The sequence below is a fragment of the Malania oleifera genome, chromosome 3 (genome assembly GCF_029873635.1).
Source record: "Malania oleifera isolate guangnan ecotype guangnan chromosome 3, ASM2987363v1, whole genome shotgun sequence".
Taxonomy (NCBI): Eukaryota; Viridiplantae; Streptophyta; class Magnoliopsida; order Santalales; family Ximeniaceae; genus Malania; species Malania oleifera.
Genome location: NC_080419.1, coordinates 85,650,125 through 85,794,303, shown reverse-complemented (window position 1 = coordinate 85,794,303; position 144,179 = coordinate 85,650,125). Strand labels below are relative to the sequence as shown.

General features: G+C 36.0%; 1 protein-coding gene across 3 annotated transcripts; it reads left to right on the top strand.

The window, feature by feature from the left end:
- The first annotated feature begins 39,385 nt into the window (after positions 1-39,385).
- On the top strand, positions 39,386-115,749 carry LOC131151955 (aberrant root formation protein 4). 3 transcript variants are annotated; one of them, XM_058103480.1, is made up of 15 exons: positions 39,473-39,756; positions 39,833-39,966; positions 40,105-40,281; positions 40,357-40,506; positions 47,615-47,693; positions 74,934-75,109; positions 75,200-75,259; positions 75,440-75,590; positions 75,694-75,753; positions 75,864-76,129; positions 76,206-76,277; positions 77,227-77,304; positions 77,407-77,607; positions 82,864-82,915; positions 115,323-115,749. In XM_058103480.1, exons 4-15 carry the CDS (start codon positions 40,429-40,431, stop codon positions 115,541-115,543), a joined length of 1,494 nt encoding a protein of 497 aa, XP_057959463.1. In that variant the 5' UTR covers positions 39,473-39,756; positions 39,833-39,966; positions 40,105-40,281; positions 40,357-40,428; the 3' UTR covers positions 115,544-115,749. The 3 variants fall into 3 exon arrangements, with proteins under 3 accessions (XP_057959461.1, XP_057959463.1, XP_057959462.1); XM_058103478.1 differs by lacking the exon at positions 39,833-39,966 and having other exon boundaries at positions 39,386-39,756; XM_058103479.1 differs by lacking the exon at positions 39,833-39,966 and having other exon boundaries at positions 75,021-75,109.
- Positions 115,750-144,179: the final 28,430 nt, after the last annotated feature.

Sequence of the window (144,179 nt, the reverse complement as noted above, 5' to 3'; positions counted from 1 at the left end):
GGATCCATAGTACTACCACCTACTTGAATATACTCCGCCTCAATCCTCTCTCAAACTATCTTGCCCTATTCACTTCATCAAGGACAATATACGAAGCAAAGCAAGAGAGCTCAATAAAATGTGCCGCAGCCGCATACTGCTGGACTGACAACTGTCCCTGCTTTAGACCCAGGAACTCCTCCACTTTAGCCTCGCTAACAATAGCCGAAAAATATCTATCAAAGAACAATTCCCTAAACCGATCACAAGTCATGGCTATCGGCGTAGTCCTCTGCTGCTCCAAAAGCCTCACAGCAGTCCACCATCTCTCAGCCTCTCCTATTAGTCTATAGGTGGCGAAGAGATCTATTCTTCGGTACACTGCAATACGTCCAAGAATTTCTCAATCTCCGCCATCCAATTCTTAGCGGTTGTAGGATCGAATCCTCCCAAAAAGGGCAGAGGATGCATCTTCATAAACTTCTCGATAGTGCATCTATGGCCTGTTGGTGGACCACCCTACTCCTTAGAGCTCCTAGCAATCTCAGCCATCACCTACTAAGCCACACTACGTAATACCGCGTCAGAGTTAGTCCCGCCTGCACTCGAGGGCCCTGCCCCCTCACTGCTGCTCGCATGGGCACTACCTCCTCCTTGATCCATCCTGAAAAATAACAAATGCAACTCAGTAATCCTATCCTTATAATTTACCCACTAAACTTAACCTCTTATCTCAACACTTTCAGCTTATTTCCGACCCTAGTCCTACATTCTAGGAACATAAGCCGTCAATAGTTTACTATGATTTTCCTGAAATTGTCACCCCAGGAAAAACACAGAAACTACCACGGAAGTCCTGCCTCTAGCCTGTAGAACAAATCCTTAAATCTTTTCCTACACTCTGGTATCATTTCCGCAACATTCTAAAGTCTATAGAACCTAGCAACCTAGGCTCCGATACCAAACTATAACGACCTGCTTAATTTTCACATTTTTTTCCTTTTACTTAAAAATAATACAAAATTTGTATAATAAATCGAGTAGATCATAATCAACCTGAATCCGTGGGTACCAGGGATATAACAGAAACACAAATGGAAGCCTAAGCAACAGGAAACACAAAAGTCATAATAACTCATAACACCATACACAATACCATCCATCATAATACCAGAGTTACTACATCCATTATATTTATATAGACATCCCAAAAAGAAAGTCCTAGGGACATTTCCCACCAAATCCAATCGTCTCCACCAAAACTTACCCTTCAGAGAGGCAGGTCAACAGCACTATCTCAGCGGAGTTTTATCCGCTCTCCTATCAGGGGCTCCTGAAATATTTATGACATTCGAGATGAGACACTTCTCAGTAAGGGAAATAAACTAATACTAGTGTGTGGCAACATAAGCATTTCCGTAATATATATATATATATATATATATATATATATATATATATATATGATCATTTACATAAACATAACCAGTAAAACTGTATATCTAATTTCTGGAAAAAATATGTATAATAAAAGCATATCAAAACATACAGGATTCTCATAGCATAATTCATCTCATATAAATATTATACGAAAACAACTCTAGTAGGTTAGTTGGCTATTGTCATGTATTACCCCCACATGACTAGGTTATATGGCCCGAAGGCGGGACCTGACAATGGTTGGTCGACCACTGCCAAGTCAAAAGTACAGTCTATAAGTCTGATGAGTCTGTAAGTCAAAAGTACAGTCTGTAAGTCTGATGGGTATGCCAGTCACCCTCCGTGAACGCTCAGGTTCCTACACCCGGTGCAAGTCACCCTCCGTGAACGCTCCAGTTCCCACACCCGGTGCAAGTCACCCTCCGTGAATGCTCAGGTTCCTACACCCGATACAAGTCACCCTCCGTGAACACTCGGGTTCCTACACCCGATGCAAGTCACCCTTCGTTAACGCTCGTGTTCCTACACTCGGTACAAGTCACCCCCCGTGAACGCTCGGGTTGCTACACCCGGTGCAAGTCACCTTCCGTGAACACTCGGGTTCCTACACCCGGTGCAAGTCACCCTCTGTGAACGCTCGGGTTCCTACACCCGGTGCAAGTCACCCTCCATGAACGCTTGGGTTCCTACACCCAGTGCAAATCACCCTATATGAATGCTTGGGTTCCTACACCCGGTGCAAGTCACCCTCCGTGAATGCTCGGGTTCCTACACCGGGTGCAAGTCACCCTTTGTGAATGCTTGGGTTCCTACACCTGGTGCAAGTCACCTTCCATGAACGCTTGGGTTCCTACACCCGGTACAAGTCACCCTCCGTGAATGCTCGGGTTCCTACACTCGGTGCCAGTCACCCTCCGTGAATGCTCAGGTTCCTACACCTAGTGCAAGTCACACTCCATGAACGCTTAGGTTCCTACACCCGGTATAGTCACCCTCCGTGAACGCTCAGGTTCCTACACTCGGTGCAAGTCACCCTCCGTGAATGCTAAGGTTCCTAGACCTAGTGCAAGTCACCCTCTATGAACGCTCGGATTCCTACACCCGATGCAAGTCACCCTCCGTGAACGCTCATGTTCCTACACCCGGTGCAAGTCACCCTCCATGAACGCTCGGGTTCCTACTCTCGGTGTAAGTAACTCTTCGCAAACTCTCGGGTTCCTACACCCAGTGCAAGTCACCCTACCTGAACGCTCAGGTCCCTACACCCGGTGCAATGCAAGTCACCCTCCATGAGCGCTCGGGTTCGTACACCCGGTGCAAGTCACCCTCTGTGACTGCTTGGGTTCCTACACCTGGTGCAAGTCACCCTCCATGAAAACTGGGGTTCCTACACCCGGTGCAAGTCACCCTCCGTGAATGCTCGGGTTCCTACACTCAGTACAAGTCACCCTCTGTGAAAGCTCGAGTTCCTACACCAAGTGCAAGTCACCCTCCGTGAACGCTTGGGTTCCTACACCCGGTGCAAGTCACCCTCCATGAACGCTCGAGTTCCTACACCTGGTGCAAGTCACCCTCCGTGAATGCTCAAGTTCCTACACCTCGTGCAAGTCACCCTCTGTGAACGCTCAGATTCCTACACTTGGTGCAAGTCACCCTCCGTGAATGCTCGGGTTCCTAAACCCGGTGCAAGTCACCCTCCATGAACGCTCGGGTTCCTACACTCAGTGCAAGTAACTCTCTGTGAACTCTCGGGTTCCTATACCCAATGCAAGTCACCCTCCCTGAACGCTCGGGTTCCTACACTGAGTGCAATGCAAGTCACCCTCCGTGAATGCTCGGATTCCTACATTCGGTGCAAATCACCCTCCGTGAACGCTTGGGTTCCTACACCCAGTGCAAGTCACTCTCCTTGAACGCTCGGGTTCCTACACCCTGTGTAGGTCACCCTCCGTGAACGCTTAGGTTCCTACACCCGATGCAAGTCACCCTATGTGAATGCTCGAATTCCTACACCCGGTGCAATTCACCCTCCGTGAACACTTAGGTTCCTACACCCGATGTAAGTCACCCTCCGTGAACGCTCAGGTTCCTACACCTGGTGCAAGTCACCCTCCGTCAACGCTCGAGTTCTTACACCCGGTGCAAGTCACCCTCCGTCAAAGCTCGAGTTCTTACACCAGGTGCAAGTCACCCTCCGTCAACGCTCGAGTTCCTACACTCGATTCAAGTCACCCTTGGTGAACACTCGGGTTCCTATAACCGACACAAGTTATCCTCATGAGCTCTCAAACCCAATACAAATCAGTTTTCCCAGATCATTTTTGTCTCTTTTGTTATATTTGGCCTAGTCTAAAATCCGCATCTTTTATCTTTGCAAGCTTGGGTCTACAAAACGTAGGAGAGTTTCTATCGTTATATTGAAACAACAAAGCCTACAAAGAGGGGCAGGCAGCTGTAGACACCCCATTTTTATCCAAGCCCAATACAACAAAAGTTATTAATCATTATTATTATTATTATTATTATTATTATTATTATTATTAACATTACTTCTATTAATTATTAATATTATTAATATTTTTAAATATTACTATATTATTATTATTATTATTATTTTACTATTATTACCATTACTATTATTATTATTATTATTATTATTATTATTATTATTATCTTACTATGATTATTACATTATTATTATTATTAGTATTATTATTATTATTATTATTATTATTTTCATTATTATTACCATTATTATTATTACCACTGTTGTTATTATTATTATTGTTATTATTATTATTATTACCATATTAATTACCATAAAAGAACAAAAAAGAAAAAAGAATAAGAAAAGAAAAGAAGGGCTAGGGTTTTCAAAGCCTATAAATAGGCGTAACACGCATAAGAAAACACAAAGCTAGGAGCCGGGGGCGCACACAAAACAAAAAACCAAGCTCCCATCTTTTTTATTCTTCTTAGATCTGGCTCACTCAAACTCTCCCTCTGTCTTCCCTTTCTCTCGCTCGTTCTCTCCCTCCCTTGTTCTCCTCCCTTGCCCCTTGTTTTCTTCCCTTCTCCCTGTTTCTCCCTTATCTGCGGCACAGCAATTAGACCAGCTGCAGTCGTATCCCCTCTGCAGCAGCTGGAACCACCTCTGCGACTCTTCACGGCAGCTGCCACCTCAGCAACAACCGGCTGTCCTCCCTGCTCCAAGCACCAACCTTAGAGATTTCTTCCAAGCTAGACCAACTTCCAGCGGCAGCCGAGCACCTTTGCTCTGCTGCACAGCCCCAGCACCCGAGCACTCCTCCCTCCTCAACTCTCGCACCACTCACACTCCCCTCTGCAGTAGTCCTTCTCCTGTTGCTCCAGCCAGCCACCATTCTTCTGCAACTAAAAGCAACACCCTACTAGCCAGCCACCAGCAGCTAGAGCTCGAGGCTCTCCTCTGCTTCCACCATAGTGCGACCATAGCAGATCACCATGGCTTCCTCTCCATTCCAGCAGTCGTGAGCACAAGCAACAGCTCCGGCCGCCCTCCTTGTTCCAGCCGCCTTCCTTGCTCCAACCACGACTTTCCTCCTTGTGCCCCAGTGACCACACTGTATGTCTAATATTCATATTTAGGATGTATATATATTAAATGATTAACGTTCTTCTTGCAGGGTTTTCATGGTTGTTATGTCTGTTTCTATAGTTAATGTCCATGTTCATATTTTTTTTTTACGTAGGGTTTTCATTGTTAATGTATGTCCAGCTCTAATTACTTAGGGTTTTCTTTATTGTATGTGTTATGTATACTCAGATTAATTTTTTAGGATATTTAGTATTAGTATTATAATATTTAATCATGTTTACATATAAAGGTATCAATCATTATGGTAAGTTTAGCGTTTTGGTATATATTTTGCTATTATATTTAGTATGATATTGTATAGAATATTATGGTATAATTATTATTTAGTTTTACTTATTAAGTCATTTTTTTTTATAGAAGGTCTTACTTTTTATAGTATCCTTGGTATTTTAATATATATATATATATATATATATATATATAGTATTTTATTACCTATTTTGACATTTGTAATACTTTAGTAGATATGCGTTATTATTATTATCATATGCATTGTGATAATTTAATATCTTAAGTTATTATCTTATTAATACATATTAAAACCTCCCATACTGGTATTTTCCTCTAAAAAATTTTATACAATTTCAAAATTTTGAGTGTATTTTCTTAAATATTTTCTTGATTTTTATCCCTATGATTGCAATAAAAAGGGTACAAGCTTTTTAAGCTTCACGTACCTCGGTTCTGAGGGAATATATATATTACGTATATTTTTGTATAATTTGTTTATTTATTTATTTTACATGTGTATTTGTAAATTCACAAAAGAAGTAACCTAAAAGACTTTTTAAATTTACTTTGGGATAATTTCGTAATTAATTAGGTACCATTTGTAAGAACGAGCACGTAGGGGGTGCTCGTACCTTCCCCTCACGTAACCGAACTCTTGATCCCGACTTTGGTAATGTAGACCGAATCTACCCTTAACTAGGTAGTAATTTAGTGTTCTAACCACACTAAAAGGTTAGTGGCGACTCCAATATTCCTATTTTTTCCTGAAAATAAAACCACCATTTTTATTTCACCGACCCCAAGGCATTCGCACTCCAAGACGTCGCGACAAGAAGGATTTAATGTGTTACTCTTAGGAATCCAAACTTTTTTAGACTTCTTAGATTCATTTTTGTTTTCTTTAATTTTCCATATTTTCTTTACTCTTACACTCTTTCTTTTAAATAGACAATCAAATTTAATGTGTCCCTTTTTCTAACATAGAAAACATGTAGTGTGTTGATAGATATTGTTAGAGGAAGTGCTTGCATAGTATTTTGATTCTTTGACAGAATATCCCATGTAAAGACCCTTTTTCCTTTTGTTCTCAACTCCATTATATCCAATTCCTTCCTTGTCAAATGTCATTTTTTGTTTACCAAGCAACCTTTCAAAGTTCTCTTTTCCTTTGGTAAAATTGTATATGATTTTCTCTTTGTTTTCAATCTTGTCTCTTAGTTCTTTTATTTCTATGTCTTTCTTACTTTGACCATTTTCTTGTTTTTTAACCATCTCTTGAGAAAAGTCATTTATTTTTTCATAAGTTCATTAATGTGTGAATCTTTTTTTTTTTCAACTGATTTAGTATGTCAAGTTGATTTTTGATTGATTCATTTTGCCCTTTTAAAGAATTGTTCCTTTTTGTGACTCTTACAAATCTATTGTGTAGAGCAAAGAGTTCATCTTGCATTTCTTTGTATGATGACAAACTATCACTAGAGTCACTAGATGAACTATCACTAGATTCATTGGATGAATAATAGGAATTTACCTCATCATCCTGCGCCATGAAGCATATGTCGGCCACTTCTTAATCACTTGATTCGCTTTCCAATTCGCTTGAGCTGGTGTCATCCCAAGTAGCTTTCATTGCCTTCTTTCTCTTCTTTTTGGCATCCTTTTTGAGTTGTGGACAATCGGGTTTAATATGTCCTACCTTTTTACAATTGTAACAAGTGGATGATTCTTTATTGTTTTCCTTTTTACTACCTTCTCCTTTTTCAGTTTTTTATCCTTTAAACTTTCTAGCAAACCTTTTATTTTTCTTAAACAATTTCCCAAATTTCTTAGTAATGAATGCTTGTTCTTCATCATCTAGGTCAATTGACTCTTCTTCTTCTTCACTAGAATTTTCTTTGGCTACCTTAAGGGCTATTGATTTTTTAATCTTGTTAGTATTTCGTTCATTTATAGCCATCTCATAGGTAAGTATAGATCCTATAAGTTCATCTGGAGCAGTGTTCTTAAGGTTTGTACCTTTCATAATGGTAACGACCTACTTAATTTACTACATAATCAACCACATTAAATACCCTCACACCATTAACTTATATCATAACAAAGTCAACCCGAACCCGTGGGTAACGGGGACACACCTGTCATACACAGCGTATACCTAAGCAGCAGTAAATATAAATTTCATCCATCCAACCATAAAATACAATACCAGAATTACTTACATTCATTAGTATTACTATAGACATATATATACAATCCCCAAAAATACCAAAAAATAAAACTAGGATCTAGTACTAAAAACTAGTTGATCCTAGCTCAAAAACTTTTCTCCTAGCGGGGTAGTGAAAACTGTCTCTAATGGCGCAGAGCTCGATCTGCCTGTCTTTCTGGGTTCCCTAAAATGGTTTAAGCTGGGGTAAGACACCTCTCAGTAAGGGAAATAAACTAAATACAGTTGTGTGGTAACATTAATATTTGTGTGCTATATAAATATACAGTATATGTCACATGCTTGAAAAACACTGATAATATCATAACTAAGTAAACAAACAATTTCATAGTTATACTAAATCATATTGTATCTCACTGTTCATAAAATCATCTGATATAACTAATAGTTTTGAAATTTGCATAGGATGAATAGCTAGCTGATGTCATGTATTACCTCCCATGACGAGTAATGCAGCCCGAAGGCGGGACTCTACAATGGCTGGCCGACCACTGCCGAGTCAAAAATGTATGTAAGTACGATGGACCCGCCACACCCTGATCCGGACTGCCAAGTGGACGTCCACAACTCTACACTAAAGGCCACATCAACTATCCATCTCCCACCTCCTCTACTGGCAGGGGTAGTTAGCAAAAGTCCAAACTGAACTTACCTGTATAGCTACGGTACCGTACTCCTGAAACTGATCTGAACTATCATCCGGATTCTGATAACATATAGTACATGTTAATATACTATTTTAACATAAATAGATTGATAACATTTTTTGAATTCTGTCATAACATAAATAATCATGGCCTTACGCCAGATAACATATATAACTGCGGCCTTGCGCCAAATAACATGTATAACTGTGGCCTTGCACCAGTTATCAATCACAGCCTTGCGCCGAACATATCATAAATACTGAACTGAGCATATGTATTGTTTATCATATATTCTGAAATCATAATTTCCTATATTAGCATGTTATTCTTTAAAATAACTGTATGTTTTTTCTATAAATATGACCTAACATAATACAATATACGTGGAATAATATTCAAGCCACACAAACTGAACACAAATCATGAATTATGTTCTGAAATCATATTTCCTGACATTTTACACTAAAAGCATATTTCCGTGGAACAGCAGTATTTTCCCAAATATACTCATACATAATACATGTTTTCTGAAAATTAATATGTTATTATATAATAATAATTTTTATGAAAAATTACTGTTTTAGTTTACTCCCTTACCTGACTATTGGAAAGCCCCTAAAATGACTACTCCTACACCCGCAGGGTTCCCCGTTCAACACCCTGAAAACAACGTAGCCCCGAACAAGACTTTAGTATTTCCTCAAATACTACCTTTTCAACAACTCTAGGAAAACCAAATAATAAATAAAAAATCTTACCTTGAACTTGTGCTCGAGTCCAAGTTAGCCCCACCAACGATCTAATCCAACAAACCTAAAGAGAACTTCCCTAGGAGTAGCATGGCGGCTTCAGATTGTCGATCCAGCGAAGAATGGACCCAAAATCTTAGAGAGAAGGCAGAGGGGACAAACAGGAGAGAGAGAGAGAGAGAGAGAGAGAGAGAGAGAGAGAATCTACTTTGGTTGAAAAATCTGCATTGAATCCGAGTTTAGGGTTTTTTATACACTTGCACTCATTGACGAGACACATCACCTCGTCGACGAGACTGCGAAAGGAATTCCTCGACGAACGCTTATTCCTCTTCGGCAAAATTCAGAACTGAAAATAGTCTCCCAATAACTTCTCGTCGACGAGACATGTGTTCCCGTCGATGATCCCATCAAGCGTGTTCGTCGACGAGACCCTGTTTGAATTCCAAATTACAATTTCCTTTCCTCTCCTCCTCCTATTATTTAATTAATATAATTCACCGGGTCTCTACATTCTCCACTCCTTATAAAAATTTCGTCCTTGAAATTTACTATCCATATGGTTCACCATCCCTTAAAAATAAACAGTCACTTATTTTATTACTTACCCTCACTTGTGGCGAAGGAATACCATGGTTACATTTAGAGTTTGAGAAATTACATATATATATTTATATATATATATATAATAAAATTCTCCCAAAACCAAAATGCTACTTACTAACTAAACTATTATATATACCGACTAGTTTGCAAATGAAACATTTCATAATTACTTACACTTTTCTAATTACAACTAAACTCCACTGAATAAATGCGGAAATTTCTACCTTATTTGTTCCTCAAGCTCCTAAGAAGCTTCTCTATTGTGTGATTTCTCCACAGGACTTTTACGAGAGGAATCTTCTTATTACGTAATTCCTACTCTTTCCTATCTAGAATCTATACTGGTACCTCCTCATAAACTAGTGAATCACTGAGCTCTAATTCACCATAACCGATTACGTGAGAAGGGTTTGGGATGTATTTCCTCAGCATGGAGATATGGAATACGTCATGTATCATAGACAACACAGGTGGTAAAGCTAGTCTGTAGGCAACCAGCCCGACTTTCTCTAGAATCTCGAACGGGCCAATGAACCTAGTGCTAAGTTTACTTTTCCTTCTAAATCTCATAACCCCTTTTAACGGAGCTATTTTCAAAAACACATGAGCGCTGATATCAAACTTCAATTTCCTACGGCGATTATCGGCGTAACTCTTCTGTTGGCTCTGAGCTGCGTGGATTCTATCTCTGATGAGCCGATCCATATCATATGCTTGCTATACTAGCTCTGGTCCCACAACTCGCCATTCTCCCATTTCATCCCAGTATAGAGGAGAAAGACACCTTCTACCATAAAGCGCCTCAAACGGTGACATGTCAATGCTGGCCTCATAACTGTTATTGTCTGCAAATTCCACCAGTGGCATAAATTGGGTCGTCCTCTAAGTCTGCCCCCAAAATCCAGCATGCATGCTCAAAACATATCTTCTAACACCTGAATCATCCTCTCAGTTTGCCCGTCCGATTGAGGATGGAACGCCATGCTGGGAGAACTGCGACCCTAGAGCCTCTTTTAAGCTCCTGCAAAATCGTGACGTGAAACGTGGGTCTCGGTTTGACACTATAGACATTGGCACACCATGAGAACGGACTATCTCCTGAATATTGATCTCTACCAGTATGTTAACGGAGTAGCTGATCTTGATGGGAAGGAAATGGGCGGTCTTAGTCAAATAATCTATAATCACCCAGATTGCATTCTGGCCATGCAATGCAGACAGTATCCCTAAAACAAAATCCACAGATATGTGGTCCCATTTCCACTCTGGGATAAAAAGTGGCCGCAACTGACCTGCCGGCCTCTGGTGCTCGGCCTTTACCTACTGGCATGTCAAACACTGTGCTACATACTCAGTAATCTCCTTCTTTATACCACTCCACGAATAAGACTCTCGCAGATCCCTATACATTTTCATGCTATCAGGATGAAATGTGTATAAAGATCTGTGAGCCTCTTCTAGGATGGGCCTTCTGATATTAGCATCAGTAGGAACACATAATCTAGAATGGAGTCGCAAAGCCCCGTCATCTGTAATACAAAACTCCTCTCCCTAACCACCCTGTACTCTGACCATTACCTCTGCTAATTTTGGATCCTCCTTTTGAGCAGCTTTAATCCTTTCTTGTATAGTAGGCTGCACCACTAAGTTGACAATACATGCCTGAGGATCACTCCTGACCAACTCTATACCGAGTCTCTCCAGATCCATCATGATTGGATACTGAATCTCCATAGCTGCCAGCGCTGATCCCACAAACTTCTTGCTTAGCGCATCAGCTACCACATTTGCTTTTCCTGGGTGGTAACTGATAATGCAATCAAAATCTTTAATAAGCTCCAACCACCTTCTCTACCTCATGTTCAATTCCTTCTGAGTGAAAAAGTACTTTAAACTCTTATGGTCAGAGAAAATTTTGCATCGCTCGCCATACAAGTAATGCGTCCAAATCTTCAATGCATGTACTACTGCAGCCAATTCAAGATCAGGGGTAGGGTAGTTCTTTTCATATTCTTTCAACTGCCTAGAAGCATACGCTACCACCCTATTATACTGCACCAATACACAGCCAAATCCCTTTAAGGATGCATCACTGTAGATAACATAACCCTCACCCCCTGACGGAATGATCAACACTAGTGTCGTGACAAGCCTTTGCTTCAATTCCTGGAAGCTCTGCTCATGGCTGTCATCCCATTCAAATATGATATTCTTCCTAGTCAATCATGTTAGAGGCCTTGATAATGTTAAGAATCCCTCAATAAATGATGATAATAACCAGCCAGTCCCAAGAAACTCCTAATCTCTTGAACGTTCCTCGGTCTAGCCCACTTTACTACCGCATCAATTTTACTAGGATCCAAAGAAACTCCGTCCCCTGATATGACATTCCCCAAAAACACAACCTTCTCGAGCCAAAATTCACATTTGCTGAACTTGGCATACAACTTCTTTTCCCTGAGCGTCTGTAAGACCTGCTTCAAATGCGTCTCATGCTCCTCAGCTCCTTGAATAGACTAGTACATCATCAATAAAAACAACAACAAACTGGTATAAATATTGGTGGAAGATTCTATTCATCAAATCCATAAATATTGTAGGAGGATTTTTTAAATCAAAAGGCATAACAAGAAACTCATAATGCACATAACTGGTTCTAAAGGTTGTCTTTGATACATCTTCTGCCCTTACCTTTACTTGATGGTAGCCTGATCTGAGGCCAATCTTAAAATAAACTCGTGTACTCTGGAGTTAATCAAATAAATCATCTATATAGGGCAGAGGATACTTATTCTTGATTTTCACCTTATTAATTTTCCTATAACTTATACACATCCTCATGGACCCATCTTTCTTCTGACAAATAACACTAGAGCTCCCCGTGGAGATACACTAGGTCATATGAATCCCTTATCGAGCAAATCTTGCAACTGATTCTTAATTCTGCCAACTCTACTGGCGCGATTTCATAAGGTGCTTTAGAGATCGACGTTGTACCTGGAAGCAGATCAATAGGAAAATCTACCTCACGATCAGGTGGCAAGCTTGGTAACTCATCTAGAAAAATATCTGTAAACTATTTTACCATTAGCTTACTAGTGAGTTTCAATTTATTCCTTGACATTTCCTTCACAAAGGCCACAAATCTTTGACAACCACTTAGGAGCAGTCTCCTTGTCTGAATAAATGAAACTAGCTACGGTGGGGGTTGCACTCACGACCCTATAAACCTAAATTTTGGTCTTCCCAGAGGTTTGAATATCACTTCTCTTGAATGGCAGCCTATATCGACAAAGTTAGCTGCTAGCCAATCCATGTCGAATATTACATCAAACCCGTGCATGTCTAGCACTATCAAATCAGTAGACAAGATTTTCCACTGAATATCAATTGGACAGCTTCAGAGCACCCTACTACACCTCACTACTGACCTGGTCGGTGTAGTTACTAACACTTCGATGTCTAATGACTGCATTTTCTGCCCCATATAATCTAGTGCACCCTATAGACATGAGCGAGTGTGTGGCTCCTAAATCAAATAATACGATGACTTTAAATGAAAGCATACTAACCATACCTGTCACCACGTCGCTGCCTATTTTAGCATCACCAAGCATCAAGGTATAAACTCTTGCTGGAGCAGTATTCCTTTGCTGACCTCCACGAGATGCATAAAAGCCTCCCTCGAGCAGGTCTAGGAGCGAGAGCAGCTCCAATCTGAGCCTGGAAATCCCTCATCATATGCCCTAACTCCCCACATCGGTAGCAGTTACCTCGCCCAGCATGACACTCCCTTAGGTGTCTCTTCCCATAAGTCGGACAAGCTGGAAAAGACTTCATACCCTGAAACCCACAATTCCCTGACTCTTGGCTCTAATCCCTGTAATAGCCACCTCTCTTCCATGAACCTCAACTGAACCTCTACTGGGAACCGGAAAGCGTGGATCTCTTTCTCTGTTTTTGCTCCTCAACCTCCAAACGCTCCTTGGCTTCTGCCATAGCTGCTCAGTCTACCAGCTCAGAAAAAATTTGTAATTTGAGTATTGACGCTTATATAATTCTCTCCTCAAATCTCTTTCAAACTGTCTTACCTTCTTCGTCTCAACTAGAATAATATACGGGGCGAAGCGAGATAACTCATTGAACCTCGCCGCGTACTGGTGCACTGTATGCGGTCCCTGCTTTAGATTCAGGAACTCCTCTATTTAGCTTCCCTAGATGAAGCCGAGAAGTATCTGTCGAGAAATATCTCTTTAAATCGATCCCATGTCCTCTCCATAGGCACTATCCTCTACTGGTTCAGAAGTTTCACTGTCGTCCACCATCTTTCGGCCTCCCCAGTCGGTTTATATGTAGTGAACAACACCCTCTGCTCCTCAGTACAATGTAGCACTGCAAACACTTTTTCAATCTCCTACATCTAGTTTTCAGTGACTGCAGGATCAGTTCCCCTTAAAAAATTCAGAGGATTCAACTTAATAAACTTCTCAATCGAACTATTGTGGCCTACAAACAAACCACCCTACTTTCTGGAGTTCCTAACAATTTCAGCCATGACTTGCTGAGCCACGCTACGCAGTACTGCATCTGAATCACCACCGGCAGTGCCCGAGGGCCTAGTACCCTCATTACCACTTGCATGGGTGCTACTACCTCCAGGGTCCATCTTAAAAAGACAATAAACTTAACTTAGGACCCTATTACCATAACATATCATCTAACTAGTATATTATATCCTTAACTGATTCATCATCCTGGATCTTAATTCAAGGTTCAATCCTGCAACCTAAATACCCAACCCGACAATAGTTTACTATGACTTTCTTAAAATCGTCACCCCAGGAAAGACACACAAACCATCATGGAAGTTTGACATCTAGACTACAAGACCAGACCTCAAAGGTAAGTAGAGATCCTACAAGTTCATCTAGAGCAATGTTCTTAAGGTTTCTTCCTTCCGTAAATGTAACGACCTGCTTAATTTACTACATAATCAACCACATTAAATACCCTCATACCATTAACTTATAACATAACAAAATCAACCCGAACTTGTGGGTAACGAGGACACACCTGTCATACACAGCGGATACCTAAGCAACAGTAAATATAAATTTCATCCATCCAACCATAAAAATACAATACCAGAGTTTCTTACATTTTACCGAATTACTGTAGACGTATATATACAATCCCCAAAAATACCAAAAAATAAAACTAAGATCTAGTACAAAAACCAGTTGATCCTAGCTCATAAACTTACCCTCCTAGTGGGGTTGTGAAAATTGTCTCTAATGGCGCGGAGCTCGGTCCGCTTATCTTTCTGGGTTCCCTAAAAAGGTTTAAGCTGGGGTGAGACACCTCTCAGTAAGGGAAATTAACTAAATACAGTTGTATGACAATATGAATATTTGTGTGCTATATAAATATACAGTACATGTCACATGCTTGAAAAACACTAATAATATCATAACTAAGTAAACAAACAATTTCATAGTTATACTAAATCATATTGTATCTCACTGTTCATAAAATCATCGGATATAAAGTTTTGAAATTTACCCAGGATGATTAGCTAGCTGATGTCAAGTATTACCCCCCTATGATGGGTTGTGCAGCCCGAAGGCGAGACCCGACAATGGCTGGTCGACCACTGCGAAGTCAAAATGTCTGTAAGTACGATAGGCTCGCCACAGCCTGGACCGGACTGCCAAGTGGACGTCTACAACTCTACACTAAAAGTCACATCGGCTATCCATCTCCCACCCCCTCTACTAGCAGGGGTAGTTAGTACAAGTCTAAACTGAATTGAACTATATAGCTACGGTACCATGCTCTTGAAGCTGATCTAAACCATCATCCGGGTTCTGATAACATATAGTACATGATAATATACTGTTTTAACATAAATAGATTGATAGCATTTTCTGAATTCTGTCGTAACATAAATAATCACGGCCCTGCACCAAATAACATGTATAACTGTGACCTTACGTCGAATAACATGTATAACTGTGGTCTTACACTAGCTATCAATCATAGCCTTGCACTGAACATATCATAAATACTGAACTAAGCATATGTATTGTTTATCATATATTCTGAAATCATAATTTCTTGTATTATCATGTTATTCTTGAAAATAATTGTAAACATGTTTTTTCTGTAAATCTGACTTAACATAATACAATATACGTGGAATAATATTCATGCCACACAAACTGAACACAAATCATGAATTCTGTTCTGAAATCACATTTCCTGACATTTTACATTGAAAGCATATTTCTGTGGAAAAGCAGTATTTTCCAAAATATACATTTTCCCAAATATGCTCATACACAATACATGCTTTCTGAAAATTAATCTGCTATTATATAATAATAATTTTTATGAAAAATTACTACTTTAGTTTACTCCCTTACCTGACTATTGGAAAGCCCCTAAAATGAATAGTCCTGCACCCGCGGGGTTCCCCATTCAACACCCTGAAAACAATGTAGCCCCGAACAAGACTTGAGTTTATCCTCAAATACTACATTTTCTACAACTATAGGAAAGTCAAATACTAAATAAAAAGCCTTACACTGAACTTGGGATGGAGTCCAAGTTAGCCCCACCAACGATCTACTCCCACAAACTTGAAGAGAACTTCCCCAGGAGTTGCGTGGCGGCTTCAGATCGTCGATCCAGCGAAGGACCCAAAATCTTAGAAAGAAGGCAGAGGGGACGAATAAGAGAGGGAGAGAATCTAATTTGGTTGAAAAATCTATGTTGAATTCGAGTTTAGGGGTATTTATACACATGCACTCATCGACGAGACACTTCACCTCGTCGACGAGGCCACCAAGGGAATTCGTCGATGAACACTTATTTCTTGTGGACGAAATTTAGAACTGAAAATAGTCTCTCAGTAACTTCTTATCGCGAGATGCGTGTTCCCGTCGATGATCCCATCAAGCGTGTTTGTCAATGAACATGCTGCATGCGTCGACGAGACCTTGTTTGAATTCCAAATTATAATTTCCTTTCCTCTCCTCCTTTTATTATTTAATTAGTATGATTCACCGAGTCTTTGCAGATGACTACGGCTTTAGGTTCCCAAATGGGTGGCAACCCTCTAAGAATTTTTTGGATCATTTCATAGGTTGAATGATTCTTTCCTAAAGCATTTAGGAAGTTTATTATATGTGTGAGCTTGGTGTACATATTAGTTATTGTTTCATCCGGATTCATCCTAAAAACTTCATGTTCACTAGTCAACATATCAATCCTATTGTCTCTAACATCTACGGTGCCTTTGTAGGTTACTTTTAATTTGTCCCAAATTTCCTTTGCAGATTTACATGTCATGATTCTATTGAATTCATTAATATCAAGGGCGCAATGCAATGCATTCATAGCACTTCAATTTACTTGTAGCATCTTATGGTCAATGTCGGTCATATTTTTCTTCTTTGGGTACTTCTTTTCCATCTACAAGTTTAGTAGAAATTGGGTCACCATGTGTGACAACTTTCCATGTTTTCCAATCCATTGTTTGAAGATAGATTCCCATGCGTTGTTTCCAAAATGTGTAGTTAATTCCACAAAATATGGGTGGTCTAGTTGAGGATTGACCCTCACCAAAGGGAGCTACTCTTATTGTGTCATCTAGATCTTTATATAGCTTCTAGATAAGATTTACTGTAACGTGGCTTTGATACCAATTGAAAGCGGAATAGTGATCCCAAGAGAGGGGGTGAATTGGGTTATCTAAAAATTTTATATTCTTTTTTTATAAATTCTTGAGTTTCTTGTTTTATTAAGCAACCAGCTTTATCAATTCACAAACCAAAACTGAGACATGCCACAAGTTAATTTAAAATGTAGTCAATCAAACAATAATTCAAAAATAACCAATCACAAATATTTAACCAACTAAAATGATGCAACACTTTATGCACTTTCAGTTTTGTCAGTAACCCTGTAAATGATGTGCAAGCCCTGTTTTTGGAATGAAATTTTATTGTGTTCTCTTAATTACGATTCCCGCAAATTAACCAACGTACTCCCTTGTGGGTTTCCACAAACGGTTAATTGAAACGTACTTTCCTTGTATTAAGAGTCTTCTTTAAATTTAGCGTTGATCCCTGCAGCCTGCACTTAGCATACACACATACAATATGTAAAGTGCTGAAATTTAAAAGAGTAGGGCAAGAAGAACACTATGATTTTATGAGATTCGGCTTATCCCCAGCCTACATCCTCGCCTTTAGTCAATACCACCAAAGGGTTCGACTAGTAAAACTCTTTCCGGGTAGAGCAAACCTTTTACAAAGTTCCCTCCTTAACGGCAGAGCACCCTCTCTAAGCGATTCCCCTCGCTTGGTCCAATGATCCAATCACCTTGAAATCGTCAATAATCTACAAGAAAATAATCAAGAGATTTTTGTACGCAAGATACTCTCCAATGGAGCTGATTAGTATAATATCAAAACTATATACTTCAAAGTAAATCAATACGAAATTGAAATTGAAGCTCAAGGAGTTTTATCACTGGTTAATTCTTTCAACGAATGAAAGATTAAAACTTGAAGCATACAATCAGTGATTGGGAGTCAGCAATTCTCAGTGGAATTCGTGAGCAATATGTGAGCAAGAGAGCCTTTGAAAATGAGAGCAATTTAGAGAGTATGAGAGCTGAAATTGATGCTTGGTGAACAAAATCAATGATCTTGAGACTATTTATAGACTTGAGAAAAGGAATTTACTTGATCCCCAAGTTTACTTGGAGTAGTGCCCAAGTTTTAGATAAGTTTGAGCCCCAAGCAATCAAAATTTAAAAACTTTCTCATTATAAAAATTTGAATTTTACCGCGTGGCAGCAGCCTGTCACTTTAGGTCAAGTGTCTGTCAACTTGAAACTCATTTTAATTTCACGGGTAGAAAGGTGGCAGTAGCCTGGAAAAACACAGTCAAGCTTCTCATTTCACCACGTCAGGCACCTATCAAGGTCTGGTCAGTAGCCTGACAACCTTCTGTTTGTCCATCTCAAAAACATTAAATATGTCAGCCTACTGAGGGTTTTCAGTTAGGCTTCTATCTAGTTCAAAAATGTTGTCTTTAAGATTTCTTTGTAAAAGCTCTCTTTGCTTCTCAAATCATGAAATTTTGTTTTATTTACTTAGAAAATATTTTCCAAGATTAAAAAATAGGTCTCTAGGTCTCTTATATTTAATGAGCTTCAACGAATTTTATATTAATGTATATTTGAAGTACTTACATAACATGTCTTATAGACTCTTTCAACTTTTCATTTCTTAAACTCCTTTAAGTCTTCATGTATGAACATGTCCTATAGCTTCTTTCAAACTTTCAATTCTTGATCACTTGAATTTGATGAAAGCTTTTGAAAACATTCCATGTGATCATTCGATGTATGCTGAGTTTTCATGAATTTAAGCTTCCAAGATCTGTTTTTTCTGAAACATCACAACTTTGAAGCATATTGAATTTTCTTACTTTGTTATCATCAAAATAAAAGTCGTAAGTCTTGTTAGGCCAACATAGTCTTTGTCTATTTGTAAGATATTACCATAAGCACACTTGAATTAGAAATATAATAGAAAATACCAACTTTTTCAGTAAGTAAAATATAACTTCATTGATGTATGTATTTCGAATGTTTTCTTCAAGCATGATGATCTTCAGTATATATTAGTAATCACCAACATTTGAATAGCAATTGGCTTGAACTAAATGTTCGAAGGGCATATTTTGTTGAGAGATGAAATGCCCAAAAACGCCAGACACTTGTTTTATGAGAACTCAATTTTTAAGATTATAACTTGAGTTCCAAAAATTAAAAGTCAAGGTTAGAGAAACAGATGGATTTATGGATCATTTAAATATTATTAACTTCGTATATACATACATATATATATATATATGTATATATATTCAAATCACTCTTTTAGATAATCAAATAATTAATTATGATTAACCATATAAAAGATAATTAGTAGAAACAATATATTCAAGCATCTTCAATAGATGTTTTGTGAGTCATCTTTTGAGACATCTAACACAACTTTTGTTTACACATCTATTAAAACATCTATCAATGCATCTATTAAAGCATCTTCTTTTACTTACGTCAAGGCTTCTATTGAAGCTTCTATTAGTAAGACACTCAAAAGTATATACTAAGATCCCATAAATGTTTTGTAACACATTTTAGTTTATACAAGTGTTTTCCAGTCGTTAGATGCGGCTCCAATATTCTCCCCCTTTTTATAATGACAAAACTTCAAAAGAATATTATGCTTCCCTCAAAATATGCAAAAAATTATACAGTAAGCTTCCCTTACTTTATGTATGAAATTGAAAAAACAAAAATAAATTTCAAAAAAAAATTAATTCAAATATTAATGGTTTGAGATTATGAAAAATATTAGTTCGATTATATTACCAAATTTTAGAAATAAATTGAAAAACTATAATAAGGTTTTATGAGACAATTTTACTAGAGAAGTATAGAGGATGATTGCCAAATTTATTGAGTGCTTGAGATGTAAAAGGGATAATGTTGATTTTTTGTACTCTACATTTAGCTAACTTCATTATTATTATTATTATTATTATTATTATTATTATTACATATATTTAGAGTTTTTATTATTTTTGAATTATATAATAAATGTCAATCCTTATAGGTTAAGAAATTATAGAATATTTGTTGTCAAAAATTTGATAGCCTAATCTTAGTTAAATGGCTTGAACTTTATAATTTTTTTTTTAAGTCCTTCCGTGCATAGCATGGATTCTACTAGTAGATATGTGTGTGTGTGTGTGTGCGCGCGCGCGCGCGCATGTGTGCACCAATGTTTATAAACCCAAATCAAAAAGTGGACTAGATAAATGTTCGACTTCTGATTTAGGCAGTTTAACTAGTTCAGCCGATGTAGGTCAATAAATGGTATAATTTTGGCTAATTCTTTTCAAGTTTTAGCTTTTGGTTTGTTGGTCAAAAGTAATACCTTTTTCTTATCCCATCACATGTTTGAGTACCATTAACGAGTCTCCACTCTCAAGCTCCATTTACCATTAATTGGTTGTATATTCCTAACTCCTAATTAACAACCCTATTATAATATATGCATAATATATTTTTTACTTATGTTTTATACTTTATCATGACTATTATGCATGACTTATTTCTTACAAGTCCCGACAATTATACTTTATTATTGTTTTTGGAAGAAGTACGGGAAATATACTAAGCACAAATCAAAGAAATAATACAACTAGCCTACAAACAAACAAAATCCAACAAATATCCTAACATGGGGGATGTAACTATCAACATCTACATTTATTAAGTAAATTAAGATGTTGATGCTTCCATTGTGATTTTCAAAAGTAACGTTGTCTTTTTCTTTCCAAAAAATAAAAGTACATTATTATTATTATTATTATTATTATTATTATTTTTGAAAGAGCTAAGAAAAATATATTAAGCTTGAAAAGAAAAGAAAAACAAGAAGTCCTAAGGGCTAGATCAAACAAACAAAACAATACCTAAACAAAAGTTACAATCCTATTAGCAATCTAAACTAAGGAAGTTATAATCTAGCTAGCCTTTTAATGTGGGAATATAACACCTAGGTCACCTTTTTATTGTATTGATACCATTGATATCACTAATATAATTCTCAAAGATGGTCGTATTCCTTGCTCTTCATATATGATAGTCTATAATAACTAAGACTAGCTTATATAATATGCTATAGCTCCTTTCAAATTAGCAATACTTCTCAATTAATCACCCCAATTTCTTGCAAGGTAGTAACTGCTTCTTATAGAAGCAATTTCAAAACAAATTTGATAAGTAATTATGTAAGAAAAGAATAATAAATTATTGATTTCTTTTATTTCATTGTAGAAGAAATAGTTTTGTGAACATAGGTTCTTCCATTTAGCCACTCTATCCACTGTTTTTAACCTATTCCAAGCTGCTATATATAATGTAATAGCATATTTGGGAATATGGCTTTTAAACCATACGATCTTATGCCATCATACAATCTCAAACTTCTTTCTTACTACCTCCCAAGCCTTAAATAAATAATTGAGGTAGCATTTTTTTTTTCTAACAAAAGTTAAAACTAGAGTTACCTGAGATTGGTTGAGAACTTATTGATTCAAACACTTCATTTGTCAAACAAGAAGTTCTCCTTGGCCAATACAGAAATTCAATGTTTAAAAGGGTGAGTACGGGATACTAGTACCTTCCCCTTACATAACCGAACACTTAAACTCAAATTTGGTAAAAAAAATCGAGACTACAAATTTCTTAGCTTCAAGTTAACCTAGAGATCAATTGATGAGTAGTATGAAGGTGAACTAACCATACCTAAAAAAATAATAAGTTAGTGGCGACTCCAATAAACATATACAAGATAAACACCATTTAACCTCTCTTCCTCACCAATTTCTAAGTCAAGGCATCGAATCTCATGATCCGCATACTGCAACAAAGTCAAAGGGTATTTTGATAAAAAGGTAACTAAGGCAACACTTTAGCTCCTTTTTCTCTATAAAAGGATAACTAAATCTCAAGGAAGAAAGTTTAGAGCCTTCATTCAACTCAAAAGGTGACATGTTCAAGGCAATGAATTGAAAAACAATAGAAAAAAAGACACAAGATTTGCGTGGTTCAACAATGTGCCAATGCCCACGGGGGCAACACCCAATTTTCACTATAAGATTGTTTAAGCTTACAATTAGGGTAACATAAAATGTATATATATCAACCATATGCGCACAAGAGGCCCTACATAAAATCCAGGAGGAAAATCCCCCCAATCTACTGATCTTCGATACGAATTTTCATATTTGTGCAAAACAAAACCGCTGACGGTTTCAGCCAAACCATCGATGGTTTGAGACAGAGAGTAGTTTCCTCACAAATAACTCCTATAACCATCGACAGTTTCCTTGCTGATGCCAAACCGTCAAGCAAAACTAGCGACGGTTTCCTCCAGCACGCCTCTCCCATTGTTCTCTACATCACTATGCTTTCCCAATACATGTATCCACCCAAATATGAGCCACATCTCAACAAATCTCCACCTTGGTGAACATTCACCACTCAGGAGAAAAACAACTGAAAGCATACCCGCTGCTTCACCTAGGACCATTGATTGGGCCCATCTCCCATTTAGCACCTATATACGTTGATCAAGTCCAAGCAATGCTTGAACTTGTTCATTGTGATAGTTTTTGTCAACATATCAGCTGCATTATCAGATGTGTGAACCTCTCAAGCAGAAGTTCACTAGAAGCAATCAATTCCTTGATTCTATGAAACCACACATTAATGTGCTTTGTCATCACATGATACACCTTATTCTTTATCAAGTGGATGACACTCTGACTATCACTTTGCAACCGAATGCCACCTTACTGGATACCCAGCTCTCTGACTAATCCTGTGAGCCACAACACTTCCTTGGCATCCTCAGCCACTACCATGTACTTCGAATCAGTAGTAGATAAGACAACTAACAACTATACCATAGACCTCCAACAAATGGGTCTACCCACAAAGGTGAATACCCTGTGGCGGACCTCCTGTCAACCAAGTCTCATGCGTAGTTTGCATCCACATACCCTATCACTAATGGATCACTCTATTGTCTACTGAACATGATGCCATACCTGGTCGTACCCTTAAAGTACCTAAGAATCCACTTGACGACATCTCAATGTTGTCGACCTGAATTCAAAAAGAACTTGCTCACCACACTAATAGCCTGTGCCAGATCTAGCCTTGTACATACCATGACATACATCAAATACACCACTACACTAGCATAGGGGACCTTCGACATGTCACGAACCTCATCGTGTGTCTTAAGGAACTAGGCAGAAGACAATGTAAAATGACTCGCCCACATTGTGCTCACTAGTTTAGCATCTACCATGCTAAACCGCTCCAACGCCTTCTCCACATAGCCACCCTAAGATAACCATAGTCTTCTTGTAGCTCTATCCCTATGAATCTCCATGCCAAATATTCTTTTAGCTGCACCCAAGTATTTCATGTCAAACTCTTTTCCCAATAGATTCTTCAACCAATTCACATCGGTCATGTCTTTAGCAGCAATCAACATGTCATCTACATAAAACAACAAAAATATGAGAGACCCATCATTAAGATTTCTCACATAGACACAACAATCGTACTCAAACCTTATGTAGTCGATACATATCACATAGGCATCAAATCATTTGTACCACTGCCTTAGAGATTACTTAAGCCCATAAAATGCCTTCTTCAGTTCACAAACTAAGTGCTTCTGTCCAGGTTGGCAAATCCCTTCTGGCTGTGTCATGTAAATCAGCTCCTCCATATCACCATAGAGGAATGTCATCTTTACATCCATCTACTCCAGATGTTTATCGTGTTGTGCCACCAGTCCTAACACTACCCTGATGGAAATGTGTCTGACTATAGGGGAAAAGATCTCATCATAGTCAACTCCCTTCCTCTGCGAGTATTCCTTTGCTGCCAAGAAAGCCTTGTGCTTCTCTCTTTCCTTTTCTGAAACTCCTTCTTTCTTTTTGTACACCCACTTGCATCCAATCACCCACTTCCCAGCTGGAAGCTCCACCAAGTCCCACGTCTAGTTCTTATGCAATGATTCTATGTCCTCCACCATAGCGCCCATTAACTGCCTTTCTCCTGGTTGTTCATGGCCTCCTAAAATGTAGTGGGACTCCCACTGCTAGTGATAAGGGCATAAGACACCATATCATCAAAACCGTACCTAGGGGGTGATCTGACGATGCGTCTTTCAATCTACTTCAATACTGCCTAGCGACTACTAGTCACCTGAGCTAGAACTCCCTATGAACATCATCATCATCTCTATCATGAGTTTCTGACTCCACCTATACCGTATGCTGATCTCTTGAGCTAGAACCCTATGCATTTTTGCCCTAAGTCCCCAACTCCACTTGAACCACATGCATGTTACTATTGTATGTTCGAATTGGTGTGATCCTAAGAGGGGTGATGAATTGGGTTTCAAAAACTTTTTGGCTAAATTTAAACATTTCGCTGATTCACCATATATTATATCCCATTCAATATTAAATGCGTGTATGTAAAAAGATTAAACTATTTAATTCATGCATACATGCGTGTCTCATTCAAAATAAATGTGTGCATGAAACTAAATATAACAGTAAATAAATAGGCATAAATATACAAAATTTAAAGTGTAGTAATTTAAATGAGATAGGGAGAGAGAGCGACATAAGATTTGTTATCGAGGTTCAGCAAAACCAGCCTACATCCCCACCTTGGGCATACCCCCCAAGGATTACACTATACTGGCTCACTTAAACGGACGGAGCAAAAGCCGTTTATATCCTCTCCTTACGGGGTGAGGAAAACCCCAGCACAATTACTAGGCTGAGCTAAACCAGTCTCATTTACGGGGCTGAGACTCCCCAGTTCAATTTTCAGCCTAAACCAAACCGATCTCACTTACAAGATTGAAACTCCCCAATTCAATTAACGAGTTGAACCCAACCAGTATATGAAAAACATTTTTGTACATGAAAATTGTTTATAAAACATACAAGAACAAATGTACACATGAAGCTTATTAAACATTCACTCTCAAAAGATATGAAATAAATGTTCAGTAGAGTAAGGGTGTTTTCAAAATAATTTTTACACTATAAAAATTTTTCAATGAAAGCATGAATGCAAAACTATATTTCTCCAACAACATATTCACCATGGAAATATGTGGAGAAATCTCAAAGCTTACTCATAAGATGATTTTCAAAGTGAGGAGTAAATGAGAGTGTAGAGCTTTGAATGAAAACAAAATGCCAAATAAACACTCTCTTATAAAAATGATTTTTAAGAAATAAATAAAAGAGAGTTATTGGAGAGTAAAAATATTTGCCCCATAATGATTTTTGAAATGAAAATGTAGTTGGGGTAACTTTGATTAACTAAAAGATTTGAGAGAAAACATTGCTAATCAAAGTTACAATTTAAACAAATGAAGGGGGTATATATAGAGATTCTAAGAAATATGATTGTTAGGGATCTATTGTGGATTTTTAGAAAAGTTTAATTAAGTTTCAACCTTAATTACCGTAGTTAAAAATTAGCAACCTGAGAGGTTTGGTCGACCACTTTTGTAGTTCGGTCGACCGTGGTGCCAAGTTCGGTCGTCCAGGATGAAATTGAACTGAGTATTCGGTCGACCATTCTTAAGGTGATTTCAGAACCTCTGCGGTTTGGTCGACGGTTTTGGGTTCGGTTGACCGAACCTAGGTGTTCAGTCGACCAAGTCAAATTTCTACTGAAGGTTTAGTCGACCAAGGCATTGGAATCCCCCAAATGTTAGTTCGGTCGACCAGAGCATTGCAACTCATTTTAAGATTGGTCGACCAAAGGGTTAAACAGTTGACCCTAGGGAGGTTTGGTCGATTGAAGTCCTCTGTGTATCAGAGTTTGGTTGACCGAACATGCCAACTTTGGACATTTCGGTCCTATACCTTTTATGAAATTGTCCCTAATCACATGATACTTAAGTCTAAGCCAGTAGGGGACTTTTTTATACAGAATTGTGGGTCCTAAGGTCAGTCTCAAGCCTTTGAGAAATAACCCAAAAAATTTGGCATCGGTCGACCTATAGTCATTTGGTTCCTTATGGTCAATCTAAGGCCTGTCTGAGCATACAAGACAAATCACGCAGATGCATGCATTATTACAGATCAAATATAAAAATAAATGCAAACAATTACAAAACAAATGTCTTCTTCTTTACTCTTCTATTTTTCGTGAAAAATGCCAGTTGATGTGAGCTTTCTAGCTTCCATCTTCCTCTTATGCGTGTGCATTCTGAATTGAAAACTTGTTCCAAACACTAGACACACATGTAAAATATATGTGCTTTGTTAGCATAAAAATAAGGATTGGACTCAAAAAGTCAACACTGTAGTTTTCTAGAATCTGTTTCTCTTCTTCTTCCTGAGTATGTCGGAACATGGCTTTCTCATTGAAAACCACTTCTCTATTGATCACCACCTTGTTTGTCACTGGATCCCATAGCTTGAACCCTTTCACACCATTCTGAAACCCCAGAAAGATGCACCATCTACACTTCACCTAAAGTTTTGATCTCTCCTCATAGGAATGTGCGCATAGGCTGAACACTCAAATTTCCTCAACCCGGAGTAGTCTACCTCGTTAACTGTCCACACCTCCTTAGCAACTTTCCCGTCCTATGATGCCCTTGGTGATCTGTTAACTAAGAAACAAGTCATACTCACTACCTCAGCCTAGAAATTCATTACAAGTTTAGCATTCAACCTGAGACACCGAGCCCTTTCAACTAGGTTTCGATTCATCCTCTCCGCCACACCATTTCTTTTTTGGTGTCTAACATATTGAAAAATATCTCCTTATACCATGCTGCTCACAAAACTCTCTAAAACCCAAATTTGTGTACTCAGTGTCGTTATCTGACCTGAGCCACTTTATCTTTCTCTCGATCGGGTTCTCCACCTCAGCTTTCCACAATTTAAACTTGGAAAGCATCCCAGACTTGTGCCACATGGAGTACACCTAGACCTTTCGTGAGTAGTCATCGATGAAACTCATGAAGTACACACATCCCCTTCGTGATGCCACTCTTACCGGCCCCTAAACATCCATATGAACATAGTCCATCAATCCCTCTATTTTGTGCATGGATGCCATAAACTAAACTCTATTCTACTTCCCAAGTACACAGTACTTGCATAAATCCAGTTTACATAATTTTACACCCTTTATAAGATTTCCCTTTTGAAGTTCCTTCATCCCACTTTCACCTATATGCCCTAACTGCATATGCCACAAAATTGTACTATTAGACTCGGACTCTGCGGTTACAGCTCCACCTACAACCGTTGAACCTAGTAGTGTATTCCCCGGCACTCGCTTCCCCTTCATCACAGTTAGAACACCCTTGCTTACCTTCATTACCCCACCTTTAGATTTGTAACTAAACTCATTACAATCCAAGGGACCTAACGAAACCAAATTCTTCCTCAACTCTGGTATGTGCCTCACATCACACAACATCCTCACCACACCATCGTACATCTTTATTATGAGATTCCTCATCTCGACCACTTTGCATGCAACATTGTTCCCCATCAAAATGGAACCAGTACTCACCAATCTGTAGTGGTGAACCAGTCTTTGTTGAGCGTCATATGATAAAAACATACCGAGTCCAAGATCTAAGCATCTATGAAACCATATGACCCAAATGAAACCGAGAGCATATCACCGTCACTGCTCCCAAAGTCTTCTCCTTTCACTACATTTGATGTTTTTGATGACCCTTCTTTGCTTTCAGCATTCCCCTTCATCCTGTCTGAGCACTCGAGTTTTATGTGCCCCTTTTTACCACACTTAAAACACCGCACATCCTTCCTTTTTATGTACTTAGACCGAGCCCTATGGTTCTTTGATCCATCCTGGAACTTACCTCTTTTGCGATCATGATTACTCTTCACCATGAGTCATTCTCCTCGAGTATTATCGTCGCTGACCTTCTTCCTTTGATGGAAACTCAATAAGGCACTCATGACATCCTCCAACTCCAGGGTTTCTTTTTTCCAAGTCAGAGTTGTAACTAAGTTCTCAAAAGTTGAAGACATAGGAAGGGAACTCAATCACATCAACGCTTTATCTTCATCCTCAAACTTCACATCAACCCATTTTAGATCGCTAATGATCTGATTGAATACGTTGATGTATTGATTCTTATCCGAACCCTCTGCCATCTTAAGCCCTTAAAGTCATTGTTTAAGATACAACTTGTTCGATAAAGACTTTGACATATACGGACTCTCCAGTTTAAGCCATACTGCCATCGGTGATTCCTCGTCCATGACGTGATACATCATGTCATCGACTAAACACAATCTGATAGTAGCCACAGATTTGGCTTCCAACTCTTTCCAACTTGTGTCATCCACATCGTCTGGCTTCTTTCAGTAAAGTGCCTTCACCATACCTTGTTGCACCAACACGTCCTTCACTTTCCTCTTCCAAAGCCTGAAATTTCCCGTTCCATCGAACTTACCAACATTGAGCTTTGCCAACGAAATCCCAACCATTGTGAACCAACAATTTTTATACCAATTGTTGGGACAATCGGTGCTCCAACACCAATCGTCGGAGTTAAACATGCAGCAGAATCACGCACAACTCAAACCAATCTAGAACAATTGATGCAAAATAATCAATAATGAATATACGGATCAAGCAAACACGAATCACAATCACACACACAATAATTGAAAAACAATAGACAATAGAAAAAAGACACAAGATTTACGTGGTTTGGCAATATGCCTACGTCCACGGGAGTAACGACTTATTTTCACTACAAGATTGTTCAAGTTTACAATTAGAGTTACATAAAGATTTATATATATATATATATATTAAACTTATGCACATAAAAGGTTCTATATAAAATTTCAGAGGAAAATCCCCCCAATCTACTGATCTCCGATTCAAATTTTCATATTTGCACAGAGCGAAACCATCAACGGTTTCAACCAAACCGTCGACGGTTTGAGACAGAGAGTCATTCTCTCACAAACAACTCCTGTAACTATTGACGGTTTCCTTGTAGATGCCAAATCGTCGAGCAAAACCGGCTACGGTTTCCTGCTGCAAGCCTCTCCCTTTGTTCTTTGCATCACTATATATGTTGTCCTGGTACATGTATCCACCCAAATATGAGCCACATCTCCAATAAGATCTTCTTCATATTCAAAGCTTCAAGAATAACATGAAATGTCTTTCATTCTCACGTATCTTGGCATATTCTCATTGTTCATCTTATAGGGTTGAAATTTTTATTTGGTGGTTTTTATCTTGTGATTATGCTAAAGTATCATATTTTGTTCCATAATTGCATGTAAATGATGATTTTCATGCCACAATTGTATTAAGGAACCACATTATTTTTCTATAATTGAAGCTAAAGAGTGTTAAGAAACCATAACATGAACAGATAAATGGGTGAAGAGAAATCATGACATGGATAAATGAAGAAAGGGAATGGTTTGATGGCCAATCTTATAGTCGAATAGAAAGAGAAATGTAAAAACCTTATTGCACCTGTAATATTTGGTGACAATAATGGCAAGGGATGAGATAAAGGCAAACTTGTGGAAGTAGATAGGGGTGTTGGCGACCAAGACAAATAAGAAAAAGAAGAAGAAGGAACTGTGAATGACACTACCGCTATAATAACCATCGTTGTAACACAACAACAACAATAATAAAGGGAAGAACAATGGTGATTTTGCCATTTTTTGGCGACTGGCAGCATCAGTTGTGGTTGCCGATAGACAATGCTTATGATAGGGTCATTAGCAGCTTTAGATGGTGATGGATTGGGCTTTAGATGGCTAGCAAGGTTTGGCGGTGCTAGAAACACGCTACTGGTAGGGTTAAAAAAAGAGAAAACCCTTGGCACACTAGGGAGATGACGATGAACAGTGGCATTTTAAGATTGGATTAGTTAATCGGTCCATTTAATCTAGTCCATGTGTTTCTTATTTATTTACTTATTTATATTTTTTTAATTAAAGAAATTTATTTTAAAATAGCTTTTCATTATTACAAATTTTGAAAATTTAGGGAAAACAAAATTTGTTTAAAACAATTTTAAGACAGTTTTCATTAATATTTGTAATTTTTATATTTATTTTTAATTTCTAATTATTTGAATATTTTAATTTAAAACCTATTTTTTAAAAAAATTCAAAAATTTTTTTAAAAAATAAAATGTTTTTATTTTTTTATTTTTATTAAGACTCCCCATTTTATTTTTCCTAGTTAATTAGTTTATTTATTTTATTTTCTTGCACTTTATTCCTTTTTTAATTGTTATTTCTTGTTTAAAAATACAAAAAAAAAAAAAAATCAAAAAATTTCAATAAGAGATCAAAAATTTCCTAGTTAATTTTAGTGGATTTTTGGGTGTATGACCTTAGACTATGTTCAAAAGGTAGAAATAATAAGAGAGGTTCAACAGTAAATCAATTCTGCATGTACTTTATGCATAAAAGATGTCTTTATATGTGTGAGGGATGTGCATTGCTTATTGATTCAATATTAACTCACATGTAGATTGCACAAATCGATTTGTTTTGATTGGACGATTAGTATGTGCATTTTAACTCATTCATTCTATGGCTATTTGAGGTATCATTTCATATGAACTATAGATGTGAGTTATGTCTAGATCTCGCATAAATTGTATGTTTAAATAACCATGTAATCAATTGTGGCATGATTAGCTTCAAAGTTCTATTTAAATTGTGAGTTAATTAAAATTGAATTAATTGAAAAGTTATAATCAATTAATCTGGCGATGAAACCCCAAAGTGGCATGATATTGTTCTTCGTGGGATTCTTGCGACAAGGGAAACCTTACAACTTTTACAGGGTATTTGATGGTTGTAAGGTGGAATAATGTCTAAAGGAAGGATAACCACATTCAATATAGAATCAAAGAGTTTGCTTGATCAATGTTTAAACATTGCAAGATTATCATGCTACCATTTGAAAGAATGAGTGGGCAGGGAGTTCTAAGACCTAGGGGTGTAAGTGAGTTAAACTTACTTGTGAGTTACTCAGACTCAAATGATCTGCTAACTCGATTCAACTTGATTTTGCTTGAATTCAAGTCGAGTTTGAGCTACTCGAGTATTTTAACGAGTTGAGTTTAAGCTCAGTAATAGTACTCGAGTCGAGTTTCTAGTTTAATCAAGTTTTAAAATTTTATTATTTTTATATGCTATATTTTATAAATATGCTTATTATTATATGTACATTATATATATATATATATATGGATTTAATATTAATTTATGATCTAGTCAAACTTGAATTTTACGAACTTATAGTTAAGTCGAGTTTGAGTTAACAATTATGAAATTGATCGAATTCGAGTTGAGTTTCAAACTTAACATTTTCGAGTTGAGTCAAGTTCAAGAATTTGACCGTGTCAACTTGACTCAGCTTGACTCAACCTTTCCCTGATATAACTAAACTGTCAAATTCAGTTATGGTACATATACTACAAACGATCCGTTTTTTGGATCCTAGGATTAGCTAAAGACTTATTGATTGATAGTAATTTGGTGAACTTAACCACGCCTAGGTAAAAAAAATTAGTGTCGACTCCATAGAACCTATAAAGTACAAAATACGGTAAACTAACATATTTTTTTGATTGCCATTTTTGTTGAGGTGTCAAATGTTGGTCCATACATGTTTGCACATGGTCACCATGCATATGAAATGAAACGAAACGAAATGAAACACCAAATTTCCCAAAATCCAACACTAGGTTGGTTTCAACTTGAGATCACAAATCGAGGCTTGATTCAATTTTCAATTTTCAAATTAAAGTCTAAATGGACATTATTTCACCAACACAAACCCAATTATACCCAAAAAAGCCCAATCTAACTTGACCCCAAATTTGACCAAGCCTAAAGCTTGACTCGAGACAAATGTTTGGGTGAGGCCTATTTTAGAATTTTGACCCAAATTCCATTATCTTCAATATTTAATGCAATAGTCTTCTCTTCCCCGACAATCAATACAAAATTAAATGGGTCTTGTCACCTTTTTCCATTTGTATATGAGGCAACATCCAATGGGAAGCTTCGCTTCCATCTCCAATTTGATTCTTCTCGTTGAGCCGCATCATTCTCCTCCCAAGAAGCAACCCAAAATTGAATGAGCCCTAATATCCTTATAAGCCAATGTGATGGTTTCTCCAACATGAGCCTTTTCCTATAAATCTCACTTCAAAATTTCAAACCATCTCACTCCGTCGAGCACCTAAACATTAATTGACCTGTTTTTGTTGCAACTATTGGAAGCTTGCCTCCATTCCTTAATTGAAGCTATATAGAACATCATGTTAGCCTCACCTCACCTAGCCTCAAATTTCACGTCAAGTATGAGGTACCTAGAGGGAAATTGGACATTGCCCCTCACCTTGGTTGCTTATCAATATCCACGCCTTAGTTCTTTTTCTTGGGGGGGGGGGGGGAGTTCCTTAGAAAGCAAGTTAGGTGAAACTCTAGAGAAATTGTTAGGACCTTATGAGCAACTAGAAAAATTAGAACACTAAAAATTTACGTGGTTCGGTTAAGATCGACCTACGTCCACGGAGCACATCGCAAATTCACTAAAAAACCGCCGGAAAGAAATACAACTCTCTCAGCTTCTCTCTTCCTCACACTCTCTTCTTCCTCTCTTTTCTTCGCTATATCTTCTTTGTGCATCTTACAACTCTCCACAGCTCCTCTTTTTATAGGGAGCTTGGAATCAATTACAATGAATTACATTAAATAAAAATGAGGGGTTACATTCATCAATGTAAATGAAACAACTTGTAAACGCGGCACAACTTGCAAAACACGTTTTCCAGCTCAGTGTCTCACGCGTCTCCAACTACAACAATCTCCCACTTGGAGACGGAGAGGCCTCCTCAACCAGTATCTTGAATAAAAGATGTGCTCAAAATATGTCTTCAGGCATGAAGACCAACTGAAGTTGAACACAACTTCAGTTTCTCTATAGTCACCACCTTAGTTAACATATCAGCCAGATTTTTGCTACCTTGGATTTTTTCAAGTGTCAATACACCGTCCTCTATCAGAGATCTGACGAAGTGATAACGCAATCCAATATGCTTAGTTCTAGAATGAAATGCGGAGTTCTTTACCAAATGTATTGTACTTTGATTGTCACTATACAAAACATACCTCTCCTGCTTTAATCCAAGCTCCGTTATCAAATCCTGAAGCCTAATCATCTCTTTACTGACTTCTGTCATTGATCCAATTCACTGCTTCTCAATGTGTCTTCCCTAGATTTGACATATATCTACTGATAGCTCCCACTATTTGGCCAATATCTGATCTGGTACCAACCATAGCATAAATTAGACTTCCAACGACTAAGGCTTAGCCATGAAGTTTTTTTCTTCATCTGTTTGGGGAGACTGATCCTTAGAGAGACGGAAATGACCTGCCAATGGTATATTTACAGCTTTGGTGCTGCTCATGTTGAATCTCTATAAAACACGGCTTCTGACTGAGATAACTGCAAAGTTCCTTGTTGCTTATCTCTAGAGATCTGCATCCCAAGAATCTGCTTTGCAGGACCCAAGTCTTTCATATCAAATTCCTCTGACAATTGCTGCTTCAATTTTCTAATCTTTTATATATTTGATCTTACAACTAGCATATCATCAACATATAACAGTAGGATTATATAGCTAGTACGATACCTTTTAAAGTAGCAATAGTGGTCAACATTACACTTCTGAAAATTGTTCCTCTGCATACAGCTATTAAATTTCTTGTACCACTATTTGGGAGCTTGTTTGAAACCATACAAACTCTTCTTAAATTTGCATACAAGATTCTCTTTACCTTTTACTGAGAAACCTTTTGGCTGTTGCATATAAATTTCCTTATCAAGATCACCATGAAGAAATACCGTCTTCATGTCCAACTGCTCAAGATGTAAATCTTCCGAGGCAACAATATTCTAAACAGATCTAATGGTTTTCATCTTGACAACTGGTGCAAAAATATCAATGTAGTCAATTCCTTCCTTCTGTTTGAAACCTTTGACTACTAATCGAGTTTTATACCTCTTGGATCCATCTTGCTCCTCTTTGATCCTGTACACCCATTTGTTGTGAAGAGCCTTCTTACCATTTGGAAACTTAGTTAGTTCCCATGTTTTATTGGAGTTAAGAGACTTTATCTCGCCTTTCATTGCAAGCTCCCACTTGCTCGAATCTCTTGCCTGACATGCTTCAACATAGCATTTAGATTCTCCTCCATCTATAAGAAGTAAATGGTTCACATACCTCATGTCTGGTACATGTTGCCGAGAAGATGTCCTAAGCTCTGGTGCCAGAGTAGGAGGTGGTGGTGCAACAATCTGCTCCACATGTTCCTCTTCCTGAGGATTCTTGATATTCTGCTGAGGATTCTTGGTGTTCTGCTGACGTGTCCTTACACCTTCTAAAACATCATCCATATCTACAAAGGTTGTTTCAGACTCTGTAGATTCTGTTGTGTGTCTATCTTTGTACATCACCTTTTCATCAAAAATCACATCTCTGCTTCTGATCACCTTTTTGTTTTCATCATCCCAAATGTGATACCCATATTCATCTCCACTATAACCGATGAAAGTGCATTTCCAGGATTTCGGATCCAGCTTATTCCTGACATGATCATTGATATGTACATATGCAACACGACCAAAAACTTTCAAATGTGAAAGTCTTACCTCTTTATTACTCCATACTTTTTCTGGTAGACTATAGTCCAATGGTACTAATGGACTCTTGTTAATCAAATAAGCTGCCGTGTTGATTGCTTCTGCCCAAAACATCTTTGGCAAGCCTGACTACATACGCATGCTTCTGGCTTTTTCTGTCAACGTTCTGTTCATCCGCTCGGCTATGCCGTTGTGTTGAGGTGTACCTAGCACAGTTCTTTCCATTCTGATACCATGCTCATAGCAGAATTTCTTAAACTCGATGTCAACATACTCACCACCGTTATCTGTTCTCAGCTTCTTGATTTTCAAGCCAATTTCGTTTTCTACCATTGCTTTCCAAATTTTAAAAGCATAAAAAACATCAGATTTATATTTCAGGAAGTAAACCTATACCTTTCGTGAATGATCATTTATAAATGTGACGAAGTAATGCTTCCCACTTGTGGATGAAATGGTTGTTGGTCCCCATACATCTGGATGTATTAGCTCAAGTCTCTCTTTCTTTGAGGTACTGATGTTTATCTGGAAATTGACTCTCTTCTGTTTCCCAAATCTGCAATCATCACATGTGTTAATCTTTACCGACTGTAAATCACTCAACTTACCTTTCAAGTGCATCACCCTGAGTCTCTTCTCACTCAGGTGTCCGAGTCGTTGATGCCATATGTTGCTATCATCATTTCTTGCAGCAACTTTAATAGACATGCATACAGTAGGAGTTACATAAAAAGTACCACTTTTCTTACCTCGTGCAATCGTCAGTGCACCCTTCGAAATATTCCATTTATCACCAATGAAAGATCTGTTATATCCTTCATCTGCTAGTTGGCCAACTGAGATCAAATTCTTCCTCGGGTCTGGAATATATCTAACATCTTTCAGTTTCCATATTGACCCATGCATAATGATCTTCACTGTCCCTTTGCCGGTAATGTCGCAAGGTTGATCATTGCCAAGATATACTTTACAGAAATTACCTGATGTATACTCCTCTAGGCAATCTCTGCTGCATGTGGCATGGAATGAAGCTCCAGAGTCTAACACCCAAGACTCCTTTTTGCTCTCTAAAGAGTAGATCAACATATCATCATTTTCTAAAGTTGGCTTCTGTCTTTGCCCTCATCTCGTATTGTTTCTTTAGACTTCTGCACTGGTTCTTGTAATGACTAGTTTTTTCACAGTTCTAGCACTCAATAATTTTTGTGCCCTAGGAACCTGTGTCCTGAGAACCTCTGGGATTTCTAGATTTACACCGCTTGGGCCTAGATCTGTCGCAGTTGTTTGATTGTCCATGCATGTTTCCTCTACCTCGACTTTCCATGTTTAAGGCTGAACTTGAAGTGGAGCCATGATTTGACTGCATTCTGATTTCCTCCTTTAAAATCATGCTGACGACCTCATCGTATACAAGCTTTGATTTCCTTGCGGAGCTACTGATTGTAGTAACAACACCATTCCAACTTTTGGGCAACTGACTGAGAATCAGTAGGGCACGAATCTCATTATCAAATGTTATCCCAACTGAGGTGAGTTGATCAGAAAACTCGTTGAAATTATTCAAATGCTTGCTAAAACTTTCACCTGCAAACATGCTCATAGTAAATAATCTTTTCATAAGATATACCTTGTTAGCGGCTGATGGCTACTTGTACATATTAGAAAGCGCATCTATCAGAGATTTGTTGGATGATATATGCTTGATATTGAATGTCACATACTTTGACAACGTCATTCTGATGGCTCTGAGAGCTTTTTGATCAAACAAATCCCACTCATCCTCGTTCATAGATGCTGACTTATCTTTCAATGGTAAGTGCAACTCCTTCCCAAAAAAATAATCTTCAATCTGCATCTTCTAGAAACTGAAATTGTTGCTGTTGAACATTTCAATCTTTGAACTCTTTTCGTTTGACATCTCTATTCGCTGATCTAGAGATGAAATTAACTTAAATGGATAGTATGGTTGGATTCGAAACGGTAAAAAACCTTAGAAATGGTTCAAGTTATTCGAAAAACAGACCTAAAATGACTATGAAAAGCTTATCCAAAGATCAGGTCAAACTTAGTAAAACTTGGTCAACGTGCTGACATGGCAGGTGTTGATGTGGCACTGTGGGCCCACTGTTGACGTGCCACTATGGGGCCCACTCACTGACGTGACAGTATTGATGTGGCACTGGTGCTGACGTGGTGGTTGACTCAACGCCGCTGATGTGGTTGGGTCTAGAGTGGTTGTCCGGGTCGGATACAGATTTAGGTCGAAGACCGGGTCTGGGTCTGGGGGTCGGGTTGCTGGGTCGGGCTGAGGCGGTCCGGGTGAGGAAGATGCGTGGTGTGTATAAGCGGCGAGGTAAAGGTGATGGTGGCCTAAAAACTCAATTTCGAGCCACTAGACAGAGCTCTGATTTTGGTGAATACTCCGATCTGCTCTTTTTGCCCCAACCGGGCTCTAATACCACTTGTTAGGAACCTGTAAGCAACCAAAAAAATTAGAACACCAGAAATTTACGTGGTTCGGTCAAGATCAACCTATGTCCACGGAGCACACCACAAATTCACTAAAAAAACCGCCGGAAATAAATACTACTCTCTCAGCTTCTCTCTTCCTCACACTCTCTTCATCCTCTCTTTTCTTCTCTGTATCTTCTCTGTGCATCTTATAACTCTCCACAGCTCCTTTATTTATAGGGAGCTTGGAATCAATTACAATGAATTACATTAAATAAAAATGAGAGGTTACATTCATCAATATAAATGGCACAACTTGTAAACGCGGCATAGCTTGCAAAATGCGTTTTCCAGTTCAGCGTCTCAGGCATCTCTAGCTACAACAGAAATCATGAGAGCCTTCCTCTTTGGATAGTTTGAGTATTCTAAGTGAGTTTCTCTTTGGAGTTCATGAGTTTCGTGTAAGTGGGAAGAGAGCTTTGTGAGAAAGGAGGAACACTTTTGCAAGTTTGTAAGGGGAAGGCTCCTTGGTTAGTGAATTATGGGGAGTTAAGGTTAGGCCATTAAGCTAAAAAAGGCTTTAGTTGAAGAGAAACTCTAGTGAATTGTGAAGAGCTCCACCATAGCTAAAGCATCCTTAGCAAGGAGACTCTTCTTAGGCTAAGAACGTTTGGGAGATTGAGGATAAGTCCTTATCCTCAAAGAGACTTGAAAAGTGTGGTGAAAAGGAACTCTAGTAAACTTGTGAGAGCTAGGTTGTGGCCAAAGCATCCTTAGCAAGTGGTTTTTCTTGGCCAGGCAAGCTTGGGAAATTGAGGCTAAATATTGGCTTTCTAAGTTCTCCAAATCTCCTACGATGCAATTGCCCTTCTCTTTTACTCATTTATCTCTTGTTCATTTGCATGATTTTAATGTTCCCCCGAATCTAATTTTGGAAACCATGTTTATGTTGTGAATCATCTCTCTTTACCTTCTATAAATTTGTATAGACCTAAACATGGTAATAAGACATTCACACTTTCAATATCCTTGGTATTTTCTGAGCATAGTTTGTTAGCCTTGTCCAACATTTGATTTTGAGATTTTAATCTCTCATTGGAAATACAAAGCGATGGCATGGATGACACGACAAAGAATAACTATAAAGAGGTTGAAGGAAGTGAAGGTAAAGAGAAAAAATGATGATAAGAGAGAGAATGCGAGTGAGGTATGAGGAGTAAAAGTAAGACAATTGGTAAGAGAATTGAGAGAATAGAAGTGAAGGGAGTAAGATTAGGGACTAAGGGTCAAAGGATTTGTTTAGGTTAAGGATTTTGTTTGGAAAAAAGAAAAGAAAATAAAAAAGAAAAATTTCATTATATTTTATTTTTACCTCAAATACTATTAAAAATGAAAAATTGCTCTAGTGTGACGAAAAACAAGAAAATGAAATGTTAATAATATGGAAAATCAAATATGTGCTCATTGATTCGATATATTATTTATTTGTTCTCACTTTTTTTTTAAATCAAAACATTAAAAATTGGATTTTTTCGTATTTTTTTTTCTTAGAGTAGTTTGGATAAAAGATTTTGCTTAGAAAAGAAAAAGAAAAGGAAACTAAGAAGAGACTTTATTTTTCGTTATATTATCCTCTATATCAAATATCATTTAAAAATAAAAAATATTTTAATATGATTAAAAATAAGAAAACCCAGGATGTGTAAAATAAAAAAATTATTCATTGATTTGATATATTTTTTATTTTTTAACTTTTCATTGATATTATGAAAAATATAATTTTTAACATTTAATTTTATTAATTTTTAATTTTCAAATAAGTCTTTAATATTTTAAAATTTTTTAGAAGGCTTCTTAGAAATATTATTAGAATTGAAAAAGTAAAGTATTTGAAAAATTAGGTGTTAGAAAATAAATTCAACGATAAAGTTGATGGTCCCTTTAACTAATTTTTACAGTGTACAAAATTATAAATTTCTGAATTCACACGAATTGAAATTCAAACTCCAATATGATGAGAGTAATTACTTGTTGCAAGTATAAGTTTTGTTCTTTAGATTGAAAAAATATAAAAAAAGGGTTTTTGGGCGTTACCAAATTCAAACGCCGCTTGATTTGAAAAGTACCTCTATTTCTCCTTTATCTAGGAGTACGATGCGTGATCATGATGTCGTCACTAGGCAGTCGAGCATTCCGCCAACTCCGTCCAACTTAGAAACGGGCAGTGGAGCTGGCCAGCGAGTCAGCGATTGGTCATGTCCACGGAGAGGCTAGACGTTCTCCGTCTCTGCGAATCAATCGTTCCCGAACAGTCGCCTGCTCATCAGCCTATGTTGTTTCGCCTTCAGCAAACCCTAGTCGCATACTCCGGAGTAATTTCTCTTCCTCTGTCTCCGGTTTGATTGTCATTATAGATGTGTTTTTATTGAGTTCTACAGCTGAAACCAGTGACTCCTCCTTCGGAAGCATGGAGAGAAGCCTTTGAATTTGGAAATTTCTTCGAATTCAGATACAATTGTATATTACCTTTTGTCTAAATCTGTACAATTCCAAATTCTCGTGCTCCCAAACAAAGAGTTGAGGTATTTTGAAAATGCCACTCAAATGTTGCCTCTATTCGTTAATGAGCTGAGGCTCCATCCCTCCCCTGCGTGTGCGTGAGATCAACTTTGAAGGGTTTTTAAGTTGGCTTGTTCTTTATCCTTTTAATCATCTTACAGGCTATTGGAGGTGAAGATTTCCGTCAGTCAGAAACCATACTCTCTGAGCTCGTTGACTTCCTTCATTCAATCTCTGATGCAGTTATATCAGATCCATGCAACGGGGAATCAAAGAATAATGCGCATGAAGTTCTCGTAGAGATTTATCGGCACCTTTGTTCTCCATCGCTGGACCAGGTTTGCTTTGAAGTTTGTATTTATCAGTGTTTTGTTTTGTTGAGTTTGTGATATATTTTCCTGCTCTTGTTGCAGAATATTCTTGATGGGTTATCATTTGAGTTGCCAAAGGCTGTTGCCAAATTTGCGGGGGTGGATTGTTCTTGCATGAAGATAGTTGACAGTATTATCGATCGGTTTATTGAGTATTGTAGTCCACGTGACATGCTTTCGATTCTTTGTGAGGTATTTTGGCATAAGTAGGTCTTTTTAGTAACACTTATTTGCATATTCATCATGGAATGGTATATGAGCTTAAATGGTATAGCTAAATCACTGCTGAAATGTTTTTTGAGAATTTGAGCCACGGTTCTAAAATCATTCAGTTACAGTTTACTAGCTTAGATATCTTATGGGCATCTATGGATTTTATTAATCAGGTAGGGGAATGACATTCAAAATGAAGCTTCTAGATAAATTTGACCTCACTAATTAACCATAGAAGACAGCCAAAAGGAAGCTGTTAACATTTCCCACTAGTGTGCTTAATTCCATTAACTAGCTTGGATATTCGAGTTACTATAAACAACTTGATTTGGGCACCTCAAAACTTTGAATCAACTAATATCTCTGTTATACAAAGCTAGAGAGATTTATGGTACACTAGAATTTGATAAGAGAATGTTTGCCTAGTTTCTTTCAACGCTTTTCTTCAACATTTTGTGTCATTTTCTCATCTCTTGTCTGCTTGCCTCTAGTGATTGCCTTGTTAACTGTGCCATATACTCTTCCTAAAATTTTCTTAATTTTAACACATTTTTTTGCTAATATTGTGAAAGTGGTATGGTGCAACGTGCACATATGAGGCAGAGAAGCATACTTTGCCGTTGAAACAAGCATAACTATGTGTTTTCCTCACATTTGCAAATAGTGAGGGAGATCACAAAGTTCTTTACCTCATCTCTTGAGATTCTGCAGAACCTTTTTTGAGGCACCCTGCATGCAGCTCTATTGATCATGAGTGATGAAAATTGAAAGCTATATTGGCTTCCCTTGGATTGTAGTCATTTGTGCAGAAACATTGGGCTTGTAGAGGCACTAATATGTATGTAGAAAAAAGCCGTGTTCCTGATCCCTTTCACCATTTCTTTGGTCGTGTAGAAGCTTTTGAAGGAGTTGAGATGACTCTGAACACTCAAATATAGCTGGCTTAAGTATCTTACTATACTATCTAGACATGAACAACTATTGAATTTTTGAAATTTTTAACCATTACATCATTTTCTCTTCCTTTTTTACCTGGAATGGCACCTCCATCGTGCCTCTAAAATGAACCTTTTGCTTATTGAAAAGGAAATATGCTGCTCAATTTACATTGAATTTGATTTTACACAAAAGTATGTTAGGAAGATTGAATTATCCTAGTAGCATCCTCCCGTGTTTTATTGTTTTAGTGATTACTATCAAAATCTCCCAAGTGACATCCCAATGGTTAAAGGTTGAGACTTTTATGTTGGAGGACTCAGGTTTGATTCCTAGGAGGGGTGAAAAAGGGTAAGGGATGGGAAGTGAGATGGTCTGCTTCCTAGTTGTGTAGTCTAGGCCCAATCTGGCATCCAATTGATTAAAAAAAAGGGGTGAATACTGCAATCAAAACACCTCCTTGCCACATGTTCTATTGGCATACTAATTAATCTATAGTTCCAACCCCATTCTTACTTTGCTTATCCTTGTCTATTGCCTCCCATTCCTTTTTTTGTAAGTATTACATGCACAATTTTATAGTTTTTACATGTACACCACAAATCATGGTATAAAACATGGTCCAACTTGAGGAAGTCATGGGGACGGACGAGTGGGTTGAATGGTCAAAATAGTGGTGTTAGCATGATATTGCACATGGGCATGTGCACACTTACACATTACCTATTAGCCAAATAGAGTAAAAAAAAAAATTAATAGCAATTCCTTAGACCATTTTGTACTATTTTTTTAAAAAATTATTTCTAAAGTATTCTTAAAACTTATTAATTATTATTAGGAGTCAAACAAATATTAGAAGGTAGCGAGAAATGATATTTGATTCAATTAAAAAAATTGTTTAAAGATAAAAGGGTTAAGGATTTGATTAATTTGTTTGTATGTATCTCTATATATGAAAGTATGGATAGTGAGAAAAATTTTATGGACAAAAATATCTTTATTTTTTTAAAGTAGAAAAGATCATTCCTAAAATAATGAAACTCAACTAAAATTAGATCAAATTCTAATATCATTCATGATAAATCTAAATTATATTAAAAGTTAATAATTAAATCATAGATATTGAAGTACCTTTTAGATAACAAAAATCATATTTATTTTGAATTAGAAGAAACTAATTAACCATTAAAAAAACAGTAAAATACATTTAAGTATTTAACGATTGATACATAAGGGAATTGTGCATCAAAATTTCAAACTATTGAATTCTACATAACAAAAGTCATATTTATTTTGAATTAGAAGAAACTAATGAACCATTAAAAAAATTAACAGTAAAATACATTTAAGTATTTAACTATTGATACATAAGGGAATTATGCATCAAAAGTTCAAAGCTATTGAATTTTACACATGGGTCCCTTTGGTTCATGTTAGCATATAATCTAAAAAATGTTTCATTATTCTGTAAATTGAAAGCATGACTCACAAGACATGAAAAACAAATTCTTTTATAAAATAATATTTTTTCGCATTTCCAGAATACTTTATACATATTTATCACATAGCAACCTATTATGTTTATATATATTTTTTTTCAAAACATTATATTAACTCATGTTAGTATATAATCTAAAAAACGTTTCATTATTCTGCAAATTGAAAGCATGACTCACAAGACATGAAAAACAAATTCTTTTATAAAATAATATTTTTTGACATTTCCAGAATACTTTATACATAATTATCACATAGCAACCTATTATGTTTATATATATTTTTTTCAAAACATTATGTTAACTCGTACGTATTTTTTCAAACCATTATGTTTTTATATAATTTTTTTTTCACATCGTTGAGAATAATCTCATACGATGCATTCATAAATGCCATGTAACTTTTTTCTTTTAAATTTTAATTTTATGATCAACGAGATCTATTAATAAATATGTTATGAATGTCAAATAAAAAAGAAGCATAAATATGAAAAATTATTATCAATTTGTTTAAAATATATGTAAACTGGCATTATATAATTAAATTGCAAGTTATAAAAAGGAAGCATTAAAAGTTTTCTGTAAGAGTGCAGTGTCTTGCTGTAGCCAAAACACCAACACTCTTTGAACTGCCTCTTGGGTATGCACCCAATATTTCATTGACATGTTCACAATTAATCTTTTTTTTTTTTTGTTTTAAAAATTATTATTATAATGATGAAACATTTTGTTACTTCTCGAGGCAATCCTTGGACACTCCTCTTGGAAGTTATTTTTTAATATATTTTAAACATATTATGATGCATTTTTATATGACTTTATTGTATTTTATTCATGTTAATTATTATTTTTAGTCTTCTAATATTATTAATGTGTTATTGTTATGTTAATAAGTGAGAGTAAGTGTATTATGGTCATTAGAATGTATTTTGATATGTATTATAAATAGAGGGTGAGACCTTTCGTTGTATTAGGTTATTCATTTAATAAAAAAATCTCAACATGGTATTAGAGCACGATCCAACCTAAACCCTACCTCCAAACCAAACTCAACCGTCATTGGAAAACACCCTCTCATCGCGGCGCTTCTTAGAACCACTACAACGCTTCAATATTTCACAAAACCAACCACATAGCCAGAGGCAGAACCCTCTGAACTATAACCCTGCAAAATCCCATTGCTAGAAACCTTCCTATGAGCCCCAACAAGCAAGTGAATTGTTGGCAGTCCTGACCCCATGTTCCGGATCGTGAGTGTGTTTTCGGCCACTTTTTTTTTTTTTTGATATTTTCCTCCAAAATGTTCCGATTCCTTCCGTAGACCATAATATCAAGCTGATTTTGCTCAAAGATCCAATCTTTTTGGACCATGCACTTGTGGTAATCCGTTAGTTGTTGTTTGGTGTTTGTAAAGGCCATTGGGGAGTCTCTTGGAGTAGTGGCAGTGTTCATTAGCTGATTTTCTAAGGCTATGGCAGTGTTATATCAGTTTGTTGGCGACTTGTTCATTGTAGTTTCAATGGTTCACCTCATTTGTGGTTGTCTCAGTTTGATTGTTCTTCTTGTTTGCTAGTGCTTTGGTTTGTGAGTGTTGGCATGGAGTCTATGAATCCTGAAAAAATGTTTCCTTCTTGTTATCACAGATAACAACTGAAAAGTTGGATGGAAAGAATTATGTAAACTGCTCTAAGGCTGTTAGGGTTTATTTAGCAAGATTAGGAAAATCTCACCACTTGTTCCAATTTGATCCTCCTGTTGAGAAGAGAAAAGAAATGTGGACTTAGGAAGATGCTTTGATTGTTTCCCTCTTGTGGAACTTGATGGAACCCAAAACTGCACGGATGTGCATGCATCTAGACACATGCAAGGGGATTTCAAATTTTGTCGAGCTTCTATACTTTAGTAATATTACACGTATGTATGATTTATCCTAGGAGTACTTTCAGTTACAACAAGGAGATAGGAGCATTGCAGAGTATTTTGGAGAGATTAAACATATTCATGAGGAGCTTAACATTGTGCAACCTATAATCACCAATGTTCGTGAGATGCAAAACTGGATGGAGAAAATAACAATTCTTTGGGTTCTAGTGGGTTTGAAACCCAAGTTTGAGGTAGTCCAGTCCCAAATGCTTAGTAGTGAGAGTTGCTAACATTTGCCCATGCATATTCTTGTGTCCTTTGTGCTTTCTGTAGCACACATTCTCATGCTTTTGCATCTTGCTATGAGAAGAAAGCCTTTTCCATGCATGGTGATTCTAGTTTTCAACCCAGTAGTTGTAGAAGTTATTGAGGTGGTTTGAGCAATCTTTGTGGAAGAGATGGACGAGGTAGAGGCACTCACAAGTGCGCTTATTGTAGACGAGGTGGTCATAGTATTGAGCAGTGTTGGGATTTCTATGGTAAACCTTCATGCGTTGCTAATGTAACCACCACCAACTCCATACCTTTGGGGCCAAGTGGGGAGCAACGTACTATGTCTATGTCAAAGGAAGAGTATTCCAAGTTCTGGTAGTATCAAGCGTCACATCAAGCTTCTCTTCTCATTGCATCCTTTGCCTAAATAGGCAACTCCACAACTTGCCTGTCATCTTGTACTACTCATCCTAGTCCTTGGGTTGTAGATTTTCTGCCATGGATCGTATCATAGGTATACCTAATTTCTTCTTTATTCTCTAGTTTCCTAAAAACTTACCTTGTGTTATTATTGCTGATGGATCCACCACCGATGTTACGGGAATTCGGACTATAAATCTCACTTCCTTTATTTCTCTTCCTTTTGTTTTATATTCCCAAGTTTCCTTTCAATCTTATCTCAATTAGCAAGATTACCAAATCCATGAATTGTTCAATGACATTCTTCCTTGATTCTGTGGTCATTTAGGAGTTGAAGGCGAGGAAGACGATTGATAGAGCACGTAAAGTTGGTGGACATAATCACTTTGAGCCTCTATCCCCGTCTATTGCTTGCACTGTTGCTACCATACCTCTCTAGATTCATTGTTGCCTTGGTCATCCTTTGTTGGAAAATTTGAAAAGTTTAGTTCCTAATTTGAGCTCTCTGTATGAGTCTTGTCAGTTGGGAAAGCATAATTGTGTCCCTTTTGCTTCCCGAGTCAATGAATGGGTAGCAAACCATTTCATGTTAGTCCATTCTGATCTTTGGGGTCTTAGTCGAGTTGTGTCCAAGTTGGGTTTTCAATACTTTGTAACCTTTGTGGATGATTATTCAAGGATGACTTGGCTATATTTAATAAAAGATCATTCTAAGTTATTTCATATATTTTGTGCCTTTTGTTCTAAAATAAAGACTCAATTTGGTTTGCCAGTTTGAATACTTTAGAATTATAATGCTAAAGGGTATTTCAATACTCAATTCACTACTTATATGACTCAGTTTGGTATTATTTATCAATCATCCTGTGCCCACACTCAACAAAATGGGCTTGCAGAGAGGAAAAATTTTCATATCCTTGAAATCACTTACACCTTTATTAAATTCATTTACCTAAATGTTTTTGTAGTGATGCTATACTTATTTGCTTGCTATCTTATCAACAAGATGCCATCCTTTGTTCTTAGTGGTAAAATTCTACTCTATTCTCTTTCGTAATCCACCTTTACTCTTTCTACCTCCTTGTATATTTGGGTGTGTGTCCTTTGTTCATCAGTTGATTCCCAGCGTGGATAAGTTAGATCTTTGTGCCATAAAATGTGTATTTCTGGGCTACTTATGCACTCAAAAGGGATATCGTTGTTATAGTCCTACTCTTCATCGCTTATTTGTTTCTACTGATGTTACCTTCTTTGAGTCTACACCATACTGTACTTAGTCCCTAAGTGCTTCTAATCTCAATGAGTCTCTTCCTCTGCATAATCTTTCAAATTATAGTTTTCTGAATATTTATTTATTTTTTAAAATGAATAATTTGTTTAATAACTAAATGTGGAAACTGGAAAGTTGAGCAATTGTAGTGGTAAGATTACAATTAACTTTATAAAGGGAGGGTTCAACTACTGTGAGCAACAAGTTGTACAGTTTTTGTGTAAAGGACTGGGTCAATGTAGCTAGCACATTGCGTTTGACAAGGTCAGGCCTAGCAATCTGGGTTCAGCTGGGTTGATTGAGGTTCGTCTCAAATCCGGTTTCTAGCTGTATTGGGACCAATAAAGTGATTAGTTTTGATTTGACCTAGTCAGACTGACTGGTCTGTTATTTGTTGTAAAACTATGCGCCAAATGAACAATTCTCTCCATATTAGATTTTTTATAGTGACTCTCAGTCCCTTAATCAAATATTCCTTCGTCATTTCTTTATGTGCATCATTGCCATAAAAAAAATAAAAATGAGTTTTGGTGGTTCTCTCTTGAGAGAACTATGAGGGATTTAGATGGAACTTCCTCTACTTGCAATGCATGCTTTTCTCTCTTTGTTGTTGGTCAGATGGTGGCAATTGACATCAATCTTTTGAACTTGTTATTTTGAACGCTCATGCATTATTGGTCTTTGTTGATTGCAGCTCTTGTAGTATCCTGATTGCTACTGACGGCAGTTTTTATGGCTTCTTGCTAGTTTCACCTTGTTACAGATTTATTGCATGTTTTTAAATTTATTTTTAACCTGGTAATTAGCTACTTTTCTAAAATTGGGCTAGGCATTGGACTCCCCCAACAAAACACTTGAGGTTCGGGTTCCCAGTTATTTTACTCCTATCTTGAAGGGACTCTCCAAAGGTAATAATATTAAAAAACTATGTACTTTGTTCTCATTTGAAACATGAAACAGCTAATGGATGACATAAGTGGCATTTGCATGGGTTTATTATTCGAGATTGCATATATTTTGAAAACATTTATTGTAATTGATTATTGGCAAATGATATTTTTGCCATTCCACATGATGCATGACATTTCATATATGTACATAATTTTGCAAAAGTTCAGTTGTTTATTTCCTATGATTGCATGTTGATTGAATGCATGCCCTGAATTTTGCTATTAGACTATAAATCTGTTAACAAATGAGAAAATCATTTCATAGATTTCAGTTGTTGTTGTTCATCTTAATTTAGATTTGAAGCTTATTAGCTAGTGAATGTGATGATGCTAGACCATAAATTCTTGAGTGAGATTCTTGACTCATGGATAATCACCTTAAACATTGAGACATGTTAACTTTTGTAGGTTGAAGTGTTAATTGTAATGCCTTTTTTTTTTTCTAAAACTAAGTTATGGTGATTAACTCAAACATGGTAGTCCAAGCATACTATGTTATTGCAAATAGAGAAGCCAACATGTTGATTCACTTGATTGTTTGATTAGAATATGATGGAGACTATGAGTGCAAATGTAATTTTGTTTTTGTTTTTGTTTATGGAATTTTTGGAGAGACTTCATAGGTAGGGTAAAATGAAGAAGTGCTTTGGGCAGGTTATGTGGTCATAGAATACTCTTAAAATTAAAAAGAAAGTTACTTAGGATGACTATGATACCAACTATGCTATATGGATTAGAATGCTGAAATGAGAATGCTAAGGTGGATGAGCAATATGACTTTAAAAGATAAATTGAGGAATAAATGCGTTTGCGGTGAGTTAGGCATAGCACCCGTAGAAGATAAGGAAGGTTTAATCGAGATGGTTTTGACACATGCAACGTAGGCTTAATAATGCACCAGTGAGGAGGAGTTAGTTAATGGAAGTTGTGGCAGTAGATGTTGGATTAGACCTAGAATAACTTGGAATAAAATAGCAAGGATTTAACAATCCTCCGTTTGTCAGAGCATGTTGCCCAAGATCATGCAAATTGGCGGAAAAGGATACATGTAGCCAACCCCTCCTAAGACTTAAGGCTTGGTTGTTGTAATTTTCAGAATGGCTAAGTTGATCTTATTTTTCTAAAATTCAATCATGTTTGATTTATAAATGATTCTGTTATAATTGAAAATGATTATGATGAGGGCTTTTTAGGGAAAGACAACTGAGAGAAAGAAGTTCAAATCTAACCACAAAGGGCACTTCATAAATTGAAGCATATCTAATTTGGCAGTGAGAGTCACTTGTCATTTTCTAGCAATGTGGCCTGTGAGATTGCAACAAGATGAGATACTTGGATGATATTAAGAGTTTTGTTCCGATTATTATGCCTAACTATGCTAGAATACGCTAGATACCCGACCTCAAGTTTCTTTTAATCATTGAGCAACTTTGTTAATGTAGGACCTAGAAGAAGCAATAATGTTGGTGTTGAATCAGTCAATGCTATATTTGCAGATCTCAAAGAAGCTGAAAAAACTTGAAGTAGGTTATTCCAACAAATTTCAAATAAGAATGTCATAAAAGATAATTTAGGATTTCTATTTCAAATTTCCGGAAAAAAGGCTCTATAGTGCTTTAGTGGAGGAAGGTTTCGGTGGAGGTAGGCATACCTTTCCTGAGGCAACAAAATTGGAAAGAAAGAGTCCAAATGTGGTTTAATAGGGCTTCTAGATTTTCTCAATTGGGATCATTGATGGGTTTGATTCCTTGTTTAGTAGTTTGGAGGTTGTGGAGAAGGAGATGTGTGGCTAGAATGGAGGGGAAATTGGAGAGTAGTACAGATGTGTGGCTGTCCATTAAGTATTGGGTGGGGGTTTTAAGTAGGAACATGACAGGAATGACTCAATTAAAGGATGCTGATTTTCGGATGTTGCAGAATCTGGAAGTGCAAATTGTGAATAAAAGAATTAAAACTATGCAACGTGTGAGATGGCTAAAACTGAGACAAGGGAGGTTGAAACTAAATTTGGAAGGGAGCAGCTTGGGGAACCCAGGGTCGGCAGGTGGTGGTGGCATTCTTAGAGATCATGTAGGTTCTTTTTTTTTTGGTTTTTCAAAATATTTTGGTTCTTGTTCAAATAATGAAGCTGAATTGAGAGCTGTGTTGGAGGGAATAAAGATTTGTAAACATTTGGGCCATACTAGTATTGATATTGAATGTGATTCGAATATTGTAGTAAATTGGATAAGATCCAGTAAGTGCTCCTTGTTGTATTTGTGGGATTTTTGGGAGCAACTTATTGGTTTATTGGAGGGAGTAGACTTTTCAATAAATCATTGGTATAGAGAAGGGAACAAAGTGGCAGATGCCTTGGCTCGACAAGGTGCGATGGGGAGGAATAGTTTGTTTACCAATAGTAGTCAACTCCCTAGAGTTATCAATGGTTTGTATAAACTGGAGAATATGTTTAGCTGATTTCTTGTTTGTTTTGGTTTATACTTTTTGTTGTTTATCTTTTGTTTGTTTTGTTGTGTGAGGTTTGTTTTGTAGGTCCTTGTTTTGCTTTGCTTTGTTTGGACTTGTAACCTTGGTTTGGCTGGTTGTTGGTTTTTCTTTTTGGGAGGCCTTTTTGAAGTTTCGTCTTTTGTTACTCCCATTAATTGTCTTGTAACCACAGTATTCCTCCGCCAAAAGTGAGGGTTTATCAATAAATAAATGGAGGTGCCGCCCTTCTTCTTTAAAAAAAAATAAAAAAATAAAAAAATAGTGCTTTAGTGGATTGGATGCTAGGTCAAACAAAATAAACACGCTTAAGTAGGATTACCTGTTCTATTGATGCTTCATTTTTCCTAAAGGACAGAGCCAAATAGAAAAATTATCCTACTAATTTCCTTTCTTATATTTCTTTGCAAGCAAGGCTCAATGATACTTGCTTTTTTAAAATGGCAAAACAATGATTTAAATTAACCTGATGTGTTATTAAATTAACAGAGGAAAGAGAACGGAAGGGGGTATGCTTCATAAGTTTTCTGAAACAGTGGGATATCCATTTCTAGTCATGTCAAATATGGATGGCTAAGAGACTGTGATTTGCATGATGGAAAAACATTTCCCAAAAATTCAATAGAGTAAGAGCATGGCGCACCAAGATGTAGAGGATACTTGGAGCCGAGGCGCGAGGCATGAGGCGAAGGCGCGTGCCTCATGAAGGTGAGGCGCACAGTTATTAAAGTTGTGTACAATGACTATTTGTGGGTAATTGATATAAAAACGCATCAATAGTTATATTAGAATTTAAAATGCCAAAATATTCAATAGTAATTATGACAACCAAGTACCAAGTTCCAAGTGAAACAAACATAGTTCAACCTAAGTAATTACACATGCAAAGTTTCAAGCTTCAAATTAGAAATGAAATAAAATTGCCAGGCCGAAGGCCCAAAAGCATCTTCAATATCAAAAGAAAAGGGTACATTAAAACAGAAGCTAAATTCAGTAAAAAATGTTATATATTAATATATTTCAAAAAAAATGTATAGTTTGTATACTGCATTTCCAAACAAAGTACAAAAAAGCAGCAAATTCAGTAAAAAATGTTATATATTAATTATAAAGTATAAACTTGCATTAAACTACATAATTTAATTACACGTTATATAATATTAACTTAGAGGCTTAATGCAAGTTAATAGTATAAGAAGAAGCAGTTGGCAGGAGGCAGCAGAATTGAAGAAGAACCGCAAAAGAAGAAAAAGCAGGAGAAGAACTGAAGAAGAAGAAGAAGAACTGAAAAGGAAGCAGAACAAGAATTGAAGAAGAAGAAGAAGCATAAGAACTGAGGAAGAAGAAGAAGATGAAGAAGAAGAACTGAAAAAGAGGAAGAAGTAGAAGAAGAACTGAAGAAGAAGAACAAGAAGAAGAACTGAAGAAGAAGAAGAACTGAAGAAGAAGAAGAAACTGAAGAAGAACTGAAGAAGAAGAAGACGACGACTTACTAGTTTGAAAATTGAAGCAGCCTGACGACTCATGAAGGCTTGAATCTCGAAGATGAAGGGCTCGTGCTGGTTCAAAGGTGCGAAGATGAACTGACGAAGGGCTCTTACTGGTTCAAAGGTTCGAAGACGAAGATCCCCTGCTGGTTTGAAGGGTCGAAGACAAAAGCCTCGTGCTGGTTCGAACTTCGAAGGGTTGAAGACGAAGGGCTCTTGCTGGTTTCGTACTGCTTCAAAGGATTGATTGGTTGAAGACGAACTTCTCCAGCTGGTTTGTGCTGCTTTGAAGGGTCGAAGATGAAGGGCTAGGGCTAATGCTGGTCAAAGGTTGGATTGCTGGAAGTTCGATAGGGTTGGTTCTGGCTATGTTTTATTTCTTAACAGCTTAAAAAATTTCAAGGCACGACTTATTGCGCCTGGAGAATCAGCGTGCCTACTTGCGCCTCTTGAAGATTGCCTCGCCTGAAGAATAATGAGGTGCTAGCTTGGTCACCTCACTGTGCCTTGCACAGTTGCACTAAGGCGCGCTTTTAACTACTATGAGTAAGAGTATGCTCTCTGCCTCACTTTCTTTCTATTGTCCCCAGAGTATGCTGGAGGTTTTTGGTTGTAATGGTGGATGATCTTTGTCAGAAGTCAGTCTAGATCGGAGGCAAGTTCTTCATTTGAAACTGGAGGGAGTGGAGTTTTTGTTTTCATAATAAAGTGAAATCTTTGTTTAAATTGATTGGGTTTTCATTATGGCTTCTCATTGGTTCTTGAGAGTATTTCATCTGCCATTGTCCATTGGAGCTGTTTTATTTGGAAGAGCTTGGTGAGGTTTTTCTATTTGGTGGTTCATCAATGAACTAGGAGTGGAAGATTTCTAAAACTAGGGTGGAGCTTGAAGGAGAAAGGCATTCACTTATGTGCTTGGGTTCTGAAAGATTTTCAATGGAAACAATTTGTTGAAGTGTTGCTGTTTGTTGGTTGATGAAGATGTGTTAAATGTTCCTGAGCAGGAGGCTGGAGAAGCTGTTTGGCAGCTAGGGTTTCCTCTTGTTGTTGGAAAGGTAGGAGATGATTCTTGCGGTTCTGGACTGGAAGCTAGGAAGCTAGGATTTAGTGGACCGTGGCTTAGTGTTGTTTCTTTTTCTTTTAATTTAGGCCAGTTTGTTTTTCCCAAGCTCAGTATTGTGATTGAACTTGGTTGGATATTTAGAATGTCCATTAGGAGATTTTTGGTCCATTAGGATTTGTTAAAGCCTAGAAGGGTGGACTAAAGGAAGTGGAAATCCAACTATCTATGTGTTAAAAAACTCATCCAACATCTAGTTTTTAAAGCAGATAAGTCTGCAACTAAGATATTTGCCTTAGCTAGCAGGTCCTGTGACACAAATTGGAAAGGCAAGGCAAGATATAGTATGGAGTCATTCTCGATTTACTCTCTAGTGAATGATTGGTTTGCAACTGCTAAGCTACTGAGCTTTTGAACCTTAGGAGTTTGTTAAAGGACCAGGGAAGTTAAAATCAATGGTCTCAACAGAAGGCTTCCTATGTTAATTTTATTAAAAAGGAAGAGTTGTATAACCAAAATGTTAAAGGGAACAGCCTCACGTGCTGAGGATGTTGTTATGCAGATGTCAGTGTTACCGTGGAATATGTTGTGAAAATAAAGGTTTTGGTTTTGATTCCGCATTGAGGCTAATCCTTGATGCTATGGGGCTGGTCATGTCTTCCCTTGGTGTGATGCCTCCTTTTTTTTTGGGGGGGGGGGGGGGGGGGGGCGCTTGGTGTCCCAAAGGGCTCATTCAGGTTGGAGTTATGGGATATAAAAAATGTCAATATAAGTATTTTAATGCTGGAAAGCAAGGCGGGGTTTAGTGAGGTTTACACTCATTGAGTAGTGGAAAGCTTTGGAGGGAAAAAAAATCCTAATTTGTGGATGTCAAAAACTTTAAAGATTTATGATAATTTTAGCTTCTCTTATGGAGAGCTTGACTAACTTGAGGAATGGATCAGGTGAGAAGGTTAGCGAGGGAGGTCAATCAAATGCAAATCAGAATGGGGTGACCAAGCTGATGACAAAAGTGATTTTCATACTGGTTTGCATGCGATGGAAATTTATTACTGCATGGATTTGATGAAGAGTATGGGGATGTTTTGGATTCCTCAGGTTTAGTGGGTGATATTTCCCATCTGTTAGCAACTCCATTAGAAGGTTTAGAAGGTGTTCCTATTTTTGAGGATGACAAGATGGGTAAGAGCAGCTGGAAATTGATTACAAAGGGGATGGCATTTTGCTCAACCTTGTCTCTTCATGTAGGTGATTAATGGGAAGGATAGTGAAGCTAAATTTGGATTGTTGAGAGCAAGAAGTTTGGATGAGTGGTGGTAAGGGCAAGGTGAAAATAGGTCAACATGAGCAGCTAATTTGAGGTCTTTGATAAATTATGATGAAAAGGGGTTAAAAGGGATTTTCCGAATTTAGATAGGTTAGGTTATTTCTTTTTATTTTTCTTTAATCTTTTTTTTCCTTGCATGACTTTTTTCCTCCCCTAGTTTGTCTTCCCTCTCTCCTTCTATAAATTTCTTCTATTATCTAATTTAAAAAAAAAAAGCAAAAACAATGAAAATTTCTTAAAAAGATTTTAAATTCAAGATCCTCAATGCTAAATTCGACATCCAAATGCACTTTTACTCTTACTAAGTCACGGGTTTGAAACATGTGCATCAATGAATAGTTAACCAATGTTTTAAAAGGCCTATTTGAGGCTTGTCTCAAAGGCATGCTGTGCAACTGTTTTTTTCAGGGATGCTTTTCTAGCAGGCTTACAGTGGATTGCTCGACTTCACTAGCATTGTTTTGTATATATTTATTATTTTTCTTTTTTTCTCTGGATGCCTAATTCTCCTTGTTTTGTAATTATTTCTTCATTACTTTCCAATAAATTTCTTTTTTAATAAAAAAGTCTAATTTACTTCACTTCCCCATATAGGCAGACACATTTTGCAGTGAGGCTACATATTTATACAAAAGGCGTGCCTTGGGGTGTGTGAATTGCTGAATTTTAAGTTAGACTTGGTTAGTAAATTTTAATTTGATCTTTATTTGACAGTAAATTTCCAAAGTTGGTCTAAAAAAATCTTGAACCTAGGCCTTTTAGATCATGAAAACTATTTGCACTTTGAACTTTGGAATGCTAGAGTTATTTCTTGGCATGGTTTAGTTAATCAATTTATGATATTATTCTTTCGATGTCCAACTCATCATGTGTTGCACTTAGTATCTTAATTCTTTCCCGGTTCAGCTAGTTTGGGTAAAGGAGGAGGGTTGTGTTAGGTATCTGATACATGTAATATTGTTAGATCTCTATTATGTGAATCCTTATTGACTATTCGTTGCGGGTGTTTCTACAATTTCACCTAGTGGGATCCAATAAGTAATTTACAAATCATATTTGATTATTTAAAAATTTATTTGTAGTTTCTTATTTTTTAAAATATTAGTAATTTGTTTACATTTTTTAAAAAAAAAAATCTGAAAAGTGAAATTTCGAAAAGATTCATGCTTCAATGCCTTGAGGGTTAGGCCTTGCCTCTAAATGGTAAAAGCATCTGGCTTTATAGCTTTACATTTCAAACTGCAATTAAGAATAGCTCCCCAAGAGGGGAGGTGAAATGGATTTTTTAAAATTTTAATAGTTTTTTTTAGCTTTGCTTATGATACCAAAAAAAACACAATAACTGATAATCACACTTAAAAATATTGAAATTTAAAATTCACAAACCAATCAACCGCTCAAGCAAGAATCTTAGTACTTTTATCAATTTCCCTGTTGATGTTCACAACCTTCTTTAGATAACCTCTTCGTATGGACTTCTCTTGATCAAGATTTCTGCAGATTAACCAACGTACTCCCTTTTGGGTTTCCGCAAATGGTTAATCAAAACGTACTTTCTAAATATCAAGAGTCTTTCTTTATTTATAACTTTAGAACCTGCAACCTGCACTTTAAATCACACAACAACAGCTTGTACCAAAACTAGGAAGTAAAGAAGAGAGAAAGACGCAAGGTTTTTACGAGGTTCGGCTTCAACACAGCCTACGTCCTCGCCCTTGGCAAAATACCGAAGGGTTCCACTATAGCAGTTCCGTTACCAGATGGAATAACGCCTGTTTACAATCATTCCTTAGCCAAGGCTAGAGCCCACCTTCTCCAAACAATATACCCTTGTTTGGTCAACGATCCAACAGCCTAGAATCGTCCAAAATCTACAAGAGAAATATCAAGAAGCTGGTGTACAAGAGATGCTCACACAAAGTGCAGGTTAGTACAATTTGAAACTATGTACTTCAAAAGATAAATATCAAGAAAGAAATACACTTTTGAAGCTTAATAAGGATTTCACCAAATTCCTTTTCTCCAGATGAGAAATCAATAATCTATCTTCAGGAATTGATGAGCAAGAATATCAGAATCACAGCACTTTCAGCTTGCAAGAGATTGATCAAGGTGAGACTTTGAGAGCAAGAGAGCTTATGAGAGATTTTCAATGCTTGGTGTATTTTTGATTTACAAAAACCATGTATTTATAGGCTTCCAAATAAGTTTCCTTGTTGCAAGAGTTTCCTTAGAGAGTTTCCCAAGTTGTTAGAAAATTTGGAGCTCAAACGGCTATAATTTGAAAAATTAGATTTTAAAAAATTTTCCCGTTGAACAGTGTTCAGATGTCTGAAGAGTCGAGTTCAGTCATTTGAAGTTCCTAAAACCCCTTAAAAAATGAACTGGACACAGGTTCAAATGTCTGAAGAGTGGGTTCAGACGTCTGAAGTGTCGGGTTCAGATGTCTAAAGTTTCGAGTTTAGACGTCTGAACTGCTACTGTCTGTTTCAGTTTTATCCTAGAAAATCTTCTGATATCTGAACATGAAGTTCAGCCATCTGAAGTTACCACTTCAGTCATCTGAACTAAAAGTTCAGTCATCTGAACAGCCAAAAAGCTGTTTTAAAATTATTTTTCTATTAAAAATGATTTGCTCTCTTATTCTTATTTTTACAAGACTTGTTTCAATAATCCTAAATAGGTCTTTAGGTCCTCATAATATCTTGGAAAAGCTTCAAAACATATTTCAAACGATATTTAGCTTTGAAATACTTACAATATGTTTCCTAAAACTTTATATGCCATGCTTGAGATCATTCTCATTCTTTGCTCTTGAAGTTCTTTGGATATTTGCTTGAGCTAGCTTTATCTGCAAGTGCCTTAGTTTCTCTTTGGATCGTTTGTTAGTTTATCTTGATGACCCTCACTTGATCCATACTTGATCTTCACTCGATCCATTCTTAATCCATATTTCCTAAAACACAAAAACTCAACCTTTCCAAATTAAATTGTCCTTTGTTTGTTATCACCAAAACTGATTGAAAAGACTTGTTAGGCCAACACAAACCCACCTTTTTAATATTGGGTTTTCTAGATATTTTCTTCAATCTTCCATTGTTTATAGAATTTGGCCATCAAATGAATGAGATCAGCGAATGGAACTAGTTAAGAGATGATTTATAGTTATAGGTTTGCTATACCCTCCTTTTCCAAAATTGTACTTTCTTTGCCCCGGAGGATGAATTGTTGATTATGTGTATGATCTGGATTGCTAAAAGTTGTAGGTTGTTTCTCATAGCCAGAGATGAAGATGTTGTGTTTAGCTATTCTTTCCATGTTTCTGGTGGAGGGCTGGTGGGGGATGTATATTTTTTGAGTAGAGCTGAAGATTGGGAATTGGAATGTTCTGATAGTTTCTTCAACAGTTATATGCTAATAAGGTGATTTTAGATGGGAGGAAGAGCTTGGTTTGAGGTTAAACATTCTTTTACTGGACCTTTAACAGTAAGGATCAAGGGAGAAGAGTTGTGAATTCCCATGGAAAGCAATTTGGAAGGCAGGTGCTATGATCAAAGTTGTTTCTTTACCTGGGAGGCAGGTGCAGAAAAGAGGCATTCAGGTGGGTAATAAATGCTTTGTGTAAGAACAGGCTGATTAGTTGCATCTGGTTTTGTAAGCTCTTGAACAGTGCAATTGCTATGATGGGTTTTCATTGAGTGGTGGCAATTTCTATCGAGGGGGAATTGTGGGCACGGAGAGGAATACCATCAAACAGACAGAAAATTTATTTTTGATTCCTTTTTCTATGTTTAGGTTGGTATTAGAGGGCAGCACCTTGATCACTGGAGATTTGCTTTATTTAAACTCAAAAATCATTTCTTAAAGTGTCTCAAACATATTTAAAATTAAACCAATCAGTAAAGTCTCCATAGATTCAAAGATATCTACAATATACAATATCTAGACACTACTTATTTGCAAAACGAGTTCATGAGATTCATTGGTCAACTATTTTCTTAGTGGTTCAACTCACAACTTAATTGTTTCTCCAATTTCAAGCATCAGGACTCAACTAATATAAATTGATTTGCCTCTCACCTCTATGGGTCGAGCACATCCCATTTGTAAGAGAATTCTTGAATCTCATGGATCAACTGATTTTTTGAGTGGGTCAACCAATGATGTCATTCCTTAAATTTTGAGCTTAATGAGTGAGCTCATTTCCCTTGTGGATCATTCCATTTTACGACATTTTTGGTTTAAGACATTGGGTCTTGCTCATTTAATATTTGAGTTTAAAAAGGTTTTTTTTCATTATCAAAACTAATTCAAGGCTTCTTTAAAACAAAATGATCACCTGATTTGAGTTTTTTATTATTTATTTATTTTTATTTTTATTTTTTTGGGAAAAAACACTTACCTCCCTTGAGGTTTGACAAAAAGATAGACATTTGAGGTTTCAAAAATGCCGCAGACTTCCCTTGAGGTTTCAGAAATGCCACAAACCTCCCCTAAGCTTGCCAATAAGACATAGACCTCCCTTAAAAAACTTGTCTTTTTGTAAAACACAAGGGGGGGTTTGTGTCTTTTTGACAAACCTCAGGGGAGGTTCCCGGTATTCTTGAAACCTTAGGGTCCTTGGATTTTTCGAAACCTCAAGGGAGGTCATTGTCTTTTTTCCAAACCCTAGGAGAACTCTCTTTTGCCCTTAGTTTTAATATTCATCCAACTAATTTGATTGTGCAAATCAATGGGGCACATAAGGGGATTCTGTTGGTTTTGGCACCGTCAGATTTACATTTTTAATTTTTTTAGATAATATAAATTTCATCAAACAAATGAGACAAAAGCACAAAATGTGGAGGACAAGGCTTCCTCCAAAAATCAATTATGTCAACTACACTAGTGCTGCCTTCCAATCACTTTGATAGTTGGGCATGAAATCCCCAAAAGAACTCAAGAAAATGAGCAACGTGAAGCCCGAAAGATAACTCTATTCGACAAGAAATGAGGAGAAGTTTTTTTGATAAAAAAGATATATTAAGAGAAACAGAGAATATACAACCAGTGCAAGGATACAAAATCTTCAAAAGGAAAACCGAAAATACAAAAGAAGAAAACAAAATAAAATTAAAAAGAAAAATAAAGAGAAAAGGGCACTCTGGTGTGCAAAGCTCCTGCCTATGCAGGGTACTGTGAAGGGGTGGAGCAAGATGGGCCTATAATATGCAGCCTTGTTTTGCACTTTTGCAAGAGGCTGTTTCCTTGTGCCGAACCTGTGGCCTGTAGGTTGCATGGCAATAACTAACTCTATGGAACTAATTTGAAGATGAGCAATGCACTGTTGCATTATCATCTAGCTTCTTCTCAGAAGGTTGATGAAGTTCTACCACCTCATAGGGTTGAGTTTGAGCTTCATTCAAAATGGGAATCTGACCATCAACCAGGATAGTTTGGGCACTGAGGATAGCCTGCCCATTAAGGTGGCCCAGCTGAGAATTACCCGGAAGATCATTCTTCTTGTTGAACAGGTCCAAGTTATTAACTTCAATCTGGTTATGGGCCTGCTTAACATACTGGCTCATCAGTGATTTTAAGATGCCTCCACTGCTGTCTAAAATATGTCCTAGGTCTAAAATAATCATTAGAGACCCAGGCCCAACCCACCCAGCCTTCACTACCCCTTCTTCCACGAAGGAAATGCTTGCCGTCTCTGGAATCATCAACTCCTCAACCTTAACCCTTGCCCTCTGCCACTTCGTTAATCACTTCATGCATTGAAGACTGAAGGAATTCCTCTTGCATCTTCCACCCCCCCCCCCCCCCCCCACAAAACAGCATCGCCAAGCTTGCTTAGAATCTGCTGAAACTCCAACTATCGAATGATCTTCAGCAACATCATTTCATCCTGAAACCACTTGATTCCAAGAGTGATTCTCACGTATCTTTTTGCTACCTTCACCATCAGTACCAGGAAGAAAAGATCTCACCATACCGCTAAATTCTTCCCCAAATCGAAGCCACTAATTGCCTTTGAGCCCTTTAGGAACAAAGAACAAAACTTCTTACCTCTCCTTCCATGTGTAATTCCAAAAAATTTTCTGCCCTTAAGTTTTCTTGCATCCCTTTTGATTCAAAGGGTCCTCAATATGGCATATAATGCACATGTTCATAAAGCCCTCCCTTTTATACTTTAGAACAGTCCCAAAATCTCATCTCTGACAAGTCAACCATATTTTGTGACCACCCATGCTTCACTAGAACAAGAAAAAGGAGTGCTCCAGAGTTGGCTTGTCACTTGAGAATGTAGAGGTGCACATTTGCCTTAAGACTCACAGAACATCATACAATATCTTGACTGATAACTTGTAACAAGTCCATCATATTAATCCCAATGCAAGTCACAATCCACATGAGAGCTTGGATCTTAAAAGGAACCTTAGCCTTCCAAATGATATGGTTCAAAGGAAAAAGTTTTGGGATTGCAGGTTTCAATAAATGAAGGAAAAATAGATTTGGAAGAAAAAAAGGCTTGATGAACCTGCACTGCTCTTAGTTTGGGGAGCAAAATAGTCTAAAACACTGAGCAATGTAGAAACTCATAAACCTCTCTTTCATTGAGATTCCTAGAGAAGTGGAAGTCCTAAGAAAGAGAGTGCCCCCTCCTCCCTACCCCCCCAACCTCCCTTCTGCGGAAAAAAAGAAAGAAATAATTGGCACATTGTGAAGAGAAAATAACTTAAAAATATGAGGCATCGACATCTCCAACAAGACTTCTCCCACCAAAGTATCCTCCCAAAACTGAATGCTGTTACCATTATCCATGTCGAACAAAGAAAGAGAAGGAAAAAATGAACAAGTTGGGAAACAAAACTTCTGAGGAGATGCATGAGATGCATTGCCACTTCCTTGTATCGCACCCATTTTGGTGTACTCCATGCTACTAATCACCTTGTGCCATAGGGAATTAATCTCTAAAGGGAACTGCCTTGTCCATTTTCCATTAAGGGAAATGATTTTTAAAAACCATACCAAGCACCAATTTCACTTTAGATTTAGGTCTAATAACCACATCCCAACTTACAACATTGTCCCTTTTTTTCTCCCTTGTACTAGTCCAAATTAAATCTCCCATAATCCTCTTTAGAACCTATGCTACACTCATGGGAACTCTAAAAATGGATAAGAAATATATGGGGATGTTAGAAAGGGAAGCACGAATGAGCATAATGACCTCCTAAAGATATGTATGCCCTCTACCCCTTCAATCTCCTACCCACTCTCTTGATCGATGTTAAGAAGCCACATATGTAGGGTTAACCCCTAAGGGGTTACGTAAAGAGGACAAAGGCTAGGCCACAAAAACACAATTGGCTAAAGCCTTGAAAACCTGTTCATCTCCATGACCCATCTTAATGCCAGCCACCCCTTTTTGGACATGATGATCTTCAATCCCGAAATCATAGTATCATGCTGAAAGTGTGACACCTCCACCTCCTCCCTATATATAGTATCATGCTGAAAGTATGACACCTCCACCTCCTCCCTATCTATCATTAAAAATCACCCTTCCATGCGAGATCACTATACTTAATACATCAACTTCAAGGTGAACAAAAGTAGGGATAAGGGAGCCCCTTGCCTTATCTCTCAAGAGCCTAAATCACTCTCAAGCTTGTCCATTCCTTTGAGCTAGCTCCTTCTTAACTATGACTTTCTCTAAAGAAAAAAATAAAAATAAATTCACACTCTTTATTTTTCCAATGTCCAATTTGAGTACTACACCCCTCTTACCCCTTGTTTTCACATCCTTGACCACCTTATTAGCCCCCAACACTGCATCTAAAATTTATCTGTTTTTAATGAAGGCAGACTAATCCAAAGTTACTATATCCCCCAAAACCTATCGCTCTTCGATAAGACCTTAGTGAAAATCTTGTAAAGGCTAGTAAGCAGACTTATAGGGCTAAATTCTCTCACCTCTTGGACCTCTTCTTCTAAGGAATTAAGGTTATAAAAGTGTAGTAAGCAGACTTATAGGCCTAAAAAATTCTCTCATCCTCTTGGACCTCTTCTTCTAAGGAATTAAAGTTATATAAGTATAATTCACATTATTTCCCACCACCCCATTACAATGAAATTCCCCAAAATAACCTCATAATATCCTTGTGCAAAAACTCCTATCTGTCTTGAGAAAATACTTCTTAGAAGTTAGAACCACCAACACCTAGGGCTTTATTCCTATTCGTTGTCAAACACGATTTGCTTAATTCTACTTTGAAAAGCTTCAGACGTAGCAGTATTTGCATGGACCATAGGTCGTAGAATCAATGCCGTAGCCCCCCGTACTACATCTTTTGCAGTAGGTTCCATGGTACCTGAAAAAGCTTTTTTTTTTTTGGATGTAAATTCAATCCTTTAATTGGATCAAGGGTAACCACCTACTAAAAGATCTCTTAGAAATAAGAAAGGGTAATTTGGATTTATCCATAGGTTGTTTAATAGGGCTTCAATCAAATCTCACTAGCATCAATCTATGTGGACTCTCCTTCGTGTATAAGCGCTTGTAACGACTTGCAATCTCATCTCAAATATGCTTACGATTCCTCACAAAACACTGACTCTAGCTCCAACTTAATAAATTTTTTTATCCACTTTCTACTGGACACTATGAAACAAACGAGAATTACAATCCCCCTCCTTCACCCACTTAATCCTCGGCCTTTGTTTTTTCTGTTTTATATATATAACAAAAGAAGAGATTTCATTGATAAGAGAAGAATTTATAAAAAGGAGAAAAAAAATTCTCCTATCAAAATTCTGGAATAATCCGGAAAAATAAATTAATAAAATAAAAAAAGTGGACAAAAAATAATATTTAGAGCAGATGATTCCTCCATTCTCATTGAGCCTGCGATAAGCTAACTCCCTTTAAGCAATCGAAACCAACACACCATAAAGAGGCCAGGTAATGAACCTTCTCTCACACCAGCTGCCAATCCAATTTTCTCTCTGAAAAAATCCATGCATTATGGTCCAACCATAATCCCCACAACACTGCAAAAATATTGCATTTCCAAAATGCAACCTGCATTTCCTCGCTCTGTCATCAACTCATATCCTCTTTCAACAAAAGCACCTCTAAATCATTATGAAGATGAGCCCTTCAAGCTGGGGCTGGGTATGGTTCAGTTAACTGAACCATGCCCTTCGAATTGTAACTGAACCAACATTTCGGTTCACTAAAAAATGCAAACTGTAACTGAACTGTTTTAAATGGTTAACTGAAATTTGGTGACTGGTTTTTAGGTTAATATTCAATGGTTAGTTGAATTGAAACGTTAGATTCAATTTAAAAAGTCACTAAAAAGTTGACTTTTTTCTTCCATTATAATCAAATTGTAAATTTTAAAATTCAAATATTAAAATTAAATCATCAATAAGAAGTCTTAAATTTATAAATTTTAAATTAACACCCTACATAAGCTTAAAAACGTTTACCCATGAATTGAACATAAATAAAATCTATAAGCCAATTTTAATTCTAAAAAAATAGCATAAAAGTAAGCAATTCAAGTTTTAAATTGTTGTTTAAAAAAGTATTTAAATTATCATAATTATTACAATGTCATATAATGTATAATTACATAGTATATATTTTAATAGATTTATAATACATCAGTTTGGTTTGGTTAACTGTGGTTATTGCATGGGTCGAACCGAAGCTTAACCATTAACCAAAAAAATTGAAGACTCCAAACTGAAAAAATGGTTAATTGATTTTTCGGTTCGGTTTTACACATTGGTTTGGTTTTTTGGTTTTTCATGCCCACCCATACTTCTAGCCCTATCCCCACTCAATATGTTGAACTCCTAGCATATCCAAGTCTTCAATCTCAGAAAAAATATATAATGTTTTACACTCTTTAATATTTCCAAAAACCTCTTTATTCTAATGTTTCAACTTATTTTTCACAAGTCTCAGTTTTTTCATCAATTTAAAACCCTCCCAACCTTGTGCCCAACTCTCTCCCATCAATCTTTCACACTATGCTGGAAAAGTGTGCTGTGAACCACATATACTCCAACCTGAACAGTGGTACCCACTGAACAGGATTGGAATCTATAGCAGCAGGCAATGGTCAGAGACAGGCCTAAGTAGAATCTCGTGTACAATATTCGTAAAGAGGTCTTCCCAAAATGTTAGCAAAGAGGAGCCTATCAATACGAGAAGATGCCTATCTCCAGGTGCCATCCAAGTAAAATTTCCGCTGTTCAAGGGGACATCCTTGAGCTTTTAATACCGAATGAAGAAATCAAGCCTCCTTAAACTAATAGTCACTTTTGCCCCCTCAATCTATCCCTAGAACTCTGAATGACATTGAAATCCCCCTTACAACCCAACAATGACTACGGAGATCAAAAACATTGACTAACTTGTCAAAAAAGGAAGTTTGCAAGAGACGCCCCTTTATTTAGCCCCTAGATGCAACAGATGAAGGGAAGACACCTCCTAAACTTTATATCTCAAGATTCTAATTGAGAAAGTATCCACCTCTCCTAATTTAGGCTGCTGCCCTTGCAGAAACAAAATATTGGGGCTAACCTTATTAACCAATTCCTTTACTGATCTCCACCTCTTATATTTGTCAATTTGTCTAATTTGTTTGGGACCATGGACTTAAATTTCTGCTTCTGCCGCCGTCAGAATAAAAAAGGTGGTCAATTTGCATATTACAAAAATTTTTTTCAATTTTTTTTTTGATTGCAAAACAAGTCTAATAAGAAAATAATTAATTCCAATGGAAGGAGGATAAGATATCCTCCAAAAAAGAGAGCAAAGAATAAAACAAAATTACACCAGATCTGCCTTCCCATCCCTTTGGATATTGGACAGCGATAGCCACCCTAAAACCCCAGAAGAATGTGCCCCCCAAAAAAAAAAGCAAGAGGAGTAACTTTCTCTCAAGAAAATTTGGAGAAGTCTTCTGGGCTTAGAAAATTCTAGTATTCCTTTCGAGCTAGAGCATCCACAAGACTGCATACACTGCACAATTCCAGAAGATACTACTTTCATTCTTCCCTAAACCCCAAAACTTCAGCAAAAAGAAATCAGGAATTTTTTAGAGCCACTCAACCCTCAACAAAAAAGGGAACAGAGTTATTCCACCTGTACCTCACTACCTGGCAGTGAAGGAAAATATGATCATTAGTCCCATTTGCCTCATGGCACAGCATGCAAACATCTGGATGTAGGGCTTTATACGGCCTCTGTATTTGTAGCTCATCATTCATATTGATCTTGTTGAGAGCAATATGATCAATAAGATCATTTGGAATCTCATACAATAAGATCAATACAAATAATGTGTTACAGATCAGGGGGCCCTGCAAAGCCCTTAGTCCAGATATTGGTATGCTGTGCAGTGGTTCAAATGAGAATTCTAGCCATTTATTTCTTCATTGTAAGTTGGCAAGACACATGTGAAACATTCTGTTTTCTTTTTTTGGGAGAGGACTGGGTGGCTTTGGAATATATTTTTGACTTTTCAAAGGTAAAGTTTTGGGGCTTTGGGAAGAATAAAACAGCATGGAGTTTTTGGGTCTATTATGCAGTTTTGACAGTGCTGTGGGTGCTATGGATTGAAAGGAACGCTAGAATTTATAGAGACAAGAAAACCACTCCCTTACTTTGGGAGAAAGTTATTTTTTATGCCTCTTTTTGTGAACATTCTTTTGGGTTTTTTAAGGGTCTTGTGCTGTCTGATGTCCAAAGAGATTGGAAAGCCGGTTTAATGCAAATGTTCTTTTTTCTCTGTTAGTTCTGTGTTCTACTGAGAGGATCTCTTATCCTCCACTCATTGTAAATATTATTTTCATTAATAGATTTGTTTTGTTATTAGAAGAAAAAAATATTGATCTTGGTGAGAGCAAGAGTCCAAATGAAAGCCCAGATTTTAAAAGGAAATTTTGATTTCCATACAAATTTGTTATCGGAATGAGCTAGGATATGTGGATTTTGTAAGGTTAGAAAAGAAAAAATTAGAAGAGAAGGACCCCGAAGCATCCCTAATCCAAAGTCTTGTACCCCGTTGAAGTAGGAAAAAAAAAAGAATGCAGCACATCCAGTAAACAAGTTAACTCATCAACCTCTCCATTGTGACTCTTGGAAAATGGAAATCCCAAGAAAAAAGAGCTCCCCTATAAAAAATAAGCAGCTGAGATTGGTGCATTATGAACATATGGAAGTCTAAACGAGAGCGGCACCAATAGCTCCAACAAAGTCTCATGCTCCCACCAACCCAAATAACCTGCCAGCAATGAATTTTACCTCCATTTCCCGCTTTGGGACAGGTAAGCGGAAAGAAAAGGCAAGCTGCCTGTTCAAAATATTTATGAATCATATGAAATTAATCAAAATCTTGAAAATTCAACGAGATTTGTTGAAAATTCGACAATGGAATGGAATTTCCATAAAATTGAAATTTGAGAATGAAAACCCTTCTTGGCTAAAACTCAATACAAATTTGAGGGTTTTCCAATTTTCATACAAAATTTGGAAAAAAAACAATTAAATAAATCTCTTGATTTAGGTAAAACTAGGGATGGAGTAGAGGCTGAGTTAGAATTATGGAGAGAAGCTTTGGAATTTAGAGACTTTAGGATAAGTAGAAATAAAATAGAATATATGAAATGTAATTTTAGTAATGATAGGAGGAATATTGGAGACAAAGTTAAATTTGATGATGATGAAATAAATAGCACTTGTAGATTTCGATACCTTGGATCTATTATGCAAGCTGAAGAAGAAATTGAAGATGATGTAATGCATGAGAGTTAAAGCATGTTGAGTAAAATGGAGAAGTGCTTCAAGTGTGCTATGTGATCGTAGAATATCCTTAAAATTGAAATGGAAGTTTTATAGGACAGCTGTAAGACTAGGTATGCTATATGGATCGAAATGTTGGGCGACGAAGAAACATAATATCCAAAAAGTAAAAGTTGCCGAGATGAGAATGCTTAGATGGATGAGTGGTATAACATTGAAAGATAAATTAAGGAACGAACATATTCGTGGTAAGTTAGGTGTAGCTCCTATAGAAGATGAGGGAGGGACGACTCAGATGGTATGGACACTTGCAAGTTGCAACGTAGGCCACATAGTGCACCTGTGAGGAAGAGTGACTTAGTTATTGTGGGGGGCAGTAGAAGGGGTAGGGGTAGACCTAAAATAACTTGGGAGAAGATAGTGAGTAAGGATTTAATATCCTTTAATCTATCAAAAGAAATGGTCAATGATCGCATAAATTGACAAAAAAGATTCATATAGCCCCCACTTAGTGGGACTAAGGCTTGGTTTTGTTGTTATTTAACACCTTACCCATACTGAGTTATAACTTCATGTTGCACTTTTTTTTTCCTTTTGGAAACTTCGTCTTCTTTCTAATAGTTTGTTCATGCATATGTTTTTCATTCTTTATTCATAATGTTTTAATAACAAACTTAATTTTTGTTATTTCGGTTATAAAGTATTTATAATACAGTATTAAATTTGTTGGATTATTAAATAATATGATTTTTTCAGTCTCATTGAAGAAATTGCACCATAATAGTAAAAAAATATGTCAAAAATTAATAAATTTAGATGTATTATGTTTTTAGATTATTATACATGCGTTTTGTTATAAATTGGCATCTGACAGCTCAATTTATGACATAGTGATCTCTTAATGTAAAGAATATTACAAGAAGTATATGGGTGATAACTTTGACCCTTTTGAAATTTTATGCGAAGTTAAATAAAGATATTAACTACGGAATTTAATTTGACCTTTTATGCGTGCATTAGTTGGATTTGCATAAGAACTAATAATATTTATTGATTTATATTTGACATTTATATTAATTGAAGATTTTTAATATTATGATTTTACAGTTATTGCAACATGATACACCACATACTTGTTAGTGATTTATGTATTTTAGTTCTAATTTATAAAATTATCGTGTCTAAGTTTCATACAAAAATTCTTTCTTTTACTACTAATTTCCATCATTTTTTGAAAATCAAAATCATAGTTGACATTGACATAAAAAAAGTTCCATAAAATTTTTTTTGTTTTGGAAGCTTCAAAATTTTAGTCCTACCGAAATTTAATCCTTGGTAGGGACTAGATGCAGATTATCAAACCTGCAGCAGTAATGCAGATTTTTTGTAATTCCAACTTCCAATGGAAATAGGGGGAGAAGAAAGCAAAAGGGGAAGGCATGTTGTTTTGCCTATGTAGCTCTGCCAATTAAAATTAGTAGATCTTAAAAAATGCTAAATGGAAGTATTTTTGATGGCGAAGTTGGCCCTATGATCATTGCAGTAATGTGCCCATACTCAAGACTATCTAAACTATAGGTTAAAAGGAAAAAGCAGGAATCAGGTTGGCTAGCCGAATTTGGAGCTCAGACGATAATCGATGAATTGTTGAATTGCTTGCTTATTTATGCCCTATAGTATTGCATCTTAAGTGAGGGCGGGCCTTGTATCAATGGTAAGATTGTTTCTTTGTGACTGGTTGGTCATGTGTTTGAGTTCAAGGAAATAGGGAAGGCTGCGTACACTGTGACGATCCTCCCCCTACTCTCTCAAAGCAGGGATCTTTGTGCCCTGGTGTAATAGTCTTGGGCTGAACTCTGGTGATGTATTGTCTGCTTTGGCCCACTGGCCTCACGGGTTTGTCCTATAAAAGATGCCCCACATGGTTGGAGCCCAAACCCTCCTTATAAGCCCAAGATCTCCTTAGTATACATCCAATGTGGGATCGTGACAGACTCTCCCGTCCAATCTTTGAAGTCCTCATTAGTGTAATTTCCCCAGTAAACATCCGATGTGAGACTGTGACAAGCTCTCTTGTTTGATCTATGACGTCCTCATCAAAGTGGCTTACACCTTTTTGTAGGATCCACTCACATGATAGTACCCCTAGGGTGGCTCTGATACCAAATGTAACGGTCTTGGGTGCAACTCTGGTGAGGTATTATCCGCTTTGGCCCACTAGTCTCATGGTCATGTCCTATAAAAAACATCTCACATGTTTGGAGCCTAAACCCTCCTTATAAGTCCAAGATCTCCTTAGAACACATCCGAGGTGGGATTGTGATACCCGGGGACACCTCGTAGTAGCATCTTAAATGTATGGCAGCTTCAATTTACTCTTAGCGAGAGTGTGCATGAAGGATATTTGGAAGAAAGACACAAGAGTACAAAGTTGAGTAGCGGTACTGTACCTTTTTTCCCCCTTGCATTAAAGATGAGAGTTTTTAGGGCAAGTGAGCAGCATCAGCTTCTCTCCAGTGCAGGGGAAAGGGCGGTTTTGGATTTTGATGAATATTCCAGAGGGGTTCCTGTTGGGGTGGATGTTTGATAAAGTATTCAGGGCTGCAAGAAGTGCAGATGGAGATTAATTATGCGGTTGATCAGGGCTGAGATCAAGATGGTATGGGTTCTAGAAATGACAAGGTGGGGATGGAAGGGGTGACAAAATATTGGGGTGCAGGTGGAGTAAGTGAGGAAAGTGACAAGATTGAGCAAACTGAGACTGATACTTTGCCTGTACTTGAGTCTTGCCTCCAACATTTGCTAGATAAAATGAGTTTGCAGTTAGCTAATTGGGAGCAGTTAGCTAATTGGGAGGGGAAATCAGTCTGCTTTGGTGCTGGTAAAGTAAAATTAAGGCTATATAGGGACAATGGGAATTGGCCAATTTGCAGCACTCTATTAACTAAGACGGGTTAGGGTTCAAAAGGGGGCTTTCTTAGTAGCCTCTGTTCATTTTGTTTTTTGGCGGGGGGTGGAGGGGTAGGCGAGGGGGGGAGGCAGTTCTATTTTTGGTTGTTTCTTCTCTGTTTGTTATATATTTTGAGGATTTTCTCATCCTCTTTTGGTTGTGCTCTCTTTCTATATCAATCTTTGTTTTTTTATCTTAAAAAAAATGACAAGTTGATGAATTAGATTCTACATTGTTCTACCATCCAGGTGTGCCATGACTGATTAGTGATAAGGGCATTATGTCAAAATCTGAAAGTCAGAATTCAAATTAAGGAAGCAGTCTCTCCAGTATGGAGGTAAGATTGCATACATCATGCACTCCCCAGACCTGCAATGCGGTGGGAGCATTGTGCACTGGATGTTACCTTTTTTTTGTTTTTATTTTTTTAACTTGTGCATTAGCATCCAAATGCAAGGGCCAATTGCCTTGTATGCATTGTTTTATGATGCGTGATCTAAAATATTTCAAGACTGCAGAATTTTTGTATTTATTTAATTTATCTTTTCTCTGTACACTTAAATATATTAAGAGAGACTGACGGAACTTTTGCTGCCCTTTAAACAGTTCTATAGAAAGCGTAGGTTTAAGTAATTGAGGATTTTATTTTAGCTTTTGGATATTAGCTTGTTTAAGGATTTTTAATTACTTTGGGGATATTTTATAATTTTTGCTGTTTTGCAGGTTATTTTGTAATTTTTGATAGTTCTATCTCTAAGTTTTCTTAGCTGCCTATAATATAGGCTTATTGAATTTTGGATGATTGTTGCATCTCATGTTTACGAACACACTCCCTCTCACTGCAGTCATTCTCTTTCTCCCCCTCTCTCTGTTGACTCTCTCCCTCTCCTTCAGGAAGACTTCTTTTGTTCTCCCTTCTCTCTTTTGCCTTCCTTTCTTCCCCTATTTTTTTCTCTTCTTTGTTTCTCTTCATCTGTTCAATTGGTGTCAGAGCAAACCTGATTCTCCACCATCCACATGGTAGTCAAAGTTGCAAGGTGCACTAAGGCGCTAAGGGTGTTTGGAGCGTAGGAATGAGGCAAAGGTACTCACCTCGTAGTGGTGAGGGGCACATTTGTTACTATTGTGTATAAAATGCCCCTATATAATTGATTCTTGATTTGTAAACACAGTAGCACTAATATTTGAATTTTAATACCAAAATTCTCAAATCCAATGTTGCATCATAAGAATGGCTCTCGCATTCTCTTTTGAATTTCTTTGTTAGCTTTTATTAATCTGTGGCTAGCTGGTCAGGAGGAGAATCTCCACAAATCGTTGCTGATTGTACATCCAAAGGAGAAATCTTGAAATCGAATCAGTGGGTTAAGATTACTTTATTGGCTGCTTGATGGGTATAAGTGTGTTTGTCCCTGTTTGGAACAGTTCATTTGTCATTGCAAACTACTGGATGACAATTAAACAAATCAGAAGGTAACATTTTAGGAGTAGGGCCTGCATTTGTGCTGTGAGGGTTTTTCGATCTTTATCCCTGGAGGTCAGAATGAGGGGGGTTGGTGAAGGCATGTGCAATTGTTGCAGGTGGTTGTGTTTGGAGAAGATGAGCAAGCCTCTAGCAAAGGTTGTGGCTCAATCTTCAGGGATTGGAAGGATCTAGTGTCTGGTAGTTTAGAGGCAGTGAAGGGCATTGGTGATGCATGATTGTGGAAGTTCCAAACTGGTGCGTGTCGGAGTAGCGGCATCTGGTGGTTCAGGAGGTTTCAGGCAGCTAGGGTTTGTGAGAGGAATTGGGTGCTCCTGTGTGCAGCTAAGAGTGGTGTGAGTTTGGTATGGGTGGGCCCGGGATTCTTAATATTACTGTAGATTTGTATCAGTTGTTGGGAAATAAGATGCTTTTGTTGGTCAATTCTGTGGGCCAGCTCATTACGCCTGTTGGTCAGGCCCATCCTTGTGCTTAGGTGCCCATATCCAAGGGCTTACAAGATGTGTATGGTCAAGCTCAGAGTCTAGGGGCTTTTAACCCTTTGCAAACAACAGATGGTAATGGATGTGATCAGCCTAGATTAAGATTTCTAAAGCACAAGTGAACTTGTCTGGCCTGAATGGAACTGCTTCGGTGCTGTAGAATGGGAGATGGCTGCTTTGTCATCACAGGTGCCAGGGGGATCACATGTGCTTCTTTGCAGGTGCCAGGGAGATCTGCTGCTTTATCTTCACGTGTCCATGCTGCCATCCAACAGAATTTGGGGGGTCCAATATAAAGGCATATCGATAGGTATATCTCAAGCACAGCAAATATCACAGCAGGATGGGAGTTGTAGGTGGGGCTTGGGCGATGGAGGTTTTCGAAAAGGATGGGTACAGCTGGTCTGGTTTCAAGTAAACTGTGCGGATGAAAGAGAAGCAAATTCATGATACAATTTCTGGGGCGAGAGATGAAAATGCGAGGGGGCATCATGAGCACATATCTAGTAGGCTGAGAGAGGGAGAAGGAATGTTTTGAATATTGATGACATCTATAGAGGTGTTTCTATGGAGGATGGAGGTCAGGAAAAAGTTTCAGGAAAGCAGGGAGTGCAGATGGAGGTTAATTTTGTTGCTGATCAAGCTGGTGATAGAGATGGTGTGAGTTCTCATAATGCAAAGGTGGCTCAGGTGGCATGACAAAACCTCTGGTTGAGGGAGAGTTAGCAATGTCAAAGATGTGTACTTTTCGGGGGCAGAAGGGAATGGAAAAAGAAACTTCTCAGTTGAGAGGCACAATGAGACAGATGTGGGAGTAAATTTTTGAAAAAGAAAATACGAATGCAGATTTTATATTGAGGAGCTTTAAAATGGGTCGAAGATAGATTCAATGAAGAAAGTTAGTGGAAAACCCCATTAAGAAGAGGAAAAAAGGGGGTGATGCATGTGATGATAAGTGCGCACCAAATAATTATTTTTTTGTGATGTGGGGTTTACTTGTAGGCTATGTTCATGATGAATTTGAGCATGGATCTGATTCTTCTAATTTATTGGGTGATATTTCCTATGCGCCTCCATCTCCAATGGATGAGTTAGAGGGCACTTCTATTTTCGATGGTGATGAAAACGGCATGGAAGGAGAGAAGATTGAGCAGACTGGGGCTGGTATTTGCCCTCCCGTGTCCCATGTTTGACATTTGCTGGATGAAATGCATTTGTGTATATCTGAACTGGCAGGTAAAGAATCCCATTTTGATTGCAGTAAAAGTAAGGCTAAGAAGGGGCAATAGAAATTAGCCAATTTGCAGTGCTCTATTAGATATGGGAAGGGATTGGAAAGGGGTTTTCTTAGGCAGCGTTTGTTAGGCCTCTATCTAATTTATTTTGGGCTTGCCTTTTCAGTTCTCTTTTTTGGGGATTTCTTGTCCTCTATTGATTGTATTCTCTTTTTCTTTTAAGATATCTGTTTTTTTTTAATAAAAAATTCCAAAATATTATATATAAGAACGTTAATGAATACTACAAATTTCCAATAAGAAGCAATGTTCATGCTATAAGGTCCACAAAATAGAAGCAGAAATTTGCAGCTGGAAACAGAAAACAGGAAAAGCAGTAGCAGAGTCCTGCTGGGATTCCAAATAAAACAGGTAAAAAACAGGCCGAAGAAAAAGAACATTAAAGTGGGGGCTCGGAGCAGTTCGGTGGAGAGCAGCAGAGGAGTTCAGAAGAAGAAGAAAATAAGGAAAGAATACTGAGAGCAGCAGAGCTGAAATTTTAGGGAAAAAAGAAATTGCAACAAAAGTAAGATAAGAAAAACAAATCACCTGGGTCGTAGCTCTTACTGAGAGCAGCAGAGCAGGCCAGAAGAAGAAGAAGAAGAAGATGAAGAAAAAAGAGAAGAGGAGGAAAAGAAGACTCCAAGCAGCAGAGCAGAAAATTCAAGAAAAAAGTAGCAGAAATTCCCCAAAAGAAGGTGAAGAAAAAGGTGAAAAATAAAAAAGTGGGGTCAGATTAGCTCTCTTGGGAGCGGCAGAGCTGTAGAATCACTGATTTTGGTTGATCAACAAGAAGAACAAAAAAGAACAGAGAAAGACCTGGTTGATAAATATGAAGAAGATGATGAAGAAAAAGAGAGAGAAAAGAATGAGAATTGGCCAACCCTAGACCAAGGATGATGGTCCTGGTAGCTTTTCCATTCTAATCAGCAGATGGAAAAATTTAAAGTAACATGATACTGGTTGCTTTTTCATCACGGAAACCCTGACGTATCTGAGGTTGAGATGAGAGAAGAAAGTTGATGAGGGAGATATCACTAAGGGAAACAAGAAAATGAGGTGATGATGATGATGATGAGAATGATTTTGATAGTGAATTTGTGTGTGATGGTGGATTATTTTTGGATGAATTTTCTACGCAGTATGGGTATATGTCGGATTCTTCAGGTTTAGTTGGTGATATTTCTCATGCTAGAAAATCCATTAGAAGGTTTAGATGGTATCCCTGTTTTGGAGGATGATGGAGTGGGTAAGGTTTCGAATGAAAGTGATGGTATTTTGCCTATCTGTGTTTCTCCTTTAAAGGAGGTTTATGGGAAGGATATTGAAGCTCAACGATTGCTTAATTAGATGGGTTTGTGGTTATCTAAACCTGGAGCAGAAGTAGTTCAGTTAGATTCTTGTGAGAATGAGGTGAGAAAAGGTCAACTTGAGTTAGACGAGTTGAAGTGTTCAATAAATTATGATAGTGAAAAGAGTTAAAAGGGTTTTTTTTATTATTATTTATTTTTAATTTTTTATAGCAGTAGATTGTGTTAGGTTCTTCCTTCAGGGTTCTTGTTTTATATTGTGCTTTTTTTCCCCCTCCCCTTTGAGGATCTCTTGTCCTCCCTTCAGTTGTAATTTTTTCTCTCATTCAATATATTTCTTTTGCTATTAATTCATGAGTAAACTCTATTATAAAGCTTTGTATTCAAGTTCTAATGCAGTTTTGGTTCCATAAAATGTGATTATGATTATATGCTTAAGAATCTGATGGTGTGTACAATATGCAAAAGTTACTTTATTTCCCTGTGAAGGCCTGAGAAGGTTGTTGGTGCATTTCTTTCTTGGTTTCCAGTATTTCTCTCCATTCAGAGACGCCCCTTTGAGCAAGTAAAAGTAGCAGTTCCCGTCATACTTAATGGTTTAAGGGCTGTCTCTTCAGAGTCCTTTGGTGGAGATGCAGATACTGAGGATTTGTTTGACAGAGCAATAGGCATTGCCAATTCTATACAAGCTATTTGCTTAAAGTTGGTCTGTGATTCTTCGATAAAGACTGTTTGCTTTACTTGGTTATGCTTGAATTTCTACCAGATTACTGTCTAACCTGCATTCTATGTACAGGAGGGGAAACTAAATGAAAAACTCCGTGCTTTACTTGGTCTATATGTCTTGCAAATAATGGTTGATATTCTTCACCATCCTCATGCAATTTTAGTTTTTCTATGTTACAGTTACTTAAGTTCTAGTTTCAAAAATTCGTCTAAATTCATTTCTTTGCAGTTTAATTTGCTAGTTGCTCTTTGTTTTTGTTTTGGTCATTCCAAGCTTTTCCTATTTATTAAATTCTTCCCTGATGTACAGGCTTTGCTCTCATTTAGCATAAGAGATGAAGTTTCAATCTGGCTTCCCCTGGTGTCACAGCTGTCACATTTTTTTCCATACTGTAGTTTATCATATCTTGGTTTTATAACTGGGAGTGATGTTGACAAGCTTATTAGCATTGTTCTTGGAGGTAACCTTGTGCTGATTGCTTTTCTTGTCTTGGTCTCTATTGGTTTATACCTTTTGCTTACTTGAAAGAGTTTTCATTCCTTTTCCTGTTTTCCGTAATGCAGAGGATGAAGATGATTATATGAGTTGCTTTTCTCATGTCAAGCATGGGGCAGCTCTAGCAGGTACGCGTTGCGCAATTCAGATTTCCTTGTTACTGACTGGGGCATCTTAAATGTGCTGCCGTCTTGCCCCTGTTTCCTTGCATAATTTTGCTGTTGATTAATTGATGCAGTGGTTTGGGGCCATATTGCTGGTGAGGTGGCTGAGGCTGCTGAGGAGAATTTGGCATTGGTTAAAGACGAACTTAGATGTAACCAGACTAAAAGGTGGGAAGCCGTAGGCATGTTAAAGCATGTGCTAGCTTCTTTCAATCTTCCATGGGAATTAAAGAAACATGCTATTAACTTCCTACTTGGCATTGTGGATGGAAATATCTCCCAAATTGACAATCATACAGATTGTTCATCTTATATGCCTAGTATTTTTGCTGGTCTGGAGGTAGTTACTAGCTTTGTCATTATTTCAATCAATTTTTAATATATTTCTTGTCTTACAATTAAATTGAATCTTTCAGGCTGTTGAAATGGTCATTATGTACTCACCAGAAGCAGAATTAAGGAAGAATGCTTTTGTTGCATTGAAAAGGGTGAGGGTTTTATATTTTTCTATGCCTAAGGTTTTGTGGGTGTCCAAACATCACATATGCAAATTTATTCTGCTTTTGGAAAGTTTAGTGGTATTTTATTATTATTATTTTCTTTTGGGCAACCCTTATCTGGATCCAGTAATCCCTTAATAAGATTGCAGAATCTTTTGGCTGTAATCAGTCTGTTCTCCAGAAAATGTAAGTGTATATTCAATTCGAAATGTTGTCGAAACAGTTGAGTCTGCATGCATTGGCATAACCTGCTAGGTTTTTCTATTTGCAAAACTCCGAGGCTTCATTCCCTGGGATTGTTCTCATTTAGATTGCTACTTTTTGCCTAAAACCTTAAGCTATTAGGTTGGGGGTGAACAATGTATATCAAGACTTTACACTCCCTTGCATGTGCAACGTTGCACTTGGAAAGAGAAACAAACATCATTGCAGGGAATAAGATTTGTTTTAATCATTACACAATAAACGTGGGCATCAAGATTAGAACCCATGTCCTCCTGGCAATCATAGCTCTGATACCTCATTATATTACGACTTTTTACCTTGAAAACTTATGCTGTTAGATTGTGGGTCAACAATGTATATCAAGCTTTGACATTCGGCTTGAAGCAAGGTTGTATATCACTTATATTATTAGATATTGGCCATCATAAGAGGGGTAATGATGCCTCTTTTCTGCTAATTTTTGGCAGCAAATTGTTGTCATTCTCTTTAATAATCAATCAACAGTTCAATCATTTGGTAATTATGATTCTTTTTAATGATGCTGCTTGTATATATTTGCTGAATGTTTGCTAAAATGGAGCTAGTAGATGGAGGATGAGACTAAACTATATTGGTTGTATTTAAGTTTAATGGGATTTGGCTCTCATTCTTGAATATGTGCTGTTTCATACACATTTTATTGATATTCACATATATTCCCTCACAAAACCAGGTACTCGCTGATATTCCATCATGTCCAAAGTTTGACATTTTAAAAGCTTTGATCACAAACAGTGATTCTTCGTCCATGGTATTCCCTTCTGGCCACTTTCCATGTTTGTAAGAATGATCTTTGTTCAGTTTTTAAGGTCACATTTACATCACCTGAGGTACTTCTGACAATTCTCTATAGATTGCAATCCTTGTGGATTGTGTTAAAGAGGAGTTGCGGAGTTGCCAGAGAATTTTGATGGGGGATAATGATCACCTGCTAGAAGAAAATAAAGCCTTCCAGACTCGAGGGTTTTGGAGTACTGATGTCCTTGAATTGGTGGAGTTGGTTTTGAGGCCTCCAAAGGGAGGGCCTCCTTCCCTTCCGCAGCAGAGTGATGGGGTAATTATTTACTTTCCTTTTAAAGCTGATTTTTTCTATTGTAGTTTCCTGCTCAACCCACTGCAATTTTCTACAAGTGCAATTATATTCCAATTTTTCTGCTTTATATCTTCAAGCTGTTAGGTTTGAAAGCCTCAAGATTGCAATGGAATTTTTATCAGATTTCTTTCTGTAAATTTTGTAGTAGTAAATTTTATAGTCCCAATCACTAAGATACATGTAGTTTTCTCTTAATTCTGAATGCTGTGGCTTTGGCTTCAATGACAATGCAGGCATGTTAACATGAAACACATCCCTTATGCTGTATAAGCATAGAAACCTAGAGTTTATTTTCAAAGTTATGACTATCCAAACGTCTAATATATTTGATGACATTGTACCAACCTCCTTTCCAAATGTCATCTGATCAACAGTTTTTGGAAGAGGCTTGGTGGAAGGGTTAAGGTGGATAATGAGGATCCTTCCCATTTCTCACCACTGGTTTTCTAGTGATGCTATTCTCTTTCTTTCGGAGGACAGGAGCAGCTTCTCTAATGTGCTCACTATTCTACATGTTTTTGAAAGGAGTTGGGAATAAGAATTAACTTCTCTAACAGTGGTATTGTGGGGTAGGGATGACCTGAGTTCTTGCCAAGTTAGCAGGTTGCGGTGTTCTGAGTTGGCCTATTACCTACTTAGGAGTTGCTTTAAGGGGCAATCCTACCACTGATTCTTTTTGAGACCTGGCTTTTGAGAGAATTGCTAGGAGGCTGGATCGGTGGAAAGGGGCTTTTTCTCACTTTATAGAAGTTGAGGGATTTTTTGTGGTCGGGTTCTAGCAGCTGGGAGCGAGACCATTTAGTTGAGTGGAACCACTTGAACATTGTGAGTAGGTATAAAAGGGACCGAGGTTTGGGTCTTGGTAATTTGGTGTCTCAAAATATTTCCTTGGTGGGGAAGTAGTTATTGCATTTTCCTTAAAACCTGACTCTCTTTGGCACAAGGTAATTTGTTGTAAATTTGGACTTCACAAAATGTGTTGGATGCTATTGCAGGAGTTAATATTACTTACTTGAGTTCTTGGGGATTTGTCTCTCAAATCTATTGGTCATTGTTTCCCTATGTTCATTATAAAGGGGGTAAGGGGGAGAGAATCCATTTTTGGGATGATATATTGGATTGATAATGTGCCTTTGGCTATTGGTTTCCTTCCTTTTTTGAGTCTCCTAGTGCTGCCTTCCTTATCTTGTAAGAGGATGGTCATTGTTGGGATTTTCATTTTGGGCGGAATCTCAAGAAGAGAGAGACTAATGAGCATGCTTCTTTGGTTTTTGTGCTTGATTCTTTTCATGGCCAGTTCGGTAGTGATAAATGTGTTTTGAGTCCTATTCTTTTGGGGATCTCTTTTCTCATTCAATTTATGATCTTAATGTTAGTCATTTTGCCCTTTATTCTCTACTATGGAAAGTTTTTATTTATTTATTTATTTTATTTATTTATTTATTTTTAATGACGTGAGAACTCCAGCCATTGACGAGCCCTTTGGACCCTCCCCGGTGTGGCACCGAACCCACGGGGGTGGAAATGTTGCCGCCCGCCCATTGACGCATCCCTTGTAATTCATCGTACAAACCACAAGTGGGGAATCGAACCCGTGACCTTGAGGTCACCAAAGTCACAAGTCCGCCCTTACCACTTGAGCAAGCCCAGCTGGGCTCTCTAATATGGAAAGTTAAGGAGTCCTTTGGTATCACTATAAAAAATTAGAGAAACGAAACAAAAAACCAGAAACAAAAACTAAAAACTAGAAACCAGCAACTTGATTGGTTAACATTTATAGAACTAAAAAAAATTAAAAACTTAATTAAAAAATGCTCACTTTCATCTTTAAATTAAATAATATTTTGAAAATATGATTAAAATAATAGAATTGCAAATTATACACATTTAAAAAATTACTATAATAAAAATAAAATTTATTATAATTATTTTACTTAATTGTTCTACTTTCAAATTTTACTTTACAATGAAAGTTTTATTGGATATGACAATTGAAAAATAGTAAAAGTATTTTGTAATTGTCTTTATTACTATTTTTTTGAAATTTATGTATATTTTTCTTTTAATTATATTTAAATTCATATGATCATTTAATTTTAATTTAAAAGTGTATAAAATGAAAAATTTAATTAAAAAAAAAACTATTTTTTGGATATATAAATTTCGAGCAACTTGGTTTTCAATTTTTTTGCAAACAACTAAAAATCGGCAACAGAAACAAAAAACTGAGAACATAAAAAAACGTATTTTTATAATTTGTTTCTTCACTCTGGAGAAACAAAAATAGGAAACAAGAAACAACAACGATACCAACAGACCCAAAATTTTCTTCAAATATCAATGCGTTTTCTTGGACTGCTATGCTAGAGAGAATCAATACTAATGATTTACTGCAGAAGCAAAGACCTAACAAGGCCCTGTTCCCTGACGTTTGTGTCCTCTTTTTTGTTGTGGTACCATTCTTGTCATTATTTGGTGCATTTGGTTGGGAAGAAATGCTATTTACATATGTTGTCATTTCCAGTAGCATGCTTTGGAGCAGAATGGTCTTCATTGCATCCCTTTGGTACTTAGAAAATAGTTTCTTTCGTCATGTTTCTTTGGAAGACATGCAGAGGTTTTGGTTGGTTACTCGATTTTATTTGTCTTATATTTGCTTTCTTTTTGTTTAGCTGCTTTGCTTTTGTAATGGGAAGATATCTTGATCTCCCTGGTTTTTTATTTTTATGTTTTGTTTATTGTACTCCTTTCTTCCTTTAATACAATTCTTTGTTCATTAAAAAAAGAACTAATGTTTTAACTAAAAATGATTTTGGGATTAAAAACAAATGATCCATTGTTTGAAGGCTTCAATGACTGCTTTAGTTTGTATTATTGCCTTGACATAACTTGCTCCCTATATATTTATCTTTTAGAAGAGTTTTCAGAAGGTCCATTCTTTAGTGCTGTAAAGTTCATGTATGTGTCTGGGTATGCATGTATACAGCTATGCTTTAATACCTCGAGTTAACTATACAAATTCGTTAATGTTTTGGCTTTTCTTAGCTGGCAACTCCAATATACCATGCATAACTAACCAAATAAAAGGCACATGCTATCATACCTAAAACCTATTGTCTGGATAGAACACCTAAAAGCCCATCATTACAAGTTCTCAAAATCATATTTCAGTCACCATTGGGATGCAGCTAGATAAATTGAGGTATTGGAAATCATCCTCCACTCTATCACTGCCCTCAATTCACTTATTAGCTTCCTGAACCATAATGCATTTAGTACTGAACCATTTTTGTTTGGTTAACTGCTCATGATAATGAGCTTATAAAGACCTGCTCATTCTGAATTTTATCATTAAAGAAATTCTTATTATTAACACTAGCCATAGTGTGTGCCTGTGGCTTTTGGGTGGCTGTTGATTATATGAATATATTGAATTTAATAATTAAAATATATATTCGAAGCACCCATTATCTAGTAATAAAAGTAAGTATATCATTCTTCCAAAAATATTACCATTTGAAAACATTTTTTATGTGCTCATCCACAAGCGAGATGGATAAGTGATCAATCTCTAATATTTTGCTATCTCACCAACTCTGTATGAGTAAGGACTACTTGAGAGGGTTTTTGTACTAAAAAATTCATAGAAATACTTTTTTTTTTTTTAAATTTAGTTATCAAAAAATATTAGGCCTTTAGAATGGGCATGTGTAAATTCATATACATTTGACTAGTCTAAACACAAACAACATTTTAACGGATTAATCATAGTTTGAAAATTAACAAAAATTGCAAATTTTTTTAAAAAATATAATGCAGCAGGAACACATTAATTTTAATGCAACAATTAATCAATTAAACATGAAGAGAATACAATAAAATATTCAATTTGAACATAATGATTAAATAAAATAAATATAATAAATAAAGTTACTAATTTCATAGTGGAAACAGGAATTAATAGGGGAAAGGTAGGGAGAGAGGTTGGGCGGGTGGGGAGGATGTGAATGGTGCATTTCCGCCTATCCAAAATTTTTGACCTGTTCTCTCTTGACATGTGGGATCCCTGCAAGGGGTGGCTCTTCACTTGCGATTCCCGATCACTCTCCAATCGGATGAGGCTGGGTTTCTCCAGTGAGATGGACAGTTCACACATGCCAATGTTGACTGAAAGGAGACTCCTGGGCTGAAGGAGGAGGTGAGGGTGGAGGTTGAAGACTGTAGAGTTCTTCAGAACAACAGCAAGAGAAACTGTGAACAGGAAGACTAAGGTGACAAATGATATCACATGGAGCCCATCAGCGGCAGGTTCATGTGGCAATTCCATCTTCAAGAGAACACTATGGTTGCTAAGTTGTTCAGTAGCAAGTCTCTGTAATGGACACAAGCAGGGCTGTTTGCCCGCAATTGTCACTGCTGCGATCAGGCAGCATCCAATTTCCAGCCTCTGCTGAGACACCGGGGTGTTCTTGGTCAGAGACAGCGAAAGCTTGGGTTGGTCTTGGTCTGTGGGTGGAGAGTCAGTGACAGTGGGTTCGGATTAGAGCAGAGGAGGGGAAGGCGGTTCCATTGGTATGGTATCCACCAGAGATGGGGAAGAGGAAGATGAAGATGTTTTCTGACGAGTGATTGATTAGCAGAGCAGATTTTGTTTGAGAATGGTAACAGTTTTTCTTGTCAAATTTACTATTATATCCTTATTTCATTTCAATGTAAATTTGGAGTATATTTATGGGAAATATTAAATTATGGGTATTTTTGGGAAATTACCCTCACAATTTTAATGGAATTGATAGATCTGTGTTGGCTAATTGGTTTTAAATATCCTTAATAACTAACTTTTTTTGAACAAATAGGAGAAATATTTACTTAGGTTAATATTCGGAATTAGGAAAGATGACACCAAGGGGTGAATCCCCTTTATAGTATTAGAGAAGACACATGCATTATGGTAATTGGAGTTCCTCATTGTTAGCTCTAGGAGTTCAAAAGATGAAAATCTGTGTCTAGGAGTTCAAAAGATGGAAGTCTGCAATCTTATTTTAAATTAGGCATTATGGAAAACACAAGGTAATAGGTGCTTACACATGAATGACAAGCTAATTACAGTTTGATTTGTTTTTCATGATGACATTTTGGGTCAATAACTGTTACATGCTTCTTAATCTTTGATTAACTTGTATATTTGGTTGACATGTTTTGCATTATATCTTGTAGGTTCTATCTGCCCTCAATCTATACAGATTTGTATTGATAACAGAGTCATCAGGTAAAGCTGTTTCTTATCAATTTATGAAAATTCAGAACATATTGACTAGTCATGTCACTTGGTGTATCCTAGTGTATTTTAGTGTCCTTTCAATTGTCCTGTGTTGTTTCTGCATGCTGATAGCGTGGCCTTCATATTTAGTCATATGAATCCCTGCATTGAGGATGCTGCATTAGTGAAGTGGTGAAATTATACTTGGTTTTCAAATTAATTTGTTGGCTTGATGCTGGAAATTCAAGTCCTATTTTTTTTTTCTTTCAAAGAGTAAACAAAATAGGTGCAAAATGCCACAATTGGTTTTTAATTAATTTATTGATACAAGTGTGAGAATTGATATGAATCATGGACACAGATACAGGACATGAGTCGGACATGATCCAGTATAGGACATGAACTGGCAGGGAAACACTAGCTAATAAGTGTATAATATTATATCTAAATGTATATTCTAATAGACAGTAAGTTCTGAACTTCTCTATAAAACTATGTATCAAAAAATGCAATATAATATGTGTGCATATTCCATTATCAGTGTTAACAAGTTCATTAGAGAAATCAAAGTTATGATCATGCATTCATAATTATGATTTTTAGTACAAAACAAGAAAAAAAAAAAAAAATATTATACTACCCTTGCTCTCAAATGTCTAGAGCTGGTTAAAAAGGTATAGGAGTGTTTAAGAAGTGTATGACATAAAAAAATATTTTAAACTTGTGAACACATTTATGATAAATAAATGTGGAAGGAGTGTTGATGTTTGGAACAGGACATTGATAAGATGCTTTTAGTAGTGTTGGCTGTAGAGGAGAAATGTGTACCCTATTCCATGGGAAATCATTTTGTTTGCCCTTAGATAATTTACAGGCTAGATGCACCTGTCGTCACTGGACTATTAACTAAAACTATTGAAGTCACAATTTTATTTTATTTTTTGTGAACTGAGGTCACTCAAGTCTGAAATTATTGCAATCTCCCTTTTTTCGTCTAGAATTAACGGGTGCTCGTTAAACTTGCTTACGTAGAAGGTCTATGACTCATCGACATAATTTTTTTTCTTCTAAAAATTTTATTCATAATAATTGAGTCCAAGGAAACGACCTCTCTGCACAAAAGCAGGGGTAAGGCTGCGTACACTGGGATGTTCCTCCTCCTACCCTCACAAAGCAAGGAGCCTTGTGACTTGGGGACACCCTTTTTAAATAATAATAAGAAGGAGGTAATAGTGAAACCTTTCTCTGCAATGGCTCTTTCGTTCTCCTCTAATGTCTTTGGACTCCCTTCGATGCCAGAGAACGCATCAAACGACGACACTAGTGAAGCCACTATTGCCTCGCTGCTGCCAAATCTCAAAAAACTTTTGTACATTATAGAGAAAGGGTATAGACAAAAACGTAGAGAAGAAAACAAATGTTTCAATTTTGAATCACTATGTTTTGCAAAAATATAGACTTCTGAAATCAAAATAGGAGTGGGAACGGGAAAGGGTAAATCAAAGGGTAAAAGTTGAAAGCTAAATTCTATAGACATGTTATTTTGGAAACACGCAAACATGTTTGCTGATCTCCATCACAATCTCCCTCAACCTTCACATGTTGTCATTCGCTAGAAAAGATGGGCTCTGTGGTGTAATCCTCCACAAGTGTTCGCCAACTACCTCGATGTGGCCTTGATGGTAGTCGGGACACCTTGTGTCATTGTGAGCGGGGGGTGGTGGTGCAACCTCTCATGATGCTCATTTTTAGCCATCTTATCAATTCCTTCGGCGCCTTTGATTGCTCACGTGTTGTTCACGAAGTTTCTAAGGTCAACAACTTCAACGACAGTTTTCTAGAAGCATCGTGGCAAGATTGGCGGAGCTCAAGATTCTCAACGTTGACAATAACAACTTTTCACTACCTATGGAGATTAGGAGGCTGAAAAAAATCAAGCATTTGCAGAGCTTTGAGTACCTATAGTTTGACAGTGACAACCCTTTCGGTAGGGTTTCATCAAGTTCGAGCCAGTTAAAACTAAGGGGATTGTACTTCGGGTACTACAACACATATGAAGGTGGTATTCTGGTTGAGCTAGGTTCGTTGAACTTACTGTAGAAACTCGATTTGGTGAGTTTTAATCTCACTGACAATATTTTGGAAAATTTTGGGTGTTTGAAGAACCTAGACTCGTCGTTTCTTTAGATCAATAGGCTCTCATGTCACCTTCCTTTAGTTGAGAAGCCTTAGGGACGAGAGGTTGGCCATGTTTGCAAGAAGTTCCCCAATGATGTTGTCATTGATGATGGTCATTGAATACTGAACATTGAAGTACGGTAGCATGTTGATGAAAATCTAAACCCATCAAAACCTAGAAAATAAAATGAGTCGACATCTATTCAATACCACAAATGCGATCGAAAGCAAAGCAACATACTAATCATAGGAGTTTTTTAATATTTGGTGGTGGCGAGACGGTGTTGGTGTTGTCGGTGTCGCTGTTTGATGTGGTATCCGATGTTGGAGGGAGCCTAAAAATGTCATCAGAGGAAGAGAGAGCCATTGCACGTAGGGATGGCAATTACAACCCATACCTAGTAACCCACGCACACCCATCACAAATAAAAGGGTTAGGGTATACCCATGTAATTATATGGGTCATAAATGGGGGACCCATTTAGACCCAAAATATTTATGACCCAAAAATTAAATGGGTAAGATGTGTGTAACCGTTGAACTCGTCAACCTGTTTAAATTGCCAACTTTATTAATTACAAAAAATTGAATGGGTAAGAAGCAAGAAAAAATGCAAAAAAGACTATTAGTGAAGCTAAACATAGAACTTATGATACTTTATATACTGAACTAGATACAAAAGGAGAAAAAAAAATTTATAAACTTGCTAGAGCTAGAGAAAGAAAATGCAAAGATTTAGGTGATGTAAAATGTATAAAGGACATGAATTATAAATGTCTTAATTAGAGAAGACATAAAAGAGAGGTGGCAGAGATACTTTGATAAGTTATTTAATGAAAACCAAAATGAAAGATTGAACTTGAAAGTGACAAATGAGGAGAAGACTAAAAATAGGAGATTTATTCTCAAAATAAGAGTCCTTGAAGTTAAGATGGCATTAAAAAAATGAAGAGTGGGAAATCTATAGGACCAGATAAAATACCAATTGAGTTTGGAAATGTTTAGGGGATAAAGGTCTATTCAACACTATTATAAAAACCAAGAAAATGCCAGAAGAACGGAGGAAAAGTACGTTAATACCTTTGTACAAAAACAAAGACGATATTCAAAACTGTAATAACTGTCGTGGAATTAAAATTGTGGGTCATACAATGAAATAATGGGAAAGAGTAATTGAACATAGAATAAGATTAGAAAGAAAATTTCAGAAAATCTATTTGGTTTTATGCCTAGGAGATTAAAAACAGAAGCTATTTATCTTTTAAGAAGTTTAATGGAAAAGTTCAGGGAAAAGAAGTACTAGCTTATGGTTTATTGACCTATAAGAAGCTTATGGTAGAGTACCTAGGGAAGTTCTTTGGCGGGTATTAGAAAAGAAGGAAGCTTGCAGTAGATATACGGAGGTCATTAAGGATATGTATGATAGAGTAGTGACTAACATTAGGACTGTAGTAGGAGATTCTGGAGAGTTTCCAATCATAATAGTTATGCATTAAGGTTCTACTTTGAGTCCTTATCTTTTACTTTAGTAATTGATGAACTAACTACGAATATTCAAAATGAAATCCTTTGATGTATGCTATTTGCAGATGATATTGTGTTGATTAATGATAGTAGAAGCAGAGTGGAATCTAAGCTAGAACTTTGTAAACCCACATTAGAGTCTAAAGGGTTTAGGATAAGTAGGAATAAGAAAAGATATATGAAATGTAATTTTAGTAATGTAAGGAGTAGCAATAGAGAGAAGATTAAACTGGATAATCAAGAGATTAATAGCATTGATAAATTTAGATATCTTGGTTCTATTATGCTAGCTCAAGGGGAAATTGAAGAAGATGTAGTACATAGACTTAAGACGGGTTGGTTAAAATGGAGGAGTGCATCAGATGTGTTGTGTGATTGTAGAATACTCTTAAAATTAGAAGGAAAGTTTCATAAGACGGCTATAAGGTTAGCTATGATTTATGGTTCAGAATGTTGGGCAACTAAGAAAGAACATGTGCAAAAAAATGAAAGTTTTTAAGATGCGTATATTAAGGTGGATGAGTGGTTTAATATTATATAAGAAATGAACATATACACAATAATTTAGATATAACACCAGTTGAAAACAAGATAAGGTAGGAGGTGGCTTAGATGGTTTGGGCATTTTAAAAATGCAAGCCTAGTAGAGCACCTATGAGGAGGAGTGAGTCAGTTATTGTTTTTGGCAGGAAAAGGGGTAGAGCTAGGCCTAAAATAACTTGGAATGAGGCAGTGAGGAAGGATTTAGTAGCCCTTAATCTAATGAAGGAAAATGCTCTGTATCAGGTGAATTGGTGGGAAAAGATTCATGTAGCCGACCCCACCTAGTGGGATTAAGGCTTGTTGTTGTCGTAGTAATCTATTTAATGTATGTATCACATTTAAAACTATACTATGAGTAAGCAACAAATATTGTAATTTGAATTTCTATGTGCAGAACGTAATTATGGACTATTTGGTTTGAATATTTGTATAATTATGTAAATACTTACATAATTTGATTTGGTTCGATTTTTCCTAACTAATTAATATGCATGCATGCTCATAATTGTATAATTGGTTCGATTTAGATATGTCCATAATTATGTAGGTATGCAATTATAGTATCGGTTATTGCTATTGTTTGTTATTAAATTACATAAATATGTAATTAATATTATAATCTGGAAATGCATGCGTAATTTTAGAATTATGGACAATTCGATTATAGTATGTAATTACACAATTATGCATATGTACATAATTTGAATTGGTTAGGTTTTCCAAACCAATATATGCATGCATGTATGTAATTATATAATTAGTTTGGTTTAGATATGTCCATAATTATGTAGGTTTGTAGTTGTATTGTTAACTACACCTAAAATTAAACTACGTAATTAATACTGTTATTTGGAAATTTATGTCCATAATTTTGTAATTATGGACAATTCGATAGGAATATATTTATAATTACGCAATTATAAATTTACTTAATTGGTTTGATTTATATGCATTTAGCATGCATGTACGTAATTATATAACTAGTTTGGTTTATATATTTCTTTAATTATGTGGGTAAGTAATTATAGTATTGGCTAGTATGGCTACACCTATCTATCATTAGGAATTAAAATACATACTTATGTAAGTAACACTATAATTTGGAAATCTACATACCTAGTTTTGTAATGAATTCAATTCGAATATGTATGTAATTGTACAATTACACATGTGCATAATTGGTTTGGTTTAGTTATCCAAACCATCTAACATGCATGCATGTACGTAATTACATAATTGGTTTGATTTAAATATGTTCGTAATTATATAGGTGTGTAATTATAGTATTGGGTACACATCATTTGCTATTAAACTACGTACATGTACATAATTTTGTAATACTGAACAATTTTGTTTATGTATGTAATTAAGTATGCAATTATATATGCACGTTATTGCTTTGGTGGTAGTTTTCCAATATAATTAATATACATGCATGTGCATAATTACATAATTGGTTTTATTTAGATATGTTTGTAATTATATAGATGTGTAATTATAGTATTTATTACACATCTCATTTTAAATTAAACAACACAGTTACATAATTAATACTATAATTCAGAAATATATGGATATAATTTTATAATATGGATAATTCATTTTGAATATGTACGTAATTATGCACTTGTTTATGTATGTAATTGATTTGGTTTGATTTTCAAATCAATTAATATGCATGCATGTACGTAATTACGTAATTGGTTTTGTTTAGTTATATCCATAATTATATAGATATGTAATTATAGTATTGGTTAAACATATCATTTGAAATTAAAATTCATAAGTGTGTAATGAATCCTATAGTCGGAGATTTATGTACACTTATAATTTTATAATTATTGATAGTTTGATTCAAATATGTAAATAATTACGTAATTATATGTGTACATAATTGGTTTGTTGGTTATTTAGGGCAATTAATATATATATGCACGGAATTATGTAATTGGTTCAATTTATATATATGCGTAATTATATAGGTACATTAGTTGTAAATATTTACTATACTTATCATTTATAGTTAAACTAGTAATTACATAGTTTTGTAAACCACTACTATAATTTAGATGTTTTTCAATCGGGTAACAAAATAACATTTAAGGATGGCGGGAAGATGTGCGAAGGTAATGTTTAAAATTATAACTTTGACCTAGTATCCAGCAATTGGTTTCACATGTTTTAAAGTAAATGGATAACTGGGTTGACCCATGTGTAAAATGGGTTAGGTTGTTAATGGATCAATATATTTATATAAATTGGTCCTAAATGGGCAATGGGTCACTAATGACCCAACCAATTTTAGCCCAACCCATCTTGACCCGTACCTATCGATTTAGCATGTCTAATTGTGGAGAAAAGGTTTTACGATTACCTCCTTAAAATTTATTATTATTGTTATAAAAATTCTTAAAAGGAAAAAAATGACATTAGTGGGTTGCAAACCTTACAAGTAAGCAATTTTTAATGAAAATCCGTTAATTCTGGACTGAAAGAGGGAGATTGCAACAATTTCATAGTTGAGTGACCTCAATCCAAAAAAAAAAGTTTAGTAATTTCAATCATTTTAGTCAATAGTTTGATGACCATGAGTGCATTTAACTTGATTATTTTCCATAAAAATATATTTTGAGTAAATTTGGTGTTCATTGTAAGGAGTGGGATGTCAGATGAAATGTTTATGTTACTCATGCAAGTCCTTGGAAGTTTGTCTGTCAAAATCCCCTCACTTGTTTTTCCTTCTTACTCGTTATAAAATTTGTATTGGCAATCCTATTCATTTTGGGAGGATCATTGGGATGGAAAGTATTCTTTGTTAGTCTTTGCTTCCCATCTTTTTTGATTCTTCTTGCTTGCACGATGCTCAGGTTCCCTTTTTTTTTTCTTTTATTTCTGAAGGGTGCTCTCTTTCATTGGATTTCCATTTCTTTAGGATTCTTGGTGAACGAGACATTGAATCACTTGTCCATTTAATGACCATTTTGGATCCCTTTGTGCCTCCTTCAATGAGCGATATTCGTACTTAGCTTGGGGATAATTCTGGTACTTACAATATTAAATATTTCCTAATGCATTTATTGGAATACCTGACCCCTTCTCCTTTCCCTTTGGAGAACATAATTTAGAAGGATAAAGTTTCCTCCAAGATCAAAGAATTTACCTAGATTTTGGTTCTGACCCGAATTAATACTAATACTAATAACTTGCTGCACATGAGTAGACCTAATAGAGCAAAAATTTTTGTGATGTGCTTAGCTTCTAACAAGGCAAATGAACATACATTTCTTTATTGTCCAGTGGCTAGGCAGCTTTGGAATGGGCTTTTCTCCTTTGTCTGTGAGATGTGGGTGCTTCCTCAGGCAGTGGATGATTTTATGTTGAAGTTCTGGGGTTTTGGAGGAAGTGGAAATGTTGTGGAATTGTGCTTGGCATGCCATTCTTTGGATTTTATGGATGGACAGGATTGCTAGGATTTTAAAGCTCAATTCATGCAGTCTTATTCATTATTGGAGACTAGCTTTACTGGCTTCCTCTTTGGGCTTTGGCTTGTGGATTTGGGGTGTATAGAAAAGATATTAGGGAATGGCTCTTTTGTAATTGGCTTTGTTCTCTACACTAGTTTCAGGAAATCATGTCCTCAAACTCGTGCACCTCTCTCTCAATAAATCTGTGTGTGTGTGTGTGTGTTTGTGGGCATGTATTATTGATTTCATCCACTTTTCAAAAATCAGGTAATGGAAGATGGTTACAGGAATTTAGGAAACTGATTTACGGCTAGGGTTTTTGAAGGAAATTGAGGAATATTAGTGAAATTAGGGCTTAAAATTTTGAGATTCAAATTTATGTATGGAGGCAATTAATGAAAATAACAAAAAATGCATAAAACTATTGGCCTCTTAGTCAGTTCTAGGAATCTCTTCAAGGTAAAGAAGAAAGCCTTTCATTTTCTAGGGTTTGGGAGATGAGTTTGCTGCAAACATAGATAATTCTTCATTAAAGATCTGTACTAAGTTTATCTGTGCATCTTGCTAGCTTAATCCTAAGAATAATTAATCTTGATCATCAAAACTAAACTTGACCATAGAAAACTGACTAGCTAAAGAAAAGAAACACTAAAATTAACTGAAAATAAATGTCCAAAATATCCCTAAAATGGAACCCACCCCATAGTTGAACAAAAGTAATCCAATTTTAGCCTAACAATGCTGTGGACAGTGCCGCTCCAGTGCTGTGAATAGTGTTGAAGCCTAAAATTAAATTCAACTCCTAGACAATTATTTTTTCACCATGAAGAATTCTCCTAAGTTTGATTTGTTTTGTTGTCTGCAGTACACTATTTGTGTCATTATGTTCACATCATGGGGCACATGCCTAGTAAGGCATGTGGGTAGAAGTTGAAGATATATATTTATTGTTTTGATTAGCAAAGAAAATTTCAATAAAGGGCATCAAGAGAAGTTGAAGATGTGCTATCAAGAAAATATGCTTCAAGATGAAGAAAACCATAAACTTTATGATGAGTTCTATAATATTTAACAAGGTAATCTGCAAGTGGTTAACTATGATCATGCTATCAAAGCTACGCCAAGAAGCAGCCTGATGTAAGAGAGGAAAGACCTTGGGAAGATCTTGTTGGAGAATAATAAGAAGAATTGGGTAAGGGATTGTTGGGTTTAGTTAGTATTTAATTGTGTGTTTAGTTTAGCTGGTACAAGATTGTGTATTTGATGGCTTGTTTGTAATATTTTTGTATTTTAGGGGTATGTCTGCATTGTGTTGTAAAGTTAGAGATGGGGATTAGAAGAAGAAAAGAGGAGAAGAAATGAAATGAAGAAAGAAAGAGAAAAGAGGAGGCGGCTGTTTCCTGGAGTTACATTCAGCTTCAGGTCTGCCCTTTTATATATTAATAATAATAAAAAAAAGCTTGAAAGAAAAAAATACCCCTACTTGCATCTCATGGTTACTAAAATAGCCTATTTCTTCTAACACTCCCCCTCAAGCTGGAGGTGTATAAATACCGCCAGACCCCAGCTTGTTACAACCATTAGACAAGGCAGGTTTAAATAGAACCTTTGGGAAAACATCACCCAACTGATCCATAGATTTCACAAGTGAAGTCCTTGCAACCTTCTTCAACACAGCGTCCCTCATAAAATGACAACCAACTTCAATGTGCGCTGTCCTCTCATGGAACACTGGGTTGCTAGCAATATAAATGGCACCGCAAGGTCTTAAATTTCGATTTCGACTCAAATTTCGAAGCTCCAAAAGTACGAAAATTTCGATTTCGATGTCAATTTCAATTTTGATTTGAAAAAATAACGGAAATTATTAGTAAAGCATGGAATTCTTTGCAAAACTTTAGAAATGGTTAACAAACATAATAGTATAAGTTTTAGGACTAATATATTACAAATTAAATACATCTATGTTTTGTATAAGGTGGAAAAGTTGTAAAATAGTGTGTGTATCAAACATATGTAAGATAATGTACATTAAACATATTCAATTAATATAAATGAAATTCATAAATCATTTAAATATTATTTATTATACAAATAATGATAATTTAGACATGAATGGTTAAATAAAATGTTACTGTAAGTTTATTTTTTCATATAATTTCAAAAACACTTGTAATAATCTTTTGTTTTGATAAAATAAATAAAATAAATTAAGATAAAAAATCACTTCACTTCTAAATTTCTTATTTGAATTTTGACGAAATTTCATTGATTCGTTGAGATTTCGACAAAAATTATGCAAGATAGAAATCGACTACCATTTCGATTTCGAGGGTGATGAAAATCAGGAATTTCACCGGAAATTTCGACAATTTTGTGGAAATTTAAGACCATGAATGGCAGCTTGATTATCACGAAACATATCCACCAAGAATCCCATCTCTGACATAAGAGTCTTCAACCACATAAGCTCACTCACTAATGAGCCATAGCTTGATATGTTGCTTCAGCTCTAGATCAAGCTGTAGTAGTTTGTTTCTTGCTACAACTGGTAATGAGATACAATTTGCATTAGAGTATTCCATGATCTCAATTCTTGTTACATTTATATATCAAACCTTTACTAGGGGAGCCTTTGAGATACCTTAGAGAATCCTACAAACAACATTCCAATGTGGTTGTTTGGGATTTTCAATAAACTGACTCGCCACCCCATCAACAAAGAATATGTTTGGTCTAGTGACAGTTAGATAGATCAACTTGCCAATTAACTACCTATATTGACGTTTATCTTCAAAGTCCGGTCCAACATCTCTAGACAACTTCACATTGGAATCTGTGGGAGTATCAATCGGTTTAGCTCCCAAACATACTAGTCTCACTTAGCAAGTTCAACGTGTATTTTTGTTGAGATAGATTCAACCCTTTGTTACACTGTATAATCTCAATACCAAAAAAAATTAACATAGAGTACCCAAGTCTTTGATTTTAAATTTTCTTGAAACCACTGCTTGACATATGCAATCCCACTTTGGTCACTACCAATGTTGATGATGTCATCAACATAAAATACTAGAGCACCATACCTATCTCGAATTTGGTGAACAAAGACTGAATGATTAGAGTAGCACCGAATGAAACTACATGTAGAGACCATTTCACTAAATTTGTCAAAGCAAGCTCAATGTGATTGCTCAAGACCATAAATGGCCATATGAAACGTACTTGCCTTACCATCCTCCCCCTGAGCAACATACCAACGATGTTGACAAGAAGGCATTCTTGACATCCAATTGGTATAAGGGCCAAACAATGAGATCAATATACGAGCAAAATTGAGTCTAGAAACAAGAGAGGTGGTCTCAAAATAATTAATACCATAAGTTTAATTGTACCCTTTGGCAACCAATCGAGCCTCGAGCCTTAAGTTATCCAATAGAGTTGTTGGGAAGATATTTGATGGTGTAGACCCAACAACACCTAACTAGCACCGTACCAGGAGGAAGATCCACCAACTCCTATGTCCTTTGAATGGTCAAGGCATCCATTTCTACATCCATTGCATGCTTCCACCTAGGGTTAGAAAGTGCTTCTGCATGTGAAGAAGGGATAAAGACAGAGGTCATTAACAAGGCAAAAGAATGCATGGGACTAAGAAGGTATTGAATTGAAACAAAATGAGCAATAGGATAAGCAATTGATGACTATTGTGCACATATTCGAGTGCCTTTTCGTTCTGCAATTGGCAAATCCAAATCACATTGAGGCGGTTGCATAGTGTTAGTGATGTTTGTGCTTGTTTTTCTTCATTCATAAACCCTCAATTGTCTCTTTGTATCAAGGATTGATGGATTGAAGGAGGTTCAAGATTTTTTTTCTAGAGGGATAAGGGTAAGGATTGGAGGATCAATGTACGGGGGGAGCCAGAAATCATTGATGGACTCAAAACGTATTCATCCAATGAGGACCCAACACTAGAGAGATAAGGTGTCCCCTAAAAAAATTAACAATGCATTAACATATTTATTGCAAGTGCAGGGATCATAAAATATATATCCTTTATGAGTCCTTGAGTAGCCAATAAAGACAAATTTAATGAACAAAACATGTGCACCCAAAGACACAAGGTACAATAGAGAACATGGATGTTTATGGATACATGATAGATAAGGGAATTTGCCCCCCTAAAATGTTAGAAGACATCCTGTTAAGCAGAAAACAAGCTGTAGGAAGAGCATCGGTCCAAAGGGTCTTAGGAACATGCACATGGAAGAGCAAACACCGTGCTATGTCAAGTAAATCTCTATTTTTCTGTTTAGCTATTCTATGTTGTTGACGGGTATGTACACAAGATGTTTGATGGATAATTTCTTTGGCCGAGAAAGACGTCTGAATCTCATTTTGAACAAATTTAAGTGCATTATTAGATAAAAAAATTTGAATAAATTCTAAGATGGGGTTTTTATTTCTTCATAGAATTGAGTAAATACATTAATAAATTCAGATCTATCTTTTAATATATAGATCTAGGTCATACACAAAAATCATCCACAAAGGTCATAAAATATCGATGACTAGTGAAATTCTTGACTCTACATGGACCCCAAATATCTAAATGAATAAGAGAAAAACAATGATTTACAACAACACTCAACTCTAGAGGGAAAAGATGTCCTAGTATGTTTCCCTCATTGACATGCAGAATACTCAAAACGGGAAATGGACTTGAACATAGGGAAAACTTGTTGCAACGCAAACGAGCATGCTATTGATCTTAAGAAATGCCATGGGTAGAAATTGAAGAAGCTATATGATAAGAGCTGGCTTTGCTGCCACCACCATCAAAATAGTACAAAGCATCCTTCTCAAGCCCTCCACCAATCCTCTTTTTTGTTTGGAGATCCTGAATAACACAATAAGAAGGAAATGTCACAAAACAATTATATGATTTAGTCAACTAACTAATAACAAGCCCAAAGAAAATCTAGGCACATATAATGCAAAAGATAGAGGAATATAAGGAAACAAAAGAATATTGCCACTATCAAAGATTGGTGTAATTGAACCATCAACAAGAGTAAACTTGAAGTGTAAAGTAGTAGGTTTTATGGACTGAAGGGAGGAGGCACCGGAGTCGATAACCCATGGTCAGGAGGATGAAGAGGCAAGAAGCTCAATTGTACCTGAATGGGCCATAGTAGCACTAGATGTAGAAGACTGGGTTTGAAGTTGTTGAATCATGCGGAGAAGATTGTTATACTCCTCTCGGGACACATGGTAGATGATGTACTCAATTCCCTAGTGTAATGGTTAGGTGTACTAGGAGTGTCAACTACAGAATCACCCTCGACAAAGAGATTTATTGGCCTAAGTAGGTATCCAATGGAGATCCTAACATCAATCAATAGTTTGATTGTCTTTGCCACAATGTGTGCAAATGTGAGAATTGCCACAACGAACTCCTTGCCCTGATACACTACTTTTGCCACAATTGTCGCCAAACCTTGTCCTTGTCCTTGTAACACTTCCCTGACTAAGGTTAAACGTACTGCTAATTGTGGCTGAACCATCACGTGAAGAAGCTTGAGAAGAAGATTGAGAGCCATCTTTGGCAATCCTTTGGATTCTAGCATATGCTTCATTCATAGATGGGATGGGTTCACTTGAAAGAATCTGATCGTGGAGTTGATGCTCTGGACTCAACCCAGCTAAAAACTGGGCAGCCAAGAACTCTACACGTTGCCTCTTAATCGTCTTAGTGTCAAAACTAATAGGTTGATAAATGTTGAGTACTTGAGTTCATCCCATGTTGGAATTGGTGTGATCCCAAGAGGGGGGTGAATTCGATGTTTAAAACTTTTCGGCTAAATTAAAACATTTCGTCGATTCACCACAGTTCATATCCCATTCAACATACATACGTGTATGTAAAATGAGTTTAACAATGAAAGCAAACATACACCTGTGCAGTATCTTATTTAAATCAAATGTGTGCATGCAAATAATTTTGACATTAAATAAACATTCGTACACATACTAAAATTAAAGTGCAGGAATTTAAATAAGATAGAGAGTGACAGCAGATTTGTTATCGAGGTTCGGCCAAACTAGCCTACGCCTTGCCTTGGGCATGTCTCCCAAGGATTCTACTCTATCTGTTTACTTAACCGGGTAGAGCAGAAGCCTTTTACATCCTCTTCTTACGAGATGAGGAAAATCCCAGTTCAATTTTTGGGTTGAACTAAACCAGTCTCACTTACGAGGCTGAAACTCCCCAGTTCAATTTCGAGCTGAACCGAACCGGTCTCATTTACGGGGTTGAGACTCCCCAGTTCAATTAACGGGATGAACCCAACCTCACAATAAAACATTTTTGTACATATAATAATGCTTTTGAAATGCAAGTAGAAATGTACACAATAAAGCTCTAAAATGTATGCACTTTCTTATGATATGATTTGAGCTCAGTAGAGTAAAGGGTGCATTTTCTAACTAATCAATGCACAAATATATGTATGAAAATATGAGTATTATGTTCTCCTATAAATATTTTTGCAAATAAAGAACATTTGGAGAATTTAGGAATTTAAACTCAATAAAATATTTGTGCTGTAAATAATTTCTCCAAAAATATTTATCAACTAAATAATCGGGAGAAATGCAAGCAATACTCTCAAAAATTGATTTTCGAAAGATAAATAACAAGCGAGAGTATATGCATGTGAATACAAATAAAATGCCCAAAATAAAATACTCTCTTTAAAAATGATTTTGAGATAAAACAAGTGAAAGAGAGTTGGAGAGATTTGTTTAAAATATTTTGCCCCAAAAGAATGATTTAAACAATAAAAACCGTTTTGGGGGAACTTTGATTAACAATGGATTAGAGAGAAGATTTGGGTTGATCAAAGTTACTAATCTGGAGTTATGAGGGGGTATTTATAGATTTTTTGAAAATTTTGACCGTTGGGGACACGCTTGGTATTTTGGAAAGGATTAATTAAATTTTAATGACGTTTTAACACTTTTAAAAAATTCAAACCCGAAAGCTCCGGTCGATCACTTTTGTGGTTCGGCCGACCGTGGAGCCAAGTTCAGTCGACCAGGGAATTTTTGAACTATAGGTTCGGTCAACCAGACTTGAGGCGATTTCCAAACCCGTGCGGTTCGGTCGACCGGGCGGTTGGAGCTTCTCCCGAGGATGTTCGGTCGACCAGAGCGCTAGAGTTCATTTTCTCGTCGGTCGACCGGGAGGTCAACATTTTGACCTAGTGGGAGTTTGGACGACCGAAGATCTCAGTGTAACTGAGTTCAGTCGACCGAACATGCCATCCTTGGGCATTTCGGTTCTATTTCACTTATAAAATTTTCCCTATACATAAGATGATTAATTTTAAGTCAAAAGGGAACATTTTAATGCATAATAGTGTCCTATGGCCAGTCTAAGGTCTTTGAAAGCCGATCGAAAAAATTTGGCATCGGTCGACCGAAGTTTTTGTGAACTTCGTTTAGCCTCGATTTTAACCCTAAAGCTATTCAAAAAACTTTGTATGATTTTAGTCTTTTTAGAAAAAGGTTTTTGGTGAGATGTGCTGATCCCTAAGTTCTATCAACGGTCGTTCTGAGCATTCAAACACATAATGCAGATGCATGTATTATTACAGACTAGAGATATAAAAAATTAAATGCAATTACATAAATAAACGTCGTCTTCATCTTTTTTGCTCTTTTGACTTCATGGAATGCGTTTGATCGTATAGTCTTTAAGTCCTACAAGCTTCCATCATCGTTTCCTTATGTGTGTGTTAAATTAATGGATCTGTTCACGTGTTAAATACACACATAAGAAACATGTGTTTTGTCAGCATCAAAACAGGGATCGGACTGAAAAAGTCAACATCCCATATAGGCTTAAGAGTGCTATAATACTCACTAATAGGTTTACCACCTTGGTCATATTTGAAAAACTTTTCACATAGGTCAAAAACATGAGTTTGATTTTTATCTTGTGAGAAGCTTTCAGGGAGTTCGTCCCATATGACCTTCGCTGTTCTATGAAACCTCACATTCACAGCAATTTGTGGCTCCATGCTATTCCACAGCAGAAGTACTATGTTATTCTCTTTAATCCAATCTGCATAATCCTTGGAGTCTGGAGACAGAGGAGAATGCAACAAATATTTGGACTTTCCTTTTGTGTACTGCCTGGGACCATAGCAGGTAGATGGTGGATCTAACCAATTTTATGGCTGTGATCTGTATGTTAACAATATCTGTCAAAGCTCTCTCTATAGAGGCCATCAAAACCACCCCCTATATGCTACAATGCATCAGTGCTGGAATGAACAACACTGCAACAATGCGAAATCAGGTGGCAGACACAAGCACAGAGCAGAACTTCTGAACTTCAAAGGGCTGTCCTAACTGCAAAACGTAAGTTACAACATCCTATGAGAAATTACTTTACCTTGTGGAAGTGGGCAGCCCATAACAGGTGCCACAGGCACTTGATAAACAACCTGGCAGCATTAGCAGAGCTACAGGTACGATGGCTGGCAGCAACCATAACTGAGTGCCAGCAAGTGCAGGAGATAAAATCTTTGAACACCAATAAAAACACCAGAAACTAATACAAGATTGCAGCAATCAATCCTAAACACACAGCATCACCATGCTACAACCAACCAGTGAATGGAAGCACAATAATCAACAGATAGCAGAAACAGAGTTTCACACAGCAGCAGCAGATACCAGAAACAGAGTGTAACTTTACACCATCAAATCACCATGAACACACACATCATCCTGCCAGGGATGCTGCACAGCTGAACCAAGATGAAAAGTGGCCTTAAACGACTCTCAAACCAACCAGAAATTCAGATTTGAGAGCTGATTTAGGGAAGATAAGAAATAAAAGAAAAAACAGAGTATCAAGGAAAAAACTCAGGAAAATCAGATTTTGAAAGTTAGAGATGGAGATGAGAAGAAGAGAAGAGAAGAAAAAATAGGAAGAATGAAACAGAAAGGAGGTGGCAGTTTCCTGGAGATACATTCAGCTCCAGATCTGCCCTTTTATATATGAACAATAAAAAAATCTTGAAAGACAAAAATACCCCTACTTACACCACATAACTACTAAAATAGCTTGTCTCTTCTAACATAATGTAATGTAGTTTTCGGGTATATGTGTAGTTTCATGTGAAGAGGCATTCAAGAATAGTATGTGAAAGCCATGTTGTAGGCAATTGGGTTGATGAATTTGAATTTGAAGTGCCCCTTTTCTCTCTATCTCTGATGGCTGCAAATCTTTGATGCTGCCCCTGCATCATTTTGTATCAGTGCCGAACCATGATCTCCATTCTTCCATTTCATTTCCCTAATCTTTTCCTTTAACTTTTCTTCCCCCCTCTTCCTCTCTTGTTCCTTCTCTCCTTTGTTCTGTAACTTCTCTCTCCCTCCCTTCTCTGCTTCTGATCTGATTCTCATCTCTGTTCTGCCCTGCTGCTTCTTTTTCTTCTTCTTCTTCTTCTTGTTTTATGTCTCTTCGTTCTTTTCAGCTTCTCTGGTCTTTCTTCCTTCTTCCTTCTTCTTTTTCTCCCTTCTTCTATACTCTTATCTCTTCTATGCTTTCATCACTCTTTGATTCTGATTTCTTGTTCTCTGTCTGAAATTTCAGAGTAAAAAAAATAAAAATAAAAAAAACAAGAGAAGAGCAGTTCTAAACATTTCCCAAAATTCCAATCATGTCCCCAAATTTTCGAACTCCCTTTCCTCGAAGATTTTCGTAACACCTCCCACACCATCAGAAAAAGACACCACCAAAAGGCCTACCTGCAAAATTTCATCGCTGTCAGAACACGTGTGCGGTGCCACACGCTGGCGGAAGGTTGCCCAGCCATCGGCCCTTCGAAATCCCTCACTTCCAATGTTTTTCTCATCACACTGTCACCACCATTGCAATCCTCACCCCCTGATTTGCTTGAAATTTTATTGCCAGAGGACCCTTGCTGGAGCTTCACGTGCCCCAAACGCCAGCAATGCGTGTGAGGAACTTTGTCACTCTTCTGCAATTTACAGTATTGCGAGGAATTGCCTCGGCCATGATATTTTGGGTTTCTTTCATGATATTTTGATCTATGGTGTGATATTTTGCATGTGGACTTGATACTTTGCAGAAAATGTGATAATTTGATACAAAAAGCAAGAAATTGTTGCTGCCAGCATTTGGAATCCAGTTTTATTTCTGCATCTGTGATTTCTCTACATGAAGTTGTTTTATTTCTGTGATACTTAAATATTAAAGGTGAATTGAATATAGGACTTGAAAATTGGGAGTCAACTTGTGGTTTTATGTGAATAGATTGAGAATTGTGATCAAATTGTGTAAAAGATTTTTGGTAACATATAGTTGCTGTGGATATATGTACAAATCCAGCAATACGACGACAAGTTATTGGAAAAAGGAATGCCATTTATCATTCCATGGGTGCAACTTCAAGCTTTTCAACATCTTTCTCAAGTGTGGAGGAAATGTTTGCAATATCATCATTGATGGTTGATACCCTATGAATATGGTTTCTACAATTGAAGTCACTAGTATGCAACTTCATCTAGAACCCGAGCCAAAGCCTTGTGGTATATCTTGGGTTGATAACTCTACATATTTGTAAAATATGTTTGGTCCCAATCCAAATGAGGGAAGTTTGGCTAACATTTGGTGCGATATCATGCCCATGAATATTGGCTAAGTACTCCTTGGTTAGATGATGTGGGTGTTGTTAATGGTTATTTGGTCACTTAGAATTATTATTAATTGTTAGAGTTTGGTTTGCAATAAGTGTAAGTTAGTAAGGGTGTTATGGTCATTCTTATTGCACTTGACGTATATTATAAACAGAGGGAGAGACCTATCATTGAGTTTTGGTCTTCCAGTTTACCCAATTATTCAGTATGGTATCAGAGCTGCTTACTAGGAGGTCCTGGGTTTTAGTTTCGTTGCTCACGTTTATTATGTGGTGTTTAAAAAAATGTATTATATTCCCTATAATGGGTATTATCCATCGTGTGCATATCTTTCCACGTTCTGTTAGGCTGCACATGTGGGGGAGTGTTAAAGCTTGATACACATTGTTGGCCCACAACTTACTGGCTTAAGCTTTTAGCTATGTTTGAGTTTCTTGGTGCTGTGGCAATATTGTACTGATTTATTTGAGAATTGTTCATGGTTGGTCACCTTGTTTGTGGTTGTTCCGATTGTTCCAACATTTAATCTTATGGTTATTGGTCTGAGTTTATGAATGTTGGGATGGAGTTTGCAAATCCCAAAATTATGGTTCCTTTGTTAATCACTTGTTTGAGTAAGCTGCATACTGTGACTATATCAGAGGAGGTGTATTCAAGGTTTCTATAGTATTAGTCGTCTCAACAAGCATCTTCCCACATTGCGTCTTTTGCCCAGAAAGGTAATCTTGCAGTCCGTATGTCATCTGGTATCCTTCCTACTAGTCCTTGGGTTATCGATCCTGTTGCCACTAATCATATAACAGGTGCAACTAACTTCTTTTTTGATCTCTAGTATCCTAAAAATCTACCTCAAGTTATCCTTGCTGATGGGTCCACTATTTCTGTTAAGCAGATAGTAACAATAAATCCTACTCCTTCCATCTCCTTTTCTCCTACTTTGTATATTCCTAAATCTCCTTTCAATCTCATGTTCGTTAGTAAGCTTACAAAGTTACGAAATTATCCTGTAACAGTCTTTCTTGATTTTGTTGTTACTCAAGATTTGAAGACGATAAAGACAATTGGCACAGGACTTGAGGCTTGTGCACATTGCTACTTTGAGTCGCCTTCTCCACCCATTGCTTGCACAGTCACAACTACACCACTTCAAATCCATTGTTGCCTTGGTCATCCGCCCTTGGACAAGTTGAAATAGCTAGTTCCTAAATTGAGTTTTGTGTCTAATCTTGAGTGTGAGTCTTGTCAATTGGGCAAGCATCATCGTGTTCTCTTCGCTTTTCGGGTTGACAAATGAGTGGTTAGTCCTTTCATGCTAGTTCATTTCGATATTTGGGGTCTTAGTCCTGTCACATCAAAGTTGGGGTTTTGGTACTTTGTTACATTTGTCGATGACTACTTTAGGATGATTTGGTTATATTTAATGAAAGATCGTTACGAGTGTTTAATATCTTTTGTGTCTTCTGTTCCCAAATAAGGATTCAATTTGATATGCAGTCAGAGTACTTCGTGGTGATAATGCTAAGGAGTACTTCAGTACCCAATTTAGTACTTATATGACTAGCTCTGGTATGGTGCATCAATCCTCTTGTGTCCACACACTACAACAAAATGGGGTTGCAAAATAGAAAAATAGAGATATTCTTGAAGTCACTCGTACCCTATTGTATCAAATGAATGTCCCCAAAGTTTTTTGGAGTGATGCTGTGCTCACAGCTTGCTCCCTCATCAATAAAATGACATCCTCTACCCTTGGTGGCAAAGTCCCATATTCAGTTGTCGTCCCTAAGGCTCCTTTGTTCTCCCTTCCTCCTTGTATATTCAGTTGTGTGTCCTTTGTCCATCGGTTAACTCTAGGAATTGATAAGTTGGATCCTTGTATTATCAAATATATGTTTTTGGGATATTCCTATACTTGAAAAGGATATCTATGTTATAGTCCTACTTTACATTATTTCTTTTTTGTCTTTGCTGATGTCACCTTCTTTGAATCTACACCATACTACTCTGATTCCTTGAGTTCTGTTGACCTTAATTAGTCTCTTCATCTACCTTGCCTTCCTGATCCAAACCTAGTATTTATGCCCAATTCTTCTACATCTTCTTCCACTTTGAGTCCTTGTTGCATGGATCATCCTAATTTGCAGGTATACACAAAACAACTCAAGGGGGAAGTGCCTTCCTCAACTTCTACTATTGTGCCTTTAGTTTATTCGTCGGATGATCTTATTTCCCATGATTTTGATCCTCCTATAGCTGTTCGAAAAGATAAACGCCCTTGTACTCAAAATTTGATCTCTAATTTTGTTATGATTTTTTTTCACCCTCTTATTACTATTTTGTACTTGTGTCTTCCGTTGCTATTCCAAAATCTATTTCTAAAGCCCTATCCCATTCTGGGTGGAGGACAACAATTGTTGAAAAGATTTGTGCTCTACATGATAATGATACTTGGGATTTGGTACCTCTTCCTCTTGATATATATATGTGGTTGGTTGTTGTGGTTGTCACTAGGTGTACACTGTGAAAGTCAATCTTGATAGTTCTGTGGCTCGTTTGAAGGCCCGCCTCGTTGCTATGGGGTATACTCAGGTGTATGGTTTGGATTATTTTGACACATTCTCTCCAGTTGCTAAACTTGCCTCAATACGTATGTTCATTTCTTTAGCCACCACTTGTCATTGGCCTTTACATCATTTAGATGTGAAGAATGCTTTCCTACATGGTGATCTTCTTGAAGAGGTATATATGGAGCATCCATTTGGTTTTGTTGCTCAAGGGGAGTCGGGCTCAGTAAGTCGACTTAAGAAATCAATGCATGGATTAAAACAATATCCAAGGGCATGGTTTGGCCGTTTTAGTGCTATAGTACTTGAGTTTGGCTTTATCGGTGTGCAATAGATCATTCTGTTTTTTGTTGTCATACTCCATTTGGCAGAATTTTGCTTATTGTGTATGTGGACGACATTGTGATCACTAGAGATGATGATCGAGACATCAAAGAAATGAAGCTTTTCCTACAAAGTAAGTTTCAGACCAAGGACTTGGGACCATTGAGTACTTCTTGGGTATAGAAGTATCGAGATCTCATACAGGAACTGTGTTGTCACAAAGAAAGTATGTTCTTGATCTTTTAGATGAGACATGACTATTGGGATCCAAACCTGTTGATATATCCATGGATCCCAATAGTAAGTTAGTGCCAGATATGAGTGATTTTTTGCCTAACCCTGCTTGGTTTAGGAGACTTGTTGGAAAGTTGAATTATCTCAGTCACCCGACCAGATGTATCCTTCGCAACAAGTGTTGAGAGTTAGTTTCTCGATTCCCCAAGAACAAGTCATTGAGATGCAGTAATTTGCATTTTAAGATATCTCAAAGGTGCAGCAGGGAGAGGTCTTTTATATCAGGATTGGGGTCACACTCATATTTTGGGGTATACAGATGCAGATTAGGCTGAGTCACCTTTCGACCAAAGATCCACAATTGGGCATTGAATATTTGTCAGTGGTAATTTGGTGTCTTGGAAAAGTAAGAAACAAACTATGGTGGCCAGGTCAAGTGCAGAGTTAGAATATAGGGCTATGACGCACACTACATGTGAATTTGTTTGGTTGAAGAAAATGTTGAAAGAATTAGGTTTTCATATTGCCTCCGACCCTAACTTCCATGAGCGGACAAAGAACATTGAAGTTGATTGCCATTTTATTTGAGAGAAACTTGTACAAAAGCTCATTACAACCACACATGTGAAATCCGAGTTTCAGCTTGATGATTTGTTCACTAAAGCCTTGAGAGGTGCTTGTGTGAAATTCATTTGTAACAAGCTAGGAGCATATGATATATATGCTCCAGCTTGAGGGGGAGTATTAATGGTTATTTAGTCATTTAGCATTATTATTAATTGCTGAGTTTGGTTTGTATTAAGTGTGAGTTAATAAGGGTATTATGGTCATTCCTATTGTACTTGACATATATTATAAATAGGGGGAGAGGCATATCATCGAGTTTAGGTATTCCATTTTCCCCAATTATTCGACAAGTGTGACTTAAGGACATGGGAACACGTCTTCCACTATAATGGCAAGAAAATCATTTTGAAGCTTGCTCTACCAACCAACTAGGACAAAGAATCTAATTCTTTTGATCATGTCAAAGTTACTCAACTTGAAAACACTACAAGCAAGGCGATGAATGCATTTGAAGACATTCAAAGTCTTTCAAACATTCCTATTGTAGAGTTTGGCATCCCCGATGTGTTTATTGATGCCAATTCTCAGTTCAAGTCTATGGCGCTGTCAATGGAACATGGTCTCTTGTCTTACTTAGGTGCTGGCTTTCGAAGAATCCAAGCTTGCTTCTTAGTTATGATCCTCCAACAATTCGAGGCTGAATTTTTTCTTGCCGAGGGAGAGTTGATGTAGGACGAGAAGCAAGACTTTGGAACGATCCTTGTTGGAGAGTAATTAAGAATTGGCCAAGGGATTGTTGGGTTTAGTTAGTAGTTAGTTGTGTGTTTTGTTATTTAGTTTAGTTGGTATAGGATGTGTGGGAATTAAGAACAAATTCCCGAAACCTGTGAGAAATAAAATAGAAAAAGAATACATGCCAAAGAAAAATCAATCACACGCACAAGACAGTATTTACGTGATTAGACAATTTTGCCTACGTCCACAGAGTTGTAGGGATTTCACTATTATCAGGAAAAAAATATAGAGTGCGGCGGTACAATGCTCTCTCTCTCTCACTCTCTCTCTTGCGAAATGTGACCGCTTAACCCTAATCACCCAAAAAAATAATGATTTTATATGCTGCGGACAGGGTTCCGAGCAGGCTATAGGAATGGTCTTTTCCACTCTGATTCCTGTGCAGCACAATACTCTCTAAAACCTCCATCTATGTACTCTCCTCCATTGTCCGACCTCAAACACTTTACTTTCAAACCTGTCCCTGTCTCAACCATAGCCTTCCACTTCTTAAAAGTTTCAAATACATCATATTTATTTTTTAGAAAATAAATCCATACCTTTCTGGTTGAGTCATCAATGAAAGTAACGTAGTACTTTGAACCTCCAAGGGATGCAACGGGAGAAGGCCTCCACAAATCTGTGTGCACTAACTCTAATTTTTCAACCATTGGTGTTCTACCATTTTTCAAGAAACTCGCCCTTTTCTGCTATCCTAAGATGCAGCTTTCACGCAAGTCAAAATTAACGGACTTCAATTCTGGTAGTTTCCCTTTTGACAGTAGCATCTTCATCCCTTTCTCACTCATGTGACCAAGCCTGTGGTGCCATAAACTTGTATCAATACTTGCTTCAGCAACTGCAATTGTGTCTCTTGGACTTGAGGTCATGTATAGAGTACCAGATTTCTTTCCACAAGCCAATACTCTAGCTCCCTTTGTAGCCTTCCAAGTGCCACCAGCAAACAATATTGCATGCCCTTCATCATCAAGCTGTCTAACAAAAATCAAATTCCTTCTCAGGTTAGGAATATGTTGTACCTTCTCCAGTAACCAAATAGACCCATTGGGCAACGACATTCGGACGTTTCCCATACCCACAACATCCAAGGCTGTACCATCAGCCAAATACACGTTACCAAAATCTCCTGCTACATAGTTCTGTATGGTTTCATGGTGTGAAGTGGTATGAAACAAAGCTCCTGAGTCCAAAACCCAATCATCAAGTGAACTGTCTACTGCAAGAAGTAGTGCATCCTGTACCTCTTTTGTTACAGCATTAGTAGACTCATCCTCATTATTCTTCTTAAGGCTTTTGCATTGTTTCCTGAAGTGACCCATTTTCCCGTAGTTCCAGCATTGCCCCTTTTGGCTAGATCTAGATTTACTTCTGTTTCGATTATAGTTTCTAGATTTTGATCTACCCCGATCTGAATTTCGGTCATTACCTCTGCCTCTTGTCTTAAGATTTAGGGCAGAACCAGATCCTGAGGTTTCACCTGCATCTTTTTTGCGAATCTCCTCAGCCAGAATTAAATCCCGTATATCATTATACTTCAGTTTTTCTTTTCCAGTAGAGTTGCTTACTGCCATCCTCATTGCCTGCCCAACTGTTTGGCAGCGAAGCCAAAACGATCAATGCACGAATCTCATCATCAAAGTCAATTTCTACAGACGAATTGATTTGTGATAGTATTAAACTCATTTAGATGTTGTGCTACTGATGCATTCTCTTCCATCTTCACATTAAACAATTTCTTTATCAAATGTACCTTGTTATTTGCTGACGGTTTTTTATACATACTGGACAAAGCCTTCATCAGATTTGCTGTAGTCTTCTCCTTCACAACGTTGTGTGCAACAGACCTAGACAGAGTTAATCTTATAACTCCCAGTACCTGTCTGTCAAGGAGAGTCCATTCCTCGTCCTTCATAGTAGCATGTTTTTCTCCTAGAAGCGGCAGATTTAACTTCTTCCCATCCTCAATCTGCATCCTCCAGAATCCAAAGTCTATGCCATCAAACTTTTCTATTCCAGACGCCTTTCCTACTTGCTCTGCCATTGCTCCCACTTGAACTAAATCCTAGGCTCTGATACCAGTTGTGGGAATTAAGAACAAATTTTCGAAACCTGTAAGAAACAAAATAGAAAAAGAATATACGCCAAAGAAAAATCAATCACACGCACAAGACAGTATTTACGTGGTTCGGAAATTTTGCCTACGTCCACGGAGTTGCAGGGATTTCACGATTATCAGGAAGAAAATACAGAGTGCGGCGGTACAATGCTCTCTCTCTTGCTCTCTCGCGAAGTGTGACCGCTTAACCCTAATCACCAAAAAAAATAATGATTTTATATGCTGCGGACAGGGTTCTGAACAGGCTACAAAACGGGCCCAAAAAAATTTTCCCGAGGCCGTTGCCCCCGGATTGTTTTCCATGGGCTACAAGAATGGTGTTTTCCATTCTGATTCCATGTGCAGCACAATACTTTCTGAAACCTCCATCTATGTACTCTCCACCATTGTCCGACTACAAACATTTTACTTCTGCCTAAGGATAGAAATCTCCCATTAAAGAAAGGTCGGGTCATCATCTAGATTGAACACAACCAGGCTCCACAAAAGCCCAACAGGATGTGTATATGGGGGCTTGTTTGTAATATTTTTGTATTTTAGTAGTATGTTTGTAAGGTAATGTTGTTTTAGGGGTATACGTGTAATTTCATTTGAAGAGGTTTTCTTATAAATAGTGTGGGAAAGCCATGTCGGCATCTGTTGTCCCTTTTCCTCCCTTCTATCTCATGGCTGTAGATCCTTGATGCTGCCCATGCATCACATCCCCTTCAGCAACTTCAAAAGTCAGATGTTCCTCAGCCTAATATAGTGTCTCGAGAAGTTGCGAAGTCAACAAAACGAATATATAGGAGGCCATTTATAGCCTTAGAAACACTTGGAGAGCTAGTAAATATTTCAGAGACCTAAATAAACTTAAATGCTTCTTTCCTAAAGAGAAATTTTTACGAAACCTTGATAAAACCTAAATGCTTCTTTTCTAAAGATAAATATAATAAAGTGTATGAGATATGATCCTAATAAAATACCATAAATAAAAGAAATGAAGACAGATTTTATTCCCTGTGTTGACAGCATCAATCTCCCCCAATTGTAGAAAGAACTCGACCTTGATTTATAGAATTTGCGTTTAGTTTGCTAATGTTACCCTCTTCTTCTTCATCCAAAATACTCGAGCGCATTCATAGTTTGGTCATCATTGGAACTCTCGCCAGTCTTAGGCTCGACTTCTTGATCTTTAGTAGTCTCCACTATAGCAGCACGAGTCTATGTAGCACACTTAAAATAAGAGTGTCCCTTTTGCCCGCAACTATTGCAGTCAATCATAAAGTCTTAAACCTGCTTTGAATGTGGGGATTGGAGGTAGTCTGTATGGAAACATAGTTTCTTAGAAACATGCTTCCAATTTTTGCTCTTTTTCTCGGTGATTAGGGCAAAGGCAGCGACTTTTGATCAATTGAGTTGAAGTCGGTATGCTTCCAATGGTTGCTTTTTTTCTCGGTGATTAGGGTAGAGGCAGCCTCTTTTGATCAAGTTGAAGTCATAGGATTGCAGCTCAATTCATAATCCATAACAAAGATTGCCAATGTACCAAATAGTATGCTGTTGTTCATCATCATCAATAGAATATCAAGCAATCAATTTGTAAAACTCAAGTGTGTACAAATCAACATCTTTATTATGTTAAGCCAATGCAAACAACTTGAAGTACCTCTTGTTCATAATTGATTAGGGTGATTTTTTCTGCCATCATTGTATGCGCCTCACAAAAACTCATCTCAGTAGGTGGAGCTTGCCTCCAATGTTGGTGCGGTTGAACAAAAATTATGCTACCATGCATGTGAGGCCTTGGAGACGAATAACTACATAATAATAAGATTTTCTTGTGATTGGACTCCTTGATAGGTTAAAATATTTTTGATTTGATTGAACCAAGTGAATAACATCTCTAGATATCCATCTCTCATGAACTGGGGTAAAGTGACCTTGATTCCATAATTAGACTTGCTAGAAGCTTGCCCAGAGTAGGTATATTGGTATGGGCATGAACAATATTCGTGTTGCTATAAGGAATCCTAGTGTTAACAATTCCCTTTTGTTTTCAATTTGAATCAATAATGATTTAAAAAGTAGAGATCTTGGACTTAGCATCAAACTTACGAGCAAACTTAAGAACACTTTGATTTTGGGGAAGTGTCAACTTGAGAATTTAGAGAAGCTTCCTAAGAGCCAATTTTACAATTCTTGGATTTGATTTTTCTCTTATTCATTCAGCCCATATGTTTTAGCTACTTAGAAAGCCACCAAACTGGTCCCTCATCACCATTTTTTAAATTATTTTTTAATCTGCTATGTGGTTGATTCTGATCTAGGTTCAGTTTGGTTTGATTGGACTAGTTTAGTCTTATTTGATTGAACCAGTTTGGTCCGGATTTTTAATCCTTCTATTTTTGTATCATTGTATGCAAGCTTTTCAAGGGTTTCTTTGTCAAATGAAAGGGGATTGGATAGGTGGCAGCTAGGTTTTGTTGGAGAAGGAATCTTCTTTTGTGATGGTGGGGATGCACAAGAATGTTGAATCATGTTGAACAATTGTGAGGATCAAAAGGAAATGTGAGACTATGGTATGGGAAAAAATTGACAGCAGAGATGATGGACTTTGATCCAGTGAAGGTTGAGTAGATTCCTCAAAGGGTCAACTCCAGCAACAAAGGGTTCCCTACGAGACACTAGATATTGGTAATGATGGGGGTTTGCTATTGGTGAGTGGTTGAGAAGTTTTTTCAGTGATGGCGAGGTGCAATAGAGACGGAGAAGCTCTAGAGAGTCTTGCAACAATTGGAATGGCCCACAAACTGACATTGACAATGTTGCGCCATGGCTAATCAAAGGGGATGAAGAACTTGGGTTGATTCAAATGCTTCAACTTATTTTAAAATCAACAAATGATTCAGATTTGATGTGGGTTGGTGTTGGCTACATTGAGGCTTTGAGGGAAGTTAGGCTGCACAAGGGGTTTTTTTCACTCTTGCAGTTGGAATTGATGGATTTGAGGCATGTATATTCTATATTCAATTTCTCTGGATATTATCAATGATGAATTATCCACATTTGCTAGAAACTTGTCTCCTAAACCCTAGAAAGTGAGGTTTTCTTCTTTCCCTATGGGGATTCCCATAATCTATTAATGTGATGCTTCTCATTTTATGCCTTGTATCCTTGTTATTTTGATATTGCCTCCACACTAGGTTTGAGACCCTAATTTTCTAGCCCAAATTTCTACTCCTAACTTTGTACACAAGCCCTAACCCTAAATTAAGTTTCCTATTCTTCCCATTGTCATTCTGCGTCATCGTCATCAAGACTTCATATCACAAACCATTGGCACCCTTAATTTGGAATTCCTTTATAAGCTTGGAATCATACAAGCATGTATTGAAAAAGTTCAATACTGATGCAATTGGTGTATTCCCAAGAGGAGAAAAAAGGGGGGGGGGGGGGTGTGAATTGGGTATTTAAATTTTTTTATCCTAGGTCAAATTCAAATCACATTCAGTATAGCACAACTTAGGGTCTTTCTAAGCAGTCTCAATTCCCCCAAGTAATCAAGTATGCAAATATTTAAAATAGATATGAAAATTAAATATTTGCATACAAACATCACATCATATCCCATTTAAATTTAAAGGCGTGTATGTAAAAATGATTTTCCAATTAATGCGAACATACACGTGTGCAGCATATCTCATTTAAATTAAATGTGTGCATGCAAATAGTTTTATCAGTGAATAAACAAGCATACGCATATGGAAATTAAAGTGTAGAAAGTAAATGAGATAAAGAGAGAGAGACACACAATATTTGTCATCGAGGTTCGGTCAAACCAGCCTACGTCCCCACCTTGGGCATACCCCCCAAGGATTCCACTAACCCTACTTAACATGTGGAGCAAAAACCGTTACAACCTCTTCTTACGGGGCAAGATAAACCCCAGCTCAATTACCAGGTTGAGTCCAACTGGTCTCCCTTATGGGGCAGAGACTCCCCAATTTAATTTACCGGGCTGAACCAAACCGGTCTCCTTTACAGGGCAGAGACTCCCTAGCTCAATCAACAAACTGAGCCAAACTGGTACAACGAAAATAAAATTTTTCGTACAATTAAATGCTTCTACAAAAGCAGAGATGTATAAAGTGAAGCTCAATGCACTCTCATATGATATGAAATATGCTCAAAAGAGTAACAGTATTTTTCTCAAAATAATTTTGTAATCTTCGAAAATGATATATATGATAAAGTGCTTCAAAGATTTGAATCCTAATAAATATATTTCCAAAAATATATATTTTCTTAATAAAAATTTAGGAGAACCTAGGGTTTTGCTTTCAAAGAATTTTGCACAAATATGATCTTTGATTAAAAATGAAGTATGCAATGAGTACCTCAAAGATCTTCAAATCCTCAAATGAAATCTCCAAACATATTTTCAAAATAAAGTCTAGGAGATTTTAGAGTTTTTGCTTAAAAAGGAATTTGTGCAATAAAGTAAGATGAGCTTATGAATCTTGCAATGGAAGTGCAACAGATTCACAAGCAAGAACTTGGTTTTTCCCAAAAATATTTATCAAGAAAAATGTATGGGAAAAAATTGCAACTATCAAAAATTGATTTTCAAACAATAAGGAATGGATGAGAGTATTATGCTTTGAATAAAAATGAATGCCCAAAAATAAAATGTTCTCTTCCGAAAAGAATTTTTCAAATGATTAAAAGGAAAGAGAGTAGGAAAGAGTTTTAAAAAAAAATTGTTCCAACTAATTATTTTTGCAATAAAAAGGTGTTTGGGGGAACTTTGATTAAGAAATTTGCCTAAAAAATTAGAGAGGAAATTTTGGCTAATCAAAGTTGTTAATTTTGCTTATGGAAGGGGTACATATAGAGTTCTGGAATTTTTGACCGTTTGGGGACATGCTCATCATTTTGAAATTTGTTTAATTAAAAAATAATGATGTTTTAGTGCTGAAATTTTGACAGACCTGAGAGGTTTAGTTGACTGGCGAAGCTGGCGGTCGGCTGAGTTAAGCCAAAATTCAAATTTTTGTATTGGCTCGGTCGGTTGAGGAAAGGGTCGGTCGACTATCCTAAGGCGATTTTCCAAGCCTTCGATGCTCGGTCAGCTGTCATGTTGACTGGTTGGCTGAGTGAACAGTGCCGGTCTACTGAGCATAATTTGCTCTTCCCCGTCGGTCGGCTGAGCTATAAAGTATGGCCAGATTAAGAACTTCAGTCGACTGGTTAAAATACCGGTCGATTGGCCTTAAAAGTGATTTCAAATAATTTCTGCCGTTGGTTGACTAAGGAAGATCAAGTTCAAAGGAAGGTCGGTTGACTGAGCTATATAAAAAATATTTTTTTGGCCTTAGGTCTAGTCAATCAATTGAGCTAAAAGTGCTTGATATAGGTCGGTCGACTAAGGTATGTTAAAAACCTAAATTTAGCCATGATTTTGACCCTAAAGTTATTTTAAAACCTTTGAATGATTTTAACTTTTATGAAAAAAGGTTTTTGATGAAAGTGTTGGTCCCCTTAAGGTCAGTCTATGGCCATTCTGAGCATTAAATCACATCATGCATGATATGCATTATTATAGACCAAATTTAAAACAAAATACAAATTAAAATATTTGTCTTCTTATTTTTCTTTGCTCTTCTGTCAAGCTTTAAGTTGCATCTGGCTTCCATTTCCCTTTAATCTTATGTGTGTGCTGAATTGTAAACCTGCTCATGCACTAAATACACACATAAGGATCTTGTGTTTTGTTAGCATAAAAAAAGGGATCAGACTCAAAAAGTCAACAAATAACAAGAATATCCAGCATGCTGGACAGTTATTTACATTTTAAACCAATTATCTTGACTAGGAACTGGAAAGAATTGCAGTAGTGTAAGTTTCTGTTCTCTGTGCATTGAAGGTTATGCAAGTTGTCTGTCTTTTGTATTTTTTTAGAACCTAGTCTGCATGCCAATTGGATTTTAAACATGTGGGCAAAAAAGTGGGTTAATATTTTTTTTTTGGTTTGGATGGCAGGGACACTAGCCAGATATAATAGTTAGTTGTTTGATCTTTGATCATCCTAGTCATAATTTTTTAGACTCAGTCCTGAAATGACCCTGTTTTTTCTGAAACTCTTGAATCGTGCGTGACATTAATTATATTTAAGATAATAGTTGTTTTACATTTTCATGTTTATAATTATGACAAATATATGTTTTTTAGTCTGTAACTTGATAATCATTTTGATGTCTTGAAATTACTGTTTTAGGTCTGAAATTGGTATTTTAACTTAAATAGCTTGAATAAACTAAACTCAGTTTTTAGCAATAGCATTTTTTCCTGTTTCCAATTTGGTTGGAAAATTGCCAATTAGTTCAACTGGGCCAATAATTAGATTGAATCTCTGGGATTTGGCAAATGATTTTAATGTATTTATTTTGACTCACGGGTTTTCGTATTCTTTCCAATGTGTTGCTAGGTTTAGGTCAATTCAGTTTGGTTGGATGGACCTTTAACCGGGCATGTAACAGATCAAATTTTCTTTATTTGAGCATCTTTGTTAAGCTAGTAAATAGTCCGATGCATCGCAAGGGTTAGGCCACCTCATTATGATTACCTGGACCTTTAACCGAGCATGAAACATGCCGAGAGTTATTTTATTGGAATCCTTTTCTTAAAGCTATCATTGCAGAAATGACGTTAAAGTTAAACAGCCATGATTAGCAAGCTAAGCTCACAAATTCTCCGTTTATATTACGTTCTTGTTAATGATGAATTGAGAGGAAAGCGCTTCATAGTTCTCTGCTTAAAATTGTGCTGTCTTTGGTGAACTCAAATCAAAAGTATGCGGCTACTTTGTTAACTTCAGTATGCATATGCTTTGTCAACGCTATCTGCATGGTCAACATAGAACTCCAAGTCAAATCTCAATGAGCTTTACTGTGAAATCACAAAATGGAATTTGTGTAGCCAACCTGTTGGATCAGGCTTTATTGAGTTGGTTCAACGAAACACGGTTTGGTGACAATTATTATAATACTGGGAAACCATGGGGCTATGGACAGGAATACAGTAACCCTGTCTTTGGGCGCTTGCTGCTCAGAGTTCCATTCTTGAATTTTACATTGCTGTATTTAGATAAAACCTAATATAAAATCATATTGAGTTCTGCCTGAATCTACACAAATCCAAACCTTTGCTGTCAAATTTGTGTTCCCAAACAGTGTGGATGCTGAGGGCTGGTTTTGAAATCTCAAAATTACGGGATCTTTTATGCTAGTCCTGTTGTGCTGCTGATGTGTAAACTAGCAAAAGAAATTTTCAGTTGGGTTTTTTGAATGCAGCTTATATTTTGACTATCACTTGTGGAACAGGAAGAACCAACTATACTGGGGTTCTGTCTAAGAACAATTTACACAAGGCCTACAATGAATGGCTTTTACCTCTCCGGACTTTGGTGACAGGAATTGTGGCAGAAAACCGGCAGGATTTTGATCAAATTGCAAGTGACCCAGTATGTGGTCTGAACCCAGTTGAGATTGTTTTGTACCGCTGTATTGAACTTGTTGAAGAAAAGCTTAAATGTTCTACATGACTTGTCGGGGTGTGACAGTTGATGTTGTAGATTTGTTTTCTAGGAAAATCCCGTATTAGTGTAGGCTTGAAGGGGTGGACAAGACAGGCATAATGCATAGCCAAGATGTGGAGTTCTTTATTTTTCGAGTTTCAAGTTATAGATTCTGTGCAAATTTAACTTAAAAATACTTTTAAATGAAGACAGATATGATAATTTTCGGTAAAGATTTGCTTTGAGCACCCATGGGTATATAATGTGAATTAGTGTATTATGATTCTTCATAATTGAGGTTTCTGTTCACCATATATGCAGACCGTATCCTAAAATCCACCGTCTATGAGCTCAGTCTCTCAATGGTTCCCCATCCTCTATATCACAGGAGGCTAATTGAGAGTTTGGTGGGAGTGGGGGCATTGGGGTGGTGGTCCTTGCTTGATCTGAGTGGACTGGTGGTGGTGGTGGTGGTACGAGGCATTGGTATAGGTTTCTTTTCTTTTCCTTTCTCTTGTAACCTTGGTGGACCCCGGCGACGAGGGCGAAATTTGACCTGTGTCGCCAAGGTGTGTAAGCCATAAAGAAACAGGAAAATGAAAGGGGCATAATCTGCTAGCGAAGCAAAAGTAACCCTGGAATAGGAGGGCATTCAACCTAAAGGGTAAGTTTATTGAAAGGGGGATGCTAAAGGGTGGAGGTAAGAAGCTTGTTTGATTCTCGCTCATCCCTACATTTATTGCGTTACTCTTCATTCAAAATCTGAAGTAGGAAAAGGAATAAAATAAAAATTTAAAAGTGAGGAATTTGAATTCATTTCTCTCTTCCATTACATTTGAAGAGATTTTCCACAGGCTAATTTGGGTCCTCTCAAGTTCATGTTCAAAGGCAGCAACCCCAGGGATAGGTTTGGCTAGTGTTGGTTCAGACCAAATCATGCAGCTAGCCAGTTTGAATTTGTATAAAAAAAAATGACAATTAAATATATATATATATAAAGGCACGAGTGGTATCATCAATCTCATGTAAAAAAAAAGAAAAGCTAATTTTTTGAAATTTTATCTTTTTACTTGACTGTAAATTGACAGAAGGGGTAAAGTGTTTGGGAGGCTATTGAAATTTTTGTAGAGAAGGTTTGTATTTTTTTTTGTGGAAAACTCAATGTCTTTTATCTTTCTCCCACCACCCCTCTTTCAAAAAGGGGGAAAAAAATAAAAGGGAAAATAAAGGACAAAAAGTGGATGATTATGTGGGGAACAACAGTACTCACATAATTTGTGAAATTTTCAGAAAGGTAACACACATGATGTAATATTGCAAGACAACAATTTTTTTGGGTTCAATATGGACTCAATCTTCCATTGTTTTGAAGTTGGCCTTTTGCTTTATTAGACTTTCCTTTTATCTTATCTTGTGTTTGTAAATACATATTTTGAGTTTTAGATTTAAATTTAAGTAACAATTTATATTCTACTATAGCAATATTTACATAACTCATGAAATTTTCAGAAAGCTAATGTACCAATGATGAAATATTGCAAGACAAACAATTTTATTGGGGTTCAAAATCTTCCATTATTTTGAAGTTAGCTTTTCCTTTATTAGATTTGGTCGTTTTGGCAAGTGTATATTTCAAGTTTTAGATTTGAATTTTTGAGCAAATTGGATGCATAATACTTCCATGTCTAAATAAAGGGTATATCACGATTGATCTATATTATGCAAATCAAAATCCAAACTGTAAATTTTATACTCCCAAATATGGTTTGGAGGCTTTTACAATCTTCAAATATAATGGAGAAAGCTTATGAAGATACTCCTATTATATTTCTATGGTTCAAAAAGTTATTTTATATATTTTGGATTCCCATTGTTTATTTATTTTAATTTTTTCCAAAAATTATGATTGAGGTTATGTTAATAGCCTATTTTGTTTTGAAAAATGATGTCAAGTAAACTAATTATCAACAGTCTATGATAAGAGTTAAATAACTGCCATCATTCTCTAAAGGTAGCGCTTGGTTCACAGTTATAATCGAAATTGGAATTGAATTCTGAATTCACTGGAATCGAAAATGGAACGTTAGGTTCCTCACTCATGTTCGGTTTGACATAGAATCGTAATCAAAATTATATTATAGTGCGTGGTATATATAGACATAGGAATTGAAAATGAGTCTAGTTAATATAAAAATGCATTCAATTAATTTTATATGAAATAATAATATTAATATTATTCTATTAAGCTATATAATAAATAATTTTTACAATAAAATCATTTTGATAATCATGTACTTGATTATACTTTTTCTATTATATTTTATCATATATTTTTTTTATTTTTTACTATATTATTAATATTATATTTTATCTTCTTTTTTATAAGTATTATATTTTAATATATAGTTTATTAAATGTAAATAAAAATCTCATATGCTATAACACTGTAACATAATTTATTATTTAACATAAAATAATAATATAATAAAATAACCACCACAACATTATATTTTATTACACAATAATATTTTGTACTTTTTTGTGTATTATATAATTAGAAAAATTTACTATTATATATGTATATTAATGGTATTAATAATATTAATTTTATATATATTTTAAAATTATACATAATAATATAATAAATAAATAATCATATCACAATTACATCATAATATTTTATAATTTAATACTATTCTATTACTTTTTATGTGTTACAATATTATTATATATAATATAAATATTGATAATAGTGGTTAAAATACTTTATATTATAATATATAATATATTATTATATATTTATGTTTAATAATCTCATAATCTTAATATTATTTTTTGGATTTATATAATATAATTATATTTTTTGGATTTATATAATATAATTATATTTTATATAGTATTATTTTAATATTATTTTTTATATTTATGTAATATATATATTATTATATTATATATAGTATTACATTATAATATATATATATATATATATATTTATATATGAGGCTGTGTATATTTGTATTATATATATATATATATTTTCTAATCTATATCATTATTATTATTATTATTATTATATATTTATAATTGATGATAATAATAAACATTTCATTTTTATTTTTATTTTTAAGATTATAAATAAAATACAATAAAGCAATAATCATACCATAAGTATATCGTAATATTTTAGCATATAATATTGTGCTATTAGTTTTTATATGTTATAATATTATTATATATAGTAAAAAATATTAATAATGACGATTTAATATTTATATTAAAATATATAATAATATTTTAAATATTAATAGTGATATCATAATATTAATATTATTTTTTAATTTATTTAATATACATTATATTATATTATGTAAATTATTTTATTATAATAAATACTGTGTTTTCAGAAATCAGAATTTGAATGTAGAGCGAAAGTCAGGATTCAAAATATAAGTAAAAGGGTGAATCCCATTCTTGCAAGGAATGGGAATCGGGATTAATCCTAAACAAACGTTAGGAAAGAGAATCAATCATTTTGATTCGATTCTCAGAGTTAGTTTCTAATTACCAACTATCTCGTAATTATGTTTGATGTTGATGGTGACGGTATCAATTCATACTTCATATCTTATGAAAAGGGTACGTTTGTTTTACAAGTTAAAATAATGATAAACTGATTAAGCATGCTCTTTTATTACATGGAGCCAGAAAAATTTATTTGACAAAAAATCGTTAATCAAAGAGAAATTTATGAATAGAATTTGATACCTATCATCTACAAGTTGACTGTGAGGATTCTTTCCTTACAAGTATAAATTTTATTTATTTTTGGTTAAAAAGAAAGAGATAAATGCTTTTAAATTGGAAGATAAATGTAATATTTGTTGTAAGCAAATATTTATTTATTTCGCGCAATTTGTCTAATATAATTGCATAATTATCAGAGTGTTAGTAATAAAATTGCAATATACAAATTAATGTTTACTATTTATAGCATATGTTTATTTATTAATTAATTAATTAATTTATATTAAGGCCTCATTTTGGGACTTGAAAAAATTATTGGAAGAAAAATAAAATAGTAAGTAAATTATTTTTCATATTTAATTATCAAAAAAGCAGAAAAACAATAAAAATATACTAAATTGATGAATAAAATTTCAATTTGATTTTTTTAATTATAATATAGTAAAATTTTATTTTGAGTAGTATTTGATAAAGAGAAAAAAAAAATCGACAATGAATTTGCTTCATATTTTGTTTCTTTTTCTTTCCCATTTTGTGTGTGTGTGTGTGTGTATTTTTCGTAAAGGAAAACTTTGAACTAAATGAAGCCTCAAAGTCATTATACAAAATGAATTAAAAATTACATATAATTCGGAGACAAGCAAGAGTAGAATCTAAAGTTAAGTCAATATTTTTATCTAGCGTTAAAAGAAAGTAAATTTGATTAACACTAACTGGTTTTGCTTAATAATCGGATATAATATTTTCTAAACAAAAGTATTAATTTTATGTTTAAGAGTATGTGTATGGATAGGACAAAATATGTACCAAAGTATAGTGAATTTCTTCATTCAAAATCAACACAAGTTCAACCCGAGACTTGAAATCTATACTCGTAAGCACTAAGTGGATGTTTGGCATTATGACATGAAATTAAATTAACATTGTATTTGGTTTGCGGAATGGAATGTGATAAAAAAAGAATGGAATGAAAATTTGAATGGGAATCATGATGAAATCAAGAAATAAATTTGATTTCGTTCCACTCTATTCCATTTGATGTCTATGTTCGAAGTGTGCTGTTAGAATAAAATTGAATTAGTTGCTTAAAATTTCATGTTTCTCCTTTTAATTTTTTTTTTTATCCCATTTCATCTCATTTTGCAAATCAAACTCTTAAAGTAAGTCATATTAAATATATTATTATTGAGTTAACATTTTTAACTCATTAAAATAAAAAGATATTCATCAAATTTACTCTTAAATTTGTTAATGTCATCACAAAGTGTCATTAGCAAGTTTAAAGAGGTATAATGTAGTAATCTGAAAAAAAAATTATTAAATTAATTAATTAATTAAAAAAAAGTAAGTGAATAGTATTATTAATGGTAATAAAATCCTATTGGGATAATATATATATATATATATATATATATATACATATATGTATATATAATATTAATATAATATATTATATGTTATATGTAAGTTATATGTACATGTAATGATCCTTCAGGAAATGAAAAGCTGAGCGTCCCTTCTCTCTCTACGTCTCACTCTCTCTCATCATCTTCCCTCTCTCTCTCTCTCTCTCTCTCTCTCTCTCCTCTCTCTCTCTCTCTCTCTCTCTCTCTCTCTCATCTCTCTCTCTCTCTCTCTCTCTCTCTCTCTCTCTCTCTCTCTCTCTCTCTCTCTCTCTTCATTTTCTTGACGACTACTTGACCAATCGGAGAACGGAAAATACCGTTAGGTTCCATTCTCTGCCATCGTCAATTTAACCGGAGTGGATTTATAGTAGGAGCGTTGTAGGCACTACTCTTGGGATAAGTTAAACCCACTTTTTCTCCTCAATTTCTTTCAAATCTTCAGCCTAATTGACGATCAGACGCCATTTCTAGGGCCTACCTTCAATCCTCGTCAATTTGATCGGAACAGAATTTTGAACTGGGTTTTTCAGGCATCACTCCAAAGTTAGAGTAAGATTTAGGAAATTAAGCAAATTTATAGTTTTTGAGAATTTAATTATTTATTTGAAGTTACGAGTTTAGTAAATGTGGAAAAGAATGGTATTTTATTTGGGGTGGTATTGACAAACTAGGGTTCATGAATTCAGGGTTTGGGTGAGTACCGCGAGTATAATTTCGGGATCTATGTTGGCGCAGTTTAGGAAATCAGGTAAGGGGAATAGATTAAGCCAGTAATTTTGAAATTCAACCGGTTAAAATGGAAATTATATGTGTGTGTATATATATATGATTATCATGTGGGTTTTGAAAAGCCAACCATTTGAACTGTGATTTTAAGCCTAGGGCTGTGCTATTAGTTATTATTTGCGAAAATGAAATGATTAAAGTAATGGATTTTCTGGATAAATTGTGAAGATAATTTAACATGTATTTTCAGTAAAACAGATGATGATCATGGGTTGACTTATTATTTTAGATGATATAATTATGTGTATTATTCAAATTGTGTGGCATGAGTAAAGTGAATATATTGTGTTGAATTATGATATTTTTATGAGATGTTGGAAATACTGAAATGCGTTGAGAATGTATATTGTGTGTGATTGTTTAAAGTAGAGCTAAATATGAATGTTAAAATTGCAAGTTATGGTTTGAGAATTTTAGTGGACCATAGTAGGCATAGTATTGTTGCGCGTGATTTTTGAAGAGCTAGTGCACCCGCACGTCTTAGAGTGAATGTGGAGAAGGGATGGTCGATTGTGCTGAGAAGGGTAGAGTCCCCCTGGAGGTTAGACCACTATGGGAACGACCAATCTGACTTACAGACTTAAGAGGTTGTTATTGATTTAACTCTGATGGACTGACCAAGGTTAAGTTTAACCTACGAGGTCGCACAACTCATCATGGGGGGAAGCATGACAGTGTTTATCCATCTGTCAGTGAGTTCTAAATGCATAATTGTAAATTTAACCAACGTATAATATGAGAACAGTGTATGTGAAAGCAGATTATGTGATGTGGAATGTGAATACAAATTATGTGATGTGAAATGTGGGAACAAATTATGCAATGCGAGATATTATGCGAAACGATATATTATGTGATGAGAAATATTATGTGAAGTGAAATACTGAGAAATGTGAGAACCGAGATCATGAAGAGATGAGTATTACGGAGATAACAGATACAGAGTAAAGAATAAATGTATTATATATTGTAGTATTATATGTATTTGGGGTGAAATAAACTCTCCGACCGAGGGCTTGTTGAGAAAGGTGAGTGCCTTGATAGGTATCAGATATAGCCATATTTAGTTACATAACGTATTAGAGCATAGGGGAGCTACATGTATGGTCGTGTAATCTCCTTTATTCTCGGGAACCTTTGTTGATAAATAATTATGTGAATATGTGTGAATACGAGACAAACTATCCACCTAAGGGTTTACTAAGTAAGGTAAGTGCCCTGATGAGCATCAATCGTAGCCATACCTGGTTGCATAAGGTATCAAAGCAGAGAGGTGCTACTTGTGTGGGCGGATAATCACCTCAATCCTTGAGAAACTCTCTTTAATAAAATACGTTGCATGTGTGTGAGTAGGGACAAAGAATGATTTCATAATTGTGGATTCATTTGTAAATGATGATTATATTTTGTACACAAACCTCATGATAGCCACACATTGGTATTAATCTATTCCGTCTTATTGAGATGTGTCTCACCCGATATGAATTTCATCTTGTTTAGGACCTCCGCGTGATCGAGCTTAGTGAGCTTGGGGCTGGTGTAGCGTTTTTTTAGAGAGAGAGGTGTTGACCCTATGGGTCATACCCTATTTTGATTATGACAAATACTCAGGTATTTAATGTCTATCAAGTTTGTGTGCATGTTCATTTTAGCACAGATCATTTGATGGCACATGTTAACTTGAAGCAAAAGAAGACCCAGAAGATTTATTGTTGTAATTTTATAAGTTTAACATTAGGTCTGTAATAGTAATATAGGAACGGTCTGTAATAATTAATGCATGACATGCATGTATGAACTACAAGCTCAAAGACCTTAGAACGACTCTAGGTCCCTACACAATAACATGACCTTAGAAAGACCTTAGGGATCACCCGTCGACCGACGTTGAATTTTTTCGGTATCCTAAAGAAGACCTAGACTGACCTTAGGACTCTCTATAATTTATAAAAATATGCCCTATAGTCTTAAACATTAATCATTATATGAATAGGGTTAATATACATAAGGAATAGGATCGAAATGCATTAAAAAAACATGTTTGGTCGAATGTACTTTCACAGTGTAAATCTGTCGGTCGACCGAATTGGTCACCAAGTCAACAACTTGACTATGATATGGTTCACCGAACTTGCTCAGTTCAAAATTGCTAGTCGACCGAACTCCTTGGGGTCAACATTTTAACCTTTCCGTTGACTGACTAGGAAAGCACTTCAACGCCCTGGCCGACCAAAGGTCCTCGAGAGATGCCACAACTGTCTGGTTGATCGAACTTTTTAGTTCAAAGTCTCCTAGTCGACCAAACCGCGTGGAAATGGAAAAAAATTGCCTTGGAACCCTTTGTCTGGTCGATCGAACTTTCAGTTCAAATTTCTCTCGATCGACTGAACTTTTCACTTAGTCAATTGAACCTCGCGTCTGGTCGACCGGTGCTCTCAGGTTGGCAAATTATTTTTATCGCGGTTAAATTTTTAAATAGGGTTAATTATGCTCAAGTGTTTTTAAACAATCCTAATAATACCCTACATGTCCTAAATGATCATAATTTGCCTAACTTCTATATATAGGGGTTCATTTGCAAAAATTAAGAACAGATTAGCAAGATCATTAACTAAATATCCTCTCAAATTAAAAAGCCTATTTTGTCAAATACTATCCCAAATACTCTTCTACTTCGTTTTCTTTGATCATCCAAGCCTAGAGAGAGTGTCTAGATTATTAGTACTTTATCCTAAATAGCCCTATACTCTCATTGATATTTGTATTGTTTGATTTTTGTTGTGAGTTTGGTTAGGATTCTTCCTACAGATTTAACTTGATAAATGTTGTGCTGGGAAAACTCTTTAGCCTGAGGATCTTTGCATTGTCATTGCAAGATTCCTTAAGTAATTACTTTTGTGTGCAAAATATTTTACAAAGCTTGTTTTCAAACAACTCTTGTGCTTGATACAATTTGAGAAAATATTTTTGAGTTTGTTTGAATAATATTGTTAGTATCTTTGAAACACTAATCTGATATTGAGATTTCATATACTTTGCTTTCAAAGATTAATTTGCTTGAACATTCTTATACTTGACTGAGTATAATCATTATATTGAATGTAGATTGCACATATACACCATTGAGCTTACATTTCTTACATGTTTGGTGTGGATTGATTATTACTTGCGCATATTGTAGTACATATCTGCTTAGTGTGAGAAGCATATTTCTGTGTACGAAAAAATTGTATTACACATTTGTTGTATTCTAGGCACGGGCCTGAAGAGGGAGACTAGCCCTGCTGAATAGTCTCAGATTGGCTTAGACCCGGTTAGAAAAGTTAGGTGCGCCATCCTGGTAAGGCGTGTTGGTTGAGATCAACCCCTTTAATTGACCTAATTGTAACTGGTGTCGCTCCACTCGTTAAGTGAGCATTAGTGGAATCCTCGGGTTTGCGAGCTAGAGGCGGGGATGTAGGCACAATTGGCCGAACCCTGATAACATATCTGGTGTTGATTTTATTTTCCGCAATTTACTTTGTACACTTGTATGTTTATGTTTATCGTTTAAATGTTTGATTGAGATTGTGAATACATAGAAAGACCCTAAGTTTGTGAAATATTACTTGCTAGATTAGTTGAACCTAGGGAATTAATTTTTAAATACCCAATTCACCCCCCTCTTGGGAATACACCAAAGCTAACAAGAGGGTATAGACTTTTGATGTATATTTTTGGGTTTTGTTTAAGTTTTTAGAGTTGTATTTTTGTGAATACTAGATGTTCGAGAATACTTATTTTGAGATGTATATATAGAACTTTGGTATGTTATAAAGGATGTTAGTTTATTTTTCCGCTGCGTAATTGATGTTAGAGTACTAGATACAGGTAAATGGAACACATGGTACTCGGGCCCCACTTTGCGGGTTCGGAGTGTTAACTACTCCAATTTTAAAATTTTCACTTAATTCCCAAAAATTTTAAATTTGTAAAATCATCCTTTCTTGTTCAATTCTTTTGGTAGTCAACTTTCTTACTCTTAATTTCTTTTTATAAACATATAATCTTCAAATAGTGTTACAAAACTGCAATTTGACTTACATAATATGAGATGTACATATTCGTTGGGCACACTTCCACCTAAGCCCTATCATTTAAAAAAAAAAAAAATACATTTCTCTCCACTCAATAATTGTCATTTTAAAATTACTAAAAATTTAAATTGCTATTTGAAATTACTTTCATATTAAATGGTACAATTTCCCTCTATTGAGAGTAATATTGTAATTTTAAATTTTAAAAATTTTGACAATGATATTTCTAAGTTCGAAAGATGAAAATTTATTATACGTGGCCAAAATTATTAGTTTACAAGTTTTAGCCACTCTTTAACTTAATAATATGAGATATACATATTTGTTGGGCACTCTTCCACCTCAACCCTATCATTTAAAAAAAAACACTTAATTTTTTTTTTAAATGATACATTTTTACCCACTCAATAATTGTCATTTGAAAATTACTAAAACTTTAAATTGCTAATTAAAATTACTTTCATATTAAATGGTACAATTTCTCTCTTATATACCTAAAATTAATAGGCATATTCATGAGGGGTCACAATTAGGAAATCACCATTACACCCCATCATAACTACCCTTAAATTATCTATAAAACCCCCATGTTAGCCTTAGTGGCTACATAATCATATTTAATGTATTTTGATGATATTAACCTATTTGTAGTTCTAAGTTTAAACTATCTTCGCAGATCAAGTTAGTACAGGTACAAGTGACAAATACACAAAGGTATTGGATCAAATGCAAAGATTAGATCGAGTGGACGTTCGAGTAGGAAAGATCAGAGTAGATACTCACTCGGAAGAACTCAAGCACATCCAACAAAGTCATAGTATAATAGGGAGTGTTTGAGGTAGGAACTATTGTAACTCTTAAGATCATTGAGCAAAAGATGAGCAAATGCATTTCATATTAGGTTATAAAGTATATAGAATATCACCAAACTCTTAGAACAAAACTTAATGAGTTTTCAAAGAACAAAACAAAGAGCTTTACATAAATATCCTATACTTACTACGTTTTCATAAGGGACAAGTTTTAAATGATCATAGTGTTATAAATATATTATATACTTGATCCCGGTTGGGTTAAAACCATTTTTATGCACCTAAGTAAACCAAAAAAAAAAAAAAAATCCAGTTTGTAAAGAAATAAGGCAAACCGTTGATGGTTTAGCCCAGGTGCATCGATGGTTTCAGGTAGAGAGTTAAAATGGATTTTTTCCTGAGGAAACCGTCGACAGTTTGGCGAAAACTGTTGACAATTTGTGTTGGGATTCTACACCCAATGGCTATAAACAACTAGTTTTCAAAATAAAAAATTAATTTATTAGCCTAACGGCCATAAAACGGCTAGTAGCTCATTTTGCCTATAAATACTAGCCCAAAGGCTTGTTTAAATAATTGATTTTAGGAATCACATATCATTTGCAAGCACACTTCAATTAGTTCATCATCTTTGTGCTCAACTTCTCTCTTATTCTTCAATCTTAGTGTGATACATTACTTTGCGAGAGTTGTGTGAGGATTTTATTGTATCAAGTATCACCTCATTCAAGGAGCATTTTTTTTGTAAATTATTTTCATCATCTTATTGTATTAGGGTTCTTGGTGAACCTAGTTCAAGGGTTCTTGTTGAAACGCCCCGACTCGCCACGTGGGCCCGGAGTACTATAAAACATAACATAAGGTAAAATAATCTCTAATACCATTTACAAGAGGGTTCAACTTTGAAGAGTTACGGTTGCCTAAACCATAAACAACATACAATAAAGTAGCGGAAAAGTTTTAATCTCCAAAATATCATACCAGAGTTCTAAGTCATTACTATTACATGAACACTTTCTATATTTATAATACAATCCCAAAAAGATAACCTGACCATAGTCTAGTACTTACACGAGTACTTTCAAAAAGGACTCCCAAAACACTAAGCTCCGAAAATCCTTTGGAACGCTAGGTCCGGTTTCCTGCAGGACCTGAAACAAGATTTGTATATTGGGGGTGAGACACTTCTCAGTAAGGTAGATCATATTACATTAGCGTGTGACTACACGAGTTTATTCTAACAGAAAACAATAGTGGGTTTAATTGAAATGAATTACACAATTAAAACATTCTCCATCCTATAATATAGAAGATATATATAGTTCTTGCAAAAGATAGTGTAGCTCATTACAAGTGAGAGTTCTCGAGGTTGGGGTAGGATACATGTCCATACACTATAAAATCCCTCGGCTCAGTACTCAAAGCTGTAACTCCTCCCATTTTATATTTAAATCATGCATATGTATATCGAACTCATCCCTGCCTAGGAACACCACATAAACACCATTTACTTCCCTTATGGTACGGGTTGTGTAGTCTGTAGACCCGATCTAGCTATGGCGGCCCACTAGTCTAACCACTTCAATGTCACAAGTCTGCCTTGGTCATATCCCACCCTGGATCAAACACAACAGCCATTGACCAATCGAATTTTCAGATACCCACCCTTACCGATAAGGCTTGGTTGAACTGTATCACCCACTAGCAATGATACCATGCTTCCATAGTAACCAGTTCCGTAGGTGGTTCATACATAATATATACAATTTATAATGAAAGCACAGTGACCTGTTTCCATTCCATAAAGCATTTAAGCAATTCTAGTATTTTTCACAAACTCATTCATTCATCAGCATTAACAGGCATACACAGCCCTCGACCTTAAATTCGTATTTTGTTTTCCACAATTCCTTGAAAACAATTTGGAACTCCTGTTCCCGTATTTCATACCAAATATTCGATAAGTTTAGTTCGTCCACATTAACCATCTCATGTCACACTCATTTGATTAAATAAGCTATAATATAATAAATGGTTTGTAAAACTACGATTTACACAAAAAAAGGGTTTCAAGCATCTCCAACTTTTAAGTTTAAAGAAAAATGGAGACCATACCCCAAAACCCTAATTTTCCCAAAACCATAAAATACAATTTAACTGGTTTACATTTCAAAAATAACTGATGTAAGGCAAACCCCCTTACAAGGCTTACAAGAAAGCCCCCTGAAAATCCCAAACTCCATGCCCTATGGCGTTTGCAGTTCAAAATCCTAAAACCACAATTTCCCTAAATAAATCAACACAAGCTCTAAATCAGCAACCATTAATCATTTCCTATGCCTTCCTATAGCTCATAACAACCATAAATCCTTAAAAATCAACTTACCATGATTTTGGAGTAATGCCCGAAATGATCAAATCAAAGATCTACTTCACTAGACTTGTAGAGAATCTCCTTTAGATCCTCGTAGTAACTTCCGTTTGCCGAATCTGTCAATAAGCTGCGAGAAATCATAGAGAGAGAGAGTAGGGGCGTGGGTTAGAGAGAGAGAGAGAGAGATTATGTTTCTTAATGAAGAAGAAAACAAAATATCCTATTTATGAAGCCCTTGACTCGGTCAAATTCGTCAATGAATGGCGCCTTCGTCAACGATACTCACAAGGCCATTCGTTGACGAAGTAAGGGCCTCGTCGACGAACCCTAAGCTTGATATTTTCCAAACGTTCTGGATCTCTTCATTGACAAAGCCTTGAATTTCGATGAGGAATCTCAGAAGGGCCTTTGTCAACAAGAACATGGAGTTCGTTCCAGTACCCTCTAGAATGCTAGGTTCGATTTCCTGCAAGACCTAAAACAAGATTTTTATACTCGGGTAAGACACTTCTTAGTAAGGTGGATCATATTACATCAGGGTGTGACTACATGAGTTTATTCCAATAGAAAAAAAATAGTGAGTTTAACTGAAATGAATTACACAGTTAAAACATTCTCAATTCTGTAATATAGAAGATATATATAATTCCTGTAAAAGATAGTGTAGCTCATTACAAACGAGAGTTCCTGAGGTTGGGGTAAGATATAAGCCTATACACTGTAAAATCCCTTGGCTCGGTACTCAAAGCTTTAACTCCACTCATTTTATTTTTAAATCATGTAAATGCATATTGTGTTGACTCTATGAGTCCAATCCTATTTTGATAATGACAAATCACTTGGTATTTGATCTGTGCATTGAGATTGTGAATAGGAATAATATTTAGCATGCACGGAAGGTTAGAAAATCATGGAAGCCATAAGGATTAAAACATATACAACCTGACACAATCCATGGAACTAAAAGGGTAGAAGAGTGAAGATGCAAACGTCAAGTTCAAGATCGTCATGAGAATGAGTATTTAGAATTAATTGTATTTGTATATTTTATATGATATAACTATAAGCTCAAAATATGCCCTACACATGCATCTCATGAAAATATTTTAGGGTTAAATATGGACTTAGAGACCTTAATTTGAACCCCAAAAATTTTTTTTATAAGGGATCAAAGCAAGAGAGCAAAATTAATTTTGAAACTGAAAATAAAAATTCTGAAGTTGGTTTGCCCAGACAACTGAGGTGTACCCATAGAAGTCTGAAGATGCAACCTCAAACGACTGAAGTTTTACTTCAGACGTCTGAAGAATTTTTTCAGAAGACTGAAGAATTAGTTCAGTCATCTAAAGATTTAATTATTGAAATAAAGAACAGACAGAACACCATTAGATGTTTGAACCCTCAGTTCAGTCGTTTGAGCTGGGACTTTAGAAGACTGAACCTACAGTTCAGTTGTCTGACCCTATCTCCAGATTGTAATTTTCAGTGCTTTAAGGAACATTAGACATCTAAACCCAAAAGTTAGGTCGTCTGAACCTGCGGAAATTTTGAAAGTCTAAACTTTAGCGAGAAAACACGCAGATTATTTACTTAATCTAATTGATCCAATGGTCAAGACTTAACCTAAGGCTGAGATTACTTATAAAAACAACCTCTATACCATAGTGCCTCACCTTTTGCATAAGATTGAGAGACTTGAACATATTGTTGAGCAATTGCTTGCACTCCAATTGATTCACATATAGTTTTTGGGCATTTTCTACGTTGATCTTAACAATATTCACGCATGTATTCTGAAATCAACAGTGGTATTGAGGTTTGAGTATTTTGAGCATTTAAATCTAATTTTTGTTTCCCACATTCATTATTTTAATATATTTCTTGGGAGCATAAATCAATATTTCAGTGTTGTATATTGATTGATTGGATAAATATTTGAGAAAGTTATTTTTGAAATAACTAAATCTTTGAGATATTTTAAAACTATTTCTTTGTTTAAAGAAGTGTTATTTGGGTATTTGATTGGAAATTCTAAGAGCTTCTTAAAACATATTTTTGAGGAATATCTTTAAAGTATTGTTTAAATTTTTGCAAAATATTCAAAGTCATATTTATTCAAAGATTCGATATTAACAAAGTGTTTGATAGCAGGAATATAAATCCCAGCATTATTTCATATTATTTTAAAGGAACTTGTTGTCAAATCTTGCTTAAGGTTATTCAAAAATAAACCCTAAGATCTCCAAAGTTCTTATTTTTAGGAAATCAATTTTTGGGAGATATTGATTAAAGGGTAATTTTGTGAAGCATATCATTCATATAACGATTACATAGTTACATACATACTGAGTTTCAAGTTTTATCATGTGAATATGTGTTAGGATTTCTATTATACTCACTAGCTTGGTTAGAAGCAATATTAAGTTTTTCAGAATTGTAAGTTTATATTGTAATCATGATTTGGGTTGTGAATTGGTGAGGAGGAAGCTGTGCCTTTTATAAGCAGTGGAGTAGGAGAAAGCTATATCTCTTGTAAGCAGCAGAGTAGGAGGAAGCTGTACCTCTTGTAAGTAGCGGATTGTAAGGGAAGCTCCGTCCTGGTTAAAGGAGCAGGGATTTAGTGGAATCCTTGTGTGGGTTGCTCAAGACGAGGACATAGGTCGGGTTGGCTGAACCTCGTAAAATCGTGTTTGCCTTCTCTCTTCCCTTAACTATTTAATTTCCACTTGCATTTTCATTATCAGTTTTTGCATGTTTGTATGTTTATTAATATTACATGCACTTGATAATTAATTGGGTATAATTGAATTTATTGAGATAATAATTTGAATTAATTTCAAGCCCTTGCGATCATTTTGTTAAATATTGAAATAGGGATTATGTGCTAAAATAAACCTAAATAATTTTAAAATACCCAATTCACTCCCCTTTTGGGATAATACCATAATTCACATAGAGCGAGGTTACATAGACTTAATCGTTATTTTCGTAAAAAGATCACATGACACACATCGGTGTAATCCCATTTGGTGAGGGACACTCGTCCACTAGACCACCTATTTTTTGTGGTGTAAATTACACTTACTAGAAAAGAAGAATGAGTATATATCTCTTAAATTTTGATTGGAAAGTATGGAAAATTATATCTAAAGGAAATCATGTTCCTATGAAAGTATTTGACAAGGTAAATGTTCCTAAGACTGAAGATGAGTATACAGAGGAAGACTGGAAATCGGTGCAAATAAATGCTCCTGCAATGAACTTGCTATTCTATGCACTAGATATAAATGAGTTTAATAGGGTGATGGCTTGTTACACTGCTTAAGAGATTTGAGAAAAATTAGAAGTCACATATGAAGGTACTAAGGAAGTAAAAGATAGTAGGATAGATATGCTTACTAGTGAATATAAGGCATTTAAAATGACTGCTGATGAATTTATTCAATCCATGTACACTAGATTCACATATATCATGAATTCTTTAAATGCTCTTGGTAAATCTTACCCTACTTATGAGTTGATTAGGAAAATACTTAGGGGACTACCGCCGGTTTGGGAAGCTAAGGCTACTACAATACCTAAAGGAAGTAATTTGAAGGAGATGTAAGTTGATGAAATGAACAGATTGCTCATCACTTATGAGCTAGCGATAAATGAGAGGAAGAATATGCAAAATAAAGTAAAGAAAGTTACAACACTTAAGGCATCATCTAACAGCTCCAGTGAAGGAAGTGATTCAGAATCGAATGATAACATGACTCTTCTCACTAAGAAATTTGAAAAGTTCATGAGAAAGAACAATTAATACACCAAAAAATTCAAGAGCTCAAAAACAGAAAAGGGAGAGACAAGCGTAAAGAAGCAAAAAGAGGATCTTCCTATGTGCTATAACTGTAGAGAAGTTGGGCATATCAAGCCAGATTGTCCCCAGCTGAAGAAAGTGTCTAAGAAGAAGAAGAAGGCACTAAAGGTTGGTTGGGATACTCACAGTACTAGTAGTTCAAAATCTGAATCTAGTGATGATGAGATTGCAAATATGTGCCTGATGGCTCACGAAGACTATGAGGTACAATATTTTTGTTCCGCTTCATCTTATTATTCCAGTGATTTAGAAAATAAAAATAGCATGCTCTCTTATGATGAACTGCAACAGGAATATTTGTATACACTTAAAATGCTTGAGAAAATGAATAAGAAAAATTCTGTTTTGAAGTTAAAATTGAAGGAACTTTCAAAGTCAGTAGAAATTCAAAATGAATCTCATGCATCCTTAATGAGAGACAAGGATTTGAAAATTGAGGAGTTAGAAAAGAATTTGAAAGATAAATCTAAGATTATTTGTAAATTTACAGAAGGTCAAACTAATTTTGAAAAACTCCTTGGAGCTCAAAGAAATTCCCTAGATAAAGAAGGACTTGGTTTTAATGGAAAATAAAATTTGAAACAAAAACATCTTTACATAGGTTATTTTGTAAAAGAATCAAAGACTAATGTTCCATCAAAAGATTCTTATAAATATACCACATGCTTTAAATGTAAAAGGATGGGTCATATAAAATTTGATTGTCCTTTTAAGAACAGAGATGTTAATATGAAAAAAGTATGGAGAGTTAAAGGAGAGTTAAGTACTAACCCCCATGGACCCAAGAAAATTTGGATACCAAAAGTAGTTATCTGATTATGTCTTTAAGATGTGCTTGAGATTGTCCACTTAGAAAGATAGATGGTATATGGACAGTGGATGTTCACGTCATATGACTGGGGATAAAGATAAATTCGCATCCATCACACCAAAGGATGGAGGATTTTGTCACTTTTGGGGACAATGCAAAAGGAAGGATCACAGGTGTAGGTAAAGTTGGTAACGATACATCACTTATTATAGATGATGTTTTACTAATTGATGTTTTAAAACATAACTTATTAAGTATAAGCCAACTATGTGATAAAGGTTATAAAGTATCTTTTGAACACGAGTGCATTGTTGAACAAAAAAGCTGATAACGAAATTCTATTCACTGTTGAGCGTCATGAAAATGTATATACCACCAGCTTTGATAACTTAACTTCTCAACACGTAACTTGTTTTTCTGCTATGAATGAGATTAGTTGGATTTGGCATAGGAGACTAGCATACGCAAACATGGACTTAATATCTAAATTAGTTAAGGGAGACTTAGTTAAGGGACTACCTAAGACAAAATTCATGAAAGATAAAATTTGTGATGCATGTCAACTAGGAAAACCAGAAAGATTTAGTTTTAAGAAGAAGAAAGTCATCTCTACTACTAGGCCACTTCAAATGTTACATTTAGATTTATTTGGTCCAAACCCAATTCAGAGTTTAGGAGGAAAATCATACGCATTCGTTATGGTTGATGATTATTCTAAATATACATGAGTGCTATTTTTAGGTCACAAAGATGAAGCGTGTGAACAATTCATTAAACTATGCAAGAAAATTCAAAATGCAAAAGGATATACAATAAAAAATATTTGGAGTGGTAGGGGAAGAGAATCTAAAAATCAAGATTTGGAAGAATATTGTGATTCATTAGGAATATCTTATAACTTTTCAGCGCCTAGAACACCTCAACAAAATGGTGTAGTTGAAAGAAAGAATAGGTCTACACAAGAAATTGCCAGGATTATGCTTAATGAACATAAGTTACCTAAGTACTTCTGGGCTATGACAGTGAATACCGCCTGCTATGTTCTAAATCTAGTTTTGATTAGACCATCTCTAAATAAGACTCCTTACGAATTGTGGAATGGCCATAGACCAAAAATCTCGTATTTTCATGTCTTTGTCTACAAATGCTTTGTGCTTAGAGACAATGAACACCTAGGAAAGTTTGATGTGAAATCAGATGAAGGTATTTTTCTAGGATATGCCTTAGATAGTAAAGCCTATAGGTATATAATAAATGATCATTAACCATTGTAGAATCCATTCACGTAGTATTTGACGAATCCAATCCATTTACTCAAAAGATGGATGAAGATGAAATTGAGATAAACAAAGATTTTGAAAAACTGTTTACTGAAAATGATTCAGATAAGAGAAATGAAATTAAGGAACCATCTGTTGAAAACAATCAATTTGAAAATGAAGTTAATGAACTACCTAAAGAATGAAAGTACATAAAGAGTCACCCCATTGATCAAATAATAGGTGAACCATCCCATGGAGTAGCCACACAATCCTCACTTAGAAATATGATTAGTCATTGTGCATTTCTATCTCAAGAAGAACCTAAGAATGTGAGTGAAGCAATTGAGGATGAATCTTGGGCGATGTCCATGCAAGAAGAGTTAAACCAATTTAAGAGAAATAAAGTATGGACATTAGTTCCTAGACCTAAGGATAAGATAGTTATTGGAACAAAATGGATATATAAGAACAAGAAAGTTGAACATGGGATAGTTGTTAGAAATAAGACAAGAGTAGTAGCTAAGGGATATAACCAGGAAGAAGGAATAGACTTTGAGGAAATCTTTGCACCTGTAACTAGAATGGAAGCCATTCGTATGTTGTTAACTTATGCTGCTTTTAAGGGTTTCAAACTATATCAAATCGATGTCAAAAGCGTATTTTTAAATGGCTACATAAGTGAAGAGGTATATGTAGAACAACCCCCAGGTTTTGAAAACCGTAAGTATCCAAAACATGTTTATAGACTAACTAAAGCCTTGTACGGTTTAAAGCAAGCTCCTAGAGCTTGGAATGAAAGGTTAAGTAGTTGTCTACTAGATAATGGATTTATTAGAGGAAAGATAGAGACAACACTATTCATAAAATCTAAGAATGATAACATGCTCCTAGTTCAAGTATACATAGATGATATCATTTTTGGAGCAACAAATGAAAAATTGTGCAATGAGTTTGCAAGTACTATGCTAAATGAATTTGAGATGAGCATGATGGGTGAACTAAATTTCTTCCTAGGACTTCAAATCAAACAAGAAAAACATGAAATTTTTATAAATCAATCGAAGTACATTAGAGATTTACTCAAAAGGTTTAATATGGAAGATGGAAAAATACTAGGGACACCTATGAGCTCTTCTTTGAAATTAGACAAAGATGAACAAGGTATACCAGTAGATGTTAAGCTCTACTGTAGGATGATTAGTAGCTTACTATATCTGACTGCCAACAGGCCTGATATAGTGTTTAGTGTATGTTTGTGTGCAAGATTTTAGGCTGCACTTAAAGAGTCACCTTTATTATCTGTCAAATGAATACTTAGATACCTGATAGGAACTGTGGAACTTGGATTATGGTATCCTAAGTATACATCCTTTGAGATTGTTAGCTATTTCGATGCTGATTTTGCTAGAAGTAAAGCAGATAGAAAAAGTACTAGCGGCACATGTCATTTCCTAGGACATTCGTTAGTATCTTGGTTTTCAAAGAAGCAAAATTCAGTTGCTTTGTCCACAGCCGAGGTTGAATACGTAGCGGCTGAATGTTGTTGTGCTCAAATGCTATACATGAAGTAACAACTTATGGATTTTGGATTAAGCTATGATATAGTTTCTATAAGGTGTGACAATACTAGTGCAATAAACATCTCAAAGAACCCTATATCACATTCACAAACTAAGCACATAGAAATTAGACATGTGCAAAAAGGAGATGTGACACTTGAGTTTATATGCACAGATGAACAATGACCAGACATATTCATGAAACCACTTGTGGAGGATAGGTTTCTCCAAATTAGATGCGAATTAGGCCTGATGCATAGTCGAGAAGTTGCCTAAAATTATATTAGATTACATAATTCAGGGGGAGTAATATCAATTAATATTCACAATTGGGTAGAATTTTCAAATTTGGCTCATTTGTTCACATTTGGTATTAAACTTAAAGCATGGTGATCGCATGTTAAATTTTGTTATAGATATATGACACATGTTGATACTCACATAAACCTTTGAATTTTAATGACTGTTTTGCTTATTCATGTCTATGTAAATTGACACATTGTGTATGTTCACATTGAAATTTAATTCAACAACGCAGTTTTGCATTAGCAAGGGGGAGAAGTAAATTGAATAACACAAGGAGACATATTTCACAGTACAATTTTGAAATATGAAGGTTGCATATTTTTTTAAGATGAGATATAATTATGTCGTAACATTTTTGTTATATACCTTTTTGTTGACGTCAAAAGGGGGAGAAGAATATAAGGTTATAACAAAAATAGTTAGCAAAAATAGTTTGCAAAAGTTTTTTTTTGAATACAAGGGAGAAAAGTACATAAGTACATGAGTTATACATGCAAAACTATTGCCTATTTTACATTGTGTATGAGCATATTTCATATTACTGAATTTTAGATTGTGCATTATTTGAGGGGGAGCCTTGTTAGGCGTATCCCATTTTCTATTTTTGCTCGTGTATTTTTCATCATTAGAAAGGGGGAGATTGTGAACAGGAACAATATTTAGCATGCACGGAAGGTTAGGAAGTCATGGAAACCATGAGGATTAAAGCATATACAACCTGGTACAATCCATGGAACTAAAAGAGTAGAAGAGTGAAGATGCAAGCGTCAAGTTCAAGATTGTCATGGGAATGGGTATTTAGAATTGATTGTATTTGCATATTTTATATGATATAGCTAGAAGCTCAAAATATGCCCTACACATGCATCTTATGAAAATCTTCTAGGGTTAAACATGGACTTAAAGACCTTATTTTGAACCACGGAAAATGTTTTATAAGGGATCAAAGCAAGAGAGCAAAATTGATTTTGAAACTGAAGATAAAAATTCTGAAGTTGGTTTGCCCAGACGACTGAGATATAGAAGTCTGAAGATGCAACCTCAGACAATTGAAATTTTACTTCAGACGTCTAAAGAATTTTCTCAGAAGACTTTTACTTCAGATTAACTTCAGACGTTTAAAGAATTTTCTCAGAAGACTTTTACTTCAGACATCTGAAGAATTTCCTTAGAAGACTGAATAATTAGTTCAGTCATTTGAAGGTTTAATTATTGAAATACAAAACAGGCAGAACCTTCAGACGTCTGAACCCTCAGTTCATTTGTCTAAGCTGAGACTTTAGAAGACTGAACCTACAATTCAGTCATCTGACCCTGTGTCTAGACTATAATTTTCAGTGCTTTAAGGAACATCAGACGCCAGAACCCGAAATTTCGATCGTTTGACCTTGCTGAAATTTTAAAAGTCTAAACTTTAGCGAGAAAACACGCAGATTATTTACTTAATCTAATTGATCCAATGGTCAACACTTAACCTAAGGCCGAGATTACTTATAAAAACAACCTCTAAACCCTAGTGCCTCACCTTTTGCGTAAGATTGAGAGACTTGAACATACTGCTGAGCAATTGCTTGCACTCTAACTAATTCACATATAGTTTTTGGGCGTTTTCTACGTTGATCTTAACAATATTCATGCACGTATTCTGAAATCAACAGTGGTATTGAGGTTTGAGTATTTTGAGCATTTAAATCTGATTTTTTTTCCCACATTCTTATTTTAATATATTTCTTGGGAGCATAAATCAATATTTCGGTGTTGTATATTGATTGATTGGATAAATATTTGAGAAAGTTATTTTTGAAATAACTAAATCTTTGAGATATTTTAAAACTATTTCTTTGTTCAAAGAAGTGTTATTTAGGTATTTGATTGGAAATTCTAAAAGCTTCTTGAAACATATTTTTGAGGAATATCTTTAAAGTATTGTTTAAATCTTTGCAAAATATTCAATGTTATATTTATTCAAAGATTCGATATTTACAAAGTGTTTGATAGCAGGAATATAAATTCGAGCATTATTTAATATTATTTTAAAGGAACTTGTTGTTGAATCTTACTTAAGGTTATTTGAAAATAAACCCTAAGATCTCTGAAGTTCTTATTTTTAAGAAATCAATTTTTGGGAGATATTGATTAAAAGGTAATTTTGTGAAGCATATCATGCATATAATGATTACATCGTTACATGCATACTGAGTTTCAAGTTTTATCATATGAATATGTGTTAGGATTTTTATTATACTCACTAACTTGGTTAGAAGCAATATTGAGTTTTTCAGAATTGTAATTCTATATTGTAATCACTGTTTAGGTTGTGAACTGGGGAGGAGGAAGCTATGCCTCTTATAAGCAGCAGAGTAGGAGAAAGTTGTATCTCTTGTAAGCAGTGGAGTAGGAGGAAATTGTACCTCTTGTAAGTAGCAGATTGTAAGGGAAGCTCCATCCTGGTTAAAGGAGCAGGGATTTAGTGGAATCCTTGAGTGGGTTGTTCAAGGCGAGGACGTAGGCTGGGTTGGCTAAACCTAGTAAAATTGTGTTTGCCTTCTCTCTTCCCTCAACTATTTAATTTGTGCTTGCACTTCATTATCAGTTTTTGCATGTTTGTATGTTGATTAATATTACATGCACTTGATAATTAATTGGGTATAATTGAATTTATTGAGATAATAATTTGAATTAATTTCAAGCCCCTGCAATTATTTTGTTAAATATTGAAATAGGGATTAAGTGGTAAAATAAACATAAATAATTTGAAGTACCCAATTCACCCCCCCTCTTGGGATAACACCATAATTCCCGTATCAAACTCATCCCTGCCTAGGAACACCACATAAACACCATTTACTTCCTTCATGGTACGGGTTGTGCAGTCCATAGACTTGATCTAGCTCTGGAGGCCCACTAGTCTAATCACTTCAATGTTACAAGCCCTCCTTGGTCATATCCCACCCTGGATCAAACACCACAGGCAGTGACCAATCGACTTTTTAGATACCCACCCTTACCGATAAGGCATGGTTGCATTGTATCACCCACTAGCAACGGTACCATACTTCCATAGTAACCAGTTCCTTAGGTGGTTCATACATCATATATACAATTTATAATGAAAGAACAATAACCTATTTCCATTCCATAAAGCATTTAAGCAATTCCAGTATTTTTCACTAACTCATTCATTCATCAGCATTAACAGGCAAACACATCCCCTCTTTCTTAAACCCGTATTTTTTCTCACAATTCCTTGAAAACAATTTGGAACTCCTATTCTCATATTTCATACCAAATATTCTACAAGTTCAGTTCCTTCACATTAACCATCTCATGTCACACTCATTTGATTAAATATGCTATAATATAATAAATGGTTTATAAAACTACGATTTACGCAAAAAAGGGTTTCAAGCATCTCCAAATTTTGAGTTTAAAAAAAAATGGAGACCATACCCCAAAACCCTAATTTTCCCGAAACCATAAAATACAGTTTAATCGGTTTAGATTTCAAAAATAACTGATGTAAGACAAACCTCCTTACCTGGCTTACAAGAAAGCCCCTTAAAAATCCCAAACTCCATGCCCTATGGCATTTGCAGTTCAAAATCCTAAAACCACAATTTCCCCAAATAAATCAACACAAGCTTTAGATCAGCAACCATTAATCATTTCTTACGCCTTGCAATAGCTCACAACAACCATAAAGCCTTAAAAATCTACTTACCCTGATTTTGGAGTAATGCCCGAAATGATCAAATCAAAGATTTGCTCTGCTAGACTTGTAGAGAATCTTGTTTAGATCCTCGTAGTAACTTCCATTTTTCGAATCTACCAACAAGCGGCGAGAAATCGTAGAGAGAGAGTAAGGGCATGGGCTAGAGAAAGGGAGAGAGAGATTATGTTTCTCAATGAAGAAGAAAACAAAATATCCTATTTATAGAGCCCTTGAATCAATCAAATTCGTCGATGAATGGCACCTTCATCGACAATCCACACAAGGCTATTCATCGACGAAGTAAGGTCTTCATTGACGAACCCTAAGTTTGATATTTTCTAAACGTTCTAGATCTCTTCATTGATGAAGCTCTGAATTTCGGCGACAAATCTCATAAGGGCCTTCGTCGACGAGAACATGGAGTTCGTTGACGAAGCCTATTGATAATCCTCTATTTCCTTTCTTATTTAATTTCCTTATTTTCCTAATTTGGGTCTTTACACTTGGTGAACCAATGTGTGAGGGTTCTTGGTGAACTGTATTGTAAGGGTTCTTGATGAACCTTGCTAAAAGGTACTTGGTGAGCGAAAGGGATTTGTTCTTGTGGTGTAAAGGCTTCTCCGCCGATGGAGTTATGCTAGTGGATTGTAGAAACCTTGGGTGTGACTCAAGGCGTGGATGTAAGCAAGAGGTCGAACCTTGTTAAACATTGGTGTTAAGATTTTCCTCTCTTCCCTTTAATTTATATCTTGTGCATGATTTATATTTTATATATTTTGATATAATCATTTGTATCTTGCAAAGATTTTATATTTTGTAGAGAAAAACTTAAAATACACAAAAGAGTCTATTCACCCCCCTTTAGACTCGGCTCTAGGGTCAACAAGTGGTATTAGAGCAATACGCTTAATTTTTCGGAGTAACTTGTAGAGCAGAAAGATCAATGGCATATATGGTGAACACTTCTTCCCAAGGACAAGCCGTGGAAAGACCACTGAGGTTCAATGGCACCAACTATCCTTCATTGAAAAATTGTTCGTGTTAATTTTGATAATGAAAAATACTCAAGTATTTGATGGCTGTCTAGTTTGTGTGCAGATTTATATTAGCAGATACATTGATGGTACATGAAGTAAAGCCTGAAGACCCTAAAGATGATTTTATGTTGTAATTTATATCATTATTCAATTCGGGTCTGTAATAGTAATTATAGGGAAAACGTCTCTAATAATCTCTGCATATCATGCATATAGGTTTGTTGTAAGCTCATATACCTTAGAAAAGACCTTAGGTCCCTACATAAATGCACAAAATAGTCCCCATAATCATTTATAATATCAGGGGAATAAATTGAAGTGTAAATGGACTTAATAAGAAAAACTGTGAGAGGTCGGACGACCGAACCCATTTTGTTCAAAACACATCAGGCGCCTGAACTGTGGACCGGTCAACAAGTTGACTTGAGTTTAGAAAATCAAATGAAAATGAACACACCGTCCACGGGCGATCGAACCGCTGAGGTGACCCGTTCTTACCAACTCAGCCAACCGAACTTTACGTTAAAAATAGCCTTGGGCGACCGAAAACTTGAGTTCGGTTAACTGAATGATAGACTATGCGACCGAAACGCAGACAGAATGAAATTGCCTTGGTTCAGCTAACTGAGCCCTGATTTAAGCACTCGAACATTCAAAAGCAACTTTTTTAATTGAGTCTATTCGGGCGACCGAACCGTGGTTTAGCCACCCGAAAACTCTCGGGATGTTTATTTTTTAACTGGGGTTAAAATTGGTTAAACGAGGTTATTTTTTCTAAATGGCTTTTAAACAAATCTAATAATGCCCTATGAGTCCTTAACATTCATAATTTGGGCTACCTCTATATACCAGGCCTCATTTGTGCAAATTAGCAAAAGATTAGTGAAATCATTAGCAAAAATCCTCTCAAATCCAAAAAGCTTGTTTTGCCCAACCTTCTTCAAATCCTCTCATACAATTATTCCTTTGATTAATCCTAGCATTGTGAGAGTTCTTATTGTGCTTTTTCTTTGATATAGATTGCTTAATACTCTCATTGGATTGGTTGTTGATTATGTGATTTTTGAGAGTTAAGCAAGAATGTTTCCCTCAGATTTAATTTGATAAATATAGTGTTGGGAAACACTCAGTAGCTTGAGGATCTTTGCATTGTTATTGCAAGATTCCTATAACTATATTTTTGGTGTGCAAAATATTTTACAAGCTATAATTTTTTCAAACAACTTTTGTGCTTATTTCATTTAGGAAAATATTTTGAGTTGGTTTGAATGTTTGATTAGCATTTTGAAACCCTAATCTATTATTGAGATTTGTTATACTTTATTTCAAAGAAATAGCTTGTTAAAACACTCTTGAGCATATTTGTAATTATATTTTGCTGAGTGTTTGCTCGCACAAAATCACATCATTGAGCTTACAATATCCTATACTGTTGATGTGTACTTGATTGATTACATTTGGTACATATCTGCTTGAATGAGAAGCATAATCACTGTACCCAGTTTATTATTGAGAAATACTGTTGTATTTTATGCGTGGCCCGAGGGGACGGTAATCCAGCCTGGTAAGGATTGTATGTAAATGTTGAGGTCATCTCTGTGCTAATTAACTTGGTTGTTTAGGTCTCGCTCCTCCCATTAAGTGAGATTATAGTGTAATCCTTGTGCTTCTTAGCCAAGGCAGGGATGTAGGCAGTTTGCCGAATCTCGATAACATTTTTGGTGTCGTCTCCATTTACTGCTTTATTATGCATGCTTAGTTAAATCAATTGTGCAATTTAATTTTCACTGATTATTTATTTTGATTTATTTTATATGCACTAAGTTAACCTTAGGCTTGTGTAATACTAATGTTAGTGGATTGACCTAGGGAACAAATTTTTAAAATACCAATTCACCCCCCTTTGGGATTACAATAAAGTTAATAATTGGTATCAGAGCCTAGTAGCTTAGAATTAACATTTATGTTGCCAAAGATCTAGATGGCTCATAGCACTATAACCCCTTTCCCTAAGGGACCCTCTTCCACATGCCCTTCGATTTTCAGTGGTGTTAATTACACCTTCTGAAAATAGAGGATGCGTATCTATCTTCAGAACACTAATTGGAAGGTGTGGAGAGTTGTCTTTAAGGGTAATTATGTTCTCATGAAAACTGAGGGTACAACTAGAGTTCCTAAAACTGAGGAAGAATGTAATGATGATGATATGAAAACTGTTAGTTTGAATGCCACTACTATGAATATTTTATATTGTAGTTTTGATGTAAATCAATTTAATAAAGTTATGGCATGTTCATCTGCTAAGGAGATATGGGATAAGTTAGAGGTCACATATGAGGGTACTAGAGATGTAAAAGATAGTAGGATTGATATGTTGACCAGTGAGTATGAAGTATTTAGGATAAACACTAGTGAGTCCATTTAGAGCATGTACACTAGATTTATACACATTATTAATTCACTGCATGCGTTAGGTAAGACCTATCCTAGATATGAGATGATTAGGAAAGTCCGTAGAGGCTTGCCTCCTGTTTGGGAAGCTAAGGCTACGACCATTTCTGAGGGTAAAGACTTTAAGGCCATGACATTAGATGAGTTGATATGTTCATTGATCACCTATGAATTAGCTATAAATGAGAGACTTAATGAACATAATAGGTTGAGAAAAGTGACTGTATTGAAAACTTCCACTAATACATCTAGTGAGTGCAGGGAACCTGATTTTGGAGAAGATATGACCATGCTAACTATGAAATTCAGTAGATTCTTCAAGAAGAATAGTAAACCATTCAAAAGGTATAGGGAGTCTACATTTGAGAAGGGAGAGTAGAGTAAAAGAAAGGAGAAATCAAACACTCCTATGTGCTATAACTGCAATAAGGTTGGACATATCAAGCCAGATTGTCCCTTACTGAA

Coding starts and splice junctions, on each gene's coding strand:
- LOC131151955 (XM_058103478.1), top strand. CDS start 39,640: ATGTCCACGGAGAGGCTAGACGTTCTCCGTCTCTGCGAATCAATCGTT. Junction 47,694..74,933: donor CTTGAAGGGACTCTCCAAAG/GTAATAATATTA, acceptor CTTGGTTTCCAG/TATTTCTCTCCATTCAGAGA. Junction 77,305..77,406: donor ACAGTGATTCTTCGTCCATG/GTATTCCCTTCT, acceptor AATTCTCTATAG/ATTGCAATCCTTGTGGATTG.